The sequence below is a fragment of the Nelumbo nucifera genome, chromosome 8 (assembly GCF_055504915.1).
Source record: "Nelumbo nucifera cultivar China Antique chromosome 8, China Antique-T2T, whole genome shotgun sequence".
NCBI classification, from domain to species: domain Eukaryota; kingdom Viridiplantae; phylum Streptophyta; class Magnoliopsida; order Proteales; family Nelumbonaceae; genus Nelumbo; species Nelumbo nucifera.
In genome coordinates this window covers 1,392,309-1,509,027 of record NC_142656.1, presented here as the reverse complement: position 1 = coordinate 1,509,027, position 116,719 = coordinate 1,392,309, and the positions used below count along the sequence as shown (strand labels likewise).

The window sequence follows — 116,719 nt, the reverse complement described above, 5'->3', positions numbered from 1 at the left end:
GTGAAGACCGAAGGGTCCTTGATTAGACAAAATTCATGAGCTAGAGGAGGCATTTGGCAGGTTGTTTCAACTTTCAAGGTAAACATAGATGGAGCAATGGGTAGATTCTGCATCGGTACCGGGATTCTGAATGGATCCATTGTTACAGTACAGCCTTGTATTTACCCCTCAGGTTCGGCCTTAGAAGCTGAAGCCTTGGCTCTGAAAGTATATTTATTTACGGGAATCACAGTTAAATCTGATTCTCAGATCATCACCAATTGTCTTCATGATACATCAGTTGATTGCCCATAGAAGATCTGTGCCATTATTGAGTATTTTAGATCTTTGTTGTTGTAGAGTTCGGATCTGGTGATCACAACACATTGCTGATCGTTCATCCAACTGCACATCTGGAATATTGGCGATGTAAAGTACAAGATATATTTCCAAATTCCAACATAAGGCTGGATGAACATAGCCAGTAATGTATATGTGGTTGCAGACATCTAAAAGTAGCTTTTCGTTATTCAAGTGAATTGCACTCAGCCACTCACCGACTACGACTGCCAATGGATGGATATTAGTAGTGCGCTCATGTGCTGTGTGTCCATCCCGGATGTGACTTCTGTCCGCTTTGATTTTGAACTTTTGATCGATGCGACGGGATGAACCGGACAACCATTTGCTTCTGTCCTCCTTTTCTATAAATTGAAATTTTTTTTTAAAGGTTTCTTCTCTGTTTCCCTTATTTCTAGTCGGGTTAAATTTCAACTGCGCTGCGGGAGCTCTCGCTTATTACGTCTAAACATTCTCATTACATTTATTTTTCTAAATTGACGTTCTTGCTAACTAATGGTAGTGAGTAACTATTCATTATAGCCAATTGTCCTCTTGCGCAAAAAAATAAAAAAGTAAAAAGCTCGAGACCATATTATTGCCAAATGTCATATTGTACAAGGTTATAGCTAGTTAGAAATAATAATCGTAATCAATATGCATGACCGCATTATTCAGAGCTTAATTCGGATAATCCTTAGATTTTTTGATCAGATTAGATTGGATAATGGAATCAGAACGAATTGGATAATGGAATCAGATTAGATTGGATAAATATATTAATATATTTATAAAAGACGTATATATATATTATTAAAATGTTTATATTATTTTTTTTGTAAATTTTGTTTATAAAAACACATGTTTATTATTAATATATATAATAAAAATAGTTGAAAAAATATTTATAATTTTGCTTTTCTTTATATAAACTATTATGCTTTTTCTTTAATAATTTGTTAAAATTTAAAGAATTTGAATCGGATTAGATCAGAGTTAAATATCTAACATTCTTAATGAATTTGAATTCAAATCACCATTTGTGAGATCCAATTGGATCTTTGGATCGGATTCAGATATATCCTAGTTTGAATCCAATCCAAACCTTTTGCATCCCTAGGATGAGCATAGCATTGGTTGATGCCTTGGACAATTTAACTCGATTCAAACCCGTTAAAAAGAAAAAAACTTGTAAATATCACATGTTTTTATTTTTATTTTTTTAATTCGTTTCAAACATAGGATAGAGAGGTGGATCTTAGGCCTACCTACCCGGCCCCCAAAATATGTCAAACTTCCAAAAAGATACATACTTGGTCTTGGTGTATAATGTATGAATGAAATATGCATGGCTAATACAGTCCAATATGTGACAAAAATTTGAAGTTTATATAATCATATGGTTTCAATCCATAGGGATCAATAAGTTAGCTAAAGGTGCTATTTGTCAACGGTTGAACGATTTATTGATCTGTTTTTTAATGTAGAGAATTTGTCTAAAACTCACCATGAGTTTTCATCATTTCTCTTAAACTCGCTACAACTTTTCAAAATGTCTAAAACTCATCATGCCACTAACTTGACGTTAAACAGACTGATAATATATTACCATTTTAACATTCATAGAAAAATATAAAATATATACAAAATAAATTAACGGGTTTTAATATATTACCACTTTAATATTTAGACATGAAAAAGGGAAAAGTTCAAAAAAATATTTTCAAATATAAAATACATAAAAATAGAAATTACAAAAAATATAAAAAATTATAGAAATTGCAAACAAAATAAAAAAAAATATTTTCAAATTATAGAAACTATACAAATTGAAAAGTAAAATTGTAGAAAAAACACCAAAAATTATAGAAAAACATAGATATTGCAAATAAATAAAAAATAAAGGAAATTTTATAGATAGTATAAAATAGAAAATGTAAACAAACAGAAATTATAAAAAAATGGAAATTATAACAAAACACTAAAAATATAAAAAAACAAGAAAAATACCATTTTCCTCCAACCCACAATTCAAGGGTAATTTGGTCATAAAAATTGTTATTTATGCTGATATGGACACCTCTGTTAAAAAGCATTAACGGTGCACTAACGGAAGATGAATTTTAGACAATTTCCCTTTAATGTATAAAATAATCACAATGGGCCATTGATGAGCCCCATCCTTAGTTTTGGTTGAAGCCCATGGCACAAAACCAAAATCCATCTTAATAATAATAATAATAGAGGAAATTGTTTATGAGATGGGTCACCAGACTCACCACACCATCTAAAGAAAAAAATGGCTCATGTCATCATGTGAGACGCCATTGAACAACTTCTCTATCCAGCTAAAGAAAAAAAGACTCATGTGAAGGCTGCAGCTTTTGTCGGACCAACTGTCCATCTCCCGCCTCTAAACTTTGAATAAAGCGAGTTTCTTTCTATCAAAAAAAAAGAATAAAGCGAGTTTCTTACTTCAACCGCGTGGAGGTGGAGCCAGGAATGAGGAAGCCATGGTGGAACTCTTATCTCCGTTTTATATTATATACTTCAGACAAGATTCAAGATTTCTTATGGCAGCACGAAAGCGAGCTCCATCGAAGTCCACCAAAGCTCCAAGTTCATAGAATGTGGGAGATGAACATTAATTTCCGTACTCTCTCCTACGACCAGAAGTACATTCTGATCAGATTCAAGATTTCAGCATGCATTCGAGGAAAATACGAGTATGTGGAAGCGGAACTGTTTCAAATCGACATTTCGATCGTCAGGGTTGCTTGTACAGCCGGTGACAGTTGCCTCTGCGGAGACGTGCGACCTATCGTCCCTCCTAAGTCCTAACCCAAGAGGATCGAGGTTACTTATCGTTTGCCTGGGACCCGATAATAACCTTCACAAGATGGTAGTATAGTATAGTATAGTCAGATAGTCAGATATCCAACCAAGACCCGAGTGCCAATGATGCTGAATTACAGGACTCAGTGTCGATCTGGGGCACTTTAGTCAATAAAAATCCATGCTGTTTTTGTCATTTTTCATGGTTTGGTTTCATTTCCTTGATGATAATGTGCTAGCTTGAATGGAGTGGAGACGCATGTTGTGCAGGTATTTATCCACCACATGGCAATGGCACAGACGTGTTATGATACCAACTTTGACTTGGACTAACGTAATGGAAATGAAGCCATTAAGCAATTCTGAAATGAGCATTTTCCATGGGCCAGTACTAGAAAAATAATAGAGAATGGAGCGAGCGCTTTCTTTAGGGCCGGGAGGTGTGTCCTTGATTTCCAACAAGGTGTAGCTCCTTGCCTGTTGATAATGATACATACAAAAAGATTGTCTGCCAGCAACAAATTAAATGAAGTGGGCTAGCTTCAAACAATCTATTAACTATTTACCATGGTTTTCAAAATCGGATCGGACCAGATGGTCAGACCAGAAAATTGGGAACCGGTTATCTGATTGGTTTCATTTTTCTCAAAAATTGAATTTTACTTCAAAATCGTTGATTTTGGTCAGCGAACTACTAAAGCAAGTGGTTAACCATTCGAACAGTTTTGATTATTTATTAATTTTTTTTATTTTTCTGTCAGAACGGGCCGAGCATTCGATTCGAACAATCGGACCTTTCAACCCGATAACCATATTCCTGACCGGTTCGATCACCGGGTCAGCTTTTAAAAACCACGCTATTTACTATTATGCAGCATGAGATCAATAAAATGCAGAATTATATATCGATCACAACACAAAGATGGAATTGAACAAAAGATGGATGATAAATAAACACGTGGCATCAAAGCCTATATATATAGAAATTCACTTTTAAATTTGGCTGACTTAGGTTGCATTTGACATTCCTTATTTTTAAGGATTTACCTTCGTTTTGCGGTTAAAAACTCAATGTTAATATGGACAAAAAACATATAAATCCTTAAAATAAGGAATATGCAATCTTATCCTATTTAATTAATATCGGCAGCCAAAAACAAAACCCAATATGTTGGAATGGAAACCGGGCAAAGATCATATTCTCCGTCCCTAACTCTAACTTTTAAAATAATTCTCTATTGAGGAAAAACTTTAGCCTCCCAATAGAGATGAATCAAGGATTGCCGCTCCTGTTCAATCCAAACTTGTCCGCAACCTATGCACTCATAGTAAAATGTTTAGAAGTCTTTGATCACGGGAACTCCACCCCCCCTCCCCCCCCTCTCACACACACACGAGGCAAACATCTATATCGGCTCCACCATTGGGATCCACCTCCACTAGAGTGGATAAAGATTAAATGTGATGCTAGTTTCCACCCCCATTCATCGCTAGCAACTGCAGCCTGCGTGGCACGATTGAATACATGTTCGATCCTCTGGACATATGGGAAAAGATTGTCCTATGACTCTGCTTTGTGCGTGGAAGCTCTAGAAATTAGGTTGGCTTGGGAGAAAATTCGTAGGTACAACCTCTTGAGGGTAATCTTTGAATCAGACTCCTTACAAGCTATTTTCTTCACCAACGATGCTGATACGGCCCGTTTTTCTCCCTTGGCTGTGATTTGGAGCTATATTATTAGTTTAACTCTTAATAGCTCTGTTATTTTTACCTATGTTAATCATGAGGCAAATTCTCCATCCCACAACCTAAATTCTTCCTTGGTCCAGGGTGTGGGTACCTAATACCCCTAGCAGTGTTTCTTTGCTTCATCACTTGCTAATGAGATCTTCATAGTTACAAAAAAAAAGGGATACAAGTCCTTAAAATAAGGAATGTCAAATGCAGCTTAAACAGCCTTCCAAGGATGATCAATTGTTTTAGTTCATTAAAAAGATAGAAATTAACCCGAACATTCTCTCTCTCTCGTGTTTCTGTTTTTTGACTCTCGAACACACACACACACTCTCTCTCTCTCTCACTCTCTCATGTATGCCCTTAGCTCCAATCAGATTGATGTACTTGATAACGTTTATTGTAAATGAATAAAAGTGCATAATTAATTCATGTGATTTGGTGTGTTTCTGTATAATACTCTTAAACTTGACACTTATGAGACTTGTGTTAGTTTACAATCTTCACAACCATTGGATAGATCTGGTGGGATTTATCCTACCAAGACTAACACTGATATGTCGCCAAGTTGGTTGTAGGGTGGCTTGTCTCAGCCATGGTTTTGAAAACCATATCGAATTGGACCGGTTCCCGGTTTTTCCCTAAACCAGCTTTTTCCCCCAAAACCGTTGATTTTGGTCAACAAATCGCTTAACCGGTCGGTTATTCGAACGATTTTGATCGTTTTTCAAAATTTTAATTTTTTTTTATTTTTTTTGTCAGAATGGACCGGCCATTCAGGTCGAATGATCAAACCGTTCGAATCGGTAACCAGACCCCTGATCGGTTCGGTTTTAAAAACCATGGTCCCAGCTGCCAGGGTGAGACCTGAGGTACATGTAGTGTGGGTTTTCTTGAAACCCTGAACCAGACCAAATTCCAATATTGCCTTGGACCTTGGAGATAGATGGGCAAAACTGGAATGTTACACCTGACCTCTAGACTCGATTATGGTACTGCACTAGGTGTCAGATTGAGCTGTCTTTGATATGCAAATCAGAGAGATCCTTAGAGGGGGTTAAAACCTGGGTATGTTGGGACAATCCGTGAATTCACTTGAGTGAGTGATCATAGTGACAAGATCAACCCCTTTGTCGGACAAAGTAAATGATCGGGGAATGCACTCTCTCTGATGGAAACCTAAACTGCTAGCAGTGGATTTCAAATGTTTATGAAATTTGTTTTGTAAAATATATTTATATAGAGATACACACACACACACACACACACACACACACACACATATATATATATATATATATATATATATATATATATATATATATATATATATATATATATATATTATGGTTTCAAATTGTTTGCAAAAGATTTTAATTCTCGGGATCCATGTAAGTAGAGAGTGCAGCACTGTACCTTGTAACCGAGGGAGAGGTCATCTCTTGTCAGCTAGTGTTTGATCATTAAGGGCTGGGAGATTAAATGTAAGACCATTAAGGGTAATATCTAATGGGCTAATCTTACATCTACCCACAGTCCTTGGGCCTTCATAAGGTGGCTGGACCCAAGGACCATTTAGTGTAAATGTTGGGCCCATTAAGAGCCCATACTGATGGACTCAGGGGTTCATTGTGTTCTGCAGTGAATTCGGCCAGGCCTTGTAACAAATGCTAGGCTGAACCCATATGGCTGATGTATAAATCAATGCTAGGGTCCCACGCCATACAAAGAGAGCCAAGTTAGCTAACATATTAAAGGGTAAGTGAGTTATGTGACTTAATGAGCCTAAAGCCCATTTCGAACTGGGCTTAAGTCAATTAATTAAAAGGGGGCGAAATCTAATTTATAACCTGATCAAGATTAGCTGAAGGATAAGATAAGTCTTATCCATTGAGAGTCTAGATCCGAATATCAGATTTGGATCAAGAAACTCTCTCCTAATTGGATTAGGAGGTTGATCCAAAGTAGGCTATAAATAAGGGGTGAATTCCTCAATTTATACACACTCAACAACCTGTAGAATTCTTCCCTAGTTCTTATCGCCCCTACCCAATTCGATTTCCACCTAGGAGCTAATCAAGAAAGGTTCTTGATATTGTTTCTTGCTGGAAGAAACAATTCAAAGTTGTGCTCACCAGCCCTTGCTCGATTATTGCTGAAGAGTATAGGTTCTTGTTGAAGAACCATCTTACAAATCTTGCCTCACCATACGCTGTGTCATCTTCAGTGGAGACGGGTTTTGGTATTCTCTTCGAGCGTGAATACCTATGTTGGGAGTTACTGTTACTTCGTATAAGGTATATCACTCTTTTCCCTTTTGGTTTCAGATCTGGTTCAGTTTTGATTTAATGACGAACCTTGAAAATGCAGTTTTCTAAATTAGGGAATACGATTCCTGAATGGGAGAGAAAGAAATTTTTAAAATTTCGCCCAACCTTCTAGCAGGATTTGGCCATCCATATAATGGATCTCCCATCCTTTTGAATCCGGATCTCCTTCATTCTACAATATGCACATTTCACTACACACCCACTCCCTATGATACATCGGCTTTGTTTGGTTCATATTCATACTTATGCCACCAAACGGAACCTCCCTTTACTAAAGTTTAATTCCAGCTCAATGCGGAAAGAGTACAATTACAAACATGTGCATTGCAAATTCCTTAAAATATCTTTGGTGCAAAGCAAGGGAAAACTTTATTGGGTTTGGATTTTTCATCCAAATACTAGATTCTCGTAAGAGTTCTCGGTTCTTTCTCTTCTATTATGCCAAAAGCCTGAATTCGGATTTGGTCCTCACAGGACCATCCTCACATTGTCCTCACAGCCATTTGAAGTTGTGCATTGGGGATATTTCTCTATTAATAAAAATATATAAGTATGAAGGAGATTGGATTTGCTCTACACAGAGCGCACTTCACACTAAGCTCACAATGCATCGCAGACATGCATTGAAAACATCTCCCATACTTAATGTTATTATCCATGGGAAGATGTTCCCAATGCACAGCCAAGATGCACTGCAAGATTCGAATTCATGTGAGACACGCTCTAGAGGAGCAAATCTGAATTCAGTAGGAAGATATTTCCAATACACAACAAAAGGCTGTGAGGACCAGATCTGGTCTCCAAAAGCCCCCCGATGTGTCAGAAGTCGGATTTGGTCCTTACAAAATTATGCTCACATTGTGAACGGAGTCCCTTGCAGTCTTGCATTATAAATATCTCCCCATGAAAAAAACATACAAGTATGAAGATATTACCAATGCACAACTGTAATGTTGTGAAAACAGTATGAGAATGTGTGTCATGGATAGATGGACTATCTCCAAACCCTATAAATCTACATTTGCATCATGGCAACAACCTTAAAATATCAATGTATTGTCGGCTAGTGGATCATTATTAATACCAGTTTGGCATTGTTGTGTTATGACCATGAAACTTCTTGAACAGAGGAAGAGATAGGACTTGAGCTGGACTTATTTCTTTTTTGCTGCTTTATGAACATTGATTTTTTCACTACAAAAAGAAAATAAGTCTTTAAAATAAGGGATGCCAAATGCAGCCTTAAGAGCAATTACTACCAAAAGATGTTAAGTCTAATTAAGCTCTCTACCAAAGCTCTGTCTTGGGCATGAACAACCGACTTTTGTTGTGACTTGTGAGCGAAAACGACCAATTCAAACTAAAGAGAGGCAGCTTCTTTTACACTTGGCAGTGCCTCTATAAAGGTATTCATTATATGGTCATAATGGGAAGGCATACCATACAAAGGAAGGGAAATTGTCGGTCACAATTCATTCTCATATCATGAATTTCTACATATATACTAGCATTTACCTTTTAATTAATGTTATTTAATTTGAGAGGAAGACTGAGTCGTGCACATACTAACTAACATTCTCAATAGGGGTGCTCACAGTTACGTTAACTGAATCATGCATTGGCAAAATTCTAAAACCAAACTGGTTGGTTTTTCAGATTTTCTGTATCAAATTAAATCAGTTTTGGTTCTTCGTTTTTTTATATATTTATAAATATATATGTAATATATTATATTATAAATAATATACAATATATTATATAAAAATTTATATACCAGTTGGTTCAATTAACTACCGGGTTTTAATTTTTAGGTTTATTGAAAATCAAACCAACGCTTTGATTTAAAAAAAAGAAATACCAAACCGAAATACCGAAATCAAATTGATCAATTTGATAAAATTTTTTTTTCGATTTTTCAATTTTTATAAGCACCCTTTCTCATATATGCCTGACATGTCACTTTGTGATAAGGAGTACAGTAAAATGTAGAGGTTGTAGAGCGAAGGAGATCCCCCACTCGTGCTCTTCAGGGAACTGTGCCCCCTTATCGTGTCCGTGTTTAAGGAAATCTCTTCAGTTGATTGCTTGTCGGCCACGATCCTTGCTGCCTCCTGTCCAAAACCGACACTCCCCATTTCTTTGCGTTGTAAAAGTCCTCGAAATCCCCTTTATTTATTTATTTTTTAAATCTTGTCTCCAAAGTCTGTTTCCTCCCCCGTCTCAGGCCCTTACTCCTTAGCCTAAATAAAATAGTAGCAACTTCTTTTTTACTTGATGAAATAAGAGAGCCACTTTACGTGCTATTATTGGCATTGCTATTCACGTGAAAAGCAATGTCTCGTTTTCTTATTTGTTTATCACTTTATCCCTTTCTTTTTTATCTTTCCTTCAGTATGATATGAAAATTACTAAACGCAATTTTACAGAAACATGTACATCTCAATTTTATGATAGCAACGAACTCATGAATGATGGACGGCTTCAAATGATTTTTTTTTTTTTTTATAAATTTATGAGAAAATCTATATCAGAAAGAGATTGAGATTTGACCGATGAAATCATCCAATAATGTTGATGAATATCACCTAGTTGATCACCTTTTTTTTTATATCAGTTGATAGCAGTGTTTAGAGGTCGGTTGAATCGGTTAAACCATGACCTGGGGCCTTGATTGGTTCGGTCATATCCTAATAACCGGACTTACTCAAAACCAGCTGAAAACCAGTTGATCCGCTGGTTGTACCAGAAAATTGGTCAATCAGTCCTGGTTTCATAAAATTGCTTGACTCTATATATAAGTGAAATTTTAAAATTTTGTAACCAATTCTGTACATATGCTAATTAATGATTATTTATTATATATATTACATTATTATGCACATATTTCAAAGAAAATGTAGGTTATAAGGTTTGAACTCTAGTCATTTGTTTTAAAAATAAAAAACTTGTCATCCATCCACTATATTTAAATATATTAAAATTTGTAAAATTTATTATATATAGAATTTATATGACCTTTTGTATATATATGTATATGCTACATCATCATGGTTCGACCCTAATCGAACTTCGGACCCGTGAACTTCTCCTTTCTCTGATTATATGCCTGGTCCGATTCTTTAAACATTGATTTATTGATAAACTGTGTTTGTTTTAAAAGAAAAGATACTTATTATTGTACATCAATCGTTTATTTTTGAACACAACATGTTAACTACGGATAGAGGTGAGCATTCGATTTATTCGCCTTTGTCTATCATCAAAATTCGGAACCTCTCCATTTTGTCTACGCGCGTTGAGGGAGTGGACCTAATCTTCACTCCATGGACCATTTCTGGGCCTCAGTGCAGAACCTGACTACAAGAGTTGCTTGGTTTGGTTTCGCGGATTCATTCCCACCTCATCCTCTGATCATAGACAAAAGGCGAATAAACTTATAGTTTGGGCTGGTCTGATATGGCTTTCTTCTTCTACCATGGTCAATTGACCCCATAATCTTTGAATCTTTGAATGCATCAGACCGCTGGTAACAGTGGAGCCCAGATTGACTGAATGTAAATGACTGTGTAACCAATAATAACGCATCTTGTCAGTTGTAGTGTGAGATTGATTGATTGAGTAGTTTGGGGTAAATATACTTCATGGCTAATGTGGGGTATTATTATTGAGTTCGGATATGCTCCTTACTTTTACCCATACATTAAAAAATCCCCCGTACTTATATATTATTCATGAGAAATGTTTCTTATATGCGGGTTGAGGTCAATGTGAGATGTAGATCTAAAGGTTTTTAAAACCAATCCGAAGAATGAACTGGTTAGGAGTTCGATTCTTGGGCCAAACGGTCGGCTTCTTCCGACAAATAATAAAAAGAATAAAAAAATAAAAAATGGTCAAAACCATTTGACGAGACTGAAAAAAACCCTATTTTTGTTCTCTAATTTTCAACTTTTTAGATTATTTTAGCACTTAAATGAACTCATTACTCTTGTATTTTGATTCAGGGCAATAAAGAAGACAATTGAAAGAAAACAGGGCAAATCGGGTGATTTTGCACAGTTTCGGCGACAGTCAGTAATATGGGCCTAACTCTCAATTCCGGACTCCGAATTGGACAATTCAAGACGCATTAGAAATATGAAAGGAAGGCCCACAACTTTTATGTTTTGGGTTTTGACAGATTCGGCCCGCATCGAGTATGAAAACAAGCCCGAAGTCGAAGCAAGTTCGTAGTCAGACCCATTTCACAACTGAAGCCCAACTCGCAGAAGTACCTTGAAGCAACCCAAGTTTTAAACCAGCCCAACTCGAACTCAAGAGTCAAGAGTCCCAATTTCGAATGTAATCTCCAAGGAGAGAGTCTTATCAGATCTAAAGTCTTGAATGTAATCCTAGAGAGATAAGAAGATTGAGATTAGATTATTAGATAAGAGATAGGATATGATTAGTTCAAAGAAGATCAAGACTCCCTGAAGATAGGATGATCTCCTAAAAGGAGTTGGAAAACAACCATCTCCTTTGGCTATATAAAGAGGGGGGCGAACCAGCTCTAACATCACTCATCCCAAGATCCAAGAAATCATCAAGAAAATCAAGAAACTCAAGAAAGCAGTTCGGCCATGGAGAAGCAAAGCATGGAGATTACGTAGATCATGAACAGTTAAGCTTCTTTTTTCTGGTTCAAGGGGGGAGGTTCGATTGTTTCATTGTGGGGTTCTATAGTTAATTTATTTTATTGCTTTCTAATTCAAGTATTCATTGATTCTTGTGCATATTTTTATTGGATGTTGATGTTAATTAGTTTGACAAACTGAATTAATGTTGATTTTCCTACTGCTATTCATGATTTCGGTGATCCGTAATTGTCACGAATAATGGTACAATTAGCAATTAGGTTAATATCTTTTTGGGTCAATTGTTCGTGACAGCCTTTGACCAATGTTTTAATATGGTTCAACCTAAAGGAATCGATGGAACAAGATTCAGTAATTGCAGCTATCTCAATTATTATTATTTTGGTTTAACTGTTTTCACAAATCTTAATGCTATCACTGTTTAACATGAAACGCTATCGTACTCAGTTGAGTGGTGATAAGTATTGATCGAATGCTAGGTTTGGTTAACTGAATTAGGAAAACACAAGGTTTATTATGGCTATCCTAATAAATCTAAGGTTAAATGCTTGAAATGCAAGAATGCTGAAATTTACCTAAGATCAATGGCCAATCGATTCAACCCGAACTCTTGAACCAGAATTCGGTAAGACTAATTTTCTATTGTTTGTTTAGTTTGTTATTGCTTTCTTATTCTTTTAATTTTAGTTATTAAATTTTTCCACTCAATTACTTTATCCATTCGGATAAGAGATTACTGAATTGCTCCATGTGAGATTTGACCTAGTACCACTTTTTACTGCAATTATTTGATTGTGGGACTAATACTAATTTTGAGGGCTTCGACAAACCCGTCACCATTCAAATGGTTTAAACGATTAATCACTCAAGTCAGTGGTTTACTGGCCAAAATCAATGATTTTTGAAAAAAATCTTGTTTTGAGAGAAAACGAAACTGGTCACCTGACCGACTCCTGGTTTTTCCGATCCGACCATCCGGTCGGTTTTGAAAACCATGGCAGATCCCAATCGGTTATTATTACTTGCACAGCCACATGTTCAACTAACCCGTGCCCACTACTGTATACTTATTTGCTCCTTAAATTTAGGGTGAAGGGGTCCTTCAAAGTATAACTAACTAAGGGCATTCTGATCCAGAAATTATTCTCACATCTTATCCAAAAAATACCACCACTGTGTATTGTGTATTGGAAACATCTCAATGACAAGAGAGATATTTCCAATGCACAGCTGTAAATAACAGATCCAAAGAAAAAAAAAAAACACTCAACCCAACTCTACATGAATTTGTGTTTGATGCTTTGAAGTTTGAACCTCAGCAGTATGCGCATATAGGCCCAAACACAAAGTTCAACCAAATTCAGTGCTCATCAACAGCCAATAAGATAAGACCGGGCCGCCTTCACCTGGATTGGGGGATTATGTTAGGTAGAGGTGTAAAACGGGCCATACAAATCTGGCCCATGCAAAGTGTGAGTTGTGTTGTGTTGGCCCGCAGGCCATCCTGGGCCGTGTCGCCCTCCCTTGGGATAACTTGGAGGGTCGGCCCAATATGGCCCACGGCTCAAGCCTGTGTGGGCCGGTGCCATGCTGTGGGCCTGGGCCAGGCTATAGGTCGTGTTATGGGCTTGGGCCACAGGCTGGGCTTTGGGCATGGGTCGAACCAGGCCAGACTGTTTTTTTTTTACTTTTTTTTGTTTTTTTTTTTTTTTTTATTTTTTTGACATTTTTTATTTTTATATTTCTTTGTTAAGTAAAACTAAAATATTTAACTTTCCTTTGGAAAATATTTGAAAAAAAAAAGAAATGAGAAATCTAACAAATAAATGGAAAAAAAATACTTAACCAAATAAGAATAGAATATGAATAACAAATTGGAAGAAAAATTGGAATTTTATTTTATTTAAATTTGAATGATACAAATTACAAAGCATACAATGGTAGGATACTTGGACAAATGAAATATGAAAATTGGAATAAATTAATAAAATATAAAAATATAATATAGTTACAAATTGAAAATACAAAATTACATTGTTAAAAAATAGCAAATAAATTAAATAAAATTAAAACAAAATTTACAATAATTTGAAAAATGTTATTTATAGTTATTGGGGGTATTTTGTAAAAAAAACCCAAAAAGTTAAAACTAACATTGGGCCGAACGTGGCCCACTATGGGCCATGTGCTATGCCATGCCAGCCGATAAACTTCAAACCCCAGGCCCAACACGGCCTGGACCATCGTGCCAGGCCACAAGCAACATGACCCGATTTACACCTCTAATTATAGGTGGGGATGGTCTACCACCCATTGGCCAAAAGTGACTACAAATGGACTATTAAGTATTAACAATCAGAGCCCAATCAACCGCGGGCTCCGTCATGGCCCACAGGCCTAAGTGCCAATCAGGACCCCGTTGTGTAACCCATGAAGGAAAAAAAAAAAAAAAAAAAAAAAGATAATAATACAGTAAAAAAGATCACGAACATTATGTTAGACTGTGTTTAGTTGCCCAATGAAGAAAGTGAAAGAAACTTCGAACTTTTCCTTATTCTTAGATGTAAAAACTAAAACAGGCATTTGTTTAGTTTTAAAAAGTGAGAGGGTCATTCTATGGGATTTCTTGATTCCAAATGTTTTTTAATGGTAGATATTTTTTCATGCAAAGCGATTTAAAAATGAAAGAAAATCGAGTACCAATAGCAAAATGGATGCATGGAACCCACTAGCTACTCAATGCTTTGCTTATTTTTACGATTTTTTGCCAACCAGACGTCTCACATGAAGTTTTCTTTTGTTTTTCTCACTTTCTTGACAAATGGAATTCAGGGTTATTGGAAGGTTGGAAGTTAAACAATGCTATTTTGGGAATTTATTTCATTAGTTGTAATTTTGTATATTAATCTTCGGGTGGAAATGCAAAGGGTTGTGAAAGCATGGGGAGACACAAAATTTAGAATACTTGTTGTTAGAGCACTTGCACAAGTAGGCATATTTGATTTGAGAGAAAAAGTAAGAGGAAAAAAAAAACAAGAGAAAGTTTGAATTTACGAATTGTGTTAACCATTTTCCCTCATCTTTATGTTTCTCTTTTATTTTTTATCAAACAAAACATGACTTGTCAATGTGAATGAGATCTTGTGGGAGGACAATGATAAAATCATTAAAATCTAATTGCAATCATCATCGAGTCATATGAGTGCCATGATTAACTCGAACACTACAATATTTTCTATTCTAATAACTGTATAGTAATCGTCAATGTAACCAGCCTGACTTCAAACCCAATCTTAAGCAAATTAGTTGGTTTTTTTTTTCCAGTAAAGAAACATAATATTACCAACCATAAAAACAGAACCACATACAGGCAACCTGAAATATCAGTCACCGGTTTATTAAATTCCTTTGTTGTTAGATAGCTCTTTTAAGGCTTTGTTTGGTTTGCGGGAATAGGGGTTTGGAATTGGAATTGGAATGGCCTATTCTGATTCAAATTATTTGGTTGAATGAAAGTGGAACCCCATTCCTATTTATGCTGGAATGACATTCTCCCATTTGAGAGAATGGTCATTTCCAGCCCCTCCTTTGGGAATGAAATCTCATTCTTGCTGATTCCAATTCTAATTCTCATTTCCATTTCAATCTGAACCAAATAGACCAAGGTTCAAAGTATTGATATGTATCGGCTCATATCGGTCAATATGTATCATTCCAGGACCTCCCTAATACACCCCTACAGTGGGTGTATCAGGGTTTTGATTGGTTCAGGGGGTGGAGGAGCCTTAAACTGGCCCCCCTGAACTGGTTTTGAAAAAAAAATTAAAAAAAAAGTTAAAAAAACAAGTAGCGATATTTTGAACCTTGAAACAGACTATGAAAATAGACCATTCCGATTCTGATTCCAAAGGATTTCAATTTCGATGCTGATTACAAACCAAAAGAACCCAAGTTCTAACTTCTAAGTCTGTTTAATTTACAGTCGAAATCATAATGGTCTATTCTCATAGTCAGTTTGGTTCAAGAAGGAATAGGAATGAAAATTGGAATTAGCAAGAATAATATTTCATTCCCAAGCAAGGGAGGAGAGAGAAAGGAGAATGGTCATTCCCTCAAACGGGAGAATGTCATTCCACCAAAAATGAGAATGGGATTCAGATTCCGCCCAACCAAATAGATGGAATCAAAATAACCCATTCCAATTCCTACTCCAGACCCCTATTCTTGCAAATTATCCAAAGAGGGTTGTTCTAACTACCTAGAGGAGTTGGAGAACAACAAACCAATTTCTTCTAGACCCCTCTTACCCAATAAGCAGGCAAGATTGTTCATAGATCCTGATGCGGCGCGATCCAGGCACTCCTAGCTGGCAGCTGACAGGCTCATTGATGGCAACGAGCAGCACCTGAGAAGATGAAAGGAAGGATTTCCGGGGCTTGCCCGGTGGGAATACTCCGATGCTTAAGTTAGTACTGTGTATGGAAGTAAAGAGGGCAAAGGAAAGCTAAGAGTGGAGGTCGCGCTTATCACTATATTCGAGAGGTTGGAGGGCTCAAAAAGAAGTTTCTCCTCTGCCCTGAGGGCTTTTATAAGAGCGCTCTTGCGAGATCGGGCATAACCGCCACTGAGTCCCTGCCACAGCCGTTACATGCCAGGGCTGCGCAGGTGGCTGTTGGGACATACTCCTTACCCGGGCGAGTGACACGTCCCCAAAGTGACAGGCACGCCTCTGCCTACTCAGAGACGTGGGTGCAGACTGTCGAAAGGACAGGGACTGCGCCGTCAGTTAGGGACGTGGCCCAGTCTGACTGGTACGACCTATTAAATAGAAGCTTCTTGAGGATGCTCGTATGGCCCATTCGCGAGCTACTTTGCAACGAGCTTCGAATACTTCAGAAGTACCCTTAGTAGAATTGGTCATCGAAATATCCCTTGAGGTAGCTCGGGGGACCTAGAGCTCGCATTGTGACGAGCCCCTCCTTTACCTCGCTACCATGTAGCGAGCTGCTTTATGAGCCTATCACTTAGCCGTACCGGAATACGATGTTGAGCTGTCACTTACGCCGAGTCAGCGTCCACGTGTCGTTGTTTCATAGGTCGGGTCAAATCATCCTTCATCAATTGCCCCCCACTCCTCGGGCTAAGAGTGTCGCCTTAGCGCGGGGAGTTTATGAAGCGCGATGGACTGATTTGACCGAAATTTAAACTTGATTGACCGTAATAAATGCATTGGCGGGAATCAAGAGATCTTCTAACTCCTCCGACTTCTCGGATTCCGAAAACGTGCTGAGGTGGCCTTTAATTCCGAATGTCGTGCGGCTGCGACTACCTTAATCGTGGAAGATGTGCCGCCAATCGCCTTCGGTTTTCAGAAGGCGTGCGGTTAGGGCACCCGCGGGCCGTTGGATCTGTTCGATCCGGGCCATCGGTTTGAGAGGGCGAGGGCTATAAATGGGGAGCCCCCCTCGGCCCTACCTCCGTCCACGCCATCTTGCTTTGGATTTTGAGGTTGCGTACTTCGCCTGGTCTACTCGAGATTCTCAGTCTGCCCCGTTCCGTCTACTCTGGTGAGTCCCGATCACCGTCAGCCATGTCTGTGTACCGACACCATACCTACCACAGGGGCGATGGTCAGGATGATGATGATGCTCCCTCGAGCTCGGGGGGACCTTGGGAGCATATCCTGGAGACTCGGGAGGCCTCTGGCGACATGGCGTCCACTTCTAGGGGGAGGGAGTCTGATACCTTTGGCCCTTCCTTGATGACAGCGGAGAGGCTCAGGTCTCTGATCCGCTACTTTCACCTTCCTGGGGACCTGGTTTACAGCCTCTCTACTGCCAACTTCACTTGGGAGCATGGTCCCAATGAGATAGTGATCTTTTAGGAACAGCTCGAGACTGACCTACGTCTTCCCCTGCACCCCTTGATAGTGGAGGTGCTGAACCATTTCAACATCACCATTGACCAGCTTCACCTCAACGCTGTTCGAAACATGGTTGGGACTATATCCCTATGTCACGAGTACTGCCTCCCTTTGGACCTTGACATTTTCGCCTCTATCCTTTGTATAAAGAATGCTGCTCCTCGGGTTCCTCCGGAAAAGCGCTTTTACTACCTCTCTCCCCGTCGCAGCTACAAGCTCTTGTACGAGCTGCCGAATAAGATCCCCGCCTGGAAGCGGGACTACTTTGTGGTCCGTAACCCCGACGGGTGGCCTTTTCCCACCGCTTGGAGGGGTGCCATCCAGGACCCCAGGGCCGAGCTGAACCCTGAGATTCGGAAAACGATGTTGTCTTGGGCGTCGGTAAGCTTCCTTTGCTCAGACTACTTGGCCGAGGAGAAGCTCGTGCAGGTAGGCTTGAGCTCGAGTAGGTCGGCCTTTTAGGTCGCGTAGTGTCTTGTGACTTGTGTACACATGCATTTTGCTTCCTGTTAGACTGATATCTTGTGATCCCCGCCTTCTCTCGGGCAACTAGAGACGCCAAGTGAAGAGGACGCGCCCCGACCGGACCCCTCCTTCGGGAAGCACTAAGTTCGGGTCTACCGAGCCGGTCCTGCCCTCTCCTCCGCCCGAGGTTTCGATGCCCCCTCCTGAGGGGACTAGTGGGGTCAACCCTGGGGAAAGCGAGCCCACTCTACCGGGGGAGGCCCCCTTTAACCCCCTTCAGCCCCGTCCTTACCCCCGGTTCCCAGGGGGAAACTGGGAAGGGGTAAACGATTATATGGTAGCTCGTCGGAGGAGTCGGAAGGCAATCAATAATGACGAGATAGCTCAGTGGGGGAACATGGAGCCTGGGGATCTCTCTACGTTCGCCTCTGCCCACTGCATGGTGGTAAGTGGCCTTTTTCCCTCTCGTTTTGCCCTTTTTCGCTGTCTTCTAATCTTCTTTTTCGTCGATAGGTGAATTCCGCCATCCATGCCATGGCTCTCCAGACGCGCATCCATCGCGTTGACGCCCTCGACCAACGCGCTGCCAATCAGAAGCTCCAGGTCGAGCTCGACCGGATCCGGGGCGAGCTCCATCACACTCGCAAGGGGAGCGAGTCTCAGGAGTTGCTCGTTCATGACCAGGAGGCTCAAATCACTCAGCTTACTGAAAAGAGCAAACGCTATAGGGAGGAATCATCGAGGATGGCACGGGAGAGGGAGCTCATCAGGCAACAGGTGCGGGAGTTTGAGTCCACTCTTCTGAATCGGACACGAAACTTTGACCAGATGGTGGAGGCTGAGCGAGAGAAAGCAGTCTGAGATTTTAAAGACTCCTAGGAATTTTATGACCTCTAGGCGGAGTATGGCTCGGGTTCATACCGCTCAGGGTTTAAGCTCTGCCGGTGGCTGGTTCGGAAGAAGTTCTCTGGGCTTAACCTCGACGGCATTACTATGAAGGGTCTGTCCCCCGAGACAGCAGACCAAGCGGATGAAGAGGAGCCTAACTCTTCGGAGGATGAAGAGGCGGATCCTTGAGGTGGCGTTTCTCTGGGCTTCTATGGCTTCCGAGTGTCATAAACCTGGTCTTTCACTAGTTTTTCGGTTGGGCGGTTGTGCCCCATGATGATCAAACCTTTCCCGAGCTGTTTAGCTCGGTTGCTGCACTTGTTATTTTCCTTTACTGCATTTGTTTGTTGTTTATTGTTGTTGTTGTTTTTTTTGACAATGAAAGTCTCTCCCCTCTTCTGAGTATGATGAAATCCTTTTATTTTGCTAAAGCGATCTTATCATTTGGGTTATTGAAGTTACCTACTCAAAGTAGGGCTCTTCGGTAGGCGTTCTCCCTATTGGTCACGTTTAGGGCCTCCATGGCATGCCGCGAAGTGATTACTACATACGTCCAAACTAAGCATTGGTTGGTTATCCCATAGTTCGATCGACGTATCGAGACGAGCTATGCTTCGTAGGGTTTGAACCCGAGCTGCTTACACCTTTAATATTTCATACTTTGCCTTCGCTATTGAGGTAGCTATCTTTCTTCACGCCGAGGTCTTTGTTAGCTCGGTGTTTTGGCCCTTAGGCTTAGGGAGGGACCCGTAGTCCGCTCTTGGATTCTCCCAAGCCGAAGTGGCAATTGGGGTCTTCTTGTGCCGAGGTCATGTTAGCTCGGTGTTTCGTCCCTTAGGCTTTGGGAATAGCTCGTGGCCTACTCGCTTCTTACAAATAATATCGCCTCAAATTGACAATATTCCATGCTTGAGGTACTTGTTTCCCTTCGAGGGTCTCGAGCTCGTATGTTCCTTCCCCGACCACTCGTTTCACTCGGTAAGGACCTTCCCAGTTGGACCCGAGTTTGCCAGTGCCGGGTTCAGGTACCATAACTTTACGAAGGTCCAGGTCGCCGACGCGGTGGTTCCGCTTCTTGACCCTGGCATTGTAGTACCGAGCTACTCTCTGCTGCTGGCTGCGGTCCTAGTGTATGCGAGATCCCTTACTTCGTCGAGTAGGTCGAGGTTGGTGCGTAGCTCATCTTCGTTTGTTTAATCACTATATGCTTCTAGGCGCAACGTAGGTACTTCGATCTCTGTGGGGATCACTGCTTCGGTGTCGTAGGTGAGATTGAAGGGTGTTTCTCCCGTGGCGGTTTTCTCCGTGATCCGGTAGGCCCATAGGACACTAGGTAGTTCATCTGCCCACAATCCTTTAGCTCGAAGCAGCTGTGCCTTTAGTCCGCGGAGGATGGCTCTTTTCATGACTTCTTCCTGGCCATTTGCCTGAGGGTGCGCGACTGAAGTAAAGTTTTGTTGGATCCCCATGTCTCGGCACCAGTCTTGAAATTTGATGTCCTCGAACTATTTGCTGTTGTCGGAGATCAATACTCGAGGTAATCCGAAGCGGCATACAATGTTCTTCCAAAAGAAGTTTTGGACATTTCGGGCTGTTATTGTTACGAGGGGTTCGACTTCTACCCACTTGGTAAAATAGTCCACTGCTACCACTAAGAACTTCCTTCCACTCGTTGCTGGTGGGAATGGTCCGAGTAGATCAATGCCCCATTGTGCAAAGGGCCACGGACTGGTGAGGTATTTGAGGTCGGCAGCGGGTTGGTGGTGAACATTGGCATGTCTCTGGCATTTATCACATTTTCTAACGAGTTTGATGGCATCTGCCTTCATCGTTGGCCAATAGTACCCTTGTCGAAGTGTTTTCTGGGCGAGGGCCCTGCCCCCCAAGTGTCCGCCACACAGACCCTCATGGGCATCGTGGAGTACAAGTTCGGCTTCGGAAGGTCGCAAGCAACGCAGGTAGGGGAGTGTGTAGGATCTCCTGCATAGCCGCTCGTCTATCATGACGTATTTAGCTGCTTGATGTTGCACCCTTCTGGCTGCATTACGCTCTGTAGGGAGGGTCCCGCGTAACAAGAAGCTCATGAGTGGGTCAATCCAGCTCGGCTCTGCTTGAACGACGGGAGCGACCTCCTCTGCCCCCCCCCCCCCCCCGAGAATGCTAGGTCAAGACAGGTCCTCTATGTACACGGTTCTCATGGTGATGTCGCCAGTGCTGGATAACTTGGACAGGGCATTGGCCTCGGCGTTCTCCGACCTAGGGATCTGTCTGATGAAGTGTGATTGGAAGTTGAGCAGGGCCTCTCTGACTTTGGCTAAATAGGCGACCATGGTCGGCTCGCGAGCTTCATACTCGCCCGTGACCTGGTTGACCACGAGCTGGGAGTCGCTGCAGATAACGTTGTGCTTGGCTTTTACTTCTCTGGCTAAGGCTAGTCTGGATATCAACGCCTCGTATTCTGCTTCATTGTTAGACGCCTCGAACTCAAAACGTAGCACGTATTCTAGTTTCATGCCGCTCGGGCCATGCAGAACTATTTCGGCACCGCTGTCCTGTTGGTTCGAGGAGCCATCTACGTGAAGGATCCAGGGCTCCTCATCCCAGCTCGCGACTGACCGAGCTAGGAGAGGTGCCACACTGGCTACTACTTCACGGGGTTCAGACTCGACCGACCCGGGAGCTTCGAGCTCACCCGAGGTGGAAGCCTTGCGCTCAACCGGCCTGGGAACTTCGGGGCTGAATGTGCATTCGGCTATGAAATCTGCTAAGGCTTGGGTCTTAAGGGCAATTCACGGCTTGTATTGGAGGTCGTACTCGCTGAGCTCAATGGCCCACTTCGTCAATCGACCGAAGACCTTGGGCTTAAGCAATACTTGCCTCAGAGGTTTGTCAGTAAGAACGATAACAGTATGAGCTTGAAAGTACGGGCGGAGCTTCCGAGCTGCAATTATCAATGCGTATTCTAGCTTTTCCATTTCTAGGTATCTCGTTTCTGCCCCCTGCAATACTTTACTAACATAATGGATGGGTCGTTGGACCCGATCTACTTCCTTTATTAGTACCGAACTGACCACCTCATCGCTTGCCGAGAGGTAGAGTTCTAAAACATCGCCCTCATCGGGCCGGGTTAGGGTCGACACGCTAGTAAGGTATTCCTTGAGCTCGTCGAATGCGAGCTGGAAATCTTGGGTCCATTCGAACCCTTTGCTCTTTATTGCCTTAAAGAACGGCAAACAGCGGTCCGCCGACTTAGACATGAAACGGCTTAGGGCGGCTGTGCGACCATTCAACCTCTGAACCTCCTTCGGCTTCCGGGGCAGTTTCATGTCTAAGATGGCCTTAACCTTATCCGGGTTGGCTTCAATGCCTCGCCGGTTAACGATGTATCCTAGGAACTTACCCGAGGTTACACTGAATACACTCTTGTTTGGATTCAATTTCATATTGAACTTACGCAAAATTCCAAAAACAGAATGCAAGTCTTGTATTAATTCATCTGAGAATTGGGTTTTGACGACCATATCATCTACATAGCATTCTACTTTTCTGCTGATTAACAGCGCAAACAATTTATTTACGAGACTTTGAAAGGTTGTCCCTGCATTTTTCAACCCGAAGGGCATAACCTTGTAACAGTACAGACCGAATTCAGCGATGAAGGCAGTCTTTTCTTCATCTGCCGGGTCCATATTGATCTGGTTATAGCCTGAGTAGGCGTCCAAGAAACTTAGCAACTCATGCCCAGAGGTCACGTCCACCAAACGGTCGATTCTGGGGAGCGGGAAGCAGTCTTTTGGGGAAGCCCGGTTCAGGTCGGTGTAGTCAACGCACATGCGCCACTTGTCGTTGGCCTTCTTTACCAGGACGGGGTTGGCTACCCAGCTTGGGTAGTGGACTTCTGTTATGAAGTCCGCTGTGAGGAGCTTCTCGACTTCCTCATCGACCGCTTTCCACCGTTCTGGGGCTAGGTTGTGTTTCTTCTGTCTAACGGGCCTAACTACAGGATCAGTGTTCAGCTTGTGAGTTATGAGTTCGGGGTCTATACCGGGCATTTCTACCGCGGACCATGCAAAAATATCTAAATTTTGAAGTAAAAAACTTACGAATTCGGATCGTAGGGGATCCTGGATGGAGGCGCCGATCTGGAGCGTCCGAGCTAGGTTTGCTGTTGAGGTTGGGACCGCGACTATTTCTTCCGTGGGCATGGCTCGTTCTTCTCCTTGCTTCGTGGGTCGTTCCAGTTCAAGGTAATCGGTAACCTTGGTTTTCCCCTTTAGGGCGGCAACGTAGCACTTGCGGGACTCGAGCTGGTCGCCCCGCGCCACTCCCACACCGAAGTCTGTTGAGAACTTCATAGCCAAGTGGTAAGTGGAGTCCACCGCCCGTAAGACATGGGTGATCGGCCGACCTAGTATGGCATTGTAGGGAGAGAGGGTCGCTACCACTAGAAAGTTGTGTTCGAACCTGACTACACAAGGCCATGTGCCGATCTCTACAGGTACTATTATTTTCCCAAGGGGTCGGACTTCCTCTCCGCTGAAGCCTACCAAAGGAGTGTCTGCGGGCTTCAAGTCACTTTTCTGCAATTGGAGCTGGTCAAACGCGGCTTTGAAGAGTATGTCGGTCGAGCTGCCTGAGTCGACGAGTATGCGCCTAACCTCGAAGTCGTTGATTCTCAGCTTTATTACGAGCGCGTCGTCGTGGGGGTAATGGACCCCTCGCGCATCGTCTTCTGTGAAGAAAATTGTCTCTTCCGTTCTTGGCCGCTTTGGGGGGTTCTGCTCCTCCAGGGCGACCTTGCAAACCGACGTCCGAGTCGCCGCTGAGGTGCACCTTGCAATAATCGAACCTCCCACTATCATGTGGATGGTTCCGCGAACTGGCCTCTCCTCTGGTGGCTGTCTCAGTGGTTGTTCGGTCGGCCTGCTACTGGACTCGGGAGCATCTTTACCGTGCTCCCCTTGCCGACCTGTTCTGTTACTATTATTATTGTTATTATTATTTTGTACAAAGTTTCTCAAATATCCGCGATGGATGAGCTCTTCTATCTCGTCGCGGAGGTTTTTACAACTCTCGGTGTTGTGCCCATGGTCTTTATGAAAACTGCAATACAAACTCTTATTTCTTTCACTGGGATTCCCCCTCAAACGGGGCGGCCGGTTCACGTACGGGGCGTCCTTGATTGGCATCAGGATTTCGGCCCGCTTTGCGTTCAGTGGGGTGTAGTCAGCCCGGTCTGGCGCGGGAGCTCGGAACAACTGACCCGGCTTTGCTCCCCGAACTATCTCCTTTTTTCTTCGGATGTCCTCTTGACTTGAAGGTTCCCCTTCTCTCTTTCTTTTTTCGGGTGCGCCCTCACCCTTTTGGTTGGTATCCTCTTCAGTGGCTATGAACTTATCCGCGAGCTTTAGAAACTCGGTTATGGTCGCGGGTTGGTTGATGACCATGTGCCACTTGAACTCTTTGTGCATTACGCCCTTCTTGGCCGCTGCTAGGCATACGGCGGGGTCCAGGCGCGGTATCTACATACAAGCGTCGTTGAACCGCTTGATATAACTTTGGATGGACTCTCCCTCTCTTTGGGCTACGTTGAAGATGCTTTCTTCATTCCGCGGGCACCGCTTGATGGTAACAATGTGGGACGTGAAGGCTTGTGCGAACTGCGCCCAACTTCTTATCGACCCAGGTGCCAGGTTCCGGTACCACGTGCGGACTGCTCCTCTGAAAGTGGTGGAGAAGGCCACACACATGCATGACTCACTGGCTTGCGCCATGTGCATTTGTGACTGAAAGGCATCTACATGATCATTTGGGTCAAACGACCTGTCATACTTGTCAAGAGGGGGGAGCTTGAAATCCTTGGGCATCGGGACTGCCAAGAGTTCGGAAGACAGGGGGGACGGAACTGAGAGGAGGGGAGCATTAGCTTCGGCCAAGCCTACCTCTTCTTTGCCCATGGGCTCGGGCAAATCGCGGGTGACAGATCGACGAGCTCGGCAGCGACGTCTCTGCTTCTTGGTGGGCTCGGCGTTCGTGCTGCTCACCTCCGCGCTGTCTAGAATGGTTTGGGCCAGGAGTAGCCCGGTCTGCTGGTGATGGTTGCGGATAGAAAGGACTTGCCTGGAGTTTGTTGCCAGGGTCTCAAACCGGTTTTCAAGGATCGGGGTTCCGAACTTCGACTGTCGAGGCGACGTTGACCTGCCGGGCCGAGGCCCTCCCGACCTATCCACCCGCGGCGAGACCGGGGAAGCCGGTTTCTCCCGTCTGCCGTGGGGGGAGGCCTGGTTTTTCGGGAGATTTTGGGGGGCCTCTCCTCGGCCGGAGTGCTCGCTCTGGTGGCGAGATTTGGCTTGCTGCGAGGCCAAGTGCTGAGGCTGGAGCTGATGCTGTTGAAGCTGGGGTTGGGACAGCTAGGGAACTGCTGCTGATACTGGTACTGGGAGACCTGGTGCAGCACGTGCTGTTGATAGAGCTAAAGTTGTTGGAACTATTGCATTTGGGCCTGCATGGCCTTCATGCACTCCATCAGATCTTCCAGCTGGTTCGGGCTGGCCGCTGGGGGCACGACCGAGGGTTCGATGAACATCGTTCCGACTGTAGCGGGGAGTGGGGCGATGACAGGTGCCATTGTGAGAGGCGCGTTCAAGCTGGGGATTTCGTCTGCTGAGAGAGGAATGGTGAACTGTCCGATACAGACAGTAGGAGACTTTGGTTGTTCCCTGGAGTTATCCATTTTCGTGCTTCATCCGTCGTTGCTAGAAGAAACCATGAGCGTTGGATTGTTTCAAGGAAGAAGAAGGAAGTGATAGAGTTTGGAGGGAAAGGCTTTTTGAAGCGTTTTTCCACAGACGACGCCAAATGATGCGGCGCGATCTAGGCACTCCTAGCTAGCGGCTGACAGGCTCCTTGCTGGCAATGAGCTGCACCTGAGAAGATGAAAGGAAGGATTCCCGGGGGCTTGCCCGGTGGGAATACTCCGATGCTTAAGTTAGTACTGTGTATGGAAGTAAAGAGGGCAAATGAAAGCTAAGAGTAGAGGTCACGCTTATCACTATATTCGAGCAGTTGGAGGGCTCAAGAAGAAGTTTCTCCTCTGCCTCGAGGGCTTTTATAAGAGCGCCTTTGCGAGATCGGGCATCACTGCCACTAGGTCCCTGCCACAGCCGTTACCTGCCAGGGCTGCGCAGATGGCCGTTGGGACGTACTCCTTACCCGGGCGAGTGACACGTCCCCAAAGTGACAGGCACGCCTCCGCCTACTGAGAGACGTGGGCACAGACTGTCGAAAGGACAGGGACTGCGCCGTCAGTTAGGGACGTGGCCCAGTCTGACTAGTACGGCCTATTAAATAGAAGTTTCCTGAGGAATGCTTGTGCGGCCCATTTGTGAGCTATTTTGCAACGAGCTTCGAATACTTCAGAAGTACCCTTAGTAGAATTGGTCCTTGGAATATCCCTTGAGGTAGCTCGGGGGACCTAGAGCTCACATTGTGGCAAGCCCCTCCTTTACCTCGCTACCATGTAGCGAGCTGCTTTATGAGCCTATCACTTAGCCGTACCGGAATACGATGTTGAGTTGTCACTTACACTGAGTCAGCGTCCACGTGTCGTCGTTTCATAGGTCGGGTCAAATCATCCTTCATCAAATCCTTTTCCAAAACATAAACCAATAGATATTTTTCCTTCTAGGCCCCTGTTACCCAAATCCTAATATTTTCATGCATTTTTTTGATTTTTTTTATTTCAGCCTCTGAATGAACCAAACAGCATAAATCGAAATCTGATTCCACTTCCGATCTAAACCAAACGTCCATGCAAAATAGGCCATTCCGATTCCAATTCCAAGGAATTCCGGTCGCAAACCAAACGGACCCTAAGCTTTTAACTATTTGAAGATGTCTTAAATTGCACAAAAAAAATGTCACCCTATGCCGAGTCTGTACGGTTTCTGCGTGACGAGATCTGCTCCTCACAAATGGGTGCCTCACAGGAACATCCACCGTGCATAGGGATGATAGGATGTGCTTGTGAGGCGCGAGATGTTAGGAGTAGATCCCGTCTCGGTTTCTACACACTACCTTGATTAACAACAATCATTCTGAGGCTGAAATGTGAGTCCGAGGGGGGAAGAAAGAGGCCAGCATGGCCGCTAAATTATACTCCTCTCCTTCGCCATCCCATTAACACAAATCCAAATCAAACTAGGATCCAACGTAGAACCTTCAAACACAAATTTATTTTCGGTTTTCCAAAGACCCCGAATCATCAAGGATCATTTTAAACCCCGGATCTTAGGCAACAAGGATCGTTTCGTATATTAAGCTCAGCACCTGAATTGATTGCCCGACATGAATTCCAGCACAGGACATCTCTGCTTGCAATCACACTTTGCCACCCCCAAAAACATCTCTTAGTCTTAGATAGAGAGAAGGAAAGAAAATTGTTTTCTCTAAGTATTTAGCTTTTATGATCTTTATCTATGGGCTATTTTCTTCCGCGCATAATCTCCATACTCATTTTGGTAGTAAATCTAGACGAACCCTCCATCATGTTTTGTTTTTACTAGCTTGTTGCCAATTAACCTAATTTTTTTAGGGTAAATTATAAAGACCCCATCTGCCGTTGCAATATTTTTTAAACCCTATACTATTCTTGTAATAATTATTCGGAGAAAAATACTGTTCATTTTTTGTGTAAACTGGACACTTATGAGACTCATGTTAGTTTAGAATAAAGTGCATAATTGATTTATGTTGTTTTGGTGTGTTTCTGTGTAATACCCTTAAATTGGACACTTATGAGACTCGTGTTAGTTTAGAATCTTTACAGTCGTTGGAACCTTGAGCCGAACCAAATTCCAGTGTGAGACCTGAGATACATATAGTGTGGATTTTCTTGAAACCTTGAGCTGAACCAAATTCCAGCATTGCCCTAGACCTTTGAGATAGATGGGCAAAGCTGAATTGTTACACCTGACCCATAGACTCAATTATGGTACTGCATTAGGTGTTGGATTGGACTGCCTTTGATATGCCAATCAGTGAGATCCTTAAAGGGGGTCAAAACCTAGGTATGTTGAGGCAGTCCGAGAATTCACCTGAGTAGGTGATCATAGTGATAGGATCAGCCCCTTTGTCGGACAAAGTGAATGATCGGGGAATGCACTCTCTCGGATGAAACCAAAACTGCCGACAGTTGATTTCAAAATTGTTGAAATTTGTTTTGTAAAATATATTTATATAGAAATATACATATATATTATGGTTTCACAAATTGTTTGCAAAAGGTTTTAATTCCCGTGATCCATGTGAATAGAGAGTGCAACACTGTACCTTGTAACCGAGGGAGAGGTCCCCTCTTGTCGGGCAGCGTTTGATCACTAAGAGCTGAGAGGTTAAGTGTAACACTATTGAGGGAATACCTGATGGGTCAATCTTGCATCTGCCCACAGTCCTTGGGCCTTCATAAGGTGACTGGACCCAATGACCATTCAGTGTAAATGTTAGGCCCATTAAGAGCCCATACTGATGGACTCAGGGGTTCACTGTGTTATGCAATGAATTCGGCTAAGCCTTGTAACAGAGATTGGGTTGAACCAATGTGATTGATGTATAGATCAATGCTAGGGTCCCACGCCATACAAAGAAAGTCAAGCTAACCAACATTTAAAGGGAAAGTGAGCTATGTGACTAAATGGGCCTAAAACCCATTTCAAACTGGGCTTAAGTAAGTTAATTAAAGGGGTATGATTCTGACTTATAACCTGATCAAGATTAGCTAAATGATAAGATAAGTCTTATCCATTTAAGAGTCAAGATCTAAATAAGAAATTCTCTCATGATTGGATTAGGAGGTTGATCCAAAAAGGCTATAAATAGGTGGCGAATTCAATAGCTTAACAGACTCGGAAATCTATAGCATTCTTACATAGTTATTGCCACCCCTACCCAGTTCGATCTCCATTCTTGGATCTGATCAAGAATGGTTCTTAATATTATTTGTTACTAGAGAAAACAATTTAAAGTCGTGTTCACCAGCCCTTGCTTGATTCTTGCTGAAGAACCATCCTATTGATCCTACCTCACCATAAGCTGTGTCATATTTAGTGGATGAAGGATTTGGTACCCTCTTTGGGCGTAAACACCTACGTTAGGAGGAGTTTTTTGCGTGAGTTCCATATTAGATATTCCTCTCCATAATCTTGGTTTTAGACTTGGTCCAATTTGCTTAAAAAACTAACATTAAAAAATACAGTTTTTTTAAATTAGGTAATAGGATTCCCGAATGGGATAAAGAAATTTTTGAAATTTCGCCTACACCCTACATGGTTCAGCCATCCATATAATAAATCTCTTATCCTTCAAAAGAGGATTTAGTAAAATTACCTCAATTTTAGTTGCGCCGATAAGGAATTCATCTCAAGACAATAGGTCCGTTCCATACGTCTCCTCTTCCTCAAATGCTGCCGAAACCCAAGAACTATCATAGATCTCTTTCTTGGTGGCAGTCTGCTCACTTGGTCGAATGAATACCAATGTCGCCCCCTTTAGCACCATCCCGTTGGGCAGCTCCAAATGCGGAGCATACCAGAGTCTCATGTTCAGCGCAGGCACCAGCGTCCGTCTTGAAGCTGTCGAAGCAGACAAGGGCTTCACTCTAGCTCCTCCAACTGCTCTCTGTTCGTACAAAGAACACCCTGTCTGTCGGCGTCAGTCGGGACAAGGCTTTCCAAGGTGTGATGCTCAGTGATAATCAGCTAGAGCAGGTAGTGTCTTGTTGATGCAGCTATCAGAGAACTGATTGTCCAGACGACTCTCAGTTTTAGGCCCTCGTTGGTGTAGAACGACCCAGGGATGTTCCCATTGTCATCTCCATTTCCAACACACAAGCCATCGCCACCAACGCCATTTTCCTGCATGGATGAGGATTTGGTGGTTCCCGGAGAAAGGACAGATGAAGCACCGAGTATGACGCAGGTGCCAAGGGTGGATTTGCTCTCCATTTAAGCAAAACGCCATCCTCGATTCCTAATTCTCCACCAGGAAGCTCGATTCGGAGGCGACGGATCTCATTGAAGTTCTTCAACACTTGGGTCGGGGAGTGGTGGGTAACGCCACCTGCTTCCATTTCCTCGTCATCACCAACACCTCCGCCTCCCCCACCATCACTGCTACCACCGTTCAGAGACGAGACAGACGAAGATTTCTTAGGGCCGAGAAATTGACCAAGGGCCTAGAGAGGCTTAACGATGCTACCGAAAACAAAACGGACGAGATTCGAAAAGACGCCTCGTGTCTTATCGAAAGCAACAGTACCCGAAGAAGTGTCGTCGTCAGAGATGACGCAGTCGACCCTCACAACAACATTATCCACCTGAGGAACCAGACCATGGAACCGACGGGACACAACGCAGCAGCGGCCCAACGCCTTCACATCTCCGATCTTGTTGAACACAATCAGAAGCAAAGAGTCCGGCGCTACCCTTCTAGTACTAGCCTAAGATCGGCTCCGACCGACGACGAACGGTGGCGGAACCACCACGGCTGTAGTCGATGCTGCTACATCGATCACTTCTTTGTTATCTCCTTCAGATTTCTTCTTCTTGTTACCGTTGGCGCTACTGTTGTTTAGTTCTTCGTCAACCAACAATGTTTCTCGCATTTTCGATTTTCACCCCTCAACTGCTCCTCTTGTGGCCGAGCTGCAATGAGTTTATCCTCGACAATGTCCAACAATATAAGGAGGATATACTTTCTCATCTGGTTCTGATCATTCACTTGCAAGGACCCAAAAACAGAGGAAGATGAACAGTATTTTTCTCCGAATAATTATTATTAGGATATTATAGAAATTAAAAAATATTACAACGGCGGATTTCAATGGAAGTCTAACGGAAGGGTCTTTAATTTATCCTTTTTCAAATAAAAAAATCCTTGCAATTTAAGAAGAGGATCAGAAAATGATTTTAGGATAAAAAGCAAGACATCGAGTATACAATTATAGTAACCACTGTATATTTTAACAGGGTCTCGCTCTTGATGTCCTTTTTTCACTTAATCATTTCTAAAATACTCCCGATCCGGTCCGTCATTTAGTCCGGAAGGGATTTTCTTTTCGAGTCCACAAAAATTTTGACACGTCATCTGTGCTCAACTGGCCATTTGTTAAGTTGTATAATTTTTTAAAATAAAAAGCTATTACTGACAAAAAATTCTATAACCCTTTATCAGACTCGGACCTTGCTCCCTGGCCCAAGCATTAAAACTACTGTAGATTTTAACGGCAACTGCAACGGTGTTCTTTCGATCTTCCCTAATCTCCTTCTGCTTCTCTACTTTTGTCCGTTTAATCAGAAAAACCTCACCACCTTTTTCAGTTCATCCATTACCCATTTTAATCACAAAAAGATCAATCCTCATGTGCCGCAAATATCTCCGGCACTGGTACCAGCTCAAGAGATGAATCTGATCCAATAATTCTTTACTGGGTCTCTCGTGCCATCCTTCAAATTCAGTCCTACTACTGTAACTGACAATCACGTTAAAGTGAGTAGATTCAAGCTTGTTTAATTCAAAATGTTTTTTTTTTTTTTTCTTTTTCAATCTTGGATTTTGTTCAACTTAGTTTTTTTGTTGCCTTCAATTATATGCATAAGAAGGATAGCTAGGACAAGGTTGAAGAAAGACTTTCGAGAGCTCGGGCAGCAATTCTTCGGGCTGTCCATTCACTTAACTACACAACTCTCACAGAAGATGAATTCATCCTCAGAAGACCCATATACAAAAACCTATTTCCGTTTCACCAGTTAAGATCAAGAAAACTGCGCTTAATTATTTATTTCCGTTTGAGTCTTCATCATTTTTCTTATCTCTCTCTGCAAATAAGAAAGTAGAATGTAGATCATGCTGGCCTGCTCGTTGCATGCATGTTTCCTTTGAACAAAGTAATGTTGTGGTTTGAACTTTGAACATCACTGATGAAGATTAATAGTTGGGTTGGGGGAGTAGGTTTGAGTTTGAGAACGAAAACTTGAAGCGGCGAGGGATTTAAAATTTTCTGTCAGTATTAGCTTTTGTTATCAGTCATAAAACTTCAACCGATTGTAGATGATGATCAATTAAGCAACGAATGATGTGTCAAAATTTTAATAGACTCGAAGAGAAAATCCCTTCTAAATCAAACGCACCAGATTCGAAGTGTCTCTAAAAGGTGACTGAACGAAGCTTTCTTTGATCTCCCAAACTCTATTGAAAGAGCAGGATAGATAGATGGGTGGTCCACCCTTCTCATTTCCCAGGACAATGTTATTATTTTCTATAATTGGTGGTGTATATATGTTTCTATTGGAAAAAACTTTAATTAGTCAATATTTACGTTTTGACCCAAAGCCCTCTCATAGTAATGAATGATTTCACAATAGCTTGCAGGTCTTTCATTTGGATTTGCCTTGGTAAACAGACAGTTGTATAGTTGTCATCTGTAAAATAAATGCGAAACAATTGAACAATATCTTTTTAATTTTAACTCCTAACTACTTATTCTAACACTACAAGAAAAACAACCAGCCGGCGGTCTAATGTCTGAGGAGGCGATCTCAATCCTACAACATATTTGGACACTGACGCGGCGGTCTAACATAATATACTCGGCGGATTTTGTATTTAGACCGGAATTAAATCGGTCTAATCTTACAACGAACCGCTCTAAATGAGAAATGCGGGGAATCAAAAAAACCCCATCTCCCGCGCGGATGCCTGTTTCCTGTTCGACAAGGCAAAATGTTCCTGCAAAGAGAACCTTGCTGTAGAGAAATTTTGACGAAGACGATGATCCTTTTTCTCGAACAAGAAAAATTTTAGAGGGAGAATCATTGTTCGAATAGTCACTGGGAAAGAAATCTAGGGTTACAAGTGGTACCACTTGTTCATTCTTCGTTTGAGGAGGGTTACAAATAGTCAGTGGGAAAGAAATCTAGGGTTACAAATAGTCACCGGTGTGTGACTCTATAGCATCAAAACTTTGTTCATTCTTCGCTTGAGGAGGGAGGAAGATACCTTTGTTCGTTCTTCGCTTCAGAAGGGGAATTTTTTTTCGATTGGGCAATATCTAAGCCAACATCGACCTGCTGATGAAGGTTGAGGAGCTTTGTTTTCTTTTTTTTTTTTTCTCTTTTCATGCTGTTATGTATTTATCACTCTTTTGATTTCAGGGCCCCCACCAAAGGAGAGTTCGTAGTAGTAGAATTGCCTCGCAATATTTTCGTGGTATGTATTTGGTTCCAGTTTTAAGGTGCTTTCGTTTCCTTTGTCTCGCTAATCACAACCCAAAAGTTCATTTTGCTTCTTTGAGCAATTAACATGTCTTTTGCTACTAGAACACTTTACGATAGATATAGAATACTCAGTCGTGGTAAATGGTAGAGAAATAAAACTGCTTGTTAGACATTGTATTATCCTCTGTTTTTATGCAATTGAATTAACAGTCAAGTTTCTATTTAGTAACTTAATCCCTAGGAAGGATGAGATTTGGCTTCCCTCTTGACAGATTCTTAATTATATAGCTATATTACCCAAGTAGCAAGAGATTGTGCAAGCCCTTAAAACTACAATGCCATTGTATGACAAGTTAGACCCCAACTTGATTTTTTTGTACCCGATATGTAAACTGTTTCTGACCTGCTCTACGTGTTTGTCCTTAACAAATTTTCCCACCAAACTTGGGTCACCTTTTGTCATTTTTAGTTATATGATGTTTCTATGTTGTATACAAGGATGTATAACTATCCCTAGAAAATTTCTCAAGAAAGTTCCGATATTGTGTTCATGACATGGCACTGAAAAGATTTCCTTTCTTCAAATATGTTAGACATTAACTTATTGGTTACAATGTCCAGTTTTATTGGTCTTCTTTATTCTAAATCTATGTGGGCTAGCAATTTTCATAATCTCTGAGCTTGTCTTGCTACAGGACACTTAATCAACACCTAGTCCAATTCAATAGGAGTTCTTAAAGTTCGTAACTTCCATAATTCATTATTTTTTTCTCTTTTAATAAGAACATTTTCCACTTGTTTAGTGGTTGTGGCATCTTTTTCTAGGTCCCCTGCTTTCTTAAAAGCATTTGAACATACGTGCTTGTTGCCCTTTTTGGAAAGAAGATGATCCATATTCATCATCGAATTTCATTATTTTTTTTATTCTGAGACTTTGATCATTCCTAAGGTGAAGATTGTGCCTGAGAAAAAAAATGATTATGCCTTAAAAATTTGTTAGGTGTTTTCCTCAGCCATAAGAGGTGGCCAAACTGGGCCTCCTCCCTCTAGAAAGAATTTACAGAGTAGAAGAAAAGAAGGGAGTGAATTACTTTACATAGTTGGATTTTACTTCTACTTCATTGAGGATGAAGAAAATAATTTGTGGTATATTTAACTAAGATACTTTATTTCAAAGTGTTTAATGCATTGAAATATATTTTCCATTTTCTCTTGTCCTTGGTTCGTATTGGAACCTGAGATTTCCTTCAGCATCTGCCAACATTTACAGGCGCACTAATATGATTTCTAATCATAAACAAGTATGTGCCATGTGAAGTGGGTAATCCTTCCTAAAGGAGGAAGGAGACATCAATTTTTATCTCACCACAGAGGCACTAGAATTGTACAGGCTGTGGCAGTTCCAGTTCAACCACCTACAGTAGACAGTGCAGAGCAAAGAAAGCATCTAGCTGAAAGTTATGGCTTTACCCAAATTGGAGAACCACTGCCTGAAAATGTTACATTGAAGGAGATCATTGGCACCCTTCCAAAGAAGGTATCTTTTCTTAACGGAGTGATAAAAGCGAGACATATTTAGGTTAGGGTTAGGGAAGCCTCATATTCATACTTCTGCCAATTCACCATGCCATACACATGGTGTTTGTTGAAGAACCACATATTATGTTTGCTCAGCTACCCCATATTTATGCTTATGCATTGTATTGAAACTAATTTGAACCATTCAACCATGATAATTTATTTTCACAGATGCAAACTTTTCAGTCAAGTGCGGTGGTCTAGCTATGGCACCTCCTACTGGTCGAATTTTTGAGAGTGAAAATGAAACTCTTGCTCCAGCATCGTATTATGTAACAAATACCAAAAAATGGGGAGTTAGCAATGTTGGATTGTTTAATGATAGAAAGGCACCTAGTTATTTCCAGAACACATTATCACAAATTGCAGGCACAGGTATTTTAACCACTGAGTTCTTCCAAAACAACTTTGAGAAATTTGGTTAGATCGGTAGTGCTTTATATTTGGCATATCTCCCAAGTCCCAAGTGCATAATCATTAGTATATATGATGGCACTGAAAATATTTTTTCATTTTATTATTCTGTTTTTGTATAAAGGCAGAGTACATTTTCATATATCTTTTATTTTTGTCTTTTATATTTATTTATTTAATAATTTATTCATTTGGTTTTCGGACAAAATGGTTCTGGAGAGGTAAGTTCCCATGGAAAAAAGTAGGAACTGTCCCGATAGAGGCTAATGGGCCAAGTCAAAATTTCCTATTTAATGGAAGATACTTTCATTTGACATCCTTTAACTTACCATGGTTATGTTTGTTGGTTGTTCTAAGCATTGCATTCAAATGTATCATGTTTGCTAGATATAAGCCCTCTTGCAATAAGGAGTTAATGGGTTGTTGTGTATGCACTTATGTGGATGCACACCCAAAATATTGTAATTGGGAGCTGAACCCTAAAATAATGTTCAAATGAAGCTTAATTTTTAACTGCTGATAATCACCTCTCTATTAATTATTTCCCTAACTAAATGCCTAAAACTATATAAATGTGGGTATATTCCAATCAACTAACCTACCCTCATATTTACTTACCCAAAAATAAAAATAAAAAAATGAAAAGCTACTCTAATATTTTGACCCAAATTAACCATTATATTTCCTAGGCAAACTTGGGGTTGTGGGGGCTACTCTTTAAATAAACCCCCCCAGCCTCCACCCCCCTAAGTTTATATGGGATCAGGCCCACATGATCACTTCCATTTTCAAGCTAAACTTCTTCACCAAAAAACCTTTTCCCCATCTATGACCCAAAGTCACAAACTCATATTTTGGAATTCATATTCTGGAATTCTTATGGTGGCCATTAGTTTTTTTATTTTTTGGTTAGTTATGGTGGTCGGCCATTCTTATTCTGGAATTCATAAATCTAGAAGCTGCAGACTTCAAGACTTCCATTACTTTTATATTGGTATTTGAAGCAACTTCTTGCTCCCACCTTTGATCAGTTTTCTTTCATCTGTTATTGCATTGATCATGTCTTTAAATCCTTGTGCTTTGAAACAAATAATGTGGCTGTGGACATGTGTTTAGCATCTGTATTTACTTAGTAGTCATTCGTTCATAATAGATGAAATGATACTTAGCCTTTCCAAGGGAGGAAATAGAGGAGCAGGAGTTGTTGCTGGAATTTCTTTTGCAGCTACAGCAAAGGAAACAAGAAGCTGTTGATAAGTTGCATGATACCATTTGTGATATCATGTTCTGAAGCAACAAAAGATGCTTAAGAAAAAAAGGAGGTTTATACCTAGATCTGAACAAGGATGTTTGCAGCTGCAGGCTATGAAAAAAATCCCTTTGTTTTTCTTTCTTTTACTTTTGAACCTTCTAAACTAGCTGCTTCATTTTCTTTCCATTGCTAGTATGCCTTTATGGATGCTATAGAATATTTTGAACTACTATTGATATTCCAATTAATTGATTAGTATTCACCCATGTAAATTTTAGTTACTATTCCTATCTTTATAGTTAAAATACTTGAATATAATTCTAATATTTATATGTTTTGATTTGCAGGTTCAACCAATATGTTAAGTGGATTTGCATTGGAAGATGTGCTGCATTATTATAGAATTTGATTATTTTTTTAAGTTTTTGTACTATTTATATGTCAATTGGATATTGTATTTGAACAATGTCTTTTCGATACTTTAATATATAATCTTTGAATTAATAGATTTCATTTTAAATTGATTTTTATCAAATGGTTTTTCTATATTAAACAGGCATGAAAATGCTAAATCAATAAAAAATTCTGGTACCACAAAAATGCTTCAATTAAGCGGGTATATGATTTTTTTTTTGAAAAAAATAGGTATATGCCAGTGGTCATGTCCGCCGGCTTAGCTATCAACATGACCAAAAAATGTCAGAATTAACCTACTATAATTGTATAAATAAAAATGAAAAAAAAAAGAAATCTAAGCCGACGGTCCATGACCGCCGATTTAGCCACAAAAAACACCTAAGCCAGCGGTTCGGACCGCCACCTAATAACACAAGGGAATTTGACAGAAATCTAAGGCGGCGGTCTTCCGTTTTGTTTAAATTTGCATATAAGATTTCAAAAACAAACAAAAGGAGGTAAAGGGGACAAGGGGTCCCTTCGTCTTGCCCCCCTCTCGTGGCTTGAAAGGTAACTTCTATTTGAATGGGATCATTCTTCAAAGCATGGAAATGATAAGAACTCCAAGGAACGTCTTTTCCTTTATAAAGAAACTAAACTCATTCATTTGTAGTTTGCATGCATGTTCCATAATTTTTCCACCAATTATTTTATCTTTTAAGCAAGATGAGGGCTTATGGTCTCAACAAAGTTTGATTTTGTAGAGAAATAATATTTATTAAATTATTTAAAAACAACATAATGTCATTCAAATAGCTTGTGTGATGAAAATCTACGGGAATGAACTTTATCTGAAGTATATTTCTATATAATGTTGTCAAGAATTTATGGCAATTTCTTGTTAACCTTTTGAGTTTTGTTCCCCTTTTATTTATTTATTGATCATGAAGCACAACCTAAGGGTTCCACGCGGAGGAATAAAACGTCACATAATAAAGGAGATGGATCAAATAGGCTACATAGATGGGCTACTTGGGGCTCATTATTTGCTTTTCGGAGAGTTACTTACTCGTGTTATTTTATTTTCTAGCTAAATAATGCAATGACCGTTTTAATTATTAAAAAGAGCAATTTTGTCCCATCCAAGTATAGACAATTTTTACAGTTTCACCCATGTGAAAAATTTATTTATCCACTTGAGATATGGGTATCACTTAGGCTCCGTTTGATTTATGGGAATATTTGGGTGGGAAGGGAAAGTGTAAAAATTTAGCTTTTCAGTGTTTGGTTTTACGTGGGAAAATAGAAGGAAAATTATCCAAGACAAAATAGAGGTTCAATCCGCAGAGGGAGGATGAAGACGAAACAGAGATCTCGGAGGTTCAATCCGCCCTCATCACCGGTGAATGCCTACCCTCATCATCAACAGTGTTACCAGCAGCGGCAGATCTGTTTCGTCTTCTACCTTCTACCGTTGCTGGTTTCTAGCTGGTGCCGATATAACGGCGTCCTTTCTTATTCCAAGATTCGACCATCGGAGAGTGTCAATATGTTGTTGGCGACTAATGACGTTCGAGTGATTGGAGATGTTTCTTGCAGACTTTCGCGCCTTGCCAGCATAGGGAGAAGAAAGCAACAAAAAAACAACTGGCATCATTCATTTCAAGATACTCTCTAGGAAAGACTCAGAGAGAGAGAGAGAGAAAGAGAGAGAGAGTTTAATGAACGATCACTCTGTAGGTATTGGAAAATCGAAGAAACTCTGGTGCTGAGATACTTGGCGACAATCGATGAAAAGCCTCTACCTACCTATTCTATCCAGTATTTTGACGGTGGAAACTCTAGTGCTGGAAAATCGGATTTTGACGATGGAGCTAATCTCTGTTGAATCGAAGCGAGTTTAATTCGTCTTTTTGGTCTTGTTGTACTCTTGTTGTTTTTGTTACTGTTTTGGACATTCAAACAAGTGCTTTTCCATCGGAGGTCTTGCTTGGGTTTCTTTACTTGGGCAGCTACGATAACGCGTCTCAAGTCGAAGGGAGAAGACGAAACCAACAACGACAAATCTGTTACCGGCAACGACAACGAGGATGAAGACGATCTCGAGTTTTCTCAAGTTTTTCCATTGGGGTCGCACAGTTTTGGTGCGACCTCGAATCCTTTATTTTAGGATCTGGCATCTCACCTTTTTCTCACCCCATCCCACTCTTTTCCTCAAAACAAACATGAGTTCTCATCCCCATCCCACAAACCAAACGGAGCCTAATGGAAAATAAATTTTCCATGGGCCTCACATAAATCATAAAAGAAAAAGAACATAGGTATCTTGGTCAAGGAAAACCGAAATCCCATTTACCAACTCCCCCCCTCTCAAAAATCCAAAAAAAAATGAACAGGCCCTTAGAATCCTAGATAATACTTGACTCCTACCCAATTGAAGGATATGTGTCTAGTCAAATGTGTTTTCAACACAAACTTTAGGGTTTAGGCATGAATATGAGGGAAGGGTTCAGCTACTAACAAATAACTGCCAACTCTGTTCCAACAAGCCACTACAAGGTCACATTGGGGACATCTCCCTTTGTCATTCATGGGGAAATGATGCAATGGCTGGTTGGGATCTTGTTGGCACCGAGTGTTGGGAGCTGATTTGAACTTTGAATATGAAGAGGTGCATGGTAGAAAGCCAATTAAAGCCTTGGGCTGTAAGGTACCAACTTATTGGTTGGTAAGGTCTTCAGCTTGATCATAACGAAGATTTGGGATTGAATCTTACATACATTAGGGTTGGGGTTATGTGTTTAGGGGATGATCTACCCCCTTTCGTGATAGTGTAGCCTTATGGAGCAAATAAATAAATAAAAAGGATAATCAATGGGCTATCCCCCATGTGGCCCCATGATAAAAAGGTAAAGACTTAAATTTAAGGGGTTTTTATAGTTCAGTCTACATAGGTATGGTGGAGCTAAGAGTACCAAATTCATAGGCATGATGCAATTTATAGGGGGGTTTTACTAATAGACTGGGAGGGGGCTGCCATGTCAGATTTCTGAGCAAGAGTACAGTGTACTTATCCCTAAATTTTAATGTGCCACTGATCCATGTGACCTGGAGGCATAAATGGTTAAACCTTTCAATCATTTTTAAAAACTTCTAACCATTCAACTAATATCATAAAATGCGGTCCAATGGGTTTTCATCAAAATCCACGGGGTGTTTGATTGGTCAAAGTGATTTTGATATCGTGTCTTTCCATCATCATAAATTTACAATATATGTATGTACGTGTGTATGTAAGTTATTGTATGAATAAATAATGTATAATTGTATTCTATGTGCAATATATATGTATATATATATATATAATTTTATGTTTAATTTATATTATTATTTTCGGTTATAAAAGTACAAAAAAATAGTTTTGGGGCCTTTTTTTTGAAAACATTGAGAAAAAGCTTATTTACCTCATTAGATTGCATAAATCTTCAAAACCCCACAAGTTTCAGTACACCTTATTGGCTTAATTCATGACCTACTCACCGCTTCAAATGTGTCAAACGTGGTTTGAAGAAATTTTGAATTTTATAAAAACTAGATCCAAATTTGCGATTAGGTGATGGTTCGATCGTATGGGTCAATTGTGGGTTGAAATCGATGGTTTGACCTCTATGTGGAATAATATTGGAGGGAATTGAAATATATTATTCACACCGACCTCACATGCACATCTCACCATGCATTGGGAATATCCTATGAATAATAATGTAATAAGTATGGGAGATGTTTCCAATATAAGGTAGGGTGTAACTGTGAGGCGCCCTGTGTGAGGAGCAGATCCGGTCTCTATTGGAGGCGAGAGGAATGATGTGCTCATCCATATGAGCATTGCTGAATTTGTTGTGAGGCTGGATGAATGCCGATAGCAAAGTATTGTGGTTAATCAGCAGATCCAAATTCCAAACTCCACCTGCAGTCTTACATGGGCAAAACTGGGTTTTATGTAACATTAAGGGAAATTCTCAATTAGTACCTTGTACTTTGGGCTTAGTGTTATTTTAGCCTCTAAACTTTAAAATGTGACGATTTAGTACTTTTATTTTTTAAAACATGTCAATTTAATATCTATTATTAACTAACCGTTAAGTGGCATTTAAAAAGATGTATGAAATGAAAAGACACAAAAGAGGCAAGAATTTAGGACTGTTCATTTTTTGTCAATGTTTGGATGATTGATAAAGAGAATTAGATGATACTCAAAATGCCACTTAACACTCATTAGTAAATGTTTTGAAAGTTTGATTATAGAAATGTCACATTTTAAAATTTGGAAATCAAATGGCATTAGGTGTAAAGTAGTACTAATTGGAAAATTTTCCTATGCAACTTGACGCATTGTTAACGAAGGGAGGTTAGGGCTGTTCATAAGAATGCCCAACCCGACCAAACCGACCAACCCGGACCGATCCAACCTGAATCGGTCGGGTTTTCATTAGTATCGGTCGGTTTCGGGTTGGGCAAATATATAAATCGATATATCGGGTTAGTTCGGTAGTTCCTAGTATGGGTAGTTTCCTACTTAACTATAACTAGTCTTCTACTAGAACTAGAAGGCCCATTAGGCAATTACAATTAGAATAGGCAATCTATCATAGTTTATAACTTTCTATAATATTTTACACAAAATAGGCAACCCATTACGCAATTACAATTAGAATTCAATTAGGTGTCATTTTGTACAGGAGCAAAACCGAAACCGACTCAAACCGACCAAGTCGGGTCGGTTGGAAAAACCCTAATAAACCGACCCGTGAACACCCCTAGGGGAGGTCTTTAGTTAAAATTGAAATGGGTGTTTTTGTATTGAGAAGAAACCTGAAGGGAGGTTTAAGTCTTTTACACAAAAAGAAGGGGGTCGAGTGTCACAAGACTCACAACACCAAATTAGGACAGAATGCATCATCGTTCCCGCGCGTGCATTTTAGGGTTTAAGCAGCACAGAAGCCGAGGAGCATGACGAACCAGGCAAATTAGGATTTACCGGGGCGTGGTTGAAGAGTTCCGACCGCCATTTTATTTTGTCTTCATGGACGTTGACATGGATACATCTCCGAGTTATTTCGACCCTGAAGATCTTAGCACCAGAGAACAGTTTCGCCGATATGGGTACTCTCTCTCTGACTTATAGTTTCTAAAAATACCGAGTCCAGGGGACGGGCAGTTGTTTTATTCAGACCTTTTTTCAGTTCGAATAACTGTTCTTTGACAAGTATAAGCAAATGAATAATTGTTCTCTTGCTGGATTCTTTCATTTCATACACAATACTCATGTCGGCAATTTCTCGATGAGCGTTCGTCAATTTTGATTTGATTGATAATATGATGTAGGATGAGGGCGAGTAGTTGCAGTTACACGTTTAGTACTCAGGATTAGAAGTTCTAAGAAGTTGGATGACTCATACACATAAGTGATGCTTAAGATTCCGTGGGATTGAAACATCTAAATGTACTCATGCAACTAATAGAGAAGCCACTATTGTAGTTGGAGTGTATACCGACGAAGAAATGGGATCCGTATAGTTGCGTAAACCGTCAGATGGGCTATTCAACAACTTTGCCAAGTTATATGGAGGCATGAGGAGATAAAGGGTGTTCTGGAGATTACGATGAGTTTGAGGATTGAAATCGAGAGGAAGATTGAAGGAGTAGCAGAGGACAATTCAGGCTGTCACCCCTTTTCATTGGCCAGACAAAGAGGGCAAGGCACCCCCAATCCCCTAGTCTTGCCCTGGCACCTTGAAAACTATTTTGTTAAAAACATTGGATTGTCTCCTGCTTAACTGTGGACTCTTGTAGCTTCTTCTACTATAGGTGTTTATCCCCCTGCCTTGTGTTGCCGCAGCTTGTCCCCTCCCTTTCTCACACCCAAGGCTTATAGTGTTAGTGTTGGTGGAAATGTTGATATCCAAATATAGGAAGTGTTGTATGAAAATATTATAAAAATTATAGACATGGTGGGAACATAATGGAATATGTGGAAATATACAATGATATTTTATGGAATGATAAAAAGAAGAATAGGTGCTACACTCTTTATTGATTATTATCTTGTCCCAAACCATCAAACAAAGCCAAGAATCTATGGTCAATACTCAATAGACAAAACAATATGCTTTTGAAGTTGTTCTGCAGACTTTAATAGTGAAAACTACATAATAGAGTATGTTCACTTCAAGCAAAACTTAAGCTCACAGAATGTGGAGATGGTTCTGATTGATCAAATTTATCTATTACACAAAACAAAAACCAAGATTTAATATCACATCTAAAAAAGAATTTTGGTCTGGCTCAAATTGGTCATCTTCTTCATTAGGTGGGTGATGATACTGATACTCAACATTTTTTTTTGATCAATAACAGAAATTCATTAGAAATATTGAGAATTACAAGATAGGGAGAGGTAAACTATCTTAACTCTCCACAAACAACAACACTGATGCTCAACATTCCTGTAATGCAATTTATCATGTTATAATAGCATCTTGTATACTCCACATAGTGCCTTTACCTATCTTTTTCATTGGGGAATATGTTGATTCTAGTATTATTTTGTATTAGTATCCATGGAAATGGAAATATGTGAACATTTTAAACCATGCTCGCAGCAATCTGACCTTTTCTTCAACATCCAACAGTTCCTATTGCATTTGCTCCACCTTTCTTTCTCTATATTGATGAGACATTCTATAATTAAAATTTTTCAGCTTTTGTCTACTCCACTCTATGCTTGTTGGTTTATGTAGTGAGATGTTTGGTGTAGTCCTATAATGAGCGAAACCCTCATGTTTTGTTACTGAGACATGCACCTAGGGAGAAAGTTTGCCCTCCAAATGCTCCAACAAACAGCAAATGGAATTATTTTCTGGACTATGTTTGCCTTCTTCCCTCCAACAATTTATTTATTTTTTGATAAGCAAGTAAGAATTCAATTTCATCCATTCAAGAAAGAGGAGGGCGAGTCTACTTTGAATCTACAGTTGGCAAACATTCTCCCAACTTCTACACATAGAATGTAAACTGGTCATATGATAACCTCTAGAGTTGATATATGCATTGCCAAATGGCTATGTAAAGATTGAGACTTGATATATCCATTTGCAGCTGCAGATGCCCAGGGCCTGATTAGGGGTTGGAGGGTTGGAAGAGATCCAGTAGTTGTTTCACATATCCAATTTGCTGATGATACAGTTCTGTTTTGAGAGAAAATTGATTTGGAAATGGTAAGAAACCTAAAGTTTCTGATTGAGACTTTTGTGGGTATTTCTAGTTTGAGGTTTAATTGGAGCAAAAGCGGAATTGCAGGAGTTAGTGTGGAGGAAGAGGAGCTCCTGAGCATTGCAGAGGTGTAGGGTTGTGAAATTAAGAGTTGGCTTGTTACTTACCTAGGCCTACCTTTGGGGGGGGACCCGAGGATAGAAGGATTTTGGAAGCTAGTGGTTGAGAGATTTGCAAAGAAACTAGCCTCTTGGAAGAACTTACTTATCCTTATGAAGGATTTCTTATGGGATTTTTTTTTTTTTTTTGGGGGGGGATCCTTAGTCAAGTGGGAACAGGTTAGTAAGCCAAAAGAGCAAGGGGGGTCTAGGATTAGGACACATTGCTCATAGAAACACCGCCTTGTTGGGTTAATGGTTTCAGGGCCAATTGGCATTACAAATTCAACAAAGGCAGAATTACTGGCATTATTGCAGGATTCTGGTTGGCAAAGCAATTGAGTTTTTGACAGGTGGAGGTGGAAGGGGATTCAAAAGTTGTTATATCTTGGGCAAGATGTAACAGACATATCCCATGGACCCTCAGACATATCTTCAAGGAAGTGGAAAGATTAGCAAAGGATATAAATGCCAATTTTAGGTGGATCAGGAGGAGTGCAAATGGGTTAGCTGATACTTTAGGCAAACAGGGGGCTGCAAGGCAGCATCTATATTGGGCCTCTTTGTAACTTTGGTTGTAGTTCTTGGGGATGACATTTGGGTCATCAGACTATACTTAATCCCACATATTTTTAATTAATGAATGAATCTTTATTGTTGATAAGAAAAAGGCTGTGCAAAGATAGCAACCAATCAACAGCTTCAACCCTTGGAATGACTGGATTTATCCGCATTCCTTTCATATCAGATTGCTCAATTCCACAATCATTTGCCAAGTAGAGAATTTTTTCTCTCCCATTACTGTCCATTCTTAGGCTTCCTTCTTTGCTTCTACGTACTACTTCTCACTTTACTAGTTGATCCTTTTTAGAGTCTCCAGCTCTCTTAACAAACTCATCTTATTTTTCAATTATTTTCACTAGTTTTGTTGGGGCTTTGATAACAAAAATAAGTAGTAAATAGGGAGATTGGTTAAGGTGAGTCTGCATCCAAGAGAAAAGTTGTTCTTCTGTCATGCTTAATTATGGCTTGGGTAGGTTTGCTTTCCTTAGGACTTCATGGTGTACCTTTACTCAGTGTACTTCTTTGGTAGATGTGGTGAAGCTCTCTATACTTCAAAGCCACTTATGGGTTTTCATTGCTTCCAGTTCGAGGGGACTATCTCCTTTTCCTCTGAGTACTTCTACTTATAATGTTACATTGGTTATGAAGTAGAGCTTGTGTCCTTGTTTAAATATATGGGACTTAGCTAATATATCAATTGTAATTCTAGACTTATACCTTTTTTCCTTTTTAAAAAAAAAATAAAACTCTGTTTTGTTTTACTGTAGAACTTAATTCTAGATTGATAGATAAATGATATGGGCACAGAGAAAAAATGGATGCTGTTGAATTTCACGCCATGAGAAAAAATCAGTTTTTATTTTTTATTTTTTTAATTTTGTGCTTGACTGTATAACATGTAAACATATGCAGGAAAAGACGGTCACCTTCAAGCATTTCTCCACCCCAAGAAGGTTTAATTTCGAGGTTCAGTGTGGCTGGGATTCTTTTTGATGAACATAGCATCCAAAGACGGCCTAATGCTGCACTTTTCCTTGAGGAAATCAAACAAGAGGTTGAAAACTTTGAAGATGATGGCTTAGAAGGAATTCCCACAAAGACACCATATTCCTCCAAACGGAGATTGTCTGTTGAGGGTCATGGATTATCAGAAGCAAATGATGCATTGGACTCATTTCGACAAGTACCTTCATTGTTAAAATCTTGCAAGCATGAAGATGAAGTGTTGGCAGATTGTGGAGAAACAACTTTTGCCTTATTTGCATCACTACTTGACTCTGCACTCCAAGGTGCTTGATGTTTGAATTGTCTTAGCTCTTTCTATAACAATTTGTTGAAGAATTATATAATTCAATTTCACTGTCTACCTTGAGACATTCTATTATATTATTTTTTTTTTGATTAATGACATTCTATTATATTCTAGCAAATTATTTTGATTGTGCACTAGTTCGAATCTTGTTTAAAAACCACATTGGGCATTGAACTGAAAAGGAGCTGCCAGTTTTAACAGTGCAATTCAACCTTAGAACTTCTAGAACAAGTTGGTTTTCATTGAGTGCCCATTTTGGAGGGCTTTCATGCAGCAGCTTCTGGCTTTACATGAGCTGAGGAACCTGGAACGCTGTGTAGCCATGTTTGGTAAAATACTAGAAAGCTGAAAATGGGCTTACATGAACTGCAAAACCGACTTTCTGGTGAAGCTATCTCAGGTAGCTTCTCCGAAGTGGCTCAGTGAATTCCGCTTAATCAACACAGTAGTCCTCCCAAACGGGCCCTGAGCCATATTACGTTCTAGTTCCTGGTTTTCCCGCTTCAGCTGGCCAAACATTGATGCTTACAACTGTAACATTCGGCTACATTGTTACACTGATACTTTTTGAATGGTTCAATTTATTTTTCTTTTTCAGATTTTATATATTCTTATGTGGGTTAGTTTTAGTTGTTTATGTATTAGAAGAATTGTTTTTCTTTTTTTTTTGATCAATTTAGAAGAATTGTTTTTCCATTAGTGAGTATCTGAATTCTGACAATGCATATTAGATGGACCCGAATTCCATATCCAGATGGTTTAACCTAATCTGGGGGAGAGCTTTTTTGTATAGTGACAGCTCTCTTCCCAATTAATGTCTTGTAAAGGATAGTTGATTGTTCATATTTCTCCATCTTTTTAGTTTTTCCATCTCTTCATGTACATCAGTACATTTTTCCTTTGGCGGTTTAATACAATACATATTTCTTACCTTGTAAAAAAAGGAAAAAAGACTTTAGTTGCCTCTAAGATAACATATATGTTGAATCTGGACTGTTTTTGCTACTTGGAATAATTCTTGACTGTTTTATTACTCAGAGTGCATATATCAATAAGGGGGAAAAGGAAGTTTGAATGCACATATTTCTATTCTAATCTTCATTAGTTTCTTCTGGAGACTCTCAAAATGCATATAATTTTACATTTCAATCCATATAAATGTTGAGTGTTTGTTTATTGCAGGGTTAATGCCTATTCCTGATCTGATATTACGGTTTGAGAATGCATGCCGAAGTGTTTCAGAGTCGATTAGGTAAGTTAAAGGATTAGTTATTCTTCATGTTAGGGGGCTTGTGTTGTCTTCAACCATGACAACCATTCTATTTTTTTTTTCAATGGTTTCCTTTTGCATTCCTATCTCCCTCCTATCTACATGCACATCAGCAATATATCATGATTTGCTTGTAGTTGCCTTTCATTTTTTTTTTAAAGATTGTTAACCAGATCAAAGAGTGTATTATCAAAAGATAAGTAAATAACTAGTGCATTGTCAGTCCTCTCAAGAGAGAGGGCTAGAGCAAACAACCTACTAGGGGCAAGCATGGGGCACAGTGTCCATCTGTTGCACAAATTAATACAATTATTATGGTGTTGTTCTTTCATGAAATTCTTTGTCTAGCATTTCTATTGTAATTGATCACAATTTGACCTCCCAATTAATCTCTCTTTTCTTCTTTTGTTTTTTTGTTTTCCTCTGGCCTCTTTACTGATCATCATAAACTTTTGATATCTGCATTAGGGGGAGCCAATTGAATGGTTGAGTATTGGGGGAACATTTAGAAATGACAAAGGTGAGATTCTTGTGGGTTAAGGAAATTCAACAAGGGTGGAGTTATTGGCAGTGCTACAAGGTTTGAAGGAAAAGTCTCTTAACTTTACATGGCTCATAGTAGAAAAATTGGTTGGGTGGTTGAGACAGGGAAGACTTGTTCCATGACAGTATTGGAACAATTGGAGCAGAATTAAGGAGATGATGAGGGGAATGGAGATTCAGTTTAGTTGGACACAGATCTGTCAATGCTTTAGTTGATTCTATTGCTAAGCAAGGAGTCCATAGAGAGCAGCTTTTCTAGGGTACTTTAGGGAACATGTAATGTTTTAAAGTTTGCATGTGAAAAAAGGCATGGGTGATGCTGATGTAAAAAAAGGAAAAAAAATAAGGGGACTAGGAGAGAGTCCACAGGGGGTGCTTAGTGTTCTCAGTTTTGTACATAAAATTCTTTCATAAGATATAATAAAATTTGACTGTTACCAATAAAAGAAACTTTTTTACTTTGTAGATATTTTACCAACTCATGTTTTTTAGGTTTTTCCCTCAGATAAAATGCTGTGGGCCCACACATATTGTTGGTACACATCAAAATGCTGCACTGGGTATTATTGTGTATGTGCAAAAAATGTATATTGTATTTACACTACAATAATGGAGATGGATATTGGAACTTAGTGGCAAATGAGTGTGTGGCAGCTAAGAGAAAACAAGGTGGCAAATGTTTGATTTGTAAATTGGACTTAGAAAAAGCTTATGATATGGTGGATTGGTCCTTCTTGTTGAATTTAATGGAAAAGATGGGGCTAGGTGAAAGATGGAGGATGTGGATTAAAGAATGTATTAGCTCAACACACTTTTCTATTCTGATGAATGGGGTAGCTAAGGATTTCTTTTAGGCTAAAAGAGGATTAAGACAGGGTGATCCCTTATCCACATTCTTATTCACCTTTGTGGCTGAGGTTTTGAGTAAACAAATCACCAAGGCTGATCAAGAAAACCAGTTTAAAGGTTGAAGGATGGGTAGATCAGAAGTGGTGGTGTCTCATTTGCAATTTGCTGATGACATAATCATTTTTTGTGAAAGCTGTGATGAATCTAGTTTAAGGAATCTGAAAAGATTGGTGGATGAATTTCAACAGGCCTCCAAACTGAAAGTCAATTGGGGAAAAAACTGTGTAGCGGGAATCAACATTGAAGGGGGGGACATCCAAGCCATGGCAAATCTGCTAGGTTGTGAAGTGAAAAATTGACCTCTGGAATACTTAGGTTTGCCCTTGGGTGGGAATCTGAAAGCTAAAAGCTTCTGGAAACTGGTGGTAGAGAGGTTCATGAAGAAGTTGGCAATGTGGAAGAGAAATTATATATCCTTGGGGGGAAGAATCACCTTGATAAAATCAACCCTAGCAAACCTACCCACTTATTTCCTCTCCACCTTTAAGATCCCAATGAAAATAGCTAGGAAGTTGGAGAAGATTATGAAGGATTTTTTTGTGGGAACCAGGTGATGCAAAGAAAGATCATTTAGTGAAGTGGGAGCAAGTTTGTTACCCTAAGGAGCAGGGTGGATTAGGTATAGGGGACTTATTAAAGAAAAACTAGGCCCTTCTAGGGAAATGGCTGTGGAGATTCCCTTGTGAAGAAGAAAGGTTGTGGCACAGGGTCATTAAAAGCTTACATGGTGAAGCAGATAACAGCTGGGATGCAAAACTAGTCCCCAATGCAGCTCCATCCTCTCCCTGGAAGGCAATCTTTGAGGTATATCCAACATTTCTTTAATTTATCAGGTTTGATGTTGGTTGTGGCAACAAAGTTTTATTCTGAGAAGACCTTTGGGTTGGGGATGTGCCTCTTATGATCAAATTCCCAGACCTCTACTCCTTATCAAACCATAAAAACAAACCTGTTGCTAGGTTTGGTGTGCTTTCAGAGTCAGGGATCTCTTGGGATTTTGATTTCAAAAGAGGGCTGAAGGAAAATGAGTGTGAGTTTCTAGTGCTTTTGATTTCAACACTTGAGAGGGTCTACTTGGACCAATCTATAGCTGATTGTAGAGTTTGGTCCCCAACTTCTGATGGTTTATTTTCCTGTGCATTTTTCTTTGGTTTGCTCACTCACATTGATCCTATGGGGGTGAACTTCATAGTGAGAGAAATCTGGTCTAAACCGATCCCTCCAAAAGTACAAGCTTTCTGTTGGGAAGTGTTCCTAGGGAAGGTAAACACTTGTAATGTGCTACAGAAAAGGAGGCCAAACAATTGCCTCTCTCCTCATGTGTGTGTCCTTTGTTTGGGATGTGGTGAAACTTTAACCCACTTACTTTTATTTTGCTCTTTTGCTTCTAGTATTTGGAATGTTGTTTGTTCTCTCTATGGATGCAGATGGGCTCCCCCCCACAGGATGTGGTAAGTCTATTCAGCCCCTCTTTCCTGTGTCAATAGAAGAAACGAGGAAAGTGCGTATGGAAGGCAGTAAGAGCAGCTACAATATGGACTACATGGGAGGAAAGAAACCTAAGAATCTTTTCAGGAAAAAGCAAAGCAAAGGAGGAAGTTATTGAAGCCATAAAAATCAGAACTGCACATTGGGTGAAGACCATAGAGATATTCAAAAACTACTCCACAAATGAGATACTAAGAAATTGGGCTGAAGTAGCACAAACAAATATACCCAAAGTACATGTAAGTATGGAATGGAAACCACCGGCACTGAACAAACTAAAACCGAACTTTGATGGGAGTTCTCTTGGCAACCCAGGAAGGGCAGGCATAGGGTGTGTGTTTAGAAATCATCTGGGTGTGGTGGTGGCACTCTACTCAGGACCAATGGGTTTTGGTGACTCAATACAGGCTGAATCTCTAGCCCTACTTCAAGGTCTAAAGATGGCTGAGCAGATAGGAACAACAGACTTAGAAATAGAAGGAGACTCGCTATTAGTCACCCCTTGGGCCAAAAACTTCACATCAGTACCTTGGAAGCTCAAATTTATCTTCAGAGAAATTGACACACTTGCAAGGAAGTTCAACTCTCAGTTTGGTTGGGTCAAACGGGATGCAAATGGGATGACAGATACCCTAGCAAAACAAGGGGCAAATAGATCTTCATTGTACTGGGCAGAATTGTAACTAATTGCTGGAGGTTGCAGTTTGTCCCTCTGCAATCTTTATCTATTGTTACCTAATTTCTCTGCTATTAATGAAAGTTTTTTGCTGATCAAAAAAAAAAAAAAACTTGCTTGGCAATTAAGACCTCTAAACATTAGTTGTTTACCCAGACTAACTTTTTACCCCTGACATATCACTGTTGGCATCTTCAGCTAACTTATAAAAAAAATCTTGGGCTGACAAGTGCAAAAAAACAACTTTGAGTTTGAGAGTTACCACTTTGTGCAAGAAAATGCTGAAGGTTAGGTTTGTATTCAGTCCACCCTTCCAAGATAATGGATAACCAGGACCAACATTAGGGAATGGCCCTTATCAGTATTTGTATCTTGATCATTTGTAATTTTGTATAAACAAGATAGTCCAGCCAGAGTTGAAGTATTACCAGTGGAAAAATGTGGCACCAGAAGGATAAAAAATCTTGTTGAAGATCGTAAAAATCTTTATTATTGCATATGTTATTTTATTGGTTTTGTGATTTATTTTGTATTTGAAATTTAGAATCATGTTAAGATAGTCCGATCTGAGAAGGAGTGAGCCCTTTCCTTGAAGGAATAACTTTTTTGTAAGACCCATATAACTATTATAGAAATTGTTAAAAAACGAGAATTGTGAGTATGTAACATTGGAATTTGAAATGGTAGCAACCCAAGCTGTTTTATGATTGTTGCTTGATTAATTGGGAGTTGACCATTCTTGTAATAGGTGCAGTGCTGACATGGCAGGGTTATTGTTCTATATTCTATAACAAGTTATTTTCTGTTATAAGCTGACCAATTAAACTATTATGAGCTCAGAATTATGCAATTTAAGTAATGTTTTTATGTGATTGTTCTTATTTTCCCTCCCGGAAGATACTATATGATGCCAACAAGTATTTTAGTGGCATATACTAATGACTGGGCCTTGAAGATAAAGAAAATAAAAGAACTACAAATATTAGTGCTTACATTTGTTTCATTTTACCATATTGGAAGTTATAACATGATGTGATTGCATTTCTGTGTGTCACTTTTGCAGGTATGGGTCGAATGGGAGGCAGCGGGCTGTGGAAGATAAATTAATGAGACAAAAGGCTCGTCTCTTGCTTGATGAAGCTGCTTCTTGGTCTCTTCTATGGCACCTATTTGGGAAAGGAAATATATCTCTAACTGTTCTAAATTTTATGTTATTTATACTGTGTGTGTCACGTATATTTTTAATATCATTCCCCCCTCCCCCCCCCCCCAAAAAAAAAAAAAAAAAAACTTGAACTGAAATGTTAAGATACTCTCTAACGCTCCTCCAACTCCCAAAATTAAAAAAAGTTCATTTTTCCTTTTCAAAAAAAAAAAAACTGTAATAGACCCGAACCTTCCTGTCCCATATCTTTCAAAACCCTACCTCTTCTACTCCCTATTTCATTTTCTTGTTTAATTTGGTCCCCCAAAAGAAAATTCCTGGCTCCGCCACTTCTCACCTGTGTTCCTCTCTGGCCCCTTTATTTATGGAACAAATGCCAACCTGAACAATCTAGCCATGTCTAAATTTGTAGATGAATTTTGTATATTTATGTAATTAAAAAATTGAAACTATCGATTGAAAAACCTCCAATATTAGGTGGGAAAAATAGATTAAAAGTCTAGATTATTTAGTGGAAAATTTATTATAAAATGAAGCAGCATAGCTGTAGGATTCATAGAATGGAAATGTTAGTTTCTCCCTATTCAAGGATGTTTCATTGATTATATTGGAGAGGAGGGAGGTGATTGTCTTGTCTGAGGTGTCTCTGGGAGCATTGGGTGGATCAAATTCTCCTCCTTGCAGGGCATATAGGATTTGGCCAGCAATAGAGGGTGAGTTAAGGGTCTTGGGAAGTGATTAGGAGGTTTGGATTGAAGAAGGATCACCTAATCCTGATATGGAGGGAAGTGAGGGCGAGACCCAAGGAGCCTTGGGTTGATGAAGTCCACTGGAGTAACAGATCCATTTTATGAACTAGATGGTGGTGCATGTACTTAGTCATGGTGGCCAAAGTGCTCAGTCTATTTTTCTTAGGTGGAGATTGGAGAGAAATTACCTGAAGCCACATTCAGGCGTTTATACGAAAGTAAAGAACAAAAAACTAGAGGATTTCTATTAGTGATTGTGAGGAGGAGACCTGTGGGAGTCTTGTTCGAAGGTTGAAGACGAAAGGCTATTGGTGGAGAAGAATCTTGAGAAACTGTCTTATGCCAAGGTTTTAAAATCGGGTACATTGTCAGATCTGCTTAGATATAGCGATAAAACAATGGAAGAGTGCGGGTCAAGTAATAGGGGTGGTTACTCTGAACTAGGTGGGAGTGGGATTAGCAGTGCTTTTAGCAACTCGTCAGATAACCTTGACGAATTGGCCTTTAAAGCCCCTCTTCGAGAGTCCATCGGCCACTGGTACTAGTAGGCCACGATAAAATAAGGGTTGGAAATCCGATTTGCAGTGGCTTCCTAGACAAGAGGCATCACAAGGGAGTGCGACACAAGTGAAGACTGAGCATCCAAATCCAAGATACACAAGAAGGAAGTTTGATGATAAGGGTTTTATAGATAAAGGATGGGGGGCTGGATTGTGAGCGGATGGAGGATGAGTCTAGCAATTCAGAGTCAAAGGAAGATTCGTTGGTCGGTTCTGAGATTGGAGAGAAAGGAACGATGGGAGAGTTGGAGGATTCCCTATGGACGAACATCTTATTTATTGATGAAGAAAAAAGCTCAAATGAAACATGCTCTTTAGACACAACAGTGGACGACAAGAGTGGTAAACTGGTAATATGGTAGAGTACAATATGGAAGTCAAGGTGGGAAAACTAAGCCCAACGAAGAGTGGACTAGACCCAAATTCACACAATCACACCTTAAGTAGGGTGTCTACAAGGGATTAGACAAGGATCATTGGAAACTTGTTAAGGGAAACCTAGGAAAGGATAGGCAATAGAGTCTTTGTGGTAAACAGAGAAGTATATCCTTTACAAATGATCTCGTAGCTAGGGGTGCAAACGGATCGGATCATGATCCAATCCGATTCGTGATCCGATCCTCTTTGGTAGAATTCGGATCGCTCTTGTTCGGATCTTAGGATCAGATCAGATAATAGGATCTGATCAGAAATCATATTGAATTCAGATCACCTCTATCCGATCCAATATATGTTATATGTTTATTTATATAAATATATAATACATATATTTATGTTATTTATTTATTTATAAATATATTATTTATATTATATTTTTGTAAATTTGTTATATTATTTATTTTTTATAAAAACATGTATATATATGATGAAAATAATTAAAAAATACTTGTATTTTTTGTTTTTCTTTATTTAAATTGGTATATTTTAATTTTCTTTTAATAATTTATTATTTTTTTAAAGAAAAGAAATTGGATCGGATCAGACCCGAAGATCTGACTTCTTGATCGAATTCAAATTCAGATCCTTGCCTATCATATCCGATCAGATCTGCCATGAATAGAGTCGAATTGGATTCAGATATACCCTGATTCGAATCTGATCTGATCTGTTTGCATTCCTATTCATAGCTTAAACCTCAATCAGGGTAGAGGTTGAGCACCAACCTTGTGATCATGGAATGCTTAATGTGCCTGTACCTCCCATTATGCAGACTTCAGGTATTGGTGTTAGTTCAGTTTTTAATACTAATATGTGCTCTTTACCTGTGTCTAATGTTCCAGATCCCAAGGTTTGCCCTTCACTGCATGATGATAGTAGGGCCAAAGAAGAAGATTCCTATAATAAGAGAGGGGAGGGCAAGGATTAAAATTATCGGTATTGAGTATTGAGTATCATATTGGACACGATACGCCCATTATCGATATCAGTATTGACACGATATCGGTATTGACACGATACGCCCATTATCGATATCAGTAGGGGAAGATCAAGGATTAAATTATCGGTATTGAGTATCATATTGGACAACTTGGATACGAATACGCTTTGGAAATGCATGGGTACGGACGAGAAATATGATAAACTTGGATACACTAGGGAAACACATGAAAATTTCATAAATACATTAATAACACTAAATTTATGGTCAAATAGCCATAAATAATGTATAAATATATAAGAAATATATATTTAATGGTGTGCATAAAAATATATTATAATTAATAGCAAAATGTGCAGATATCATACAATGCATTAATTAAGAGTCCAAGATGGACTTATTATATTTATCCTAATTATTATATCAATTATTTTCTATTTTATTATTTTTACATTTTAACATTAACAAAAAAAGTTAACCAAATATTAAATTCTCAAATATAAATTAAATTATCATTTAATAATTACTGAAAATATATAAAATTGGTTAAAATTTCTAAGATATATATCATATGCAAATTCATAATTTTAATTATTAAAATAAAATTTTCATTATTAAAATTTTTATTTGAATAATTTTTTTGAAATTAAAAATAAATTTTCATATAAATGTAAATTAATGGATTTGATAAATTCAATTTAATATTATATTCTTGAATATTTTGCAAACATATTTTTATTTTTTTGTAAATAATAGATATGTTGTCATTTAATGTAAATTAAAATATTAATTAATAATTATAATATATATAACATTTGTAAGATATATATCATGTGCATATTTATAAATTTTATGTAGTAAGGTAATTATTCTATTATTAATGTATTATTTGTGCAAAGTTCTTTAGATTAAAATCATCTTTTGATGTAAGTATATTATTTTGGTACCCCTTTTGATGTAAATATATAATTGATAGATTATTTATTCCATTTTTTATAAAATGCTAATTTTAAATATTATTTATTTTAATTTTTAATTGGGGTTGTTTAACATAAATAATTTTTTTGATGAATAAAATATAAATTTAAGTTGTTTAACATAAATATTGATTATTTTATCGACATTAATAACAATTGTGTTATTTCGTTAAATATCACAACGCATGGCATGGCCAAATGGTTTGACGGAGAGTTTAAGGTTCTCTGCGCCATGCGTGGTGTTCTGGGTTCAAATCACACTATTAGCAACGTTTGCATTTTTAGTCGAAGGCATTGCGTATTGGCCCATACAATGCGATACGGGCCGATACACACTTGTACCGGTCTGATACGCGCGATTTATAGGATACGTTTCCATTTGCAACTTATCCTATATTGCCCTAATCCGATACTGATATGATACGCCTCGTATCAGTCCTATTGGACATATCGTATCGATGTTTAAATCCTTGGGGAAGATACGAGATACGCCACGATTGGCATTGTATAATACCAGTTGTGTGTATCGGACCGGTACACGACTGTATCAGTGCATATTGCACAATATCGGCTGATACGTATCGATACAGAGGCATATCAAACCCGAGTTTAACAGAAAAGCACTTCACTAGAAAAAGGGATTTCAGGTGATTCAATCCCTGAAACCAGGTTCACCTAGCGACTAGGAGCGCAAGATCTTAACCCTCTAGCCACCTTCTATTTCGTGATAATAAGTGAAATAAATTATCTTTTATTAAAATTAATTCTTACATTTAATCTAAACAAATAGTATATTCAATAACTCCAAGTACAAATTAAAAAGAATAATATTCAAAGTTATTATTTTATAAACCAATAAAATAAATAATTTATCAAATACACATATATAACTGATTTTTAGTTTCAATAAATGTATAAAAATAAAAATATTATTAATAGAATAATTATTTTAATGCTTAGAATTATTTATGTAGATTTGATAAATTATAATAATTATTTGATAAATTATTAATTAATTTTTTAATTTGCATTAAATAACAATGTATATATTATTTAAAAAGATAAAATATTGTTTACAAAATATTGGAGAATATAATATTTGAGAATATAATATTAATTGATATTTTCATTTGCATTTTATATAAACATATTTATTGTTTACAAAAATAAAAGTATTATTTACTGAACATTTGCGAATTAATTTTTAGTTGATGTTAAAATTTGAAAATAGTAAAATAAAAATAATTGATATAATGGTTGCATATGTATTGTGCCTTGGATTTTAATAGAAATAAAAATTGATGCATTAGCAATAAAATTGTATAACATCTATGCATCCCGTTATATGAATAGTAATATATTTCTTCAGATATACCATTAAATTATACAAATTCTATTCATTTATATATTATTTATAGTTATTTTGACATTAAACTTGAAGTTATTATTATAATTATTGAATTTGTATACAAAGTGTATCCAAACATTTTCATATTTTTTGTCTGTATCCATGTGTTTCCCAAGTGTATCCATATCCGAATCCGTTTCCAAGTTGTCCGATATGATACCTAATACCGATACTTTAGTCCTTGGGTGAGGGGTAGGAAAATTTGGGAGGTGCTCAAGGACTTTTTTGAGGAGCTGAAGAGAAAAGAAGTACATGAAGGGAACTATTGTGAAATAGAAGAGGATAGGTTTGTGGTTGAGGAACAAGAGACCAATTTAGGAGGTGAGAATGAAATGGGGGGGGGGGAGTAGATGGAGAAGGGGATGGGCAGAGTGATCTAGTGAGGGAGTTTGTTGAAAAGATGGGGTGCAAAGTAAAAAAGCCTAATGATATGAAGGTGTATTTAAAAAAAAAACAAGGAGCGAGGTAAGGCTAGGAAAAGAAAATTAAGCGAAGTGGAGAGATTGAAAAATGATGTAGAATGGGATAAGGAGTTTAGTGAAAGAAAGTGAAGGGTAAGGGGGAACAAGTAGGTGAGATTCAGGATTGGGTTGATTGAAGAGGTTAGGAACGGAGAATGTAAGCTGGAATGTTAGAGGCTTAAGGAGGGCAAGGAAAAGAGCAATGATAAAAGAGATTTTAGGAAGGAAAAGCTGGATATTATCCTAATCCAAGAATCTAAGGTGATGGATTTTGATAGAAAATGGGCGAGTATTTGGAAAGCTAGAGGATGGAGTTATGTTGTGTGTCCTGCATGGGGAGCCTCGGGTGGTATCGTGACTTTGTGGAATAGTGAGTTTGTAACTGGAATGGAGGAGCTGATTGGGCAATTTTCAGTTTCAATTTAGTTTAAACAAGTCTCAAATGGTTCAAGTTTGTGTTGTCAAACATATATGAACCAAATGGGTATAGGGAAAGAAACGATTTTTGGGAGGAATTGGAACATATAAGGGGATTGTGGGATGGACCTTGGTGTTTAGGAGGGGATTTCAATGTGATGAGGTTTTTGGAAGAGACTAATAATCGGAGTTAGAGGACTAATTTAAGAATGAGGAGATTTAATCAGATTATTGATGCTTTTGGGTTGAATGAACTTCTTATGGCTCATACGAACTTGGTCCAACCTATAGGTCAACCCAGTTTGCTCTAAACTAGACAGATTTTTATTCACAGTTGATTGGGAGGAGCATTGGAGAGGTCTAATTTCTAGGGCCTTGCCAAGGGTAACATCGGATCATTGGCCAATATCCATTTTTTAGGAGAGTGTGGAGGGTAGAGGCCCAACCCCGTTCAGATTTGAGAATATGTGGTTATGTATTGATGGGTTTAGGGGGAGAGTTAAAGTATGGTGGGAGGAGAGCAATCCAAGGGTAAATTGGGAAGGTATGAGGTTTCAATAGAAGTTGGAGGAGCTTAAAGGCAAAACCAAGGAATGGAATTTACAAGAATTCGGTAGGATTGAGGAACAAAAGCAAGCATTGGTTTCCAAAATCGAGGAGGTGGATGGAATGGAAGTCACTGGTTTGCTGGAGGAAAGTGATAGAAATGAAAAGCGGAGGTTGAGGAAGGAACTGGAGGAGGTACTATTGAAAGAGGAAATCAGGAGACAAAAATCAAAGAGCAAGTGGGTTAAGGAGGGTGATAGGAACACTGGATTCTTGCATGCACTGACAATCGGGAGGAGAAAGAACTTTGTGTCAAAGTTGGAGGTTAATGGTGTGAATATTAGCCAAAAGAATGAGATTGTTCAAGTCTTTGTGGAACATTTTAGATCAATTTTTAGGAAGGTTTTGAATGATAGAATTTGGATTGATGGTTTGGAGTGGCTCAAGCTTCCAGAGGAATCTCAGTGATGGTTGGAAAGAAGATTTGATAGTGAAGAAATAATGGATGCAATCTTCTCTATGGATAGGAGTAAAGCACCTGGTCTTGATAGGTTCACCATGGCTTTTTACCAAGATTGTTGGGAGATATTAAAAGATGACATCTTGAAAGTTTTTGATGAATTTTTTGATAGTGGTGTGATTAATCTGGGGCTAAACTCAACTTTTATTGCCTTGATACTAAAGAAAGTGGAGGCAACGCATCCTAAGGATTTTAGACCAATTAGCTTGGTGCATAGCCTTTAGAAGATCATTGTTAAGGTGCTATCTTGAAGGATTAGAGCTATTCTTCCCACTATAATCTCTCAAAACCAAGGGGCTTTTGTTACGGAGGATATGAAAAGAAATGGGAAGGAAGGGTTTGCTTGTAAGCTGGATCTGGAGAAGGCATATGATTTAGTGGATTGGGGCTTTTTGAGGGATGTTATGGTGGGCTTCTCACCACTGCAGCCATGTATCTTATGCCTACAGGAATTGAAGCTGGAAAGGGTAACGGTGGCAGTGGTGAGATTTGAGAAGCATTTGGGGGCAGAGGGGTTGTGAACTTGCAATTGGGCATTCATGATTCATCAAGGCAGAGAGGACAACAGGTGGAATTCTGGTCATTTGGGATCCTACTGTAGTCAGGTTAAGGGATAAGTTTCTAGCACTTTCAGCTTCTTTGCATCTTTAGTTTGTGCAAGATGATTTCATTTAGGTGCTGATGACTGTTTATGGTCCTAATGATGATGGCGAATGGCTTGTTTTGGGATGAGTTGGATGCAGTCCATTCAAGGTGGGACTTTCCTTGGTGTATTGGGGGAGATTTCAATGCAGTGAGAATCTCTTTATGAAAAAAAGGGGTACAGGTAGAGGAAGGGGGATAAGGAACTTCAACCAGTTTATGAACAGGTAGGGCCTGTTGGATCTTCCTTTGATGGAAGAGAAATTTACTTGGACTAATAATCGGGAAACCTCTGCCTTGGTCAAATTGGACAGGTTTGTGGTTGCTCTAGATTGGGAGGAAAAAATTCCTAATTTAAGTCAAGAGGCATTGCTGAGACTTGTTTCTGATTATGTTCCAGTTTTGCTAGATGGTGGAGGTATCTAGCCCAAGAAGGCACCTTTCTGGTTTTAGCATAGCTGGTTTAAAGTGCAAGGTTTCGTGGATCTGTTGCATGATTGGTGGGTAAGTTGTGAGGTGTCCAGTTCTGCCAGCCACATTTTTGCTAAAAAGCTTGCTTTACTGAAATAAAAGCTGAAATTGTGGAAGAAAGAGATTTATGGGAAGAATGAGACCCTCAAGAGGGAATGTCTATTGACTATTGCAGAGGTTGGTAGAGTGGAGGAACAGGGTCCTGTTGCTGATACAGAGAAGGACTGAAGATTGAAGGCAAAGGGGTTTGAGTTTGACAGCTTGGGTTATCAAGATGAAGTTTATTGGAGACAGAGATATTATTGTTTGTGGCTGAAAGAAGGGGACAACAACACTGAACATTTTCATAAATTGGCAAGTGGAAGATGAAGGGAAAATGCTATTAAAAGACTGGAGATTGGTGGGGAAGTTGTGGAAGGTGTAGAGAGAGTCAAAGAAAACATAATTGATTTTTTTAAGGAACTATTTAAAGAAAAGTGGCCTTGTAGGCCAAAGCTTGATGGGCTGGAGTTTGATAGTTTGTCTTTGGAAGAGAAAGCTTGATGGGCTGGAGTTTGATAGTATGTCTTTGGAAGAGGTGGGAGAGTTGGGATAGCCTTTTGAGGAAGAAGAATTAAGGCAAAGCATTAGCAAAATGGAGGGCGATAACGCCCATGGCTCGGATGGGTTTACGATGACTTTTTACAAGAAATGCTGGGGTTTTTCTCAATGAGGACCTATTGAAGTTGTTCTCTGATTTTCATTTTAATGGTGCTTTAGAGAGGAGTCTAAATTCAACTTTTATTTCTTTAATACCAAAGGAAAAAGGTGCTGCGAATGTGAAGGATTTTCATCTTATTAGCCTGGTGGAAGTGTGTATAAAATTATTGCTACGGTGCTATCTTCCATGATGAAAGAGTAGTCGGATTTTTTATCTCAAAATATCCAAGTGTTTTTGTTGGTGGGAGGCAGATTTTGGATGAAATTTTGGTGGCTTAAGCTTCTGGACTCTTGGATGAGAAGGGGTGAAGGGGGTGTGTTTATTAAAGTGGATTTGGAGTAGGCCTACAATCATGTCAGCTGGTCTTTTCTGGACTATATGTTCAAAAGGATGAATTTTGGGACCAAATGGGGGAACTGGATAAAGGTTTGTATCTCAAATATGAGTTTCTCAATTATTTTTAATGGTTGCTTTCATGGAAGATTTTTTTAGCACAAGAGGGATCAAGCAAGGGGATCCTCTCTCCTCTCCTTTTTATCTGCTTCCTGGAAGCTCTCAGCAAGATGTTCGAGAGTATGGAGGAGCTGAGCTTGATTGAGGGTTTCAGGATGCGTGCTGCAAGGAGCACCCCTCTTTTACAGTTTTTGGATGACACTCTCTTCTGTAAGGCTAATCCGGATAAAGTTTTGAATTTGATTTCATCTTAAAATGGTTTGAGGCTATATCAAGTTTGAAAATCCCCTTTTTTAAGGGGAACTGTTTGCTGTTGGTAAGGGGGTGAATGCTATTTGTTAGCTGATTTTTTTTCGGCTGTAAAGTTGGCAAATTACCAACAGGATACTTGGGCTTCCACTAGGAGAGCAGTGCAGCAAAATCAGATTGGAATCCGGTGATTGAAAGTGTGGAAGACCAAGTACCTATCTAAAGGGGGCAATGTCACTTTGATTAAGAGTGTTTTGAGTTCCTTGCCTATTTATGTCCTCTCTTTATTTCCCATCCCGGCTAGTATAGTAGAGAAATTGGATAAATTGATGAGGGATTTTTTATAGAATGGATGGAAGGACTGAGGGAAAGTTCATTTGATGTGCTGGAAAAATAATTGTCAACCTAAAGAGAGTGGTGGTTTAGGGATAAGGGAGCTTGAAGCTCTTAAACAAGGCTCTTTTAGGGAAGTGACACTGGAGATATAATGAGGAGGTGTACAGTCTGTGGAGGGAAGTTATTCATGACAAATATGGTCAAAGGGGAGATAGCTGGGATCAAGGTGATGTTCTTGCTTACAGGTGTGCACTGTGGAAAGGTATTCAAAGTACCAAATCAGATTTCTTCAAAGGAATGAGATAGAAAATTGGGGATGGTACGAGAGTAAGGTTTTGTTGTGACCTCTGGTATGAAGAAAATAGGCTGAAAGAATTATATATCCTGGGCCTTTTGAATTAGCTGTTAACATGGAAGCTTTGGTGGCAGAGTGGTTGACGTTTCAAGATAGGACTGCAGTGTAGTCTCCTCAGGAGGAACTTAAATGTGCAAGGTCGCCGGTTTTTCAGTTGTCTTTTTATAGTAAGCTGCTGGTAGGTGGGGGAGGGTGGGAAGTTTTCCTTAGAAGGGTGTTTGGTGACAGCTGCTCCAAAGAAGGTTGCTTTTCTTATGTGGATGACCTCTCTTAACAAATGTTTGACTACTACTCAAAAGGGTGTTCTAATTGATAGCATTAATTGCATCTTCTGTAATGAGGGAGTGGAATCTATTGACCACTTAGTTTTGCATTGTTGTTTTACTAGAGGGCTGTGGTCCAATGTTTTAGACATTTTTGGGCTACAGTTTTGTTTTCCAAAATCTGTGCTGGAGCTTTTAACCAGTTGGCAGTTGAAGGACCTGAGTTAAAAAGGGAAAGTAGTTTGGAAAGTGATTCCTCTGGCATTTTTGTGGATTGTGTGGATGAAAAGAAATGGCAGAATTTTTGAAGCTGTGGAGGCCTCGGAAGATATAATTAGTAAAGGATCTATGGGGTAGAATTCTCTCTTGGGTTTCAGTGAGCGGAAGTTTTACAGATATTCCATACAGCTCTTTTTTGAATTCCACTTTGTTATTTTTGTAATGGTTGAGCAATACGTTTTGTACAGGTGGATATAGTGTATTCACGATTTCTTGCTGTGTAGAGTGGGGGGTGTTTTTATCTTTAATACATTACTCTACCTTTTCTCAAGAAAATATAGCCTTGATAGCAATGGGTTTTTTTATCAATTAGGTGCAGTTTGAACAGCCATAAATGAAGGTGAGGCAAATGCAAGACAGCAAGAGGGCTTTGAATTAAGAGGGAATATTCAGATGGTAACCGGGCAATCCAACAATTGGCAGTAGATAGATAGAGTATGCTCCCGCCTTCAGCTAATTCAGAGAGAAGATATGTTGGTTTATGCTCCTTAGCTGACTTATAGAAGAAGGCTGGGTTCAACATAACTCAGCGTTAACCCCAACTACTTGGGCTTGTAGACCTTGGATTCAACATTTTGTAAATTTATTTTAAAAAATTACATCTTACGAACTTTCTATGTTTAGATGATGTATACTCAAGTTTCATTGAAAGGTTTGGTTTAAACTTTACTTGCAAGTTAATTCTCATTGGATGTATTTATAAGTAGATTTTTTATTGGTTATGTGGTCAATTCCACCTGAAACAAATTTTGGTCATCTTGCAGGAAATGAGGAACTTCCTGAAGACTTAATATTGGTATTATCTGTTTTCTTATTAGATCATGCTATTTTATTTTATCTATTAATTCTTAGGTAGCATGCAATGTTGAAATTTGGCAAGCTGAACCCCTGCAATCTTTTGTTCTATTTTGACAGTCACCATCTACATCACACCTCGAGGCATGCCAGTTTGTTATGACAGATCATACAGCACAATTATGTCTCCGAATTGTACAATGGCTAGAAGGACTGGCCTCTGAAGCTCTAGAGTTGGAGAATAGGGTGATCTTTATTTTTCTGTCCTGTTTGAAATATTAAGCATGTTTTCTAGTTTTCTCACTTTTGAGGTTCATTTTTGGTTTCTTTTTTCTTTTTCCTTTTTGATGGTAAAACCAAACACTGCGTTAAAAATTGAAAAAAGTATACTAGTTCTGTTTGGGCAATTTGGCCTGTGCAAATCATGTAGACCAAAACAAAGGCTTCCCAGAAGGAGCAAAGAGTTGCAGCCAAAAAATTGTTGTTCACTACCAACCCCATCTTCATCCTTGAAGAAATATACAGAAAACCACTCAACATGATACTGGCATAATAACACAACCCAAACAAAGCCCTGGTAAGCACCAATTGGAAATGGTAAAATCTATTGAAAATAAGCTCTTTTTCCATGCACTTCAAAATTCCTTAGAAATCAGCACTCCATCATCCCAATACAGCTGCTCTAAGGCCCAACAAACATATTTCTTCTCCCCTTCTGCCCCTTCTCTTTACTCTTGAGCTTCCTTCTTCCCCCCTCTTGATGCAATTTCCCCATGTCAGCCTTCTTTTTCCTTCTTCCCCCCTCTTGAGCTTTCTTTCTTTTTAAAATGGCAACCACCAGGATTTGGCTATGATTCTATCTCCAATCCCCCAAAAGAAAATGACAAAATTATTTGATTTTCTTGTTGTAAATAATGACAAAAAAGAAAGAAAATAAAGAGAACAAATATAGGGGAGATAGTTGTGTCTAATAATGATCTGCCTATAGCGCCAGTGCTTTTGTTCTTGGTCTTTTAATCAATCCACCACCAACTTAGTGTCTCCTTCTACCTGCAAGTTGATGTAGTTCAAAGATTTAGCCATTTTTAGGCCCTGCAATGCTGCCATGAGTTGTGTCCTTATTGAATTTCTGGATCTTATTGGCCCTTAGTATATTGCTAATATGTTTCCATGTCCATTTCTGAAAATTCCCCCAATACTCAAGGGCCCAGGGTTGCCCAAGCTGCATCCATCAAAATTTAGCATAATGCAATTATGTTTAGGTGGGTTCCAAGACAATGACATTCTTATTCTAATAGGTGATGAGGATGACACCAGCTGCCAGCCTCTAAGGATACCATCAACTGAATTGAAGAAGGATGGTAGATATCAATGGTTCGGACCTAATGCACCACATTTTATTGTAGTTTTTTTGGTCTTTCTTTCCCATTGTTTTTCTTTTCATTCCTTTCTTCCCAAGAGACCATATATTGCAGCTCTGTTGCATCTCCCAAATACACTTTCCATATTCAGTGATGGATCCCGCCTACAACCAAAGAAAGAAAAAACATTCCCGAATACTAGTAACAAATGGACAGGGAATTAGTAATGATAAGGAGCTTCACAATTTATTTTACAAAAGAGATAGATATATGGGGAGAAGCACCAAGGCCTTTCTCTTGTGGAGAACATTGCAAGTGTTGATTTTCAAATGACAGACCTCCCAACAGAAGGCCCTAATCTTAGGGGCACTGAGTATGGATTTATTTAGATACGGTACATGAAATAATTATACATGCACAAATTTGCAAATTAAATTGGGGATGCCTAATGGACTGGTCAATTACATATTATGACCATCACAAAATGTGAACAATTCTTTTTTGTGGGTCAGGTTAGTTATTATTATGCATGTACAGGTGCCTTTGCCTTTGTTCTAAAATTGAACTTGGCAAACTATTATGCATATAGTGGGGATAAGGCTTGGCCACTTGGATGATGATGGCAATTTATTATTATTTTTTTCAGGTGAGAGGATGCCATGTTGGTTCTTATCTACCCAATTCAGGGGTTTGGCATCATACTCAAAGGATTTTAAAGAAAGGTAGTGCTGATTCAACCATTGTGCAACACTTGGATTTTGATGCTCCAACACGCGAAATAGCTCATCAACTCCTTGATGACAAGGTATACAAGCACTCTTCCATTCTAGAATCTTTGATAATGTTTAGTTGGATATTCATACTTCAGCACCGCTGTTAAGTGATGATTTTGTTCATTTTGGAACATTATAAATTTGGAACTTTGTGATGCTTATTTTTCAATACAATAACTTTGAAGGAGGAGAGGAAGTGTTATTGTGGTTATGAAAGGTCGCTTGTGATTTGTTTGGAGAAAACTTAGTGGCTTTTTAACATTTTCATAATTTGTATATTTCTGTGTTTGTGTTTTGACCATTTCTTAAACATTGTAGTCAAGATGGTGGGACTTCCTAATTTGTATATTCCTGCTTTGAGTATCTGCTTTGACTAATTTTGAAATGGTGTAGGCAAGATGGTGGGGCATTGATCAGTTGTTTCGGCCTTGCTTGACATAAAGTGTGTACTAGGGCCTATCATCCCTATGCATTTGGTCTTCTCCATTATAAAAAGAGAGGGAACAAAAGTTCTTTATTATTTCCATCCTAGCTAGTTCCATCACCACCCCATATTATATTTGCTATTTACCTTTGACGTGGGGGACTATACACTTCTTAGATGTGCAACGAAACTCATTCATGCATTCATCGCGGTAAAGCTGACACATTGTTCAGACTAGTAATGGTGTTTAGAAGCAGTCTGATAAGGGTGTAAGCAGGGGAGTTTTAAGAAGAAAAATATGAAGGTTTGTGCAGGGACTTCTGGGTGCTGCACATACTGACTATGAAGTTATAAACAAGGCCGAGAAGGCAATCTCATAAACCAAACTATAGTAGGAGGAAGTAAAGGGCTATATTGATGACCCTGAATTACAAAAGGGCATTGAATTTGAAGGTGGGGAAAATGGGAGGCAATCTCATCATCATCATTATCATCATCATCCAAGCCTTGTCCCAACTATGGTCAACTACATGAATCCTGTTTCTCCATTCTGTTCTGTTTAATGCCATATCCATTGTTAAATTATTGGCACTTTCATCATTTCTTATCACTTCTACCCATGTCCTTTTTGGTCAGCTCTTAGTCCCTCTAACCCATTTAACTCACAACAATTTACTTCTTCTTATGAGTGCTGTTGATAGTTATCTGTGCACATGTCCAAACAATCTTAGTGTACATTCTCTCATTTTATCACCTATTGGGGCTACTCCTAGGTTCCTTTGAATGACTTCATTTCTGATCCTATCTTTTCTAGTTTTTCCACTCATCCATTTCAGCATATGCATTTCTGGCAGTCGAACAAGCAGTTCATATGTGTTGCTAAGGCCTTTGCTTCTCTAATAAGTTGCATCAATGGTCACTCATTTCTTGAGGTCATCCACTCTATCAGAACCTGGCAATCTCCTATTATCTAATCAGTCCATCCAAAAAAGAAAATAGTCCTACCTGAAGCATATGCCAGCTTTAATCTGTGCAGAAGAACTAGTGTTTCATCTCAGCTCTGAATGAGTTCCCTTCTCCCACCTGGCCACTCCTATAGCTTAGGAGGATGTTTCTGGTATTTCTGATTACACCACCAATGCCAGATGGGTCTGCATTGCCAAGACTGCAGTCAATGTCTCTGCTCTCTCTTTCTTCCCTCTCCCTCAACCTTCTTGGTAGAGGTGGGAAGCTTCTATTTTCTGTTGTGGCTCTAAAGGACTGGCCATTTTACCATTGTGGGTTAGTTTAGGTCTTATCTGGCTTTTTTATGACTTTTTTGAGAGAAAAGGTAAAGTATTTCATTGAATCAAACTGAATAGATACAGCCTTGCCCAATGAGGCACTGGGCAAGACAAGTGCTTGATCAAGAAATAGATAACGATTTTTGTGTTGAACAGCTTGAACCTTTGCATATTCGACTATACAATACAATGCTGTGGTTTGTATATCCATGCCTTCTATGTAGGATATACTGGTTCTTTTGGAATATCTTCTCAAGTTAAATCTTTATCTACTGTTTTTGTTTGAACAGAAACAAGATGAATCTCTTCTAGAAGATATCTGGACCCTATTAAGAGCAGGCAGACTGGAAGAGGCATGTGAGCTCTGTCGGTCTGCTGGACAGGTTGGTAAAAAATTTCCTCTTAAGGTGTCAGCATGTTGAAATGCTATTATTTTTTCATTTGTATGATTTCATTGACAGAATTTTCCTCTCATGGCAGCCATGGAGGGCAGCAACTATATGCCCATTTGGGGGATTTGATAACTTTCCTTCAATTGAAGCTGTGGTTAAGAGTGGAAAGAATAGAACCTTGCAAGCCATCGAATTGGAAAGTGGCATTGGACACCAATGGCGTCTTTGGAAATGGGCTTCATATTGTGCTTCTGAGGTAGGATTCAAGGGGTGGCTGAGGAGAGCTCTGTTGGCTTGTTGAACTTTCTTAGTGTGTTTGTTGATTTTGATCCATTTACATGACATTTCTTTGCTTCCATGTTTATCCTTTGGTATTCGTATATGCATCTATGTTTCACACTTGCACATGTAGACTGGGGTAAACTTGTTTTATTTAGACATAATAGCCTTGAATCTTATAACAATGTCACTGTGCCTTATGATTGGATGATTCAGCCAATCATAACTGTTTGTGTGATAATAGAAATTTGCAATTGGGCACATAGACTGTTCTCTCATCCATGATAAACTGCAAGTCCTGGAAACTGGCATATTACCAACTTTTGATCTTCCCCCATTTGAAGCAAACCTTTTGTTTTTCTTTCTGATATTCTAGATTAAGAGGTAGAGGTTAGGGGGATGAAAACTTAGCTGCTATTCTATCTCTTTAATGAAATGAATTTATGTTGTTATTAATAAAAAAATAAAAAGTTAGCTGCGAGGAGGGTCTGGTGTCTCCATGGTCTGCCATCTCAGATGCTGCATGTGCTGGAATTGACTGCTCACAGTTCAGCAGTTTTATGGCTTGAGCCTTCTAAAACTATTGACTAAAATTTGAAGAAGAGAAGGAAAAAAACATAAAAAGAGAAAAGTTTAATGCATAAATAAGCTAGGAGATAAATTTAGAAATCCAATTGACTGGTGTATCAAACTGTTAGATTTGGTGTATGGGAACATTGTACCTTAAATTTCTTAAAAGAGGGGGCCAGAACAGAATCACTGTTTACATGAGAGAATCCGGACAGTTTGTAAATGAAAATATGCTTAAAGACCTTCCCCTTCTCAATTCCAGCTTCACCTTGTTAAGCATGTAAGCCAATATGACCTTTAGGAAATAAGACAGATTGCAGAAGTGTCTCTAAAAATTGCTCCTTCTAGACCGGTATCTGATCATTGTCCGAGTCTCCTATCCTTGGATAACGTAAGATGTGACACAACTTTTTCTTATTTTTGATTTGAAAATGTGTTTATTCCATCCTTAAAGGAAGATGTTAGTCACTGGTGGGAGTCGATGAGTGGGGGCAGGTTTAAGGTTCATGAGGAAATTGAAACTGCTCAAAACAAATTTATAACTCTAGAATAACGAAACTTTTGGATATTGGGGGAGAGGAAGACATTGCTGTTGAATCAAGTTCAAGGTTTTTAGCAAGGAGGAACACATTTGAATTGGCAGGAATTGAGGTGATGAAAATGAAGGCACATGTTTTTGAAAAACTTGTGAACTGGGGAAAAATAAGCTGGAAGCACAAATCCAAATGCCATTGGATTAAAGTACATGGAAATTTTAAGTATCCATAGTTTTAGCTAATCGGAAGAAAGGGATAAGCTAATAATGGGAGAAGCATCACCAATCAAAAGGAAAAAAAAAGGGAGAAGCAGCTAAATGAGGAGAGATCGGAAACATTGAGAATCATTTCATATCCTTTTATGTTCTCCTGCCATCCTTCCATCCTACTGTTGAAGGTATCCAATGGGATTGGATTTAAAAAGAGATTGGAAATTGAATTGAATTAGAGAACTTGGCTGTTGATAGAACACAATGCATAGTTGTCAAGTTGCCTTGCTTAATCACCAATATATTTCTTACATGGTGCTCATGAATACTTTTAAATTCTTAACTTTTTGAGATTATAATAAATAAAATAGACATTATTAAACTCAACTTTTCAATTTAAGTTAAACTACTATTTCTTTTTAATTTTTTCCTCATTTGTTAGGGTTTAATCAACATGTACAAGAATGGAAGAACTCAAAATTTTATCCAATCAACACATATTGGTTACTTTCATTATCATCATCATCATCTTCTTCTATTTCTTCATTCACCCTTTCAATTCTTTTCTTCTTTTCCTAGGACAAAAATAGAGGCTCAACCCCTCTATTTCCTGAAATTTCTTTTCTTTGTTTCCTGAATTCCTCTATGTCTTTGCCCTATCGCGATATAAATATAAACCTATGTGCTCTTTCCTAGGTCCTTAAAGCTCAAGAACTGGCTTCATATCCTTGATGGGGTATACTTGGAATCCTCAAAAGCTGACAGTTGTATTTGGACTCTTTCCTCTTCTGGTTCCTTTTCCTGTGCTTTTTTGAAGGCCCTTGTTCAACCTGTCTATTCTTTGGGAATTCCATTTTCGGTGGATGAGGTCTGAGGTAATCCTATCCCTCCAAGAGTTGGGGGCCTTTGTTGGGAAGTCTTCTTGGAAAAAATTAATACTTGAGATTTACTCCAAAGGAAAAAGAAGAAATTAGTGCTTATCTCCACACTAGTGTGTTATGTGTATGGATAATGGAGAAACTTTCATTTGTTAATCTCTTGCTTTTTTGTTACTTTTATTTGGGAATGTTTTTTCTCATCGTTTGGGTGTAGGTGGTCTCCCCCAACCAATGTGCAAAGTTTGTTTGATTCCTCCTTCTTGAGGTGGCCAAAGAAAAAGGGGACGGGTTTTATGGAGATGTGTGAGGGTGTCTGTAGGCTGGACTATATGGGAAGAAAGAAATGAAGACCGTTTTCATACAAGGAAAGAAGTAGAGAAGTTATCATAGAAACCATTATGGTGAGAGTGGTTCATTGGGTAAAATCTATGGATATGTTTGCTCACTGCTCAACAGGTGATATCTTGAACAAATGGAAGGAAGTGGCCAGTTCTGATTGTCATAGATCTAATATAAGTAGTGGAGTGGCTGCAAAAGGAAGAAAATGTCTTCTGGATTTTCAACAATGAGAGAAAGGGATTTAAGTGGTTGACTAAAGATATGGATGTGCAATTTGGCTGGGTTAAAAGGACTGCAAATGCTTATGTTGATACTTTAGCAAAACAAGGAGTGGGAAGGAATCAATTGTTTTGGGATCAATTGTAATTGCATATTTGTTGTGGAGAGGTAAGACAGTTTACCTCTCCCAATCCTGTAATTATTTTTTTTTTATAAATTTAATGAAATTCTGTTATTGATAAAAAATGAAACTTACATTTTTTATGAAGATTATAAACAATTAATAGTAAAATTTATGCTTTTCTGAGAAAACTATTCAGTTTTAATTAAAATACTAGTTTCTTTTTATTATTTTTCTTATTGTTAGGGTTCAATCAACATGTATAGTGTCTTGAACCCTTGAAGACTTCAAAACCTGAACCGATAAGCTTAGAATAACTCAAAATGTCGTCCACTCACGTATTGGTTATTTTGTTCTTGTTCTTCTTCCTTTTACATCCTTTCTTTTCTTTTCTTCTTTTCCTAGGAGAAAAATAGAGGCTCGACCCAGTCCTCTATTTTATGAAATTTCTTTCTTTCCATTTTTTTCATGAATATGTTGATTTTGTATGTTTTGAATGAAGTTTATACATTTTTTTTGTGAAGATTACAAAACAATTTAAAGTGAATGATAGTTGCTGCTTGCCAATGAACCTAAGGAATTGTCCTAGGATTTGTGGTTTTTATTAAAAAAAAAGCCATTGCCTAGCTGACTCGGCATGACACACCTCTCATTGCCTTGCATCACCTAGATGCCTTGAAAAGTTTGCCTCTAGGGTCCTCTCACTTACTTTGACAATCAACAAATACAAAGAGTCAAAGATAGCTTAGCATGTGGAGCAACAAGTTCGAATGGTCACAATACTTTCTTATGACCCTCCAACAAAATATGACATGCTGTCAACCAAATGTAAAATCAAATCACCCAACGAGTGCTTGCCTGGGTGATTTGGTTTTGATGTGTTCACATGATTTTTTTTTTTATTGGAAACGGTGACTTAAATTAAAATTAGTAATTCATCATCATACATTATCAACCACTCAGAAAAAGAGTGTTGACCCCAATCAAACTAGAAAGTTACAATGCAGCCCAGAAAAAGTTCTCCCTGAAGGCCCCCTGTTTTGCCAAACCATCAGCCACAGAGTTGGCTGATCTCCTTACCCATTTGTAGATTGCCCCAGCCTCCCTTGCTAAGCACAATATTTCCCTTATCTGTTGTCTGAAAGTCCGTACACAGATTTTTTGTCTGCAGCCATCCTATCAATAGTTTAGAATCTCCCTCCACCTCAAAGTTCTGAAATCCCCATTGCTTAGCCAATCTCAATCCCTGTAGTAGAGCCATAATTTCAGCTCTCAGAGAGTCTCCCACACCTATGGGACCAGAATGCAGTGCCATTAGTCTGCCCTCTGCCCCCCCCAAATCCCTGAAGACTCCCCCAACTCCAGAGGGTCCTAGATTACCCAAGGAGCTTCCATCAAAGTTTAATTTTACCCTTTGATGTGTTCACACAATCACAACACTTGTGACTCTCTAATAAAACACAGACATGCCATTAATCAAACGAAAAACCAAACTATCCAGTGAGTGCATGCTTTAGTTTCTATCCCAAATGACTCATTAACAACCCACTAAAATATGAAAAAATAGAGATTGCCTCTAGGGTTTACTACCTTACTATGACTATTTAGAAATACCAGGATAGCCTAACATGTTGACTGCTGAGTTCACATGACCATAACACTTTCATGCAACCCTTCAATGAAACACAAGCATGCTATCAATCAAATTAAAAAGTGGACTAACAAACATGAAAGAACACTATACTTTTTTCCAATCAACACATTTTTTTTTTCTTTTCTTCTTTTTGTAGGGAAAAAATAGAGGCTCAATCCCTCTTTTTTCTGAAATTTATTTTCTCTCTTCCATTTTGTTTTTCATGAACATGTTGATTTTCTTTGTTTTAGATGAAATTTATACACATTCTTTGAAGATTATAGACAATTAGTAGTGAAAGATGGTTGTTGCTTGCTATGGAACCTAGGGAATTTCTCTAGGATTTTTGGTTTTTATTCAAAAAATCCCATTGCCTAGGTGACAAGGTGCTCCATTTTCGCATTGCCTTGCCTCACCTCAGCACCTTGAAAACTGTGGCATTATGGTGGGCCATGATTCATGTACCCAAACCTCTTGGCACTAGCTTTGTTATGAGTCCTTACAACATTAGAGGCCCCTAGTGTCATTCAAAAATAAAGGTGCACTGCTGCTACCCATTTTTCTAGTATATGTGTCATATACAACTTCAGTTTGTTCTTCTTTTACTGTTATACCCATTCTAGCCGTAGGACAACTACAGTTCCGTAGTTTCTCCTCACTGGATTATTGAACCGTGGTAATGGAAGAGATCATATTGACTTTATCTCTTGGTCTTCAATCCTAAGTATATGCTGATGTTGACTCCTATTATTGTTAAATTCGCATTGCATATATTCTGTTTTAGTCCTTATTTTAAAACCTCTTGTTTCTAAGGTATTTGTCCATAAATCTAATTTGTTTAATGGAACCTAGGAGTAACTCCCATAGGTGATTAAATTAGAGAAGGTAGGCTGAGATGGTTGAGTCACATGCAGAAAAGACCATCTAGAGCATCCAAAAGAATGGAACTTCAGAGACACATTTTCTTCTGTGCAAAATATCTAACTTTACTTTGATATCTTCAAATTGATATTTAGGATATTTGTTACATTAAGTCTTGTCGAAGATATACATAATCATCACCTGATGACATTAGTTGGAAATGATCCATGTTGTTTCTTCCTTTATTTATGACAGTTTCAATTCTTAATTATATAATGTGTAAACTGGCCACATCAAGTGTTATCTTGTTGAAGGTAATCATTTTCTTTAATATCAAAATGATAAGAAAAATATGGTTGATGATTGTTTTACATAAATGAGCACCATAAAGCCCTTAAATCAGGACAGGCTGTGATTTAAATGGCTCATGCTAACATTCCTTAAGAAGTTACTCCCTCAAGATGCAATCCCACTGCTTTCTGTACTTCCACATGCAAAACATGTGGTTTCTACTACTATCATGTATATGAACAAAAAGACAAAAGAAAGTTATCTTTTTTTTTTTTTTTTTTTTCTGTTTTAGGTTGATAAGGTTATATCTTTTGCTCCATGCTGTATTGGTTGTGAGTGAACAGTTAAATGTTACTTTCTCAAGCTAACAGGATCATTTGTTTTTCATTTTGAAGAAAATTGCAGAACAAGATGGTGGGAAATATGAGACTGCTGTATTTGCATCTCAGTGTAGCAACTTAAAGCGAATGCTTCCTCTTTGTACAGATTGGGAGGTAATTCCTTCTCTTAGTCTATTTAAGGCCTTCATAATGCCTATCTGAATGCATAATTTTTTTCATACATGTTTATTATTTTCGGTCCTTTTTAATTTATCAATAGATTACTCAGTACTGATAAAAACTGTCAATTGTTTCTTTATATCTTTTACAAAAGTTACCTTATATAACCTATATGTTTGTAATCATTCCATGACCTCACCTACTATCTGCAAGTAATTTAGCTAATGTACTTTTTTCCCTCATTCTTCCTAAGCTGTCTCTTTGATTCCTAAAGCTGCTTCTCTACAATGCAAGGCCACATTTTGAGGGCGAGTAATGTATTGGTGGTTTTTATTGGGGACATGGTACCATCTAGCTCTCGTCAGAACTTGTTCTGGTCCCCCTAATACCAGCTCATTTTGATTAGTTCCTTCTTTAGCTACAGTATAGACATTAATTTGCGATCCTTCATACATTATAAGAATGCACGGTTCAGATCACCTGACAAATTTTTTAGGTTCTCTAATCCAGGATCTAAGTAGCCACAAAATTTTCACTCTAGCTGTACACCAGCATAACACAACTTGGTAATTGCCTTCTAGAACTAGTACAATACTGCCTATCGAATATGCTGATATTTGGTTTAAGTTTCTTTATATCTTTTCTTTTGTTTCTATATGCCATTGCTTTCTTTGCAGCATATTATTCTTCTCTACTTAGTTTTTATTACACACTAATAATTGTCCAGGTGGCTGTACTTGTATGAAAGTACTGCATACATATAATCATTTTCATGTGGTTTGTTACCAGATAGAGAGAGTGAGGTACTTCTGTAGGCATTACAGTGGTGTGGTAGTACTTTTGATCCTTAAAGAGAATTAACAAGTTGTTGCATATCTGAGATGCTATAGCTTCCATCACAATGTCCATTTGTTTGCACCTTGATCAATAATAAACTTTCATTCTGGTTGTTTTTTATCAGCAACTTTCTGATTGTTTTTATTCTTTACTTGTTTTCTTTTATGACATTTTTATTTTTCTCACTGCAGTCTGCTTGTTGGGCAATGGCCAAGTCATGGCTTGATGTTCAGGTGGATTTAGAATTAGCTCGTTTTCAGCCAGGAGGACATGAGCAGTTAAAGAGTAACGGAGGTGCAATAGAAACAAGTCCTGGTCATGGAGACCAAACTTTTCATACTCCTGGTCCAGAAAGTTGGCCATGTCATGTTCTCAGCCAACAGCCTCGGGATCTCTCTTCTCTTCTTCAGAAGCTCCATTCAGGGTATGGGAGCAAAACAGATTCTGCTCCATATTTTCTTGCATTGAAGTGGCATTTTTTTTTGATATCTAATCATCTGATCTACTTGTCCTTGGCTTAGGGACATGGTTCATGAAGCAGTTTCTCGAGGATGCAAAGAGCAGCATCGGCAAATTGAGGCAAGAATCTAACTCAAGTGACATTTTTGATAACTAGCAATTAGTTTTTGTACTTCTTATTTATTTCAGATTTTAATTTCATTTGTTGAGAAGTTTCTGCACTCTTGTGGAACAGTGTTGTCCATTTGCATCCACATTGGTCTTCGTAAGTATATTTGCGGGTTACTGAGAAGCTACATTTCCACACCCTTGGTGCCTGGATGAAAGACAAAATAAGAAAAGTGTGATCTGATGTGACTATCATATGGTTACATTGTAAAAATTATAGACACATTGGAAATATTGTAAAATATGGAAAAATATAGAATGATGTTTTATGAAACAATAAAAGAAACATAGACACGCCTTTTTAAATTATTATCTTGTTCCAAATCACTAAACGAAGCTAAGAAACTATGGATATAGACAAAGTAATATGTTTCTTTTGGTAAATAATAGACAAAGACAAAGTAATATGTTGTGAAGTTATCTTGTTCCAAATCATTATACAAAGCTAAGAAACTATGGTTAAACTCGTAGAAAATGCAAATGATTCTAGATCAGCAAAATAATCTATTACAGGAACAAAAACTAATATTTAACTAAATGTTTGAAATGAACATCGAGCTGGCTCAATGTGGTCATAATAAACATTTGGTGGGCAATAACATAGCTACTCCACATATCTATAATATTGTCACCAACTTATGTTATAATACTATCTTTTGTACTCCACATGGTGCTGGTAGTGTTCACTAAGGAATATGCCAAATCCAGAAAATTTTGTGTCACTATCCTAGGGAATGGAAATACGTCGTGGAAATATTAGGGAATTTATGGGCATTTTAAACAATGCCTTGAATTGTACTTTGTAGGAGAGTATTTTTTTCCCACTGTGGTATTAAGGTCGGTATGAAAGGTTGTGGTTACACACACTAAGATGGTGGAGAATGGGTAGGGAGGAGGTTGTGGTTACATACTTGCAGTTTGCGGATGATATAATTTTATTTTTGTGATGGCTACAACTCTGATTCTCTTTTAACCTAAAAGCATTGATAAGAAATTTGAGGATAGCTTTAATCCTAGGGTAAATTGGGGAAAGAGTTGTATTGCAGGTGTAAATGTGCATGAGGAGGTTATTTGTGGGTTAGCTGAGGTGCTAGGTTGTGAAGTTAAAAACTGGCCTATAAAGTACTTAGGTCTTCCGTTGGGTGGGAATCCAAGGACTGAGGGGCTTCGGAAACTAGTAACGGAGACTTATAAAAAAACTAGCCTCTTGGAAAAGGAATTATATCTCTATGGGAGGAAGGATAACTTTGATCAGTGCCTCTCTAGCAAATCTCCCGGTTTATTTCCTCTCTAATTTTCATATCCTTGTTAAGATCACTAGACAATTAGAGAAGATCATTAGAGATATTTTATGGGAACCAAGGGTTGAAAAGAAGGATCACTTGGTTAATTGGGAACAAGTTAGTAGGCCAAAGGAGGAGCTTGTACAAAATCATTGCAAAGGTGCTGCCTCTTAGGATAAAAATGGTGCTTCCCTCTATTATTGCACCCAACCAAGGTGCTTTTGTGGAGGGAAGACAGATCACCGATCAGATTCTCATTGCAAATGAGAACTTGGAGAGCTTTAGGAAGTCAAAGAAGAAGGGAGTGGTTTGCAAATTGGATTTGGAGAAGGCTTATGACTTTGTTGATTGGTCTTTCTTGGTGGAGGTTTTGAGGAGTTTTGGTTTTGGAGACAAGTGGATTTGGGGTTGTGTCAGGACTTGTCGTTATTCTTTCATGGTGAATGGAACTATGGTTGATTTCTTCTCTGCGCTGAGAGGTCTAAGACAAGGAGATCCTCTTTCCCCTTTTCTTTTCACCCTGATTGCTGATGTGCTTGGGAGATTGGTCCTTAGAGAGCAGACTCGAGGAATCTGATAAGAGGGTGGAGAGTAGGAAGGGAGGAGGCTCCTTTAACACATCTACAGTTTGCAGATGACACTATCCTGTTCTGTGAAGGAGGGAACTTTAATTGGATCCGAAATCTAAAGTTGACAATACAACTCTTTGAGCAGATATCTAACCTCAAGGTGAACTTTGATAAGAGTTGTGTGGCGGGAGTGAATGTGGATGAGAGGGAGTGGAGAGGGTTGAGAAGAGGCTGGCTGCATGGAAGAAAAATTATCTTTCTTTAGGTGGGAGAGTCACTCTCATTAGGTCTACCCTAGCTAACCTACCTGTCAGTGTTTAAGATCCCTTCAAAGGTTTCCAATCTTTTGGAAAAATTAATAAGGAATTTTCTGTGGGAGCCTAGAAAGGAGAAGAGAGATCATAGGGTGAGTTGGGAGGTGGTCACTAGGTTTAAAGAACTAGGAGGCAATGTTTTAAAATGCGGAGGCGTGACGCGAGGTGTTCCACTACTTAGAGGCGTGAGGCGTAATTCAGACCGCAAGAGGCATAAGCCTTCTTAAGAGGAGGGGGGTAAGGAGGAGGATGAAGAGGAAGGGGGGATCTCATTTTTTCTTTATCTTTAATAAAAATCTTTTATATTAAGAAGAAAAGAGATGCATAACATTAGTTCAAAGGGGGGGTCTTGTCGAAGTGAAGGCCGAAGGGGCAGGGGGCAAACCATTTTCTTTCCCCTTACCTTTTCTTCCCTTCCCTTTCCTTTTCTTTTCTTTCCTTTTCTCTTTTTTTCTTCTCTTTCCTTTCCTTTTCTTTCCCTTTCTTTTCTTTTCTTTTCTTTTCCTTTCCTTTCCTTTCCTTTCCTTTTCTTTCCCTTTCTTTTCCTTTCATTTCCTTTCCTTTCCTTTCCTTTCCTTTTTTTCTTTTTTCTTTTTTTTTTCTTGTATTTTCATATCAGGTGTGCACGAGGTGCAAGAGGCGTACGCCTCTAGCACGCCTCATGAAAAAAGCGCAAGAGGCATACGCCTCAACGGTATTAGTGCCTCTGGCATACGCCTTAGGACGTTTTGGGAGCTCCTCGCTTGGAGGCACACCTCCAGGCATACGCTTCCCACGCGTTTTAAAACACTACTAGGAGGTCTTGGGATTGGTAACTTCAAGAAAAGGAATATGGCCCTGTTGGGGAAATGGTTGTGGAGGTTTTCATTGGAAAGGGATAAATTGTGGACTGAGATTGTGGCTAGCATACATGGGCTGGAAGACAATGGCTGGGATCCTGGAATCTTGGCAAGGGCCTCAGCTGCTTCTCCTTGGAAATCCATTCACAATCTGCTTCCAGTTTTCTCCCCTTGGATCAGGTATGGTCTAAACTCTGGTAACTGAATAAAATTCTGGGAACATCATTGGGTCGGGGATTCTCCTCTGAAGGACCAGTTTCCTTCGTTGTATGCTCTATCAGATTTGAAAAACTAACCCATATCTTCCTTCTTTCTTGGTTCCTTCAGACTCCACTTCTGGCTTTGGGTGGAACCTAGGCCTGCGTAGGGCAATTAGGGATACAAACATGGACAAATTTGTAACTTTGCTAGCCTCCCTTGAGAATGTCTTCATAAATCTTACTAAGGAAGACACCGGATTATGGACCCCTTCTAGCTCTAGTACTTTCTCTTGTGCTTCATTCTTTGAAACCTTAACTCAACCTCCTGTCCCTGTTGGGTTGTCCTTTCCGGTTAAAGAAATTTGGAGCAGGCCTATTCCTCCTCGGGTTGGCTTTTTTTGTTGGGAAATTTTCCTGGAAAGAATCAACACTTTTGACTTACTTCAGAGAAAGAGACCCAACTATTGTCTACTTCCTAATAGATGTGCTCTTTGAAAAGCTGATGGGGAATCCAACTACCACCTCATGGTCTCTTGTAAGGCTGCTAAAACTGTATGGGAGTGGGTTTTCTCCCGCTTTGGGTGTTCTTGGAATCCTCCGGAGAGTGTCCAAGGTTTGTTCTCTCCTTTTTTCAGTTGGCCTAAGTAGCGAGGGAAAACTATGTGGAGGAGTATTAGGCAGCGGTATGCTGGTCATTGTGGGAAGAAAGAAACTCACGTATTTTTTCAGAGAAGGAAAGAACCTTGGAAGAACTGTTAGACCTAATCTTTTTAAGGGTTGTCCACTGGCTAAAATCTTTGGAGTTGTTTGCAGACTTTTCTGTGGATGACATGCTAAGAAATTGGAAAGAGATTGCTTCCTCTGCTAGAGGCAAGAGGACTCTTTGTCCATCTTGGTCCCTTCCCCCTTCGGGATTTATTAAGCTGAATTTTGATGGCAGCAGTGTAAAGAATCCAGGGACCTTTGGGATTGGAGGAGTTTTCAGGAATTAGGAAGGGATTGTTATTGCTTTATTCTCTGGCTCTGTTGGAGAAGGTGACTCTCTTAGGGCTGAGATCCTTGCAGCGCTTGAAGGAATTCGAAGAGTAAAGGAATTAAATATCAGCAGTTTGATCCTGGAAGGTGATTTGAAGGTGGTGGTTAGCTGGCTGTAGAAAGAGGACAGTGGTTTGTGGAACTTTAACAATGAAAAGAAACAGTTCTTATGGCTGTGTAGGGACATTGAGATTCAGTACAGCTGGGTAAAGAGGAATGCCAACTCATTTGCGGATGGGCTGGCCAAGCAAGGAGTGAATAGGGAGTCTGTATTTTGGGCTAGTTTTTAATTTTCTCTCTTTGTATTCTCATTGTATTCTGTTATTGGGGAGCTAAGATATTTTATCTCCCCCTCTTGTATCCATTTTCCCTCTTTTCTTTTAATTTAATGAAGCTGATGTTATCGATCAAGAAAAAAAATCAGACTGTGGCTGGGATGCAAAGGTAGCCTCTGATGCAACTTCAACCTCTCCTTAGAAAGCAATTTATGAGGTATATTCCATCTTCCTCAATCTTATTCGGTATGATGTGGGTAACGGACTAAAAGTCTTGTTTTGGGAGGATGTTTGGTTGGGGGACAGTCCTCTTAAAATCCAATTTCCTTTGCTCTATGCACTCTCCACTTACAAACTTGAACCTAATATTAAAATTTGTGATTTTCTTTGAATCGGGTTTAAGTTGGGACTTTGGTTTTAGAGGAAGGCTTAGGGATTCAGAACGTGATTCTCTTATGCTTTTATTGGCTAGACTTGAGTCAGTTTATTTGGATCAAAATTTGGAGGACAAAAGGGTGTGGTCAATTTCCTTGGATGGGTATTTCACTTGTGCCTCTTTTTTCAATTTCTTTACAGAACCTAGTGCATTGGGGGTGAACTTACCGGTGAAAGAAATTTGGAGCAAGCCTATCCCTACTAAAATTCAGTCCCTTTGTTGGGAGATCTTTCTTGGAAAGATCAACACTTGTGATGTGCTGCAGAAAAGAAAGCCAAATAGAAGCCTATCCCCTCACATGTGTTCTCTTTGCTTGAATAGTGGTGAAACGATTTCCCATATCTTTACTTTCTGTTCCTTTGTGCATTATATTTGAGAGCAGCTTCGTTTTCTATTTGGGTGCAGATGGACTCCTCCTTAAGATGCGATGGGCCTTTTTGATCCTCATTTCTTGAGACAACCAACAAAAAGAGGAAGACTACTTTGAAAAGCATTCAGAGCAGCTATGGTTTGGACAATTTGGAAAGAAAGAAATGGGAGAATCTTCAATGATAAGAGTAGGACTCAGGCAGAAATCGTTGATTAGTCATTGGATGACTTTAAAGTCTTTTCACTGAATGATATTTTGAGAACCTGGAAAGAGGTGGCACTATCGGCTATAGACAAGGCAAGGACAGTAGGGAATTGGCTGGGGTACGGGGTGTCTTCAAAGATATAGAAGGTAGAGTGGTGGCCTTATATGCATTGACAGCTGATCTGTTTAGTCTACTGCAGGGGTTAAGGCTTGCCAAACAACTAGGCTTCCACAATCTGGAGGTGGAAGGGGATTCCCATGTAGTCATCTCATGGACCAAGAACAACTCCCAGATTCCTTGGGTATTCCTATATAAATTCAGGTAGATTGTAAGCCTAACAAGGGAGCTAAATGTTGCCTTTCAGTGGGTAATAAGAACAGCAAATGGAATGTCAGATTCTTTGGCCAAACAAGGGGCTGTGAGACAGCAAATGTTTTAGGCAAATCTGTAATCTTTTGCCGTTTTGGGGTGGAATTTACACTCGAGCTCTTGTAACTCCTAAATTCTTTCTGTTGATAAAAAAAAAGGAAAGGTGGGTATGAAAGTTTGAAAATTGGTTCAGGAAAAAAATAAAACATAATAAAAATCTGAAAAGGTAAGACTGTATTTAGTGTTTATAGATGAGAGTACTATATATATACTCTTATTTGTTTGTGCTTGTTATCTATATGATATGATTAAACATATTTAAGAGGAGCTCCTATTGTGCCTAATGCTTGCTGATAACAGTTGCAATAGAAATAAAAGGTTTTAAAATAAGGACTAAAACAAAATGTATGCACCGGATGTTACCCCCTAGAATTAGAGCAGGATGGGCCAAATTGAAAGGTGCATCTGGAATCTCATGTGATTGGCAAATACCACTTTGGCTAAAAGGAAAATTCTATAAACATTTGTAAGGCCAGCTATGTTGTATGGAACAGTGTTTTTGACTATTAAGAAACAGCATGTACAAAAAATGAGTGTGGCAGAAATACAAAAGCTTGTGCTAATAAAAAAACACAAATGCTTGGATGGATGAGTGCTAAAACTAGAAAGGACAGTGTTAGAAATGAAGCTATACAGAGGAACCTAGGAGTAGCTCCAATAGGTCATAAAATGAGAGGAAGTATATTGTGTTGGTTTGGTCACATGCATAGAAGACTGTCTACAAAACCTGTTGGAAAAAGTGATCTGTTACAAGTTGAAAGGGATAGAAGAGGTTGTGGCCGACCAAAAAGGACTTGGGTGGAAGTAATAAGAAATGATTTTGGTTCTCATAATTTAGCAATGGACATGTAACTGACAGAATGGAATGGTGAGATTGGATTGATGTAGCCAACCCCATATAGATGGGAAAGGCTTAGATTATCTTGATTGGAAGAGAAAGTAATACTTTTACTGTCAAGGGCACTTTGGTAAAATATTTACTTTATTCTTAATTTTGTCTCATCTATTTAGTTTTGTGGTCATAAGGGTATGAGTTATTCGCTAAGCCTAATGAGTGGTTTAAGCATTTGAGTTGACCAACACCCCAGGGAAGTATAAATAATTTACCCTATTGTTATGAATCTTTGAGGTAATCTTATTTTATTGTGTTTCCCTTGTTATTCACTAATGATTTCTACATCATTAATAACGTTTTCATGGCATCTACCAAGAAGACTTGGAGGGTGAAGGTGTCTTGGCAGAAAAGGAAATTAAGAAGATCATCACATATATTGGAATTGGAGCTGATTAGGAGGGTAGAAATTAGTTGAAGAGAAAAAAGCTAAGTTTAAATGGATTACAGGAGATGAAAACACCAAGTTTTTTCACCATCTAGATAATGGGAGGAGAAGACAGAATACAATTAGGATGTAAATTCAGAATAGAAATCAGATTATATGCTTTATGACATAGACGATATTTTCATTTCTCATTTTCATGAGTTTTTTATTTTTATTTTTTGGATCAACAATAAAGAAGAAGATTTCATCCATTAAGTAGGAACTATAGGTTCAACAAGAGGTTGTGGTTACAGATATATGAGCATATTCACTTCAATCTCAGCATCTCACCCCTCACTCTTTTTACATTTGAGCCCCCAAAAACTTGTTTTATAACCTGTGTTTAGCCAACCCATCATCCAAACTGTTGGCTAACCTTTGAACTGTCTAAATTCATTTCTGAATTTCCACATCACTCTCTTGTCCTTCATTATCCAACTTATTACCACCTTCGAATTACCTTCAATTAATCAATCTTTCAACCTCATTTCCCTGGCTTTGCACACCCCAAATAATTCTGCCTACATTTTTGTCCTTACTGAATCTCCATAACCTATTGGAATAGAGTACATTGCATGTATGGTTCCATTCTCATCCCTTACTACTCCCCCAATTCTAGATGGCCCAGGTTACCCATGTTGTTCCCTCAAAGTTCAGCTTCAGTCCCCTTTTCTGGAGGTGTCCAATCCTTTTTATACTTTTGGTTTTTTTGACGAAGAAGTTGCCACCATCCCCCTAATTCTTGATAATATCATCCATTGTAAAATTTGATAGTTCCATTGTTTTCACCCAATATGCTACTTTTAGAGTGTTTTAATTATTGCCTCCCTACTTCTCTCTCTTTCTCAAAAGTTCTTGCTATCCTTTCTTCCCAAAAGTGTCCAAAACACCACTACCCTTGTACATTTCCACATAACTTTGCCTCTTCTCTTTGGACTTGTGAACACAGATGCATCAAACAATCTATCCAGACTACCAAGGGAACAAGGAGAATATACCATTTGCAAAGACAGAAAATGAAAAACATAGGAGATTAGTAGGTGGTATGCAGTTTCACAATTCAATTTTCACTAGAGGGCATGCCATTCTTGACATGATTGAGGAACAAGGAGAATATACCATGAATGGCTTTCTAAGGTTAAGTGAGAGTGGCTTTTTTGAAAAAAAAAACCAACATTGCTACCATTCTCTAAGAGTGCATGAATGCTAGCCACAATCTTGTGCCATAGTTTTTCATTCTCCACCAGAAACCTCCACAACCATTTCCCCTAGGGAGATACATTCTTCTTGCTTACATTACCTATCTCTGATGACTGGAGATAGGAGTCCAATCCAGCATCCTCCTTCTTTCTACTCACTTTTTCAAATTTGACCAAATGGTATTTCTTCCCTTCGTCAAGTTCCCAAAGAACGTCCCTGAATACGGACAAATAATATGTAGGTAGATTTGCTAAAGTAGACTCAATGAATGTCAACCTCCCCCAAGGGAAATGTAATTCCTGTTCCAAACTGCCAGTCTCCTCTCTACCTTCTCTACTACCCAAAAGCTAGTGGATTTAGATTTGACACCAAAAGATAATCCTAAATACTTCATTGACCAGTCATCCTCTCTACCTTCTCTGCTGTCATGCTCTTATTCCAATTCCTTGTGTTGTTTATGCACTCTAGTTGAAGAAGACCTAGATGTATGCAATTTGGTGGGCTAAAATTCAGCATTCACCAAAATCTGATTGGGCTGTATCACTCCAATTTGCTGATGATGTCATTAATTTGGGGAAAGGTGATTTTGGAGGTGGTGGGCTTTTGCTAATGATGTGGGCTTTTGCTGTTGGGATGTGATTCTCTTTATACTAGTATCTCAGATCTCTATTAAAAGAGTTTTAAACTTTGTACTCTTTTTGATCATTTGATAAGTATATGTTGATCTGTTGTTGATAAAAAAATCACACAGTCATATTTGGTGATTTTTCCATCAGTTTTGTTGTTAGTCATGGTTCAATTTCTTGCTAGATCACTTACCTAATGATTCTGAACAGATGAACCTTATGGTGGGTGATATACCACATCTCCTGGAACTTCTGTGGTCATGGATATCACCTTCAGAAGATGATCAAAATGTCTTCAGGTAGTGAGAGTAATATCCCTATCTAGGGGCTTGAAACTTTTTCTCTTTTTCCTTTTTTTTGTACAAGCATGTATATATATTCAGTTGAACCATAAGGTCCCAAAGCCTCCCACCATGGACCTTCTATATGATTCTCATGCATTGATCTGGACTTTCTGTTTGCACTTGTGGATTTTGGAATAATAATCTTAGTGCCCATCCATTTGGAAGTGGACAAAAATGGGTGGCTGGTATACATCTCATCAGATAGATGCTGGTTTACTTCAAAGGTAGACCAAGTATGATCTAAGCATGAACAATAGTGGGAGAGGGGGTTCTCATTGTAAACAAACTCAAGTCCAGATGAACTATTGTTTCCTCTAGTTGAAACTAACTTTGTATGGACATGCAGAAGTACATTTCTTTTGTTTGAACTTTGAAATTACGGACATGCATTATTCTTTCAGGCCTCATGGTGATCCACAGATGATCCGTTTTGGTGCACACTTAGTACTTGTTCTTAGATATCTACTTGCTGATCAAATGAAGGACACTTTTAGAGAGAAGCTTATGACTGTTGGTGATCTAATTCTCCACATGTGAGCAGTACTCCTTTTCTTTTTGATGGATAAGCAATAAGATGTTTTTATTTTTTAATGACTCTACACATTTGTAATTTGTCTGAAATATGGCTACTTACCTTTCTTTTCGTTTAAAAGTTGGTGGCAAATCCCGAATATATATTTTTTATATGGGTAAAGGTGATTATGCTGTATTCATTAGGGGAAGGAATCTATATGCATATATTGTTAATTAGATCTATATATTGACGTTATTTTGATTTGATGTTAATCAGAAAACATAGTCTTGGAACCCCAAACCTACAAAATCCATTAAGATGTAGGAGTGTACGACCTCCATTCTTCTAAGTACCTTAATTTTTATTAATTGAATGAGAAGCAAAGGATACACCTAACTGGGGCATCCATACTTTACTCTTTGCCCTCTAGAAGAAAGCCATTACCTGATAGTGGTTCAGGCTATCAAGGGTCTTGGGAGGGGTGGGCTGGATTCAAACCTAACTTCCAGCATTTTAACACAAAATGGCTTCTCTAAAACTTTGACCCAAGTTCCCACACTTGTCGGTCTAGGATTTTACAAGCATCCTGGCACTGGCAGTGCCCTTCTCCCTCTACACAATTGTAATCAATTGCCCACCCTCCCAAATACAAAACAGAGACTTGAGGTGACATAGACCTTACTCAAGTTCTAAAAATTCATTATACATATTGTAAGAGACTATCCAATAAGGCATTAGCATTAAATAATATATTTAAGGTATATTTGCTCCACCTCTCTTGTCTCAACAAATTGAGATTGAAAAAGGTTAGGGACTCTGTGGTTGCAAATGGAGTTGGGTTTCTTAGAGGAAGGAGATGTTCAAGTGAAGATAATGAAGGCAGGTCTTAGGTTGTGTGTTGGTTCTAAAGGAGTGAGGGAGAGAGTAGAGCTGAGAAGGGTGTTGGTGTGGGAGATGATAAATGGAACAATGATGGTAGAAGAAGTTCAGAGGTGGTTGACTAACTTAGGGGGAGGAGATGCAAGAGGAGAAGTGAGAAGGATAGCGTGGGGAAGGTTCCCACTGTTCGTGGAATTGGAGACAAAGGTGTTAAGGCTGGTGACGTCAAGTCCTGTGAGGTGTTTTGGGTGTAAAAGCATGCTTCACAAATGGAGCTCCGACTTTGAGAAGGGGAGATTCATCTATGGTTTTCAGAGGTGGAAGGTCTCGTTTTTCGGCCTTCCCTTGCATGCTTGGAGTTGGAACGCCTTGAAGGAGTTGGGCGACTTGCTGGGCGGCTTTGTAGACGTAGATATGAAGGACTTGAGATGGAAAGACCTGGAGGCGGTTCGGTTGATAGTTTGGGCTCGAACACCGGAGGAGTGAGTTACTGAAAGCAGTTTTGGAATCAACATTGCTGCTAACCCAGTCCTTCATGATAGAACAAAACATATTGAAGTGGACAAGCATTTTATTAGAGAAAAACTTGTGAGCGGAGAAGTGTGCACTCCTTATGTTAGTTCAGAGACTTGTAGACATCTTCACCAAGGGCCTTCAACACTTGCGGCATAATAATTTGTGTGACAAGTTGGGCATGATTGACATCCATGTCCCAACTTGAGGGGGAGTGTTGGAATGTTAACTTTATTTATTATGTTTGTATTCTGCTGAGTTAGGGTCCGTTTGGACAAATTAAAGCAGTTTTTTCTTTTGTTTTTTATGCTGTAACTTAAGTAGGGGCATAAGGGTCTTTTCCCTTCTAATTATGGTCGCCCTATATATATTAATAGGGTCTCTCTTCTCTCCTCTCTTCCTCTTCTCTTCTCCTACCTCTCTTCTCCTCTGTTCGGCTGTTAATAATAATAGCCTTTAGTGCAGTACAAAAAATTAAAGCAAGGTTGGTTTGGAATCCTCCCATTGAAGATTGGCTGAAACTAAACTTTGCTGGGAGCAGCCAAGGCAACCCAGGTCTGTCTGGCATAGGAGGGGCTGTTAGAGACAAGGAAGGAAATTTAAGAGCCATCTTTTCAGGACCAATGGGACATGGAGACTCTTTAAAGGCAGAACTATATGTAACCCTACAAGGCATTCAGATTGCAAAAGATTTAGGCATGGAGAAATTGATGATAGAAGGGGGCACCAAGGTGGTGGTGGGTTGGCTAAAGAACCCAGATTCAGTGATTTGATGTTACAGAAATGAAATGAAGAAGTTCAAATGGCTCACACAACAGATGATTTTAACTTACAATGGGTGGGAAGGGAGGCCAATGCATTGGCTGATTCTCTAGCTAAGCAAGGGGTAACTAGAGATCAGGTGTACTGGGCCCATTTGTAAATCTGTTATGTTATAATCTGTTAGATATTTTTGTTAAAGAGTGAGGCTGCACCTTGCGCCTTGCACTGGGATGCTTGTAACAGATGTTATCTTTTGACTCTAATGAAATTTACTTATCAAAAAAAAAAAAAAATCTCAGTCACCCAACTACCTGCTTGGAATCTCCCTCAACTATCAATCTGTCCACATTTAGCTGTTTTGCAAGCTGCACCCTCTGTTGAATTGCTTGGAACTCGGCAAAGATGGAGTCCCCTAAACCAACCGGGCCCTCCTTTTAAAGTATCTTGAGGCATTTGATTCATCACAATACTTATTTACTGATCCAAATGTCAAATTTATATCATTGTAATCTATTGGTATTACTCTCTCTTATAGATGTCCTTAAGATTGTATGTCCTGTATCTTGTGTATTTACCATCTCTTGTGGCTCCCAAAGACAGCCTTGAGATCGAGTGCTTCTTTCTTGTTACATTATGCACTCAAATCTGTGATATGTGTAAATTTTGCTCCTTCATGAACTGCTTATTATAGATAATAAAAAGGTTTAATGCCCAAAAAAAGTATATTGTAATCCACAAATGTCTAAACCAATAAATATTCATTAGAAAAATTGTCTAAAACCAATAAATGGTTATAGTCATGCAATCAATTATTTGTTTCTGGACCATCTCTCAATTGTAATCTATCCAGTGACAGGTCTAAACGTGCACCTATTAAAAGAGTACACAAGTTTCCTGTTTCTATGGAGTTGTATCACTATGTTTTATCATTAAAATGTTTCATTTGTGCAAACCTTGACTTATCTCCAGTTGGAAAATGTAATTTCAGGTATGCCATGTTTCTATTTTCCAAGCAACATGAGGAATTGGTTGGGATATATGCTTCTCAGCTTGCAAGCCACCGTTGCATTGATCTCTTTGTGCACATGATGGAACTAAGGATAAATGCCAGGTGTCCTTTCTGTATTTTCATCTCTTTATTTCCTTTCTATATCTAGATTGTCAAATTGTGAATGCAACATCTTTTTGGGAGAGCTATTTCAGTGGGGAAATTAGTGGTGCTTTATGAATTAGATAGATGTATATGGATATATGGAAGTGCCTGAAGTGTACACTGAGCCAGATGGGTTTGCTAGAAGATATCATGTTCTTGTATATTGCTATTGTAAAATGATGATCAAAAGTGCACCATTTCTCCCCTTGAACAGTGCCCTAAAATATATTTAGAAGACATTCTATGGAAAATGCCAACCTTAATAATGTATTTACTATATAAGTAGTAGCTGAAACATGATATCTCGATATATTAAAATGTGTCTAAATTTTGTGGTGGAATGGAAATTCCTACTTCTGGTTGCACATTTTGCAATTGTTGAGTAGGAGGGGATCTCATTGTAACATTGTAATAGTAAAAAAAATACTTTGTGGAGTGGATTACAGCTGCTAGAATTGCCTTGAGCGAGTGCAAGAACATTCCCTCCATCTTTTCTTTTTTTAGTACATGCCTGAATGGAGGTATGATTTAGCAAGTACAATTCTCATATTTGGGTTAGAATTTTTGGCTTGTTTGCTGTTAAAGGATGCTGTCTGGCCTTGGTGGTGGAATTCTTAAAGAGCTAGAGGGTGGAAGGCCTGAGTCAAGGGGAGAATTGCCTTGAGCGTTGTGCCTGTGGCTGTGTTTTGGGTGTTATAGTAGGAAAATTACACTTTGTTGGCTATTCACAACCTAGCTTATTTACCTATATGCTAGTGGTCTAGGACTTCGCTCAAAGTGGCCAATCATGCTCTGGTGGAAAAATGGTTTTGGTGCTTCAATGCAGAACTATAGCCTCTGAATGGTGGAAATGATCGGCAAATTTGGCATCGGATATCTTAACTGGAACCCTGTCTTCAATTAGGGTATCAAATACAAGAGTGGGAATGGAAATTGACTATTGTTTTGGGAATGGGGATGTAAATTGACCGCTGTTTGGGAAGAACATCTGATATGACAACAGACCTCCAACAGAGCTATTTCCTAACTTATATTGCATAGCTGAAGAAAGGAATCCTCTTTTGGTTGAGTGAGATGAATTTAATGGCAAGGAGTTTAGCCTGTTAGAAATGTATAGCAACTCATGTGGTTGGGAAGAACATCTGTAATGTATAGAAACTCATTATATTGCATGTTATACTTGTACATGCTTGCATGAAACTGTCAAACTACAACCAATGAAAAAAAATAATTTACTTTAAGAAAAAGTTTAGCCTGTTAGAAATTTACCCAATGAACGACCAGTCTAGTATGATGTTTCATTGCATTCTGTTAACTTATATATTTATCAGTAATAACTTGGGGCATTCACCAAGAATGAATTTTTATTACACTTTGCTTATGTTTCTTCTCACCTCTCACCTTGGTTTTGGTAAATTACATTTCTTATCTGAGCAATATGGTTGGGATAAGGCTTTATTGAGTTGTTGAGTACATTTCATTTCTTAATCGTACTTTTGGTGCTTATTAACAGTGTGCATGTCAAATATAAAATCTTTCTCTCTGCAATGGAGTACTTGCCAATCTCTCCGGGTGATGATACGAAAGGTAGCTTTGAAGAAATCATTGAAAGGTATGCATGTATATGCAGTACCATTGCATTTCGTACTTACGAAGTTGGAAGAGTCAGACTGATGATGTTCAATTGAACCTCAATAGGGTTCTCTCTAGGTCCCGAGAAAGCAGACTTGGTAAATGCAATGAGGCTTCGTCTGATGTTTTAGAGCAACAGCGGTTGCAGAGTCTTCAAAAAGCTATGGTTATTCAGTGGCTCTGTTTTACACCTCCTTCTACCATCAATGACGCTGAAGTTGTTAGTGCCAAACTTCTTTCAAAGGCATTAGTACATAGGTACTTATGGTCACACTTTTCATTATTTTTTTCCCTTTTTGCAGAGGATTTCTTTATAGTTGATCTGTTTTAACTTGTCACCTTGAAGTTGAAGGGTCTAGCTGTGTTACACTAATAAGATCAACATGAATAAACCTGTCCATCTATTATCTCTGAGTCTTTAAGGTCCCTACCCCGATTGCTAGAGGCTAGACATAAGACATGTAAATGAGAGATTTTCTATGGGAGTGGGGTCAATCCAAGATAGATCATTTAATGAACTTGGAAACAATCTATAAGAACAATGACAAAGGTCGTCTTTCTATAGGTAATTGGGGGTTAGGAATCTATTCTATTGGTCAAATGCTTGTGGAGATTTCCCTTGGATTCAAACAAATTACGGCACTCTATAATCTCAAGTATTCATGATACTCTGCCTAATGGTTGGGATGCCAATTTAAATGCAAGTAAACCAAATTCTGAGGCGAATTTTTGTTCTAAAGTAAATAAAGAAATTATTCAAGAGAGAAGAAAAAGATACAGAAGAGGTGATAAGAAATCACCCAACTGAAGTCCACCCCCTCCCAATAAGCCTTGAAATGCTTCAGAAGAAACCACCCAACCCTAAACAGAAAAAAAGACCAAAATAAGTTTACATCCTAATTCCTAACCTTATAAATCCTAATGCTTACCACCCTACTCAACATAAACCGCTCCCTACTGCTAAAGGTCCTCTGCCCCTCTAACCCTTCTAATTTTTTTTTTTTTAAAGTGGCAGAATACTTTTATTTTTCTCCATCTAACCCTTCTAAATTCTGAGGAGACCTTTGGTGGGGGATGTGCCTCTCATGGATCAATCATCATTTTCCTACTGTGCTTGTTTTTCAGATCATGGATGGGGTTTAGGATTTGGAGTTGAGAAGAGGCTTTAGAGAGCATTTTGTTTGATTTGAGAATCTGGATTGATTGTACTCTGGGTTTTTTTCTTGCACCTCTTTCTTTAAGAAACAAGCTTTGAATGCTTGCCTTCCTCTGCCGGTTTTTCCTACTAGGCAATTTTGAGTGGACTAATGCCACCTAAAACAAGCGTTTTCTTGGGAAGTGGTTTACGTGAAAATTAATATGTATGAGAATCTCCAAAAGAGAAGACCCCATTAGTATTTGCTTCTTCATAGGGCAGTCAATGGGTCGGGTCTACGGTCTACCCGATGGACCTGAACCGATTGAACCAATTATAATGGTTCTGGTTCCATTGTCCTGATTAATAATTGGGTCAGTTCCGGTTCTTGCCTGTCCCGATCTGATTTAGATTTGGAACCAATTATTTTGTTGAGGATTTTACATCTTTTTACTTGTTTTTTTATTATTTGTTTAGTTAATAGGTGGGGACCACAACATACTATTTGGAAGCTTTTACTTAAAAGTATAAGTACTAATGGAAGAGGGCATCTAGATTACATTGCCTCCTCTTCCTTTCTTCTACAGTTTTTTATTTCAGCAGATTTCTACTTGGTACCAGAGCCAGGTTAGGCTTCCTTGGGGCTGATTCATGCACTCCTAGTTTAGCTGATTGCATGAGGGAATAGAGGGCTGATCGATATTCTTTAGATTGCCTAGTTCTTGATTTTTTTTGGTGGTTTGCAGTCATCAAGAAGGTGATCTGTATTTTGGCATCAAAATCAGGAAAAATTGGAGTGCAGGGAAGAGTCCTAGTCAAGTTGGATTCTTCAATTTTGACTTGGTGTTAGGTGCTCATGCTTTTTTTTTAAATACTTACAGCTTTTTCTAGGGGGTGGTTCAGTTTCTGGCCTTTTTTGAGCCTCCAGAGAGATCGACTGTGCTCTCTCCTTCCATAGCACCCATTTGATCTTGGAGTGTTTGTACCTGATCCTTTTTTGTTTTTAATCTGATTGAATTGAAATGGAGGGTAGGAGTACTAAGTAGAAGTCAACTGGTGACCTGAGTCTGGGTGTAGGAGGTGCTAGTGATCCTTTTGGATCTTGGATTGTTACCACAATAAAATTGGATTTAGAATGGGCACAATTAGCTATTGGTGCTTGTGGGAAATTGTAGAGTTAAACATAAGCTAAATGGAGACAATTAAACGTCAAGACCTCTTGCTCAAGCTGACTTGGAGTCCATTGTAGTAGTAGCAGTGAGGACAGAATTGGAGAAGCATGAACAACTTATTATGAATAAGATGGATTCAGCTGATTCTAGAAAGGGACAATTAGGGTGATTGATGGAATTACTTTGTCCTTTGTTTTACATGTTCCTAAACTTCACACAAATCTCCTTTATGTGAGTAGTTTGACAAAAAACTTGAACTATCCAGTGACCTTTCTTCCTGATAACTGTGTTTTGTAGTTTTTGGAGTCAAAGAGGATGATTGGAAGTGGTCGTGAGGTGAATGGAGCCTACCTTCTAGATGCACTTCTGAGATATTAGAGTCACCATTGTTGTAGCAGTAGTAATGGGTCAAAGTCGATGAGTCAAATCTTGACATGGCATAATCGTTTGGGTCATCTTTCTTTCAGTTCTTTGCAATGTTTATTTCCAAACTTGTTTAAGTTTGTTCAGTTGTCCAGTTTGGAGTGTAAAATTTAAGCTTTTGATATTGTTCACATTGATGTATGGGGGCCTTGTCATATTTCTTCCATTAGTGGTTACTGTTATTTTCTTTTGTTCGTGGGTGATTACACTTGAAAATGTTTTATATGTTTGATTTTATTTTAAAATTTTCATTTGAATACGCTTTAGACGTTATGCTTATGTACTTTAATTTTAGACAATAGGTTTTTATAAAAACATTTATTTTAAAATTTTGGTTTATATTTTGTATTAATATTATGTTTACTATTCTTTTGATTTTTTTGAATTTTTTGGCTTTTTTTTCAATTCTTTGAACATTTTTTTTCATTTCTTTGTCATTTTTTGTGTTTTGTGCCTTGCTTCAAAAAGGCATGCGCCTCGCCCTGCGCCTCAAGCGCAAATTGCCCCTTGCGCTTTTAAAAAACTAGTCACATTTTTTTTCTCAAGTGGTTCTCCTTAGGGGGAGTGTTTTGGGAGGAGAGCTCATAGTCTGTTCCCTTTCCTATTCCTTCATCTATTCCACTAACTAGACCATCAGTTCCATTTGTTGTTCCACCATCAGCTCCTCTCATGTCACTACATGACCCATTCCACACAATGCTCCCACATGGGAACCCGCACCACTCTTCATCAGACCGTCTAAGATTCCAGGTTCGGTTGATATGGTTCTAGGTATTCCCTTGAGCCTACTATTGCTTCTGATCCCATTGATTTATTGGTTATTTTGTGCAGATTTGTTAGTGTTCATTATTTGTATAGTTAGGGAGTGGGGACCATAATACACTTGTTGGGACCCTTTAGAGTTGTATTTTTAAGTCTTTTATTGAGTTTGTTGTATTAGTCACCCTATGAGGGCATATTGATCTTTGTACATTTTCTTTTTTATCAATAACGATAAGCTTTATTAATGAATAAGATTTGTGAAACTTTAATTACAAAAAGGGGGAGGTAATCTATCTTAACTCCCCAACAACAAAAGATCAAGGAAAGAAGCTAAAAATTAGCCCAAAATAGAGATTCCTTAAGCGCCCCTTGCTTGGCTAACCCATCAGCCATTGAGTTAGCACTTCCCTTCACCCAACTGTAGTTCACCTCAATATCCCTATTCAGCCATTTAAATTTTTTCTTTTCATTGCTGTAGCTCCACAAACCACTGTTGTCTCCCTTCAGCCACCTAATCACCACCTCCAAGTCCCCTTCAAGACCAAGCATCTGATGTTTAATTCTCTTGCTCTTTGGATTCCTTCCAGAACTGCTAGAATCCCAGCCCTTAGAGAGTCACCCTCTCCATTTGGGCCTGGAAATATAGTAGTAATAATCCCAACCTCATTCCTGAACATGCCCCCAATCCCAAAAGGCCCTGGATTCCTTAAGCCACTACCATCAAAATTCAGTTATATGAATCCAGAGGGAGGGGGGCACCAAGAGGGCCTAAAAGTCCTCTTACATTGGGCAGAGGTAGCTATTTCTTTCCACTTTCTCAATAAGTCGGCCATGGAAAATTCTGAGAATAGCTCCATAGATTTCAACCAGTGAGCTACCCTTAAGTGTATTAGTTCTAGTAAGTTTTCCGTGGTTCTTTCCTTGTCTAAAAAGATTTGTGAATTTCTCTCTTCCCATACGGACCAGCACACTGCCACCCTAATGCTTCTCCACATGACCTTCCCTCTTTTTTTAGGCCATCTAAAGAACAAAGGAGAGAACAAACTTTGCACACTCATGGGGGGATTCCAAGTACATCCAAAAAGGGAGAAAGCCCTCTCCCAAACAGTTTTAGTAACCAGACAAGTAACCATAAGGTGGTAACCCGTTTCCCCATCAGCTTTGCAAAGATTACACCTATTGGGAAGTAAACAGAAATTGGGTCTCTTTCTCTGAAGCAAGTCATTTGTGTTAATTCTTTCCAGGAAAATTTCCCAACAAAAACTACCAACCCGAGGAGGAACGGGTTTGCTCCAAATCTGTTTGATAGGAAAGGACAATCCAAGAGAAACAGGAGGCTGAATTAAAGTCTCAAAAAACGAAGCACAAGAAAAGGAGCCAAAGGAGGAAGGGGTCCAAAATATGGTGTCTTCCTTACTAGGGTCCAAGAAAACATTTTCAAGGATGGCTAGCAGAGACGAAATACAACCCAAGTCTGTATAGGGGTGGCAATTTTCCCCGTCCCCGACGGGTACCCGGGCTCCCCAACCCGACGGGGTCGGGTATGGGGTGTACTTTGGCGGGTCAGGGTCGAGGTCTGGGATGGGGTGATCTATGAATCCCCGATTGGGTTTGGGGATGGGGATGGGGTGATCCCTGAATCCCCAATTGGGTTCGGGGATGGGGATGGGGAATGCAATCCCCTCCCCGACTTGGCCCCGATTGTTATATATAATTATATATATAATATAATATAATATTATTCATTTTTTAAAATATTAGAACTTAAAAAACAGTAAAAGTGAAACACAAAACTATCGGCAGTTCAACTTCGAGTCTTTGATAGAGAGAAGAGAGAACTCTCAACTCTGTCTCTGGAACGACTGAACCCTAGCTTCGTGTGTGCCTTCGTCTTCGTCGCCGATTCTAACCGCCAACACTGTCGCTTGCCGTCGCCGTCAGAACCCTAGCTTTGTGCCTTCTCGAGTGACAGAGAAGAGATACTCAAAAAAGAGTTTCAGTCCTACAACTTTCGTCTACCATTGCCGACCACCGTCGCCATCGCCCGTTGGACTCTCTCTCGTTGCCGACCTCAACTCTCGCAACGATCCTCTCTCTCTCTCTCTTTCTCTCTCTCAGTTTCAATCTCTCTATTACATACTCACCCAAGCTTACACTGATACACTCCAGTTCGTCAGGGATTCGGGTCTCCGACGGGGAATTCATCCCCGTCGGGGTCGGGGATGGAGGGGGGATTCCTTTCCCCGTCGGGGATCAGGGATGGGGATGGGGGGTGATCTGGGGGGTCGGGGTCGGGATGAGGAATGTAATCCCCGCCCCATTGCCATTCCTAAGTCTGTATCCCTGATTGCCCTTCTCAGCCCTAGGTTCTACCCAAAACCTGAAGTAGATTCTAAAGGAACTAAGAAAGAGGAGATGGGTTCATTTTTCAAATCTGACAAAGCATACAAAGAGGAAAATTGGTTTATCAAGGGTAAGTCCCCAACCCAAGGTTGCTCCCAAAATTTTATTCAATTACCAGAGTTCAAATCATACCTGATTCAAGGGGAGAAAACTAGAAGCGGATCATGAATGGCTTTCCAAGGGGAAGCAGCTGTAACCCTTGCCATAATTCTTGGATCCCAGTCGTTCTCTTTCAGCCCATGTATGCTAGCCACTATCTTCGTCCACAATTTGTCCCTTTCTAGTGGAAACCTCCACAACCATTTCCCCAACAACGCCATGTTTCTTTTCCTAATATTCCCAATCCCAAGCCCTCCTAGCTTCTTACTTCTAGTTACCACCTCTCAACTCGCCCTGTGATCTTTCTTCTCCTCTCTTGGTTCCCACAAAAAATCCCTCATTAACTTTTCCACCTTGTTAGAGACCTTTGTGGGAATCTTAAACATTGATAGGAAGTAAACAAGAAGGTTAGCTAGGGTAGACATAATCAAAGTGATTCTCCCCCCTAAGGAGAGATGATTTTTCCTTTAAGAAGCAAGCCTTTTCTCAAATCTCTCCAATACCGGGTTCCAAAAGCCCAAGTAAATCAAAGGCCAATCCAAGATTGCACAACCTAACATACCTGCATATTCACTTACTTCCCTCTCCTCCAAATTCACTCCCACCATAAACTCTTATTAAAGTTCACTTTGAGATTAGACATCTACTCAAAATGTTGTATTGCCAATTTTATATTCCCGATTCAATTTATGTCCCCACCTTCATAGAACATGATTGTGTCTGAAAACTGCAAGTGTGTAAGTGGTACTTCCTCCCTTCCTACTTTCCATCCTTTTATTAAGTTCTTCGAGTTAGCTCTATGGATTAGTCTCCCTAGGACATCTGCAATCAAAGTGAATAGAAAGGGGGAAAGTGGATCTCCTTGTCTTATTCCTCTCAAGGCAGGAAAGAAATCCATCACAGTTCCATTCACCAAGATAGAATAGTGGCAACCCCTAACACAACCCCAAATCCATTTACACCATCTGTCTCCAATGCCAAAACTTCTCACCACCTCCGCAAGAAGGACCAATCAACTAGGTCATAAGCCTTCTCTAAGTCTAATTTGTATACCACTCCCTTCTTCTTGGATTTCCTAAAGCTCTCCAAACTCTCATTTGCAATCAATATTTGATCAGTGATCTGCCTTCCCTTCACAAAAGCTCATTGGTTGGGTGCAATAATGGTAGGAAGAACTTTCTTTATCTTTAGAGACAATACTTGGTTGTGAAGCCACTTTCTTTATCTTTTAGACCCCGATTAATTATTCCCCTTCTGTGAAACTCGTCAAAAACCAACACTAAATCCTGCTTCACAATATCCCAGCAATTCTGATAGTTTATTTCATTTATTTATCTTATTCTTGTTAACAACTACCCTACTAGGTGCAATTATTTAAACTTCCTTTTAATTATGATAGATTGAATTAAAATAGAGAAGAATGTTGGGAGAGCCACGGACTCTTCTTCCCAAAACCTTCTTTCTTTCATCTTTTCTCTTCTCTCTTCTTCCTTCTTCAACCTCACTGTTTCAGATATGTTTTGCTTCCTTTTTTTATTGATTAAATACATTGTTTTACAGCATTAACTATCAACATGGTATCAGAGCAACCCTACTTTTTCTTTTTTTCTTTAATCCCATACTCAGTGTGCATGGAGAACTAAGGTGTTAGTTGATTAATGTTTCATTCAGCCTAGTCGGTGGGAGGTTCTTGGAGAATTTGAGATCAGTTTTGATATGTTTTTTGTGCCCAAGAAGTGTCTTGGAGAGCTGGCCCAAAAACCTAGCCGACTAGAGTAGAATTACAGTTGAGGGGTAAGGGGACCCTTCTAGAGTGGCGCTCAGGGTGTGAAGGCCTTCTTAGAGATTCTTATTGAGATTGATTCAGGTTTGTTAGGAGATGGGAGGAAGCCACCCAACAAAGAGAGAATGAAGTTCAATTGCTCACTTGCTCCAATCGTTTCTAAACTTAGTCTGCATTTTGAAAGCTAACATATGATAATTGACATATTGGAAAATGTGTGTCTTTAAATGAGAGCAATTATCCCAGCTTTTGAAATATAATTATAGGAAAAAGCATAACCTTGCCTTCTACATTTGTAATCCTCGAGTTAGGGCTCCATTTATTCCTATTGCATGTTTTTTCCTGCCAAATGCTTCTGGTTTTTGTTTTTCTTTTCCTTTTGAGGCCAACTCCATATAGTTGGGAGTCTTGGGACTTGGGACAAAGCTTTCATGCGAGGTTTAAATTTCGATACGATATGCCTGATACGGAGCATACCGTATCGTATCTTTGAAAAACCGATACAAGATACGCATGGAAATCAGATGTTTTGTCTTTTTTCATGTGTATTGGGGGCGTATCAAGGGTGTAGCGGGGCGTATCGACGAAAAATATACAACCAAAAACTAAAAAATTAAAGGGGAAAATCAAGCTTCTTTTCCCCGAAATAAGCCTTCTTTCACCCCCAAATGACTCTGAAACTCCAAACTTCATTCCTAGAGTGCTAGATTTGCAAAAGTTTACAAGAAACAAGTGTGAATCGTTAATTTTTTTTTTAAGATTTTTCAAATTTTGAAAAAATAGGTAAATTTTTTCAATGTATTATAATATCTTGTGATTTTTTTCTTGTATGTTTAAATTTATGTTGATCTACATTTCTTACATTCAAAATCACAATTTTTTTTGTGTTATTAGTAGATTTATGGAAATTTCATGAAGATATTTGGGGAAAATATAAATTAACAAAAATTTGAAAATGTAATTTTTTCTCTACCTATAAAGATTAAATATGTTTTAGATCTATGGATTTATCTGTCATATCCATAGAGCAATTGAAATTTCTTATTTAATATATTTTTTGATTTTTTATATTTTTAGAATTAAAAAAATAAATAATGATTAATAATATTTTATCATTTGATCACAACAATTGAATATATTATAATTCTATGGATGATCTATAATATCCACAAACCAATTGAAATTTCTTCTTTAATAATTATTTTTTCTATTTTTATATTTTTAGAATTAAAAATAATTAATTAATTATATTTTATCATTTGATCACAATGATTGAATATATTATAATTCTATGGATGATCTATCATATCCACAAAGCAATTGAAATTTATTCTTTAATCACTATTTTTGAATATATTATATAATGTTTATTTATTTTTTATAATTTGTGGAAATGAATAATAAATAATAATTATTTAATTAATAAATAAATATTATTTATATTTTCACATAGAAGCTGTGCCAATGCATGTTTTATGGTTGGATAGGAGAGTTGGGTTTTTCTCATCCCATAAAACATTAAAACTTAAGAATTACAATTTATGTATTATAGTTAAGCATAGGATTTTTAATGAAATTATAATGAGCTATAATATATTTCTTCATAAAACCATTAGAATATATTTATTTAGTGTTGTTGATGCATTTTTATGATTTATTAAAGTATTTTTAGTGTCTCCAAGTGTATCTATGCATATCTTAGTTTTTCTCCGATATGCATGCATATATCCTGATACATTCTTCTACCCTAAAATAATGAAATATAGTTTTTGTTAACTAAAGTGGTTTTTAAATTGTTAATGTCAATTGTGTAGGGGTAATTTTGTCTTTATGCTTATGTTTAAGTTGCTGATGTGTAAAGTTATGTTAGTTCTTGTGTCCCTCACTTAAGTAGGGGCAAAGGTGTCCTTTGCTGATTAATAGAAATATAAAATAGATCTGGCCGAATGGAGAGAGACTAATTTTCTCTCTTGTTCGAACCAGACCTTTCTCCCTCTCTATTCTCTTCTCTTCTTTCTCCTATTTCTACTGTTACCATTCTAACAGAATTCAAAGGCAGGCTGGATTCTAATATGGTATCAGAGCCTAATTGAGAAAATCGAAACTGCCCAGAATTCTGTTCTTCATGCACCCAGTCTAGGGTTTTCTCTTGTTTTCTTCGCTATTAGTTGGAGATAAGGGAAGGGGCTGAAAAGGAATGATCGCCCTCTTCCCTTGGAGGTTTCTATGGCTCCAGTCGTGCAGTTTGTGGTTGGTTGTTGTGGTTTGTAGGAAGCCCTCCCCTAATCGATGAATAGAAGAGGGCTGATTCGTGTGATGCAATGGGTGCCGAGTATAGTCTGATATTCTGGTGATCAGGTAATAGGTTTTTATGCAGTTTTTTATTGTGAATCAAATGATGAGTATGTTTCAGATTGTATGGTGGGAATTTAGGTTGTAGTGTGTTAGGGTTTATGCAAATTTCAGTGTGATTTGAAGGGGGAGTGATCCTCAAACAGTGTGGTGAGTTTTCAAGTAGTTGTGTGGTAGGGTTGTGGTGTAGAGAGTGCAGTATTCAGCAATAACAAGTGCTGAGAACAGTGTGGTTCAGTTTGTAGTGTGTAGAATTCAGCAATTGGAGACAACAGTGACAGTATTACTAGTGTTTTCGATAGACCAGCCTTTGCAGTATCAAGGGGCCGTGGTGCTAAAGGTGGAGCTCGGGGAGCTCAATCTGGTCGTAGTGGTAGCAGTGGACTGGTATATGGTCGTAGTGGTGGTGGTGGACCTACGTATAACCATGGTGGTGGTCGTACTGGAGGTCGAGATTCAGGGGGAGTCCGCGGCAGAGGACGTAGTTCAGGTCTGAGGAGATGTACACACTGTGGTTTGGATGGACATACCATTAATTATTGTTATGATTTGCATGGTCCACCTTCAACTTGGGCCAATCATGCCATGACCAATGATAGCAGCTTCAGACAAGAAAGCCATTCAGCATCAGATGCTCCCTACATCCACAGATGTTCCTGGGAAGGAGATGATGAGTGTCCCCCGTGATAAGTATGAGGTTTGTCCAGGCCACATCTTAACAGAACACAACCACTCTTGCACACTCAGGTATGGCTTGTCTGGCATCCACACCCAATCCCTGGATTATTGACTCTGGAGCCTCCGATCACATGACTAGAACTCCATGTGTGTTTTCTTCCCCCTCTCATTGCCCAACATCACAATCTGTTACCCTTGCTAATGGTTCCACAACCTCTATTTGTGGTGTTGGTAATGTTAACATGGACCCTTTACCCTTATCCTCAGTTTTGTATGTCCCTAAATTTCCGTTTAACCTTATGTCGGTTACTAAGTTGACCAAGTCTCTTAATTGCTCCATTACTTTTTACCCTTCTTCGTGTGTTTTCCAGGGTCTCAAGACGGGGATGAAGATTGGTGGAGGCCATGAAGTTGGTGGATTGTATTATCTTGACGGTGGTGGAAGTACGTCAACAACTCTCCAGTCATCTCTTTCTCCTCTCCAATGGCACTGTCGGTTTGGTCATCCTTCGTTGAAAGTTTTGAAGTCTCTTGTTCCTTCGTTGAGTCATCTTTCTGTTTTGGATTGTGAGTTGTGTTAGTTGGGGAAACATTATCATGTTCCCTTTAGTCATAGGGTTGATAAACGTATGTCGAGTCCTTTTTCTTAAGTTCATTCAGATGTTTGGGGTCCTTATAAAGTAATGTCATACAATGGGTATAAATATTTTGTTATTTTTGTTGATGATTATTCAAGGATGTTTTGGCTTTATTTAATGAAAGAAATGAGTGAATTGTTTGCCATCTTCCAAAAATTTTATGCTGAAATTCGTAACCAATTTGGTGTCCACATTAAAATTTTTCATTCCGATATTGGTCTAGAATATTTGGACCAACATGGCATTATCCATCAGACTTTATGTACCTACACCCCACAAAATAGTGTGGCTGAGAGAGAATCGTCATCTTTTGGAAACTGCTCGATCCCTCATGCACCACATGAATGTACCCAAACCTTTTTGGAGTGATGTTGTGCTTACTTCTTGCTTCCTGATTATCCGGATGCCCACGTCTATCCTTGATGGTCATTCTCCCTTCACCACTTTGTTTCCTACCTTGTCTTCGTTTCTCCTTTCTCCTCGGGTTTTTGGATGTTTCTGTTTTGATCATAATCTGGGACCGAGAAGGGACAAGTTAGATGCATGATCCATTAAGTGCATCTTCCTTGGCTATTCCCAGACTCAGAAAGGGTATAAGTGTTATCGTCCTAGTTCTCGACGTTCCTTTGTGTGTGCTGATGTTACTTTGTTTGAGTTCACTCTGTTTTTCTTGAGGTCAGGTGATGTTTATTCCTCCTCACAACCTCCTTTTCTTCCCCTTCCAGTTGTGGATTCTGTTCCACTTGTTCCAGTTGTGACCAAGTCTTTGCCTCCGGTGCCACCACCTGTTGAACAACCACCTATTCATCAAGTGTATACACAGCGCCAATATGTACCGGCTCCTCCTCCAGCTCCATCATCGTCGGCAGATCCGGTAGTTGTTCCCACACTAGCCCCAACCCCAGTGTCTGAACTTGATCTTCCCATTGCCTTGTGGAAAGGTAAATGCAATTGTACCCTTCATCCTATTTCTAATTATGTTTCTCTCACTCACTTTTCCGCTTCCCATCGCCAGTTTATCTCCTTGTTATCCTCTGTTGTTGTCCCTAAGGATGTCCAAGAAGCTCTTGCCTCTCCAAGGTGGCACCATGCAATGGAAGAACTCTCCGCTTAACTCATAATCATACATGGGACCTCACCACACTTCCTCCTGGTAAGCAGGTTGTCGGTTGTAAGTGGGTTTACACTGTTAAATACTTACCTGATGGTAGTGTAGAGCGGTTGAAAGCTAGATTGGTTGCCAAAAGGGTACTCCCAAACCTCTTGTATTGACTACACAAAGACCTTCTCCCTAGTTGCTAAGATTGGTTCAGTTCTTGTTGTAATATCTCTTACTGCTATGTATGATTAGCCTCTCTATCAGCTTGATATCAAGAATGCTTTCTTACATGGTAATCTAATTGAGGAGGTCTATATGGAGCAACCATCGGGGTTTGTTACTCAGGGGGAGGTTGGTAAGGTGTGCCGACTAAAGAAGGCTATTTATGGACATAAACAGTCTCCTCGAGCATGGTTTGGTAGGTTCAGTGAGGTGGTTAAGAAGTTTGGTATGAAATAGTGCTAGGTTGACCATTCAATCTTCAGTCATGACTCTCAAGCTGGAGAGATCCTATTGGTGGTATATGTAGATGATATTGTTATTACCGGGAATGATAAAGTGGGAATTGATAGGTTGAAAACCTTTCTATAGGAACACTTTCAGACAAAGGACCTTGGTAAACTAAAGTATTTCTTGGGGATAGAAGTAGCAAGGTCTAAGCATGGTATTAACTTGTGCCAAAGGAAATATGTTCTTGATTTGTTGGAAGAAACATGATTGTTAGGTGCTAAACCAGCTGAAACACCTATGGAAGTAAACACTAAGATGAGTAGTGATATGGGTGAAGAGTTTGAAGACCCTGGCAGGTACCAACGGCTAGTAGGTAAACTGAACTACCTAACCATTACTCAGCCAGACATTTCATTTGCGGTTAGTGTGGTAAGTCAATTCATGCAGAAACCTTAGGTTCTACATCGGGATGCAGTTCTAAGGATTGTGAGGTATTTAAAGGGGATTCCTGGTTGTGGTTTGATATATAGAAGTGGAGGAAAACTTGAAATAGAAGGATATACTGATGTTGATTGGGCTGGTTCTATATTTGATAGGAGATCCACTACAGGCTATTGTACTTTTCTTGGGGGTAATCTGGTGACATGGAAAAGTAAGAAACAGACAATCGTGGCAAGAAGCAGTGCAGAGGCAGAGTATAGAGCTATGGCACATACTACTTGTGAATTAGTGTGGCTGAGGAACCTTCTACAGGAGATGGGGTACACTGTTGACACTCCAATGAAGTTTAACTGTGACAATCAGGCTGCAGTCCATATCTCTTCTAATCCGATGTTTCATGAGAGAACCAAGCACATAGAGGTTGACTGTCACTTTGTGAGAGAGAAGGTGCTGAGTGGAGTGATAGATACTGCATATGTTAACACAGGAAACCAATGGGCAGACTTGTTTACCAAAGGGTGTAGTCGGGGAAGAGTGGACTACATATGTAACAAGCTGGGACTATATGATATATACTCACCAGCTTGAGGGGGAGTTTTAATGTCGACTATGTAGGGGTAATTTTGTCTTTATGCTTATGTTTAAGTTGTTGATGTGTAAAGTTATGTTAGTTCTTGTATCCCTCACTTAAGTAGGGGCAAAGGTGTCCTTTGCTGATTAATAGAAATATAAAATAGATCTGGCCGAATGGAGAGAGACTAATTTTCTCTCTTGTTCGAACCAGACCTTTCTCCCTCTATATTCTCTTCTCTTCTTCTTCTTCTTCTTCTTTCTCCTATTTCTACTGTTACCATTCTAACAGAATTCGAAGGCAGGCTGGGTTCTAATATAAATGTATATTGTCTTGTTTTTAGTTTGATTTATTGCACTCAATGTCACTATATGTGCACTCTAGTGATGCAGTTGTATTTGTTCCATTTATTTTGTTTTCTTCTTATTTGGTTGATCTACTTCTTTCTGACTATGGGAATACTGATCATTTGGTTCTTTATATAGCAATGTATTGTTTAGGGAATTTGCTCTGATTTCCATGTGGAGAGTTCCTAAACTGCCCATTGGAGCACACATGCTACTTAGTTTCCTTGTTGAGCCTTTGAAACAACCTACAAAGGTGCTGCTTTCCTTAGAGGATCATGATATTCCTGAGAATTTAAAAGAATTCCAGGATTGGGTATGCTTCAATCAACCATCTCTCATTGTTTTAAATATGAGTAGATCTTACAGACCGGTCTGACTTTTGTCATGCCATTATCTGTTAGAACCTTTTAGTTCTAAGATAAAGTACTAATTTCCCCTTTCTAAACAGAGCAAATACTATTCTTGTGATGCAACTTATAGAAACTGGCTCAAAATAGAGTTGGAAAATGCAGCAGTTTCTCTCGATGAGATTTCTCCAGAGGAAGGACAGAGAGCTATTGCAGCTGCTAAAGAAATGTTACGTGCATCACTGCTCCTGTTATCAAGTGAGTTGTTAATTCACTGTTGAATGTTGTTTGACCGTTGTTTTGATAACACAAAAGTATTGTGCCTTAAAAATTTTTTGAAGTAAAATAATGCCAGAAAGTTCTTATTCTGGGTATGTCATTATGACCTGTTGATTATGTAAGTTTTCTGTTATATTTTAGTGTCAGTGTCAGGGGATGATTAGTCTTTTTGCCCATCTCTATGGTTACCCTAGTAAAAATAATAAGAGGGGCTGCCACCTTCTCACTTTTGACAGCTCCAAATACTTTGTCTTCTTCTTCTTCTTCTCTTCTTCTAAGGATTCTAACACTGAAAACACCATTCTTCCACATGTGCCAAATACCTTTTCTGTGATACTATCTGGGTGGACCATTCCTAATCATGTTTCCATGTGCATGGATGTGTCTATTTATCTATCTATAATAGGATTGTTATGCCATGTGTGATATTTTGATGATTCTGCTCCTTTTAGGGAAAGAAAGCCCATGGCTGGTTGTCAATGAAGATCATTTTTATGAATCAGAAGATCCAGTGTTCCTTGAATTACATGCCACTGCACTGCTTTGTCTACCTTCTGGTGAATGCATGTATCCAGATGCCACCTCCTGCACTACATTGACAAGCGCTCTCTACTCTTCTGTCAGTGAAGAAGTTGTACTAAAACGCCAGTTAATGGTATGTGTGTGTGTGTGCATGTTTGTACACTAAAATAGAAAAGATAGGATGGTGCTTGAAGCTATTGTGCTATTGCTGCTGCCTTTGTTTATCTGGGCCATAGTTGATTGATACCTTTAGGCCTTTACCTATAAGGTATCTTGAGCACAAAACCTGCATAAAATCATCTTAATGGCCTGACTAAATGGACCAGTTCTTCAGTTAATTTAATTACCACTGCTATGTTCATCATGTTTGAGTTAAATTCAAGCTTAAACCCAGGTTTAGATGGGCCAATCCAAGCTCAATCCATATTAAGCTGAACCATGCTGACCAAAACCATTTGTGCACGTAGAATATAAGTGTTGTTGGGTTTCAATGGTTCAGGTTTTCTAAAACATTAACCAAGCTTAACAAAGGTTAGTTTAGCTTGGAAGGTTTCATTCTGGTACAAGTAACATCTTATGAAACTGCTGCTATCCATCCTACATCTTCGGTTGGGTTTGGGCCAAAACGAGTGGCACTCCTAATATTTGGGATCATATGATCATATACCTTTTTTCCTTGTAAGCATGATGATCATATATCGTTTTGCTTGGGAAATTTTTTCTTTTCTTTTTTTTTTTTTTTTTTGGGGGGGGGGGGGTTGTGTTGAGAGCAGAATTTGATACCAAGTCAGTGATAGACCTGTTTGCAGGCCGGGCTTCTGGCTCGCCCATTAACATTTTACTCTGCTTCAGGGCTTGGGCTTTAAGCTGGGCCCATTCAAATTTTGGCAAAAGCTCAACCTGAGCCCGGCCCATGAGCAGGTCTAGTCAATGGGTACTAGATTTACTGACTTTACTAGATGAGCCAAGTGGAACCTTTATCATCTTACTAATTTGACTTCTGGATTTCTGACCTGTGACCTAGAGCAAGAGGTGTCCCACCAACGGCAAAACTTGTAATTATACTCTAGCTACTTGTCATATACATTGCGGATTTGGGAGGACAGTTGAAATTTCATATTGTTCCAGATCATTAAACAGTTCCTGAATCCTCAATGAAATTGAAATAACCAAAAGTATTGCTGAAGAAAGAAAATATTATTTGATAGTATAATAAAAGATATTAACAGAACAAGAGCAGTAAAACCAGAAAGTAAAGACAGGATACCACAAACAAAACAAGAGACAAACCAGCGAAGTATAACCCCTATCCCAATTGAAATAGTTATTAGCAAGAATGTTAGCCAACTCATTATCCAAGGCTTCCAAGCTAGGAATTACAAAGATGATGTCTCATAGGGAAGAGAAAGAAGAAACTGATCCTCGTCCAACATTCTGAATCACTGGGAGACTAAGCATACTGGAATGAAAATTACTTGGGCTTGATCAAATTCTCCCAACTCCAATGCACTTTGTGATGAGTTAATAGAATGTACCTGAACCTTTTGATAGTGTCTAGCTGGACTTGACACGTTTGGTTTCATGCTAATTATAATTTCAAATTCTAGTATATAATATTTACATCTTAAAGTTTAAACTTTACACTGACATGATAAAGCTTTTGAAAATTTTAAATGTTACTTTAAACTTCAAGATATTGTCAAGAGTAGCATGAAATTTCACTCTATTGCCTCTGTTTCATGGTAATAATTAAGTTGTTAATATTTATACATCTTTTATACCCCTCGAGCATTCTAAAGGAATAAAACTTGAAAATCTCACTTTTGGATCCTTAAGATCACAGGTAATGATTGAGAAATGGTGGACACATTGTAAGACGCATTCTTTTCTCCCATTCTCTTAAACTATAGTTTCTATTGGCTGATTTATTTACAGTTCTCTTTATTGGGATTTTGGCTGGTGGTTATAAATATTTATATTCGCAGTGTGAGTGTACTTGGATAGAATGAGAGGTAGTTTCCAAATTTAACTACAACTTTCCATTAAATCAACCGAGACCTGCTGATACATCAATAGAAGATGTTGGCAACATCAGCACCTTGTCTCAGAGCTTTATATATATATAATGCTTTAGATTTATTGGTTGTTATAAACCAAAATATTTGTCTCAGGGCTGTCTGACTTTGAAATTCCGATTATACAATATTTATTGTAACAGTATCACCTTCTCTTCTTCTCTCATTTTATGTGACTAACTGTTGCTCATGATAATACCCAGGTCAACGTCTCTATATCTACCAGGAACAGCTGTTGTATTGAGGTAGTACTTCGTTGCTTGGCAGTTGAGGGTGATGGACTTGGGCCACAGGATAACAGTGATGGTGGCATCCTTGCTACTGTCTTGGCAGCTGGTTTCAAAGGTAAGGAAATATAATTTGCAACTAGTGATTGTTCTCTTTCTTTTACTGTGGACACTTAGGAACTACGAACTTGAGTTCTTTTTTCAGGTGAGCTTGTTAGATTTCAAGCTGGAGTTACATTGGATATATCTCGTTTGGATGCTTGGTATTCAAGCAAGGATGGTTCTCTGGAAAATCCAGCAACATACATTGTTCGTGGTCTCTGTCGCCGGTGCTGTCTTCCAGAAATAGTTCTTCGATGTATGCAGGTATTATTTCACACTATGCAACAAATTACCCTGTTTTCTTTTTTATTAACCTCAGCTGTTCTCTTTTATTAGAAGGCCCAACCCTGTTCTCTACTCAAAACTTTCTGAGGAATATAAATCCTCTTTTATTTATTGTTATTTATATTTCATTTTGATGTTTACAATGTTACGAATCCTTGTTGTATTTGCAGGTTTCTGTTTCGCTTGTTGAGTCAGGTGAAACACCTGAAGACCATGATGAATTAATTGAACTAGTTGCTCATCCTGAGTTTGGATTGCTTCAGTTGTTTAGTCAGCATCAATTGCAGGTGACTGATCACTTAGTATTTTAATCATAGCATACACAAATGCAGATATTGAATATGAATTGCAAGATTCCTACTATTGATACTAGCAACCTGCCGTGATTGCAGATAGCTCAAATTGCATTTTGTTATATTGTTTATTATTCTATATTTGGTGAACATGAACTTGCTTGCAAGTATTTCATGTTAGGACTGGATTATGAATTGTTTGAAATGTTATAATATTGCATGGCCAAATGAAAATAGAAATAGTACTTGCATTATTAATGTATAAGTGGTATACCTATTAAAATATCCTGGATCTGGGAGGCATTCCTCCTGTCAAGTCAAACCAGTCCCTATTTTTGTTGCAACAAACACTTTTAGATTTTTTGTTTTTTAGGTAGAAACACATTTAGCTGACAATTTTCCTTTTCCTTCTAAGGAATTTTTATTATTCGAAAGGGAATATTCAATATGCAAAATGGAGCTGCAGGAGGAACCTTTTGCAGGTCATTCTTAGAATTGAATGGATTGCAGCTGTTTTACAGGTATTACCTACATTTTTTTTCCTTCTTCCATTTTCATATTTCATGCTTGAAAATGGGGCAACCACCAGACTAATGGAGAATTGGTCTGAGAACTGCTCTAAGTTTTCTTGGTATAATAAAAGATCATTCAAAACAGTCAATGTATTTCATGTGAATTTGTAACTAAGACCATTCTAAAATTCTCAAAGATTCCAAAATAGTGTTTGTTGCATCTGTCTTGGCCCTTTGCTTGAAATACTTGTCTTTTTCTATTAGGAATTTACCACCTTTGACGGGAATAAGAACTCACATCTGTCCCATCTATGCATTACTTAGGACTAGAGTTTACTGACACTAGTGTTACATCGATTATTTACCAGTCTATTCAACCTCAACTCAGCCTTGACACCAGCTATTTGTGGTCGGATACCTGATCCTGTCCCACTTTATGCTCTATCATCAATCCAATAGATATGGCCTCAATTATTACTTTTATATTTTTTCCATGTGATATATATATATATAACATTTCTTGGTGTTTGCTCTTTAACAGTAAATTGTTTTGAAGGCTCTATTGTTAGCTGCTAGCTCTGGTCCACCAAATGATGCTTGGGCAGTTTTCCGGCTATCTAGAGTTTGAGCATGACGTAGGTGGATTCATCATACATCTATTCATTGTTTTGTTCAATAGAACTTGTAGTTTATTTTTGTACAGGACAGCATGTAAAGACCACAAGACAGCTAATGTTCTTGTGCTATATTATACTTAGTTAAGCCATGTAGCTGTATCAATTATCAAACACCTCGAGAACTAAATGTTATTTGTAAGAACATGTTCTTGGTAGAATTAATAGTCGTCCAAATTGTACAACAAATTTAGGAATACAAATTGTAACAAAGAAATGACAAAAATACTTGTCAAAATACAAACTGTACAACAAATTGGAAAAAATAGGAATTTTATTTCATTTAAAATATAAAAAAATTGTAAATTGAAAAAAAAAATTACATTGTTGAAAAAATAACAAATAATTTAAATAAAATTGAAAAAACTACTCCATCTCCTTGACTTTAATCATCTTCTTCAAGTGTAGTAGTATCATTGTCATCCTTTGTCTTATAATTTATCCTCAATATCTAGCAAATCTTTAAAGTAAATGTCTTTTTTTTTTTTCGTTTCTCATGGAAGAGCAAATGTCTACCCAAGTGGCTATTACCACCCTTGTTATTAAAGTTAAAGCCAATCCTACATTTTTGGCAAATGGCTTTTTTTCCCTTCCCCTCAACCTTCTTTATTTTAAATACTTTCTAAATTTGGCTAGTGAATGTATTATTGGGGAATTGGTTTCGGGAGGATTTAGCCATTTTTTTAATTCTAAAAAATAAAAATTCATTTAATTGCACTTACCCAAATAGTTGGATTACCGATTCAGAATCTCAACTTGATTTCAATGATTGAAGCCTCAAAGGCCAGAACCTCCTAAATTGTTAAGTGTATGACAGTATGAGATGAGAGACCGAGAGAGTATGAGAATTAAGAGAATTTTGAATTGGTGAAATGAGAATAGTGGAGGATAGGGCTATTTATAGGAATTGAAAATAATTCAATTGTCCGAAATACCTTAAAATTAGCCATTTTATAATTATTGGGAGGGGTATTTTGGCCATTATAAAGTTATTTATCACTTTACTCAAATGCCCCCAAAGTCCCAAAGTAGTTATATTATAGGATATAATTGTTTGAGGGGCATTATTGTTTTTTTTCTTCCCCTATAGCCAAAATACATAAATACCCCCCTATATAGCTATTTATAGGCTTATAATTGTTGATTGAGGGGTATTTTTGTAAACGCCCCTAAAAAAAGCTAAAACTATCCATTTGGGGGGATCCCCCAATGGCTAGTTTTCTTAAATGTTAACTCCTGTAACTTTATTTAATTTTATCAAGTCCTCACCAATAAATTCTACTAATTAAACTTATATCCAATAATTTTAATAGTACAAAATGTATATGTTTAAAATCAACATGAAAACATCTATTTAGGTGGTGGGTAAGTATTCAATCATCCAAGTCAAATGGGTCAACCCATAGTGTCAAAGATAAATAATAAAAATAAATAAATTAAATAAATATATAAAATTACAAAAACTATAAGAATTCTACGAAAATTTTTAGAATCTCTTATATTATGTATTTATCATATTAAAAGATATGATAAATAAGAAGTATCTTTATTGATGATGGAAATGAATATAAAATTTAAAAATGGATATGTCAATGATTATATAATAAAATTTTCAAAAATATAGTGACAAAATTATTAAAAATACAGAATTTTGGTAGAAAACATTTGGGTACATCTTTAATATTATATATGGATGCAAACGGATCAGATCGGGTCAGATTCGAATTAGGGTATATTCAAATCCGATTTGACACTACTCATGTTGAATTTGATCCGATTAGGTCGGATAGGACTTGATCTAAATTCGAATCCTATCGGATCTTCAAATCTGATTTGATCCGACTTGTTTTCTTTAAAAATTAATAAATTATTAAAAGAAAAAACAAAAATACAAGTATTTTTTAATTATTTTCATCATATATATACATGTTTTTTATAAAAAATAAATAATATAACAAATTTATAAAAATACAATATAAATAATATATTTATAGATAAATAAATAACATATATATATATGTATTATATATTTATAAATATATAACACATCAAATCGGATAGGAGATTATCCGAAACTGATATGATTTTTTATCAGATCATAGGATGATTTGAAGATCTGACCAGGGGTGATTAGAATTCGACCAAATAGGATTCGGTCTAATCCATTTGCACCCCTATCTATCATATTAAACAAAAATAGCTATGATCAATAAGAATTATTTTTATTAGTGACAAAAAAAATAGAATAAAAATAAACTAACTCGAAAACAAATCTGTTTTTTCTTCAAAGTAGTGGTCAATGGTCCAATCATTTGAATACAATGGGTCAACTAATGATGTCATAATTAAAAATAAAAGTAAAAAATGCATATTAATACATGAATTACATAAAATACAGAAAATTTATAGAATAATTGGTGTATCTCAAATATTACAAATTTATCACATTAAATGAGTATAAGTGTGAAAAAACAATAATTAATTTTATAATTAATTGTGAAAATGGAATAGAATAATTAACGCCACCCAAAAATGGGTCAACATATGATGTCATAATTATATAATAAAAATTCAGGAAATAAATAAAAATATAAAAAAATGTACACATCTCTTCTATCATATATTTATAATATTAAATAGAATTAAATATGATAAATAAGAAGTATTTTTATCAACAGCTGAAATGAAATACAATTTAAGTTCATTAGCACACTATGTTTTGAGTATTTGATAGGTTCTGATAAGGATACTAAGATTATTATTGATATTCTAAATTGTCATGTGCACATTTAGTAGTGAAGTAAAACAATGTAAAACTAGGGGAGCAAGTCGGGTGGGTTGAGTCAGGTTTTAGCTCAACCCAAGCCCACCCCTAAGAATTGGGATTAAAACCCGAGCTCAGCCTGAACCCAAGGTTAAGCCCAAACTATTCAACCCGAGCCCAACCCACAATAAAAATTGATATACATGTCTATGTATGTTAGATATATGCACATATACATTTATATAATTAGGCTATGTTCAGGTTTCTTAAATGCTAGGACCGAGCCCAACCCAAAAAATTTAAAAGCCTAAACTTTTAGGCCCAGTCTCAGCTTGAGGACTGAAAATTTAAGCCCAAATTGTGTAAAATTATGGGCTGGGCCGATCTAGGCTCAGGTTGATCCCGCTCAAGTTACAGCCCTATGTAAAACCCAAAACAAAATTAACATAATTTGCATTAGTTCTTTTCATTTACACTCCCATGCATTTGTATTAGTACAAATAAAATTGCACAGCAACAATAGCTATCACAATTGACATGCAAAACATAATAACTGCAAAAGGTTATCCATCGATTTAACGTATGGATATTTTTAATGCATGCAATGGAGAACTTTACACCATAATAGATCACTAGGCCCCACTCCTCTTCTGGCTATCACAATCGAGCACATAGATTGGTTAGACTGGGCCCAAAATGATGGTCCTTTACCAACTGATGGTGGCTAGTCTCATTCTCAGTTGATAAGTTCTCTCGCTGGTTGTAGTGAAGATTTTGATCGCGATGCAAATGGATTGGATTGGATTCGAATTAAGATATATTTGAATTCTATCGGTAAGTTGGATCTTTGGATCTGATTCAATTCGATTTGTGCTTTTTAAAAATTAATAAATCATTAAAAGAGAAATAAAATATACTAATTTAAATAGAGTGAAAACAAAAAATGCAAGTATTTTTTTATTATTTTCATCATATATATATATACATATTTTTATAAAAAAATAAATAATATAACAAATTTATAAAAATATATTTATAAATAAATATTATATATTATATTATATATATTTATAAATATATAATATATCGGATCAAATAGGGGATGATTCGAATCCGATCCAATCCAAAGATCTGAACAGAAATGACCAGAATTTGACCAAATAGGATTGGATCTCTGATCGAATATCCATTTGCACCCCTAGTTGGGAGGATTATGGGTATGGATAGGGATGACAATTCTACGGGAATTTTTGGGTATTCGACCTGTTCTTACCCTAATAGGACTCGTTTATCAAAACCTTATAGGGTTTGAGACGGGTTTGGGTTTTGACTTTAGGGTATCCAATACCTAATACCCAAGATGCATAAATAGGAACCTATTATATTATATATCATGCACAAATTTATAAATTTTAAATACTAAGATAATTATTATATTATTAATATTTTATTTGTATAAATTTCTTGGGATTAAAATCATTATTTGATGTAAATTTGGATTTGATAAATTGTTTATTTCATTTAATTATAAAATGCTAATTTTAAATATTATTTCTTTTAATTTTTATGTTAATCGTATACATGTATCAATTGCTTTGATGAACACAAAAGTTAATAAAATCTATTTTATTTCATTAAATAATACAAAAGGCGAGATGGCTTAATGGCTTAGACTTGTGTTAAGAGATTTGGCATTATTATTAATTAAATTGGGTTCAAGTCATACTATATGCATTAAGAATTTTTTTTAGTAGAAAACCTCTGGTCAAGTGGTTTAACAGTCAAGACGGTTTGGGAAATTGGGAGAAAAAGTTAAACGGATTTGAGACAGGTTTGAAATCAGAGATACATAGGCGGGTTCAGGAATGGATAGGGCAATTTGCATGATATATCCAAAAAAAAAAATTGATGGTCCTTTTAAAGCTTCTCTTGAGTCCCAACTGTCATCATTTATCCTTCCGGCATCGGCATCATGCAAATTACCATAAAGACTTATAAAGTCGGGATCGAATCCCACCATGGCAATTGGGGTAGAGATACCCTATACTAATGCTGTTGTGGTAAGAAAGTTCAAAGTGGGGGATCTATTGCTTAACGGTGGAATTGGAAACCCACTACCACTAAAGAACAAAGCCCACACGGCCACACCATATGGGAACACCACCACAGTTGAATTATTATTTTTATTTTTTGAAGGTACAGTTGAATTGATTGGACATGGACACACCATTTTCCAGTCGATTACTTGCATGGGGTTATCGATTGAAACATCTCAAGAAAACTATTATTTGGGATAGAGTTGCAAAGTGATATCGGTACCTTGACGAAGCTCTTGATCTCATTGTCCATCTTTTCCTTCTTTTCCCTATTATTATTATTATGCTTTGTTCTGTAGGTTCTTCTTTCTGGTCTGGACTTAAAATTAATTATTTTTCTATCCGAGAAACGTGTTACGTCATATGACCTTATAAGTTATAACCCACCATCCATATGACCAACATTCCTAATCTCCACTTCAATGAAAATCACAAATGCCTCTCTTCTCAGTCGCCAACTGATTTCATTTGATCTGACTTGTAGTGGATCGCTACAACTTGACTAATTTTCAGTTTCTCACCGATCATACCCAGGAAAAGTACTTGTCTAAAAATGTAGGTAACCGCTACAACTGAACAATTTTTTATGATCCAGGGGAGTTGTCCTGGACCCCCTTAAACATTAGCTCGTTGTGTTTATGCATCCGCAAAGCTTAAGCAATTACGTTCTGTTGAGCTTCCCTCCTGTGTTCAAATTTGCCTAAAATGGGGAAGAAGAAAGAAGGAATGAGAGATCGAGGAGGGGAAAGAAAAACAAAAAGAAGATGGATGAGGGCGGCAGCCGGCAGCTGTTCGCTTGGTAGTGGCACAGGCAGTATTGACTCTGTTGGAGTGGAGAATAGCCACTGCCCACTGCATTTGTGATTTGTGATTTGTGGCATATTTAATTATTTTTCATCCTTTTTTTTTCACAGTTGCAATTTGCAAGCTAGCTAAAGGGGTTTTCTAGTAATATGCAAACTAGAGGGTAGCTTTAGTCATTCAGTAAAACTATAGGGGTGTCTTAATAATTGTCCTTCCAAGAACAAATGAACAAGGGTAAAATATAAAAGCCTCCCCTAAAGTTTCTGACAATAATTAAAATCTCTCCTTTAATTTTATTTTAACAAATACCTCCCCTTAATTTTTAAAAAATTCAACAATATCCTCCCTTTCGTCACTAATCCAGACGGAAAACGTTAAAGCTGATGTATCAAAATTTCTAAAT

General features: G+C 38.5%; 1 protein-coding gene, 1 long non-coding RNA gene and 1 pseudogene across 5 annotated transcripts; 2 read left to right on the top strand and 1 right to left on the bottom strand.

Annotated features, from left to right (window-relative positions):
• Positions 1–29,347: 29,347 nt before the first annotated feature.
• LOC104600788 (F-box protein At5g46170 pseudogene) lies at positions 29,348–30,914 on the bottom strand (annotated as a pseudogene).
• A 454-nt stretch (positions 30,915–31,368) lies between these two features.
• On the top strand, positions 31,369–37,153 carry LOC104600494 (uncharacterized). 3 transcript variants are annotated; one of them, XR_735673.3, is made up of 6 exons: positions 31,371–31,670; positions 31,781–33,259; positions 33,335–33,389; positions 34,649–34,934; positions 35,147–35,350; positions 36,989–37,153. It is a non-coding gene; the product is annotated as an uncharacterized LOC104600494 (long non-coding RNA). The 3 variants fall into 3 exon arrangements; XR_735672.3 differs by having other exon boundaries at positions 31,372–31,670; positions 34,668–34,934; XR_016079255.1 differs by having other exon boundaries at positions 31,369–31,670; positions 33,335–34,934.
• Positions 37,154–41,967: 4,814 nt separating this feature from the next.
• On the top strand, positions 41,968–110,810 carry LOC104600493 (nuclear pore complex protein). 2 transcript variants are annotated; one of them, XM_088892715.1, is made up of 25 exons: positions 41,968–42,200; positions 45,944–46,320; positions 47,526–47,595; positions 52,293–52,413; positions 63,928–63,954; positions 64,074–64,199; positions 65,961–66,119; positions 68,085–68,177; positions 68,275–68,442; positions 74,518–74,616; positions 75,651–75,883; positions 75,981–76,038; positions 85,397–85,485; positions 85,932–86,063; positions 89,187–89,309; positions 90,865–90,963; positions 91,050–91,241; positions 105,475–105,649; positions 105,785–105,941; positions 106,415–106,617; positions 108,763–108,904; positions 108,992–109,152; positions 109,344–109,460; positions 109,882–109,987; positions 110,520–110,810. In XM_088892715.1, exons 1-24 carry the CDS (start codon positions 42,121–42,123, stop codon positions 109,957–109,959), a joined length of 3,279 nt encoding a protein of 1,092 aa, XP_088748841.1. In that variant the 5' UTR covers positions 41,968–42,120; the 3' UTR covers positions 109,960–109,987; positions 110,520–110,810. The 2 variants fall into 2 exon arrangements, with proteins under 2 accessions (XP_088748841.1, XP_088748842.1); XM_088892716.1 differs by lacking the exons at positions 90,865–90,963; positions 91,050–91,241.
• The last annotated feature ends 5,909 nt before the right edge of the window (positions 110,811–116,719 follow it).

What these genes read in the sequence shown, in the direction of transcription:
- LOC104600493 (XM_088892715.1), top strand. Translation starts at nt 42,121, where the DNA reads ATGGACGTTGACATGGATACATCTCCGAGTTATTTCGACCCTGAAGAT. An exon ending in TCTGTCGGTCTGCTGGACAG is followed by an intron (nt 68,178 to 68,274) that starts GTTGGTAAAAAA and finishes CTCTCATGGCAG; the next exon opens with CCATGGAGGGCAGCAACTAT. An exon ending in TACTAAAACGCCAGTTAATG is followed by an intron (nt 106,618 to 108,762) that starts GTATGTGTGTGT and finishes GATAATACCCAG; the next exon opens with GTCAACGTCTCTATATCTAC.